The sequence below is a fragment of the Sorex araneus genome, chromosome 6 (assembly GCF_027595985.1).
Source record: "Sorex araneus isolate mSorAra2 chromosome 6, mSorAra2.pri, whole genome shotgun sequence".
Lineage (NCBI taxonomy): Eukaryota > Metazoa > Chordata > Mammalia > Eulipotyphla > Soricidae > Sorex > Sorex araneus.
Genome location: NC_073307.1, coordinates 83,991,871 through 84,111,164, shown reverse-complemented (window position 1 = coordinate 84,111,164; position 119,294 = coordinate 83,991,871). Strand labels below are relative to the sequence as shown.

The 119,294-nt window shown below is 46.1% G+C and overlaps 1 protein-coding gene across 1 annotated transcript; it reads right to left on the bottom strand.

Annotated features, from left to right (window-relative positions):
• Positions 1-29,742: 29,742 nt before the first annotated feature.
• Positions 29,743-93,964, bottom strand: LOC129405893 (maestro heat-like repeat-containing protein family member 1). The gene is made up of 40 exons (XM_055143587.1): positions 93,902-93,964; positions 93,492-93,614; positions 92,102-92,255; positions 91,027-91,119; positions 90,293-90,444; positions 89,803-89,937; positions 86,539-86,637; positions 85,720-85,780; positions 85,111-85,221; positions 84,329-84,402; positions 83,184-83,300; positions 82,991-83,035; positions 81,981-82,125; positions 81,200-81,243; positions 77,674-77,830; positions 77,188-77,240; positions 76,476-76,586; positions 73,876-73,992; positions 71,419-71,541; positions 70,895-71,047; positions 70,098-70,220; positions 69,688-69,767; positions 68,991-69,129; positions 66,305-66,394; positions 57,309-57,413; positions 56,567-56,702; positions 55,760-55,884; positions 55,033-55,182; positions 53,859-54,013; positions 53,481-53,616; positions 52,669-52,850; positions 50,535-50,672; positions 50,187-50,304; positions 49,431-49,571; positions 48,960-49,130; positions 34,676-34,834; positions 34,174-34,296; positions 33,253-33,358; positions 32,131-32,190; positions 29,743-30,257 (listed from the first exon to the last, which is right to left on the bottom strand). Exons 1-40 carry the CDS (start codon positions 93,962-93,964, stop codon positions 29,992-29,994), a joined length of 4,833 nt encoding a protein of 1,610 aa, XP_054999562.1. The 3' UTR covers positions 29,743-29,991.
• Between the last annotated feature and the right edge of the window lie 25,330 nt (positions 93,965-119,294).

Below are 119,294 nucleotides of genomic sequence, written 5' to 3'. Positions count from 1 at the left end.
CAAGGAGAAAACATTGACCACAGAGAAAATGTGGGTTCAGAGGTCACAGGCTGCGAAAGTCACAGGCAGTGTGGAGACAGTGCTGCACCTAAGGTCCTCAGTGACGTCTGCTTGAGGTCTGAGTTGAGAGTGTGCTTTGATCCCAAATCATCATTAGCATGAAATAGTAGTTTTGGGGCAAATGGGGATCATCATTAGCATGAAATAGTAGTTTTGGGGCAAATGGGGAATGAGCGAGGAGAAGGACCGTGAAACTCAAGGAGGAGCTTGTGGCAGCTCAGTCCAGGACAATGTCCTCAACCTATTCAGCCTAAGGCATGCAATGGGGAAAGATTATTGATCCCTAATTTTTTCCTACAATCAATCAAGAGACAAGTCTAGGACTGGCTGTCAACAGAGGCCTCATCTCCCCGCTCTGGTTCCCATTCAGTCCCCCTCACCTCCACAATGTTAGATGCGCTATTTCTGCCAATATCATATACTGAGTTCTTATAGAAAGTGTAGGGGCTGTAGATCGCACCACTTCTCTCTTCCTTCCCAAGCCCATTTTCTTCTCAACTCTGAAACAAAGACCCCGGCCCCACCCCTGTTACCCACCCCTCAGACGGTTTCTAAGTCTCCTGTTCCCAGTTGTCATGGACCCTGGCCTCTCCCAAGTCACCTAATGATTTAAGTCAGCTTGGGGAGAGTGTGTCCTATGGGCCTGGAATGAGTCAGTGGATGTTAGGATAAAGGAAGGCAAGAGCTCATGTAAAAAGTACATGTATGCTGCCTGATATGGACAGATATTGCACCAGGGAAGAGACGGTGGTCAGCAGAGGGGGAGAAACAAATTCTAGACAACGGTCTCTGGGACCTTTTCTTTCCCCAGAAGATATTTGTAGATATTTGGGGAGCAAGATCCTCAAAGAACATGAGTTTCTCAGGCGCCTTCTTTACCTCTAACCTCCTGAGAAACTATGTGCATGCATGTATGTGTGTGCATGCATGTGTGTGTGTGCATGCATGTGTGTGTGCGTGTGTGTGTGCGTGTGTGTGCGCGTGTGTGTGCGTGTGTGTGTGCGTGTGTGTGTGCGTGTGTGTGTGTGTGTGTGTGTGTGTGAGTGTGTGTGTAGGGGGCTGGACACCATGTTGGGCAATCCTGAGAGGGAGCCCCGAGGGCAGAGGGAAGGGAGGGCTCCGTATGCTTTTACTCTAGAAGAATGCAGGAGAGGTGGCAGACAGCCCGAGGAGAGAGGACGCCGACTGTGTCCACTTGATGGGGCAGCACTGGGCCAGCAGCTTCATCAGGAGTTCCAGTTCGGTGACTTTATTTCAGCGTGTAGAGGAGAGCTGGAAACCACAAGCTGTCCCGGCCACTCTCTTAAACTGAGAAAATCACCAGGCAGAGGGGAAGCACATGACAGAGACACCAGTTCTCAGGGGACACAGAGGGTTATAACTTTGGCTTTTCCTAACTCTAGTCTCTTCATGGCTTTTTGACAGTTACTGATCCTTTGGGTCAAGCTCAAACCCTCCTCTGAATCAAGCATGCTTTCCCCGGTCCCTTCCTTAAAACCGTCTTTTATTTCTGCCTCATTTGTTTGAGTCGTCATGATCACTTTCTACTGAAGTTTATGCTATGGAAGACTGTCTCCTCTGGAGTCTGCAAAACCCTTGAAGACAGGGTCATCTTGGTCATCTATGGATCCCTTATGAATAGCAAAGTGAATGCTGAGTAACCACCACTTAAAATGCGTGGGATACAATGAAAACAAGTGGAATGCAATAGAATCTGTCCATAGAAAGAGTCCGAGGAAGGATAGCAGAAGGCAGAGCAGAGAGGAGCTGAGACGAACAAAGGTAAGATGAGCATAGAGTCAGGAGAACCGAGGAAGGAGGTGAGTGACAGGGCTAGAAAAGATGTGATGACGTGAGATAAATGGAGGGGTGACAGTGACCACAGGGGCTTCCGGGCCCAATACTGAATGACACTCACTTTGAAACTTTGCTTCTCTGCCAGAAATCTTGGACAATGTGAAGTAATCCACAAGGTCTGTCCCTGCTCATGATGTTTGCTAGAATTTGTCCACCTGTTCAGACCCTGCAGGGAGACAAGAGTAAAAGGCAGATTGCTCAGCTACATCTCAGAGCATGACAAGGCCACCTTGACTTCCCTCTGCTAGGTGTAAGCTGAGCTTCCTGAGAACTGTGCTACTGGCCTCTAGAGACATCACATGTGAGCCTGGCTCCAGGTCTTCCTCTTCTACGCCCAGTTTTGTACTTATTTTGGTTCCACTGATCTTAAGCCGCTCCCCTCTCTCTCTGAGGTGCAAGCAGTGGCTCTCAAGTTTGTGCAGAGCCCGACAGTTCTGATACCTCCTTTGCTAGATGAGTCCATTTCAGTGCAAGTGATGGGACACAGAAGGAGCAGACGAGGGATGCGATCATCGCTCAAGAAGCAGGGAAAGACCCTAGGAACCTCGGTGAAAAGGTGAAATGTGAGCTTGGAGGAAGGAAAGTATGGATAATATACCTTCCATTGCTAAACAAAACCATTGTTAAACAAAGATCAGGATCTTTGGAGAGAGACCTGCAAGACCAACCCTTTTAGAACAAGTGTTGAATCAGAAAAGACTGTCATTATTAAGAAATCCTGAAGTGGTGCAGTTTTTACAAAAACAGCAACAACTCTTAACTCAGTAAGTTTTGGACCAGAGACAACATCAATTTCCAGGAACATCAGTGTGAAGGAATTTATCAAGAAGATATACATGCTTTGAATCTTACTGTAATAACTGAACTTTTTTTTATACTAAAGATAAGTGGGGTAAGCTATGCCTGTTGGTCATAAGCAGTCATTTTCCCGCTACTGTATGTGTTTTGTAGTGTCTGGAATGGCCTCACACAACTGCGAATTCGCCACAATACTAATGATAATCCTTAGGAAACACTGGCAGCCACTTGTGATGATAAAATACAGTCCAGTCACCTAGAATTGGGTTCTTGTAAATAACCTTTTCTTTGCAGTTAAGACTGGTGTTGTCAAAGAGGTAAGCCTGTTTTATTCCTATAAGGAAACCAATCTCTGTTCAATATATGGGAAATTAGGATATGCATCTCTCTAGAACTATACTAAGAAAACCTAAGGGAATAATAATCACACTGCAACAAATGATCTCCTAAAGTTGGCTTCTGTAGCTTGCTGTTACCTCTTCATGTTGGTCTCTTTTAGCATTCTCTCATATATTGAATTTGTGAATACAGTGTTATGTTTCTCATCCTACAAATACTAGACAGACTTTTTAGTACTCATATCTTTCTCAAGAAGAGATGTTGACAATAAGAATAAAACTGGAGCATTTTGTAAACGTTTTTCAAGATAATGTGATTTTAAGACTAATTTCTAAGTAATGCTCAAAAAGAATGGATTAGCTATACAAATATATTAAATATATTTTTACTTGTACCTTCACTGAGGTAAACCTTAAAATCGAAACCTAATAAGAACAATAAGTCACATCTTAAAATATTTTCAGTGTTGGACATTAAATGTAGGTGTCTCAAGTTTAACTATACAAAAATCTATGGGTGTCTTGGTCATTTTAAAGTTTTAAATATTTAAGTCACATTTGTCCTAAGAAGTGCTCAAGGAACTAAAAGAACTTTTTGTTTATTTTTATGTGTTTTTTACCTGCATATTTGTGCAAAGATGCTTTTACCAAATTACTATTAAAGTCTACTTTACCGGGGCCTGGAGCAATAGCACAGCGGGTAGGGCATGTGCCTTGCACGCGGCCGACCCGGGTTCAATTCCCAGCATCCCATAGGGTCCCCTGAGCGCCGCCAGGAGTAACTCCTGAGTGCAAAGCCAGGAGCTAACCCCTGTGCATTGCCAGGTGTGACCCAAAAAGCAAAAAAAATAAAAATAAAAATAAAAAAAATAAAGTCTACTTTACCAAACAAACAAACAGACAGACAAACAAAAACCAGGACCCCCTCTTGGTTAATGGGTGAAGACAATAGTCTGGAGGATTTCTCCAGCACCCGTCACCTCTCTATCCTCTCAGATCGTGATACTACTCTCAGATCTTAAGGCTACTTTGGGAAGGCTGTTTAATGAATTGAGGTTAGCGGTAGAATATGATCATGAGATGTATATAATTATGAATATATCAGAACTGTGTATAATTATGCATATAGTTACCTATGATAGAAGAAATGTACAGCAAAGAATGAGAAAGTAGAAGTGAAAATATAAAAAACTACAAAGTCAATGAATGGAAGAATAGAAATTCATTTTCCTTGGCTGAAGAAATACAAGAGGGCTGAAAGTGTACACTATTGCATGTGACTGACCCCAGTTTGATTCCTGGCACCCTATAGTCCCTAGAACAATGCTGAATGCATCCCAAGCAGTCCAGGTGGCCTGGGCAATCCTTAGTACCGCAGGACCCTCACACCTTTGCAATGTGGGCTGTAGCACTGACCACCATTTCAATTAGCCAAAGCCATAGCAAGAACCCTGGAGCCTCCTGGACACTACTCAGAAGCCCCTCCTCTCTCCCTGAAAAAAAATTCATGAGAACAATGACATGAGTTACCAGAATATATGGGATACACCAAAAGCTCTAAGTATAAATTTCATAGCAACATCCAACTTTCACGGAAACAAGACCAAAATAAACGACTGCACTTTGTAAATTACTTGGAAAGATGCACCAAAGTCAACAGCAGAAGAATCACTAGCCCTAGAGCAGAAATGAACAACACCGAAATCAATAAAAAATAACAAGAAATGGATCCATTGAATGGGGCCAAGCAAAAGTAGAAGAGTTGGTCATGCCTTTGCATGCAGTCAACCTGGGTGATTCCAGGGACCCTCTATGGGACGCTGAGCCCCAACCCTAAGCACTGCTGGGTGAGGCAAACACGTAAACTAGGAGAGCAATTACAAGGAGAAAGGGGGATGGGGCTAATGAATCCAAGAGCTGTTTTTCTGAAATAATAGACATTTGGCAAAACTTTTGTTAGAGTCACCAAGGCAAAAAGAAAAATTAATGAATTGGAGGAGAAATGAAATGGAAGAAGTTCAAACCGATGTCATGGAAAGTCACAAGTTTGTCCCTGATTACTCTGAATAAATTCTATGCCATAAAATTGAAGAACCTAGAAGGAATGGATAAACTTGGGAGATCTTATAACTTCCAAGATGGCATCAGGACAAAGCTGAACCCCAGGGTAGACCAACTACTGATGTGGAAATCCAAAGTCTCCACAAAAAATATATGGGCAGAACCAGATGGATTCACAAATCATTTCTTCCAAATCCTTAAAGATCTACTTCCTGGGCATAGCTCAGTGAGGTCCCTCGATTAAAATCATCCTCATGATCATACTGATAGCCATAGTTTAGTGCCAGTAATTCAGAACTGATCATGTATGCCCAGCAGCAGCATAATGGAATGGCAAGGTCAAGGCCTATGCGCTGGACTTACTACAGATAATGTCCTCTGAAGCACTTTGTAAATTCTTTCCTTAAAGTCTATTGTCCTCAACCACATCTCATCAATTCATGACAACACCCTTGCCCAGTCTTCGAATTGCTCATCTTGAGTTACACTAGTTGGAAACACCTCTTTAGTAAGCGTGAATTTAAATGACTTGTCATAAACTTGCTGCTTTTTTTGGTAGGGGGGTCACACCCGACATTGCACAGGGGTTACTCCTGGCTTATGCACTCAGGAATTATTCCTGATGGTGTTCGGGGGACCATATGGGATGCTGGGAATGAACCCAGGTCAGCCACATGCAAGGGAAATGCCCTACCTACTGTGCTATCTCACCAGCCCCTAGATTTGCATTCTTGAACACTGTCCTCACCCTCAACTCCACTGGCTTTCCCCTAGATGAGGCTAAAGTGCCCTGAGTGTGCCTTCCTAGTCCTTCTCACAGTCTTAGCCCCATAGTGTTTCGCCCACCATTTGCTTGCTACTTTTTTCTTATGCTACACTCTAAGCTTCCTGGGCCTAGAATCGTGTCCTATTACTTGACTCCTGACTCACACACCACAGAATTGGGCTCTTGTTGAGTACGTGTTCAGGAGATATATGAAGTTAAAACACAATTCGGGAATGCAGGCGTTGCAGGTATAAATTATTTTGCACCCTTAGACAATTCCACCTTTTGAGGTCATGAAGACTAGCTTTGTCTCCCACTGACCAGCACCGAGAGCGTCCACCCATCTCATAGGATTCACAACACTACTTACAGAGGCCTATGAAAGTGTATTGGAGGTAAGTGGACACGGCCTTTGTTGCAGTAAGGGTCCCACAGAGCCTTGGTTTCTCTCCATACTGACTTCAGGCTAATGATGAATAAGCGAAGCACAGAGCCTCAGGGAACATTAGGAGGATGATCTTGTCTTACTCACTGGTTGTCTGAGTCACTCAAAAACACATAGCTTTGGGGCCAGATCGAGAGTCCAGTGGGTCGGTGTATAACTCCGGGTGGCTATCCCTCTTGCCGATTGGGTTCCGTGGACTCGGGCCGTTCCACCTCCCAGTGTGGCCCACGCTATGGGCAGATGAAGGAGGAAATGAGGGCCGAGCTGGCCTATGATCAGTGGCCATTTATTCCATTCTCCCCACGCGCCTGTTCCAGTCCCACCAAGCTCCCCGTTCTACTCTCACTCTGCGCCTCATTCCTGTCTCCTCCTGTCTCTCCCGCTCATCTCTCCACGCTCCGTCTCGCAGCCCGGGCCCTCTCTCTCCACGCTCCTGCTCCTGCATTCTTCCCCTACATTCTTCTCTCTCTGTTCCCCTGCTACTCTCCCTGCACTCCATCTTGCTCCCCTGCTTTCTCTTCTGTCTCTCCAACTCCCCACACTGGGGGTAGACACCACACCTAGTCAGGCAGCAAAATCAACATATTAGAAGTCCTTCTTGTGCTGAAGGGCAAAATACCACTGAGGGGTATTTCTGCTCTCCTTAGTTCAATAACTTAATTAACATCTTAATTAGCATTTTAATATTAGTTATTTTGCATGGACACAGTAAGAGATACTTTGAGCTTGTAGGGTGACTCTCCTGAGGACATCTCGCCACAGACTCAGACTACAGTGCTTAGGCCAGATGAATCATTCCTAACCCAACAGGGTCCTAATCTAGTTTTTACTTTTTTGGATCATGACAGAATTTGTCCATGACCATGCTCTTAACTGCTAGTTAAGTATTTTATTGCTTTGGCCAGGCCCATTTTGATGCCAGGGTAGCACATAGGCTCACAGCTTGTCCTGGGTCTATCCAGTCCCTCATCGGGATCCTGGTTTTGAGGTGGTAGGAAGTTAGGGCAACAGAGGCTTAAGTCGAGAACAGATGTCCAGGAGATAAACATCATTCAGAGCAATTAACTCCAAGTTACAAAAGCATAGCATTAACTGTCTCCTTGTGTCCATACAAAAAGGAGACATTGCTTTGAATTATCTATTCAAAGGACTTAAGGTTAAGAGATGAACAATATTTGCAAATCAACAGATCACAAATAAAAAGATTACAAGTAAAACACAGAGGAGTGGGAGCACTGTGATGGGAACAACCCAATAAACCTAAGCTCCCTGTGGCAAGGCTGAAAGGACAAATCAATGTTATCCTACAGGTAGGGTGTTTGCCTCGAAGAAGCCCCGCCCCCTGGGGTCCCAGAACGCAAGCGCAGTGGCTGCCACCAGCCAAGCCCACAGCCCCGGTTTCCTCAGAGTGGGCATGCGCAGTGCGGGCTCCTGGCCTGCCCAGGCTGCCCCAGGATCAGGCTGCACCAAGCCTAAGAGCTGCCACTTCCAATTCCACGGGACAGGTGAGCGCCGATCCGGTCACACACCTGACTTCTGCTGGCAGTGGGGGAGTTGGACACAGAGTGAGGGGGAGGTGGGGAAGCCAGATGAGAATGGTCAGGTTGCTAATGGTACTTTTTTTTTTGGCTTTTTGGGTCACACCCGGGGATGCGCAGGAATTACTCCTGGCAGTGCTCAGGGTACCATATGGGATACTGAGAATCGAAACCAGGTCAGCCGCATGCAAGGAAAATGCCCTACCTGCTGTACTATTGCTCCACCCCCATACTAATGATACTTTTTTACTCTGAAATTTACCTTTTTTTTCAAATTGTCCCATAAATTTTATTTGTTTATCTGTTTTATTTTTAAATGAATCACCGTGAGATACAGTTACAGACTTAAAAACTTTCATGATTATGTTTCAGTCATACACTGATGGAGTACCCATCCCTCCACCAGTGCCCATTGTACTTTGGAAATTCAGCAAATAGAGATTTTTTTTCTTAATATCTGCTAATACTACACTTTTATTATCCTTTTATGTTTTACCTCTGCCTATTGATCTATTTTTATCTATCCTTCAGGTATTATGTACTTGGTTCCTTTCTGATAATGTCTATCTTTTGAAATGAGGCATTTACAACATTTATAACTAATGTGATTGTTTTAAGGCTAGGACCAAATCAACCACTTGTTTATTAGATTTATCTTGCATCCTTTGCTGTATTCCCATTCCCCACACACACCACCACCACCACCACCACCATTTTTATGCCTCCTTTCAATGCTTTTTAGCTTTGAGGTCCCACCAATCAGTGCTCAGGGCTCACTCCTGGCAGGGCTCAAGGGACCATAAGCTGTGTCAGGGTTCAAACCAGGGTCAGCTGTAAGTAAGGCAAGAGCTTTAACCCTTGCACTATTTCTCTGACTCTTGAGTGATTTTTATAATTCCATGTATATCCTTCCTAGGTTTTTAACTATAAAGCTGTTGTGTTTTAGTGATTTCAAGTAGATTTCTAGAAAACCTCTAACTTATCCCAGTCAAAATTCAAGTGATCACTATACCACTTCATGTACATGAGCTTTTAGCTACTTTGTACTACTGCTGTCGTGCATTTACTTTAACCTGTTATAAACTCCGTAGTAATTCTTATAAAGTTTATTTAGTCGGCAGGTAATCAGGAGACTCCCAGCCACGCCTCCCGAGTGCGCCCCTGGTTCCCACGCGGCCGCCGGGACTTGGGACCCTTGCCGCCGCCACTTCCCGCGCCCCACCGCCCCGGCTTTCCCGTCCGCCCAGCTCCCTCCAACCCGGCCTTTTCCCAGGTAATCAGGAGACTCCCAGCCACGCCTCCCGAGTGCGCCCCTGGTTCCCACGCGGCCGCCGGGACTTGGGACCCTTGCCGCCGCCACTTCCCGCGCCCCACCGCCCCGACTTTCCTGGGACCATTGTCCCAGGAGCCCCTGCTAGGAAGAAACGGGGGCGTGGCCTGAAAGGGGCGTGGTCTAAAAAGGGGCGTGGCCTCCTGCCAGAGTGGCGGCCGCTAACGCGGCCGCAGTTATTATCTCCTACCTTAGCACATTAGGTATGGTCTTCTTGCTTTGAAAATCGGTTTAACACATCTCATACACTTATGCGACCTAGCCTATTAGCTCTAAGTTTAGAAAAATTATCAGTGAATAAGAGAAGCTTAGCAAAGCTTTTGCAAAGACAACTTAGCCTTAAGTCTTCATTAAGGCCCCAACATCAATCACAAAGAAAAGGCTGAGTGTAAGGAAGACTTCTAGAATAGGAATAAAGCTGCCATCAGAAATAGCACAAACAGAGCCCCTCCTTCTCTCAGCAAGAGGTAGGAGGAATAAACACCTACAAAGTTCCAATCCTATACTTCCATAACAATATGAAGAAGCAGCGAAAATCCCCTCCAGGAAGAGAGGGAGAAGAAAAGATACTAGAAACCTCAAAAGAGGCTCCCAACATCTACGACCTCTCAGATAAACAATTCAGAGAGGAAATATGGAGGAGAGTCGACCTACTCCAAGCAAATATGGAACAGACATCCAATAAATTAAGGGAGGAGATGAATCAAGCGCTGGAACGGTCTACCAAGAAAATACAGGAAGAAATGAGAGCAGAAATGAGAGCAGAAATTTCAAACCTTCGAACGGAAGTCTCACAAATAAAGGAATCGGTAGATGAAATAAAAATCTCACTAGAAGCCCTCAACAGTAGAATGACTACAGCCGAAGACAGAATCAGTGATCTGGAAGATGAGCTGCAGAAAGCTTATAGACAACAACAAATCATGGCCAAAGACCTCAAAATGGCTATCGAGCGAATCAGAGCCCTGGGGGATGACTTCAAGAGGAACAACATAAGAATCATTGGAGTACCAGAACCGCAGGGAAGCAACCCCAATGAAAAAAACACAGTCAAAGATATCATTGCTAAGAAATTCCCAGAGCTGGACAAGGCAGGCATCCAGATACAAGGAGTCCGAAGAGTACCAGCAAAAAGAGACCCGAATAAAAAGACCCCAAGGCATATCATAGTCAGAATGGCGGATACCATGGATAGAGACACAATTCTGCAAGCAGCAAGGTCAAAGAAGGAAATCACATACAAAGGAGCACCCCTCAGATTTACGGCTGATCTGTCAGAAGAAACCCTCCGAGCCCGAAGACAATGGTGGGACATAGTGAAAAAACTCAACGAAATGAATGCCTCACCAAGAATACTTTATCCGGCTAAACTCTCACTCAAACTCGAAGGAACCATACACTACTTCTCGGATAAACAACAGCTCAGGTCCTTCATAGACTCAAAACCAATCTTGAAAGAAGGTCTAAAGGGGCTACTGTAAGACAAGGAGGAGCCCCATAAGAATAACAAATCCCACAGAAAGATGACACAAAACCACATCACAATAATCTCTCTCAATGTCAATGGCCTAAATGCACCTATCAAGAGACACAGAGTGGCTAAATGGATCCGGAAATTAAACCCAACATTCTGTTGCCTGCAAGAAACACACCTGAACAAACAGAGTAAACATAGACTCAAAGTCAAAGGATGGAAAACAATCCTCCAAGCAAACAACCCCCTTAAAAAAGCTGGAGTGGCCATCCTGGTATCCGACAACATAGATTTTAGGATGAAAAAGATCAAAAGGGACAGCAAAGGTCATTTTCTGTTTATCAAGGGATATGTACAACAGGAAGAAATCACACTCTTAAACGTATATGCTCCTAACGAACGACCGGCTAAATATTTAAAACAACTCCTAACAGACTTCAAAGAGGACATCACTAACAGCACAATTGTAGTCGGAGACTTCAATACGGCCTTATCGCCTCTAGATAGATCCACAAGAACAAAACTCAACAAGGAAACACTGACTCTGAAAGAAGAAATAGAAGAGAGAGGCCTAATAGACCTATACAGGGCCTTACACCCCAAAAAGAAAGAATACACATTCTTTTCCAGTGCACACGGAACATTTTCTAAAATAGACCATGTACTGGGTCCCAGAACATACCTCAATAGAATCGGAAAAATAGAAATTGTATCAACCATTTTTTCAGACCACGATGCGCTGAAGATAGAAGCTAACCACTCACAAACACGGAAAATCAAATCAAACACCTGGAAACTAAACAATTCAATGTTGGCCAATGAGTGGGTCAGGAAGGAAATCCAGGAAGAAATCAAAAGATACTTAGAAACTAACGAGAATGAAGACACGAGCTACCAAAACCTATGGGACGCAGCTAAAGCCGTGTTAAGGGGAAAATTTATAGCTCTCTAAGCATTCCTCAGGAAGGAAGAAAGGACCCACATAGATAGCTTGACTTCACGACTCAAGACCTTAGAAAAGGACCAGAAAAAGGACGCCAAACCAGACCGAAGGAAAGAAATAATAAAAATTAGAGCAGAAATTAATGACATCGAAACCAAAAAACCAATCCGAAAGATCAATGAAACAAAGAGTTGGTTCTTTGAGAAAATAAATAAGATTGATAAACCGCTAGCAAGACTCACAAAGAAAGAAAGAGAGAAAACTCTAATAAATCGAATCAGAAATGAAAAGGGGGACATCATAACAGAAACCAGTGAGATTCAAAAGATCATTAGAGACTACTTTGAAGGTCTTTACGCCATAAAAAAGGAGAACCTAAAAGAAATGGATGGATTCCTTGATTCCTACAATCTCCCAACACTGAAGAAAGAAGACCTGGAATACCTGAATAGACCCATCAATGTTAAGGAAATTGAAACGGTAATCAAAAACCTCCCCAAAAACAAAAGCCCAGGCCCAGATGGTTTCACTGGCGAATTCTTCCAAACATTTAAAGAAGACCTATTGCCTGTTTTCCTCAAACTTTTCCAGGAAATTGAAAAAACAGGAACTCTCCCAAACAGTTTCTATGAAGCACATATCTCCCTAATACCAAAAGCAAACAAAGACACCACTAAGAAAGAAAATTACAGACCAATTTCCCTGATGAACACCGATGCGAAGATCCTCAACAAAATACTAGCAAATAGGATCCAACAACTCATCAAAAAGATCATACATCACGACCAAGTGGGATTCATCCCAGGGATGCAAGGATGGTTTAACATTCGGAAATCAATCAACATAATCCAGCATATCAACAAAAGTAAAGACAAAAACCATATGATCATATCAATAGATGCAGAGAAAGCATTTGACAAGATCCAACATCCTTTCATGATGAAAACCCTCGCCAAAATGGGGTTTGGAGGAACTTTCCTCAAGATAGTCGAAGCCATCTATCACAAGCCTACGGCAAGCATAATCCTCAACGGGGAAAAACTAAGGGCCTTTCCTCTGAGATCGGGCACAAGACAAGGATGCCCACTCTCACCACTCCTCTTCAATATAGTACTGGAAGTACTTGCGATAGCTATTAGACAAGAAAAAGAGATTAAGGGCATCCAGATAGGAAGGGAAGAAATCAAACTCTCACTATTTGCAGACGACATGATACTATATCTAGAGAAGCCTAAAACCTCTACTAAGAAACTCTTAGAAACAATAGATTTATACAGTAAAGTTGCAGGCTACAAAATCAATACCCAAAAATCCATGGCCTTCATATATGCAAACAATGAGGCAGAGGAAAGGGACATGAAAAAAGCAATCCCATTCACAATCGTGCCCCAGAAAATCAAGTACCTTGGAATCAGCCTAACCAAGGAAGTAAAAGACCTTTACAAAGAAAACTACAAAACGCTACTCCATGAAATCAAAGAGGACATGAGGAAATGGAAACATATACCCTGCTCGTGGATAGGGAGAATCAATGTTGTCAAAATGGCAATACTCCCTAAAGCATTATACAGATTCAATGCGATCCCTATAAGTATACCCATGACATTCTTCAAAGAAATGGATCAAGCAATCCTAAAATTCATGTGGAATAACAAACGTCCAAGGATAGCTAAAACAATTCTTGGGAAAAAGATGATGGGAGGCATCACCCTCCCCAACCTCAATCTTTACTACAAAGCAGTAACAATTAAAACAGCATGGTACTGGAACAAAGGCAGAGCCGTAGACCAATGGAACAGGGTGGAATATCCCTACACACAACCCCAAATGTATGATCATCTAATCTTTGATAAGGGAGCAAGAGATGTGAAGTGGAGCAAGGAAAGCCTCTTTAACAAATGGTGCTGGCACAACTGGACAACCACATGCAAAAAAATGGGTTTAGACCTTGACCTGACACCATGCACAAAAGTCAGATCAAAATGGATTAAAGACCTCAACATTAGACCACAAACCATAAGGTACATTGAAGACAAGGTCGGCGAAACCCTCCACGATATTGAAGATAAAGGTATCTTCAAACGTGACACGGAACTAAGCAATCTAGTAAAAACAGAGATAAACAAATGGGACTACATTAAACTAAAAAGCTTTTGCACCGCAAGAGATACAGTGACCAGAATCCAAAGACTATCCACAGAATGGGAAAGGATATTTACACAATACCCATCAGATAAGGGGTTGATATCAATGGTATATAAAGCACTGGTTGAACTCTACAAGAAGAAAACATCCAACCCCATCAAAAAATGGGGCGAAGAAATGAACAGAAACTTTACCAAGGAAGAAATACGAATGGCCAAAAGGCACATGAAAAAATGCTCTGCATCACTAATCATCAGAGAGATGCAGATCAAAACAACCATGAGATACCACCTCACACCACAGAGACTGGCACACATCCAAAAGAACAAAAGCAACAGCTGTTGGAGAGGATGTGGGGAGAAAGGGACCCTTCTACACTGCTGGTGGGAATGCCGGCTAGTTCAGCCCTTTTGGAAAACAGTATGGACGACTCTCAGAAAACTAGAGGTTGAGCTCCCATTTGACCCAGCAATACCACTGCTGGGAATATATCCCAGAGAGGCAAAAAAGTACAATCGAAACAACATCTGCACATGTATGTTCATCGCAGCACTGTTTACAATAGCCAGAATCTGGAAAAAACCCGAATGCCCCAAAACGGATGACTGGTTGAGGAAACTTTGGTACATCTATACAATGGAATACTATGCAGCTGTTAGAAAAAAGGAAGTCAAGAATTTTGTAGTTAAGTGGATGGGCATGAAAAGTTTCATGCTGAGTGAAATGAGTCAGAAAGAGAGAGACAGACATAGAAAGACTGCAATCATCTATGGTATATAGAATATCAGAGTGGGAGACTAATACCCAAGAACCGTAGAAATAAGTACCAGGAGGTTGACCCCATGGCTTCTCGGCTGGCCTCACGTTCCGGGGAAAGGGCAACTCAGAGAAGCGATCACCAACTACATTGTAGTTGAAGGCCATGTGGGGGAAAGGAGTTGCGGGCTGAACGAGGGCTAGAGACTGAACACAGCGGCCACTCAACACCTTTATTGCAAACCACAACAGCTAATTAGAGAGAGAGAACAGAAGGGAATGCCCTGCCACAGTGGCAGGGTGGGGTGGGGGGGAGATGGGAGTGGGGAGGGTGGGAGGGACGCCGGGTTTACGGGTGGTGGAGAATGGGCACTGGTGAAGGGATGGGTTCCCGAACTTTGTATGAGGGAAGTATAAGCACAAAAGTGTATAAATCTGTAACTGTACCCTCACGGTGATTCTCTAATTAAAAATAAATAAATTATAAAAAAAATAAAATAAAATAAAATAAGGGGGAAAAAAAAAAGTTTATTTAGTCGGGTTTTTTTTTCAATGGGGAATTCCCACGCAGTGCTCAGTAGCCCACTGAGTACTCAACAGTACTTAGTCAACCAGGCCAGATGGTCCTGTGCTGGGCTGAACCCAGTATCTAATGATGTGGTGCTCCCCTGCTTGTCAGGTAAAGCCAGCACATGTGGGACAGATCAACTCCTCACGCCCCACAGAAAGCACATGTAACAAAGACCATATTGACTGTTCCTTTCAAAACTGTGCAGTAGGGGCAGGAGATGGCTTGGAGGGTTAGAGCAGGTAAGGGATTTTGACCCACAGCACTTCATGATTGCCCGAACACCCTCAGTGTGACCCCGAGCAATGCCAGCTGTGACCCTGCTCTGCCTCGCTTCTGCCTCCCCAGTTCTGACTCCTGGAGAAAAATACTTTCTTCAAGCTGCTGCTTCTTTCTTTCTTCTGTTTACGGTGGGGCCTCACCCAGCAGGGCTTGGGGTGTACTCCCTGCTGTGCACTCAGAGATCGCTCCCGGTGGGGTTTGAGGACAGCTGGGGTGGCAGGGATGGAACCTGGGTTGACCGTATGCAAGACAAGCACCCTACCAGCTCTGTAATTGTCCCAGCCCTGACAGGTTTTTTAAATTACCTTCATCCTGGTAGTGACTCAGTGAATACCTACAAGAATCAGTGAGTGAATGAAATGGTTTTTGAAAAACGAATGTTCAATCAAAGTATACACTAGGTCTGGGGGAGTGGCTTAGCAACAAAGCTTATACCTTACATTCTTGTGACCTGGGTTTGTGAGGCCCAGAACAGACCTTAGGAATGAGTTTAGCTTTCTCAAGATTCTTTTTACAGGAGCCCGCATTGCAGAATAACTTGTTTTTCTACCCCTGAGCAAGGAACTCAGATACAGGCACCCCAGGTTGCAAGTCAGACCAGATAACCAGGTGCCTCTTAATTGCCTCCTACAAAACCCATGACACTAGACCCATGACTGCCCTAAAACCCAGGACGTCCCTGAACATTGACGCAAATGCTGATCTCTATTTTTTTTAACTTTTTATTAAATCACCATGTGGAAAGTTACAAAGTTCTCAGGTTTATGTCTCAGTTATACAATATTCAAACACCCATCCCTTCACCAGTGCCCACATTCCACCACCAAAAACCCCAGTATACCCCCCACCCCCACCTCCCACCCCCTACTGTATAACTAATGAATTTCACTTCATTTTCTCTTTACCTTGATTACGTTCCATATTTCAACACAAAACTCACTATTGTTGTTGGAGTTTCCACCCAAAAAAGACAGCCCTACTACCAAGGAAGCATTTAATAATTAGTTTTAGTTTTCCATTGCTGGGAATGAAGAGATATGTAGCCCCACTGCTCCAAGTACATAACTCTTTTTTTCCCTTTTTCCTTTTCCTTTCCCCCCCCATCCCCCTTCCTGCGCCTTATAGTATGGTGTATGCCACGCCGCGTTTCTCCCTGAAAATGGGAAACAACCTGGAAAGAGGGATATTTCCTCTTCCCAGCCGGCGATGGCTTTTGCTTAGTTCACAGTCCAGAGAGGTGGCTGCTACATTAATAACCTTCAATATTTCAACAAAAACTGACTGTTATTATTTGGAGTTTCCCCCCAAGTCAGACCTGTTCAAAAGGAACCATTTCACATTGCTGACAATTATAGATGTTAAGTCTTGGTTTTGGATTTCTGTATAAAGTCCAGGGAAAATTCTGCCAGAAATTGCATAGCCCAGCTCACAGTCCCAGTGCATTGCTGTAAGAAGTCTCTGGAATCAAAGTCTTTAGGTGCAGAGGATCCGCTTCACTCTCAGCAGCTCTGAATTTATCTGGGCCGGGGGCATGGCGGTTACACCCCCTTCTCATGAGTCCCTAGGAGCCCCAAGTGTAAAAATCGAATACCTCTGGGTTAGGACTCTTAGATGATGGCGCCTGCCATGTGGGTGCCGCCACCGCCGTTTTCCGTGCAGGAAGACAGGGTGGGGAGGAAAAATCCACCCCCGGGCAGCACAGAGTTGCAGGCCAGTTCGCAGTCCTAGTGCATTGCTATTAGAAGCTGCGCTGGATGCCCGAATGTGTTAGGTCTCTGGAATCAAAGTCTTTAGGCGCAGAGGGTCCAAATACTGATCTCTAAAACTATAGGCTAAGGAGTGATGTCCTTCTAAATGGGTTGGTTAGGAAAATATGTATCATTACAAATCTATTAGCTATGAGATGCGCGGGCTCTGCTGTAACAGCCGGTGAAGGCCTATATAAGATCTCCTTTGAAGAAGCTTGGGGCCTTGCCTCGAACACGGGACCTGCATGTTGCTGTGTGCATATGCACGACCATGGATAGCCAGCAAAATAAACTACCCGCTTGCTAGTTGCATTCCTGTGTCGTCCTTGTCTGCGGTTGGAGATCCAGAACTGTGCCGCAACAGGTTCGATCCCCAGGACATCAGTACACACACACACACACACACACACACACACACACACACACACACACACACACACACACACGGTAAGAAGCCTTGGGACAAAAGAAGTTTCAAAGAGCTGCTCATGCTGTTAGGAGAGATGAAATCATGAAATTTGCATATAATGAAATGAGTCAGAAAGAGAGGGACAGACATAGAAGGACTGCACTTATTTGTGGGATATAAAATAACATAACATGAGACTGACACCCAAGGACAGTAGATAGAAGGGTCAGGAAGATTGCTCCATAGTTGGAAGCCTGCCTTACGAGCGGGCAGGTGGAAGGCAGCTGGCAAAGAGAAGGGATCAGTAAGAAAATGATGGTTGGAGGAATTGATCGAGATGGGAGTTGTGTGCCGAAAGTAGATAAAGGACTAAGCACGATAACTTCTCAGTATGTGCATTGCAAACCATAATGCCCAAAAGTAGAGAGAGAGAGTATGGGGAATATTGTCTGCCATGGAGGCGGGGGGGGGGGGTGGTAGGAAAGGTGGGGGATATAAAAAACTATGCATGCTGAAGGGTGTGTGTTCCCAGGCTCTCTGGGCGGTTCTATCTCACTGCCCGCGTTTGGTGCTCTGGAGTCACTGTGTATGGACTGGATCGAGATGGCTGTTAGCCAAGGGCAGGTGAAGGAAGAAGGAGGACAAAGATGGGTGTTGATTAGTTACTTGTGGCTCTCATCTCAGGCACTCTTCCTTCTTAGCTCCTCATTCCTTGATCCCAGCTCTTTGGATTCTGCTTTTTCCCACTAGTCACTCCACCCCTACTTGACTGTCTTCACTTTGCCCTCTGGGCCCATGCTACACCTAGTCTGGGAGGAAAATCAACATAAGAAAGCCCTTCCTGAGGGCCCACTGGGTTCAAAGGAAATACCACCTCTGGGAATTCCAAAGCCCATACTGACTGTCCTCAGGCAAAATACCTCTTAAGGTGTTTTTCTCCTTTCCTCAGTTCAAAAACTCAATCAATATCTTTTTTTTCCTTTCATGCTTTAATTTTATATATTTAGTTTTTTATTTTTTATTTTATTGAATCACCGTGAGATAGTTACAAGCTTTCATGTTTGGGTTACATTCTCACAATGATCAAACACCCATCCCTCCACCAGTGCAGATTCCCCACCACCAATATCCCGGGTATATCCCCCTTTCCCACCCTCCCCCTGCCTCTATGGCAGACAATATTCCCCATACTCTCTCCCTACTTTTGGGCATTATGACTTGCAACACAGACACTGAGAGGTCATCATGTTTGTTCTATTATCTACTTTCAGCATGCATCTCCCATCCCAACTGGTTCCTCCAGCCATCATTTTCTTAGTGATCCCTTCTCTATTCCATCTGCCTTCTTCTCTATACTCATGAAACAGTCTTTCAGCTATGGGACAATCCTCCTGGCCCTTGTATCTGCTGTACCAAAGTTTCTTTAACCAGTCATCTGTTTTAGGGCACTCGGGTTGCTTCCAGATTTTGGCTATTGTGAAGAGTGCTGCAATGAATATACAGGTACAGATGTCATTTCTACTGTGCTTTTTTGCATCCTCGGGATATATTCCCAGAAGTCGTATTGCAGGGTCATATGGAAGTTTAATTTCTAGTTTTTGAAGAACTGTCCATATTGTTTTCCAGAAAGGCTGGTCCAGTTGACATTCCCACCAACAGTGAAGGAGCATCCCTTTTTTCCCACATCCATGCCAGCACTGGTTGCTTTTGTTCTTTTGATGTGTGCCACTCTCTGTGGCGTGAGATGATATCTGATGGTTGTTTTGATTTGCATCTCCCTGATGGCTAGTGATGTGCAGCATTTTTTCATGTGCCTTTTGGCCATTTGTATTTATTTTTTCAGGAAATTTCTGTTCATTTCTTCTCCCCATTTTTTGATGGGGTTGGAGGTTTTTTTTCTTATACAGTTCTACTAGTGTCTTGTATATCCTGGATATTAATCCCTTATCAGATGAATATTGGGTAAATATTCTTTCCATTCTGTGGGCTTTCTGTATTTTGGTCACTGTTTCTTTTGAAGTGCAGAAGCTTCTTAGTTTGATGTAGTCCCATTTGTTTATGTTTGCTTCCACTTGCATGGTCAGTGCTGTTTCATCCTTAAAGATGCTTTTACCTTCAATGTCATGGAGAATTCTGCCTACGTTTTCTTGTATGTACTTTGTAGATTCATGTCTGATATTGAGGTCTTTAATCCACTTTGATCTGACTTTTGTGCCTGGCATTAGACAATCAACATCTTAATACTAGTTATTTTTGTATGGGCACAGTAGGACATACATCCAGGCTTATAGGGCAACTCTTTTTTTTTTTTTTTTGCTTTTTGGGTCACACCTGGCAATGCACAGGGGTTACTCCTGGCTCTGCACTCAGGAATCACCCCTGGCGGTGCTCAGAGGACCATATGGGGTGCTGGGAATCGAACCGGGGTCGGCCGCATGCAAGGCAAACGCCTTACCTGCTGTGCTATCACTCCAGCCCCCTATAGGGCAACTCTTCTGGGAACATCTTGCCACAGACTCAGACTACAGCTCTCAGGCCAGATTAATCATTCCTAACCGTAGCAGGGTCCGAATCTAGTTATTACTTTTTTGGATCATGACAACATCTGTCCATGACCAAGCTCTTAACTTATAGTTAAGCATTATGGTACTTTGGCCAGGCCCATCTTGATGCCAGGGTAGCACATAGCTCAACGTTTGCCCTGGGTCCATCCCGTCCCTTATCGGGACCCTGCCTTTGCGGGTGCTAGGAAGTAAGGGCAAATGAGGCTTAGGTCGAGAGAACAGATATACCTCTGTTTGTAAGAAAGAAGTTACACAGAAACACAAAGAATGGGAGCACTGTGATGAGAGTAACCCAATAAACCTAAGCTCCCTGTGGCAAGACAGACAGGACAAACTAATGTTATCCTACAGGCAAGGACGCAGAGTAAAACCAATGTTAACCTACAGGCAAGGACGCAGAGTAAATGCAGTTCCGTACACAAGGAAAGACACAACACAGAAGGGCCACTTCAGGACGCAGCCTTCTCTAGAAAGTCAGATAACCATGCCCAGTGGAACTAGCAGGATTGCCGCTAGGAAGACAGGCAAAAGAAGTAAAAACTAAAGACCAAAAACATGTTCATTCCAGGGCTGGAGAGAGGTTAGGCACGTGGCTTGCACACGCCTGACCAGGACTCAATCCCCGGCATCTATGTGGTCCCCCAAGCAGGGCCAAAAGAAATTCCTGGGTGCAGAACCAGGAGTAAACCCTGAGTATTTCTGGTTTAACTACCCCCTACAAATTTTATATATATATATATATATATATATATATATATATATATACTCATTTATCTATATAACATTCCCCTGATTCTGAAAGAGCCCCCAATACAGCCCCCAATACAGCATCAGGCTATACTAGTACACGACAGGGACAAATGGAGATGTTACTTGTTGTGCGGTTGGAGGGGCTGAGATAAGGCACGCGCAAGAAATGTGTCTCATGGAGGACTAAAGCTCTCTCTGGCTCTTAGCAAAGGCAGAGGGCCCTGTGGATCTCCTTTTATTGATCATGGCACTTCTAAAGGGCGCAATACATTGATGTCATTAAAGGCACCAAAAGGTGTTACAGGAAGAACATTGAGACAGCATTATTTCCTTGTATCTGCAGGCCAGTAAACTTGGCCTCCAGAAAGAAGATACAAAAACAAAAATTGAAACCTTTCTTGGGCTAAAAGCACTTGGATTTACATCCCAAAGACTAGGCTGGGCTGCCACAGGAAATCTACATGTCAATTACAGATTAGGCAGCACCTGAAATCTACATCCCAAAGAGGAGGCTGGGCCAGAGCCTGGAATCTACAATGTCAAAAATCAGGCCTGGCTAGCACCTAAGATCTGCATGTCAAAGACCAGCCAGGCTTCTGTGAGAAAAGGAAAACTGCCTCTGAAATTATTTTCTGAAGGCAGCTGAAAAGGGGGAAAATATTCCTATCTGTAGTATACTGTACATGGGCTCGCCTTGATAGCTCAGTCCATCCCCAACTGTTACTGGCGTCCGCTCAAGCAAATCGATGAACAATGGGATGACAGTGATACAGTGATAAATATATATATTTATATATATACTGAGATATGTATATCTGCATATATATACTTATCTCAGCATATGTTCCAGCAGCTTCTTTCCTAAGGGCCACAACTGGCAACCAACATGTTAACAACCCAAATGCACTTCGTGGCTGCAGAGCCAAGGGTGGACTCTCACCTAGTGGCAGGGTAGCACACAACTCACCGCTTGCCCTGGATCCGTCCCGTCCCTCGTCGGGACCCTGCTTTTGGGGTGCTAGGAACTGAGGGCAACTGAGGCTTAAGTGGAGAAAGCAGATGCCCGGGAGGGAATAATATTCGAGGCCAATTAAATCCCAAGTTACAATGCAAAAGCCACCAATTGCATCTTGTATAGACACTAGAAAGGACCTATGAGCCGAAGCTGGGTTAGCAGGGGGGCTGCTGGGAAGCGCGGGGAGGGGCAGGCATGGCCTGAGGAGATGGCAGGAAAGTTCCACATCCTGGCTGAGGTGGAGAGCGCAGGAGACAGCGGCTGGGGGTCTTGGTCAAAACTCTCTGCACTGTCCAGGTACAACTTTCAAGTGTAACATTTTATTTTTACCTCAATCGGCCTAACCTTAAAAATTAACTGCATGGAAAAAATGGGCGTAGACCTTGACCTGACACCATGCACAAAAGTCAGATCAAAATGGATTAAAGACCTCAACATTAGACCACAAACCATAAGGTACATTGAAGACAAGGTCGGCAAAACCCTCCACGATATTGAAGATAAAGGTATCTTCAAAGGTGACACAGAACTAAGCAATCTAGTAAAAACAGAGATCAACAAATGGGACTACATTAAACTAAAAAGCTTCTGCACCGCAAAAGATACAGTGACCAGAATCCAAAGACTATCCACAGAATGGGAAAGGATATTTACACAATACCCATCAGATAAGGGGTTGATATCAATGGTATGTAAAGCACTGGTTGAACTCTACAAGAAGAAAACATCCAACCCCATCAAAAAATGGGGCGAAGAAATGAACAGAAACTTTACCAAGGAAGAAATACGAATGGCCAAAAGGCACATGAAAAAGTGCTCTACATCACTAATCATCAGAGAGATGCAGATCAAAACAACCACAAGATACCACCTCACACCACAGAGACTAGCGCACATCTAAAAGAACAAAAGCAACCGCTGTTGGAGAGGATGTGGGGAGAAAGGGACCCTTCTACACTGCTGGTGGAAATGCTGACTGGTTCGGCCCTTCTGGAGAACAATATGGATGATTCTCAAAAAATTAGAAATTGAGCTCCCATTTGACCCAGCAATACCACTGCTGGGAATATATCCCAGAGAGGCAAAAAAGTATAATTGAAATGGCATCTGCACATGTATGTTCATCGCAGCACTGTTTACAATAGCCAGAATCTGGAAAAAACCCGACTGCCCTAGAACGGATGACTGGTTGAGGAAATTCTGGTACATCTATACAATGGAATACTATGCAGCTGTTAGAAAAAAGGAGGTCACGAATTTTTTATTTAAGTGGATCGGCATGAAAAGTTTCATGCTAAGTGAAATGAGTCAGAAAGAGAGAGACAAACATAGAAAGATTGCACTCATCTATGGCATATAGAATAACAGAGTGGGAGACTAACACCCAAGAATTGTAGAAACAACTACCAGGAGGTTGACTCCATGGCTTGGAGGCTGGCCTCACATTCTGGGGAAAGGGCAACTCAGAGAAGGGATCACCAACTATAATGTAGTCGAAGGCCATGTGGGAGAAGGGAGTTGCGGGCTGAATGAGGGCTAGAGACTGAGCACAGTGGCCACTCAACACCTTTATTGCAAACCACAACAGCTAATTAGAGGGAGAGAACAGAAGGGAATGCCCTGCCACAGTGACAGGGTGGGGTGGGGGGAGATGGGATTGGGAGGATGGGAGGGATGCTGGGTTTACTGGTGGTGGAGTATGGGCACTGGTGAAGGGATGGGTTCCCGAACTTTGTATGAGGGAAGCATAAGCACAAATGTGTATAAATCCGTAACTGTACCCTCATGGTGATTCCTTAATTAAAAATAAATAAATTTATTATAAATTAAAAAAATTAACTGCATGGCAGCTGTTAGGAGAGATGAAGTCATGAAATGTGCTTATAAGTTGACAGACATGGAGAGTATCATGCTATGTGAAATGAGTCAGAAAGAGAGGGACAGATATAGAAGGACTGCACTCATTTGTGAAGTACAAAATAACATAACAGACCCATTTCTCCGAGCCCGCACCCCCAGAATGACTGACGAAGAGGAGGAAGCTGCTTGGGACACCAGCAGCCCACCAGCAACCTGCAGTATGTGACTTGAGAGTTTCCGCCAGGTCCCCCGAGCGGGGGACCGGCGTTTCTCTTTTTTTTTTTCTTTAATCTCTCTCTCTTTCCCTCAACTTCTGGGCACAGCACAGCATCTACCCCACTTCTCTGAGCACAAAATGGAGAGACGCACCCAAACACACGGCGCGGCTGGCGGGGGATCGAGGGCGGGGAAGTACCGGTCTCCGCCCACATCGGACACTTAAAGAGAGTGCAGCCACGTGGGCTTTCCCATTTCTCCGCGCCCGCACCCCCAGAATGACTGACGAAGAGGAGGAAGCTGCTTGGGACACCAGCAGCCCACCAGCAACCTGCAGTATGTGACTTGAGAGTTTCCGCCAGGTCCCCCGTGCAGAAATCTCTCTCTCCTTCAACTTTTTCCCTGGACTTTAGACAGAAACCCAAAACCGCGCGGCCGCAGCAGCAGATGACCTAATGTCATCTTAGTATCAGCAATATGTAATGGTTCCTTCTTAATGGGTCGGACTTTTGTGGGTGATCCTAACAAGAATAGTTAAGTATTTTGTTGAAATATTGAAGGCAATCAAAATGGTAGCCATCTCTCTAGACTGAACTAAGCTATATCCCCACGCCGGCTGAGAAGAAATATCCTTCTTTCTCGGGAAGAAACGTGGTGTGGTGTCAAACATAGTGTGATGTCCATTAAGCAAACAGACCTGGTGGCGTGGGAATGGGAAATAAGGGGAAAAATTAGGTACATGGACCAGCGGGACGCTGGTGGTATCTCGAGCCGGAGCCGATATTAGCGCAAGACCTTTGGTTCCAGAATCTGCTTGCAGACACTCTACTAGACTATCAACTAAGCCAGAGCCCCACGCCGGCTGATGACGGGAAATAACCATCCTCTTCGGTTTCTTTTCCCTTTGTCAGACAGCGTGGCGATTACTAAACAGGCGTGAACTCGGTGGCGCGGGGCAAGGGGGAAAAAGAAAAGTTAAGTAACAAACAGCAGGACTTAATATCTCTATATTCTTAGTAATGGAGAACTATCAAATGCCTCATTGGCAATAGGACTGTCTTTCTTTTTGGGGGGAAACCCCAGCAACGGTAGTGAGTTGTGTGTTGAAACATGGAATGTAATCGAGATAAGCGCGAATGAAGTGAAACTTACCACGTACAAGGGTGGGGACTAGGGAGGTGGGAGGGGGCGGCAGATATACTGGGGAGGTTGGTGATGGAAGATGGGCACTGGTGAAGGGAAGGGTGTTTGAATATGGTATAACTGACATAATCCTGAGAACTTTGTAACCCTCCACTTGGTGATTCAATTAAAAAAATAATAATAACATAACAGGAGACCGAAACCCAAGGACAGTAGATAGAAGGGTCAGGAAGATTGCTTCTTAGTTGGAAGCCTGCCTCATGAGCGGGTGGGGAGAAGGCAGTGGCAATAGAGAAGGGATCACTCAGACAATGATGGTTGGAGGAATCAGTTGGGATGGGAGATGTGTGCTGAAAGTGGATAAAGGACCAACCGTGATAACCTCTCAGTGTCTGCATTGCAAACCATAATGCCAAAAAGTAGAGAGAGAGAGTATGGGGAATATTGTCTGTCATGGAGGCAGTGGGAGGCTGGAAATAGTGGGGTATACTGGGGATACTGGTGGTGGGGAATGTGCGCTGGTGGACATTAGGACTGAGACCACCCCTAACATCAAAGAGACAGTATTCAGAGAGACAAAGAGTCCGGCAGGATTGCAAACCAAACACCAAGACTTTATTATTCCCACTAGCTGGGGCCAAGGTGTCCTGACTTTGCAGTCAGGTCACAGCTTGAAGAAAAACAATTCCAAAGGCAAAAGTAATGTATAAAGAGTCCAAAACGAACATTGGCAGAAAAAAGCAAATTATCAAGAAAACAAACATTCCCAATTAAGAAGACATTCCTAGTTCCCATACATCAAGAAAGCATCTTATCAGATAGACAAGAAAGCATGAAAGTGCACATCTCAAGAGGGGAGATGCAGGCAGCACATGTGCTTGGCCATGTGGGCACAAGCAGCATGTGGGCCCGGGCATTATATGAGCGCCCTTCCATTCTCAAAAAGCATCACTTGAAACCTCACGTAAGAATAGAGGAACATCAGAGAGGGACTATTTTTTTGCTTTTTCGGTCACACCAGGCGATGCTCGGGGGTTACTCCTGGCTTTGCACTCAGGAATTACTCCTGGCAGTGCTTGGGGGACCATATGGGATGCCAGGGATCGAACCCGGGTCGGCCGCGTGCAAGGAAAACGCCCTACCCGCTGTGCTATCGCTCCGGCCCCGGAGAGGGACATATTCTTGAGGGGGTACAGAGAAAATTGATCACCACTGACCAAGCCCATTCAGAATCCTTTTTTTGCAACCAGAGGTGAACATGAAGGTCCCTCTTCCATACCACAACAATATGAAGAAACAGTGCAAATCCCCGCCACAAGGACAGGACGATGAAAGGAGTCCAGATGCATAGACGTTTCCTACAAACTTGAGCACTCCGATAAAGAATTCAGAGGTGAAATCCTGAAGATGCTCAACAACTTAAATTTTAAGTTGAAAGATCCCAAGTGAAATCCTCAATGACAAAGATTTAAAGCAATGATTTTCACATAATTCGCCATTAACTCTTTACTAAAAAGAAAAATAAAATTTTTATCCTTCTAATTCTTAGGGTCTCTGGCAAAGCTGAAAGAAAATGGTTAGAGGGTCATTGCGAAGGATCAGAAACTGGGGGACCACACACTGTACGAGACGGTCCTGAGCAGTAGAACTACTAGAAGCAAATAGGAAAGTGGGGAAACAGCCTTTGCAGCCCCTGACCAGGTCCAGAACCCAGCAAGATCCTTAGAGCAGCCCTCAGCAGCCCCCAGCCTCCAGCCCTCACGGCCCCGGGAAGGCTTCACGGACCCTAGTGGTGGCACTACCTTGGCTGGGGAGCAGCGTCCCCAGAGGGTAAAGAGGTCTCGCAAGGAAAGCCCCCAAGCCCGTCTCCCGAAGGGACAGGAGCCCCCGTCCGTGTGAGGGCTGCACAGCCGCCCCCCAGCACTCAGAGCTACAAGCGGGTCCTCAGCAGGAGGAGGGACTTGCCCCCGCCACCAACTCCGTCTCTCCTCGTGCCCCAAACCCAGTGCCTGTCCCCTCCGAGTCCCGCGTGCAGGGCCCCGTCTCCCCCCGGCCCCTCCAGGTGAGACCGGCAGCTCCCACGGTCCTCTGACCACGGGATAAGGTCAGTGACCTCCAAGTCTTGCTCCATCCTCCTGCTCCTAGTGCTGGACACGCCCCCGCTGGGCGGGCACCGAGAGCCCCGCCGAGCCCGCCCCTGGGACCTGAAGGGCACCGCCGCCGCCGCCTATTGGGCATTGCCGGACCCGGCCGCTCTCTGATTGGCCGTTGTCATAGCTCAGCTGCTGGCTGGCTCCGCAGTAAGGCAGTGATGGGGCGGCTTGCTAAAGGTTTGGTCCCCCTGGGCCTAGGGAAGAACGTGTTCCTGTCAGCCTGCATCTGGTCTGTGGGGGTGGGCGGTCCTCTAGGCACACTCGCCCCTCCCCCACTGTCACTCTGAGCTGCCCCTGCAAGGGGCTGTTTGTGCCAGAAACCCCCCAAGGCACTTCCAGAGCTCTGTAAATGCCCACTGAAGCATGAGGCATCACGGGGTGTTGCTCCCTACAGACCAGTCTGTGGCCCCAGGGCCCTTCCCTTCGCCACAGAGCCCTTGCTGCCCCCAGGGAAACACATCTGTGCTGCCAAGGAGCCATTCCTAAGCCAAGGCAACTGTCAGTGACCAGCAGGAGCTGGAAAGGCCCCAAATCCCTCAGGCCCCAACTCAGCCCAGGCTTTGTGGGGTTCTAGATCGACTTCACACATGCACGTCGTCAGCTTCCTACAGCTTGGAACACCTGTCCACATCCCCATCCCAAGATGACATGGCCACAAAATCTTGTCCCCGGCCAGCACTTCCTTTGTCATCACTGTTTTTTGTTTGTTTGTTTGTTTTTTGTTTTTTTTTTGCTTTTTGGGTCACACCCAGCGATGCTCAGAGGTTACTCCTGGTTTTGCACTCAGGAATTACTTCTGGCGGTGCTTGGGGGGACCATATGGGATGCCAGGGATCGAACCTGGATCGGCCGCGTGCAAGGCAAACGTTTTAATTTTATTCAACTAAAATAATTAGTTTGCAATATTAGGAATCAAATCTAGAGTTTCACACAAGCTGGACATGCTCTTACCACTGAGCCACATCCCTGGCCCCTCATTACCAACTTAGCGATAAACAGAAGTCCTGACAGGGCATCCTGACCAAAGATACACATAGCTACATGGTCACAGCCTTCTAGGTCAGACTTTGTTCAGTCTTTGGTTTTGAAACAATTATTGAAAATTGACTTATTGATTTTAATGTTGGAACTTTGTATCTAATATATCTTAGTTCTAGAATAGTATCAGTATTGGCTTTTGGCTGCAATAAAATCACTGTATCACTGTATCACTGTCATCCTGTTGCTCATTGATTTGCTCGAGTGGACACCAGTAACGTCTCCATTGTGAGACTTGTGGTTACTCTTTTTGGCATATCGAATACACCATGGGGAGCTTGCCAGGTTCTGCCATGCGGGCGAGATATTCTCGGTAGCTTGCCGGACTCTCTGAGAGGGTATTAAAATAATCTTTAAAAATAAAATTTATTTTAAAAAATTACAGTGATACAGTTATAAAATTTTTCATGATTGGGTTTTAGCCATATGTTCCAACACCCATCCTTCACCAGTGAACATTTCCCAACACCAATATCTCCAGTTTCCATCCCATCCTGCTCCCACATCTCTATGACAGGAATTTTTCCTCTTCCTCTCCCTCTCCCTCTCTCTATGTCCCTCTCTCCCTCTCTGCGTTTCACACTCCCTCTTCCCCCCCCCCCTTATTGGCATTATAGTTTACAATACAGGTACTGAAAAGTTATCAGATATTTTTACCTACTTTCCCTGTCAAAGTGGTGAAAAGAAAATAACTTTGATTTTTACCTGCTTTCCACTCTCAGTTCCTGTCCAAAGTGATCATCTCCAACAATTATTATCATACTGGTCTCTTGTCTATCTTAACTACCCTTTCCCCCATCCCACAAAGCTTGTGCTAAGTTTCCAACCATTGACCAGTCCTCCTGGCCCATTTTCCCTGGCCTTGGATATTAGTCTCATACTATTTTGGTTTATATCCCACAAAATGAATGCAGTCATTTTATATCTGTCCCTCTCCTCCTGACTCATTTCACTCAGCATGATACTCTCCGTGTGCATCCATTTATAAGCAAGTCATGCTGCATAGTACCCATTGATGTTGATGTACCTTGGTTTCTTTAACCAGGTGTCTGCTCTCACGCTCTCAGGTGTTTCCAGATACTGGCGACTGTGAAGAGTGTGGCAATGAACATAAGAGTGAGCAGGCGTTTCTGTTGTGTTTTAGGGTCCCTGGGATTTATTACCAGAAGTGGTACTCCTGGGTCAAATTGGAACTCAATTTCTAGTTTTTCAGGGGAACATTCATATGGTTTTCCAAAAAGGCTGGACCAGTCTACATTCCCAGCAATAATGAAGGAGAGTCTCTTTCTCCCTGCATCTGCTCCAGCACTGCTTGTTCTTGTCCTTTTTGGATGTGACAGTGTCTGTGGTGTGAGATGATATCTTGTTGTTTTGATTTGCATCTCCCTGATGACTAGTGCTGTAGAGGAATTTTTATGTGCCTTTTGGGCATCTGAATTTCTTTAAGGAATTTTTTCTTACTTCTCCCTATTTTTGATGGGGTTGGATAATTTTTCTTTGCAAAATTCTACCAGTACCTTATATACCTTTGATATGAAGCCCTTATCCAAAAGTTATTGGGAAAAACAAGAAAGATACTGACTAGTTCACAGGTATACGCCCTGCTTTGGGGGTATTCCTCATATTGTCAATGACCACCTCACAATAGCAAGAGACTATATAAAACTGGAATCTAACCTTTATTAACATTCTTAATAAATATGTGGAACTCATAATCTAGGTCTACTTCATCTTCTAGACTTGCGAGGAATCTTTTACGGTTCCTCGGTGCTTCTGCCACCAGGCCCGAATAGGGCTTATCTTGCTTTTACTTTTCTTCTCACTTTCATTCTCATCAATAGACTTGAAAAGACGGCTTCTATTGGATCGTAATATTAGTCTGTACAATATCCTGAGACAATTTTTTCCCAACTTCGGAGCAGGAATAAGATTAAGGTTTGCCAAAGTGGCAGCAGTCAACTGCTGGATGTCTGGCACGGACTCATTTGCTGTTTCAAGAGCTGCAACCAGAAAGGAAGTTAATTCAGATTCTCTGTTTCCAGGACTGTCTAGCCACACCCCATATTTTCACCTCAAATATCAAGTTGTGCTTAAGGGATTTCATGAAGAATCATTTTAGTTGTGCCAGAGTGATAGTAGAGTGGGTAGGGAATTTGCCTTACATGTGACAAACCCGAATTTGATCCCTGGCATCCCAGATGGTCTCCGGACTGCTGCCAGGAGTAATTACTGAGTGCAGAGACAAGAGTCACCCCTGAGCATTGCCAGGTATGACCAAAAAAAGCAGCAAAACAAAGAAACATTTGTAAAAATCATTTTAGCTGATTGAAGAAAAGGAAAGAAGTGAGGGTGGTTTAACTGCGGAAAAAAGGTAGACAGTAGTACTTTTGAAGGCAAGGAAGAGAAATACTTCCCCTCCCTCATCACACAACACCTTAACAGTTTATATTTTCATAACTATCCTTACAGTCCTTACTCTGTAGTGTCTGAGTCTTGCCCAGGAGAGGCAGAATCTCCCTGAGCCACTTGCAAAACCCTGTGTGTGGTATGTTTAAAGACCTAATGTCAAAATGCTCTTTTTATGAAGATAACTTTGATGAATTTTTCCATCAAATATGACTCTAGATGAAATAATTTCATGTTTTGATGTTTTGTACAGGTCACAGACAGAACTTGGGACCAGGTAGTGCTGTGAATGTGCCCCAGGGCCTCACACATATGTGCTAGGTATGTGCTCTAGCACTTGTGCTCTCTGCTGGGCCCCACAACCTGCTTTTGTTGTCATTTCCTTGAGGAACCCCTAGAGTGTGAAAGGAGGTGCTTTTGCAAACTCTCAGTGTGATCAACAAGAGTTACTAGTTAGGGCGACAATTCACCTCAGGTCTAGAGAATGAGAGCCAGCACCTCATCCAGGCACAGGAGGAGGAAGGAGAGAAATCTTGCCAGTGCGAGGTGGGGCAGATCTACTCATCTAGGAGAAAATCACCAGTGAGAAGAAACACACTGGGAGAAGGCTGGAGACACTGTCAGTGGTTAAGTCTTTCAGGGCTTGTGACAAACACAAGAGGCTCCCTCTGGCTCTCACAGACAGAAGCAGAGAGCCACCAATGACTTTAGCACCAACATGCAGATGTGTCCCAGTCTACATGCTTTTGAGAGACCCTCATTTCTAGGTGGAGAACAGTGCATAAAAAAGGATCAGTGAATTGCGACTGTTATAAATGCTTTAGTTAAGGAATGATGGGTGAGTGGGGATTCCTGGGGGAGACCAGATATTCCTTAACATGCAAAGAATACAAGTCACAGGCATCTTCACTGATAAAACCAATCAAAGGTACAGCCTCCTTTGACCGTATTTGCTCAGGACAAGAGAATAGTGTGAGCTTTAAATATACAGAAAGATGCAAGATATTAGAAGAATCATTTCCTCTCCCCAGGTTTGTCAGGTGTCAGATATGAGTGCAAGTGTCAGCAGATGAACATTTCTGGGCATAACCGTCCTCTAGTCCAGGAGATTGAGGCAGTCTTTCTGCAGGACTGGGCATCTGGGGAGGGCAAGGTGAACCCTTGGGTTTTCTAAGCAGTTGAGGATCCATCCTGCTACACATTCTCTGAAATTCTTCATGCAGGTTGGCAAGAAGGGTCTACTGGGTAGACATCTAAGGTGTAAAAGGAAGTATAAAGACAGAGGAATAGGAGCAATGAGGCCAAACAATTTCTTCAGTTGACCCATCTACAGTTCTACAACAACAACAGAAAAATTCTCCTTTAAGATCATGGAAAATGCCTTGAAGGATTGCCCCCATCTAACCTCTTTCTCTTGTCCTACAATCACTGTGTAACCCAGAGGCCAGGCAAAAGGTAGAAACTCACCAGTTTTTATAACTTCTGAATCTTCCAGGTGCATTGTAGGCAGACTCTTTAATATGATTCCTAAAAACAGGTCAGAGTTAAAATCCTTCCATAATTCTTGGGCCTTTGGAAAACCTCATCCCTAGCCATTGCTTGTGTATTTTGTACCCAGTCTGAGCAAGGAATGTATGTAACACATGCCTTACTGAGCCAGAGTACTCATGCAGTCATACGTGCATTCAATTGCCTAGATTGCATCCCTGGCATACCCAAACAGACCCACAAGTACCACCACGAACAACCCCTTAGAAGTGGGTTAGAAGTTGTCCTTGAGCATCCGTGGGTGTGACAAAATCCAAAGACAAACAGAATCTGTGAAGAGTATAAAATTCATGTATCTTGGTTATGGTAAGTGAAAATATCCCATCCCAAATGTTGTAGATATGAAAAGTACTATGAGAGAGAGACAGACAGACAGAGACAGACAGAGAGAGAGAGTTCAGCATTCTGTCATGAATTTGTGGTACAACAGTGGTAACCAATTCTGTGGCAAACACCGTGGGGTTCCAGGAACCAAGAATTTCTGCTGGAAATCCTTTATTGTCCTTTTAGCTGGAGGATTGAGGGACTCTCCTAAGGAGCTTTCTCTGCAGGAACAGGGGCCCCTCTTGGTTGTTCTCAACCAGCCAACCAGGAAATAAATTGCAGGCAAGGACTTAGGATGTGGTACTGCTCGGGGCTTGTGGTGTTCCAGGGCCAGCCCAGGCCATGTGAGTGCTCTCCAGGGCTGTATCCAGAATTGCCTGGAGAAGTGTGTCATGCCCTGATGAAACCAGCCTCAGTCCTGTGAAATATATGACCCTGTATAGTGTCTGTCCCTGGACCCCAACTCTCAGTTGTATAGGCTTCTCACCGCCACCCGTCTAGTCAACTTTGCAGAGTTCGGGCAAAGGCACGCTGCCTCCTTGTCCTCCCTGAACCTTTCCACGTGAGGACTTTAGACCTGGTCACAAGACCTCTGACCAGGTTAGAGCGAGGAGAGCCTCTGACCTGCTTCATTGTTGCAGGATCCAAGCTTAGCCTTTAGCACAAAATGCCCCTGCTGAAGAGTAATTGTAAGGCAGGCCAGGAGCAGAGCATTACCTATAAGACGGAGTGCACTAATACTCTGGAAGGGCTGAGGGCTCTTAAGCATTTCAAAGGTTTCCAAGAACAGCATTCCCAACATGTCCATTTTTCTTTTGCGTACCTGTGGGGCAAAAGAGGGGTGAAGTTGAGGAGCAGATAGGCTGGTTGCAGCTAGTGGGGCGTAGTGGGGTCTGTGTGCCATGGGAATGCTGGTAAAGGGCATCTTCCAGTACATGTGCCACAGCATCCTGGCTTCAGCCAGCTTCAACCACAGAAACTGAGAGACTGACACAATCACCCCCTCATCAGAGCAGAATAGGTGATAGGTGCACCAAGAGAAACTTGCTCTCGTGCAAGGTCCGGGACAAATCGTGATGTGGTGCCAGGACATCCCTGATCTGAGTGCTGTTCCTGATTCTCTAGAGTTCATGTGAGACCTGCACAACCTCTCTGAAAAGAAAGTGTGAAGTTTCCAGTGGGATGATGGATGCGAAGTGCTCTGGAAACTGCAAATTGACTTGTGCATTAAGATTCCTAATGTTAGAATTTCTCATATTAATCCCTGCCCCATCAGTTAGCATATAACCGTGGACCTTTCAATACGTACTGCCAACCTTGACTTGAGCAGTCACAGACTCAACATCATGACAACTGGCCTACAGCCCTGCTGACTTCTGCTTCCATCGATCTTGTCTACCAGATCGAAGGAGGTCCCTGTGTCATTACCCTCTGCCCACTTGCTAGACGTCCACAGCCTCTGAAGATAGAGATTGGGATATTAAGAGGATCAAATCGGTTCTTTGGTGCACTGATGACGGGGAAGAAGTCAGGAACAAAGGGAATTTTTCTCCTATTATTGTATCCACCTGATTTATCTGACCATTGCGTTTCTAGCATGAATTTTGTGTCTGCGTTTCCTCAGAGATTCTCACTCACCAGGCGTTTGATGGTGTCTTCAATAACTTGAATGTGATTGCTTAGATTAGCATGTTTAAACTTAGAGGTGAGTGATTTCCATTTTATTATCTTACACCACTTTTCAAGGGTCTCTGCACACACCTGAGAGGTGGAGAAAAGAGGAACAACAATAGTTCTCTCCTATAACTGCAGGGAAAGTACTTAGGCTATCTAAGACATGTAAGGCTGGTTCTATGTGGGTGGGTGGTGGTGGGTTGGAAATCAGGATCCTGTGAATCCCGGGGGTTTGTTCATGAAGAGACAGACATAAATTCAAGAAGCAGAAGGCTCTCAGGATAAGAATAATGGCACCTGAAAAGCACCACAATGCTCAGAGGCAGCTGGAGGATGCCATCATTGGTGAATGCATGACAGACAATCTGGTCTGGGCTCATGAGCAAGAGGCAAGTGAACTGGGCTCATGGCAGGCAGATAGGGGAATGGGTTAGACTGAGGGTGGCCGGACAGGGCCCACAGTTACCTTGACCATATCGATGTCATCTTCTTGAAGGTTAAGCAGCAATGGAACAAGAAAGGTGCGAATCTCTTTTTTGAAAGAGGACCCCTGTTTATATTGATTTATCGTTTTCATCATGTCACCCAGGGAGGAGGTGGCTGAGAGTCTCACCTCTCTCTTCTCCTGCCATAAAAAGCAAAAGGTTGCTGAAGGGCTGTAATTTCCCCCTATCCCAGACAGTCCTGTCTTTCATCATCGAGATCCAATGTTCTCTCACTGTAATGTGTTCACATCATGCAAAGTTATTATGTTTGTGTATCTGAGAAATCATTCTCAAGCCTCACAGAGTGACTAAGTCTATGGTTAAGGTGAGTAAGGAAGGCAAGACTATGGTTTCTGGAGATTTTCACTTCATTTTCTTCTAGTATTTGGGATTTAGCTCAGGAAGACAACTTTTTAAGTACATAGCATTTTGGTTGCGGTCATTTGGAGGGCTTTCTAGAGCCCAAATTCTCTTCATGTGATTGACACTGGGATGCCCTGGGGCTGGGAAACCAGGGAGTCACAGGGAGGAAGGTACTTGGGAAAGGGACTGTTTATAAACTCCTGAGCTTATTGCATGCATCAGTGCTATGAGACATTGAAAACTGGACTGCAGAACATGAATGGCAGAATGGCTCATGTCCTAGATTGGATATGAGCAATATCAAAAGAGCAAAGAAGACATTAAGAGTTGTTGTTGAATCATAGTACACACACACAGACAGTCAAAAAAAAACTAGTTGTCTGAAAGTAACTTCATGACTCTCCTATTAGAGTCAAAAGAACAGTTTCTTGTAGGTAAAACACAGAAGCAAATAACAAAGTATCCCTAATGCCCAGGATACAATCAAAAGTTGCTTGATACACCCTAGAGTTCCCACTCCCCAGTTACCATCAATCCCAGCAGTCACCTCCCACGCCTGCCATCTTAGCTGGCAGAGAAATGGCCCAGAGACACAGCAACAAGGGAACATGATAGCACTGATTCTTCCAGGAAGACTGGTCCAGGCTGATAACTCCAGGTCCGTCTCAGAATGGGGTGGGCAGATTCCCCTTTCCTCCTGACGGCACAGCAGCCCACAGCGACCCATGGCACCCTCCTGCATAAGAAAGGGCCCGCTCCACAACGGAACCTCTTCGAACTGCCAAGCCACCAAATTGGTCCAGATGGATAACTCACGGGTCGTGTGGCTGTGTCATTTCTTAGTACTGTCAGCCCAATGGGATCACAGCCAATCTGCTAGGAAAGTCGCAGAGAAGACCATGCAGCTCCAACAAGCCGAAACAATGACACAGAAGCCTTCAGGGGCACTAACCAGCAACGCAGATCTTCAGATATGACTTTAGCAACATCATTGTGAGCTCTAACAATGGTCACAAATGGACTTTTCTTGATCTTAGTTCTGATCATTTCATTTGCTTTTGTGTTGTAATAAGCAATAGGAAGTAGATTTGATTGTGCCTGCAAGGGTGCAAGCTGGAGTGGTGGGTGGGAAACTGAGGACTTTGGTGGAAGGAAAGGCACACCATACAGAGTGGTGGAATCGGCGTTGGAACATTTAATGTCTGAAACAACTGTATTATGCACCATTTGGTAATTTACAGAATTATAAAAATAGTTTAAAACATAACAATACTCAGCATAAAAGCCAGGAATATCTCAAGTCTTTGGGGGAAAGCGAACTGCATATCAAAGTCTGCAACATCAACCTAAATGTAGCTACGGTTTCTAAATTCTTTCAAACATTAATTACACAAAATGCCCCAACAATTCAGCAAACCTAGAAATTGAAAACCTCAGCAGAGAAATAGAAAACATAGAGGAAAACCGCAGTGTAATTTTTGGTTGGGGGTCACACCCGGCAATGCTGAGGAAATTCCTGGCTCTGTGCTCAGAAATGACTCCTGGCAGTGCTTGGGGACCATGTGGGATGCCACTGATCACAACTGGGTCAGGGTCATGCAAGGTGAGCGCCCTACCCACGGTACTACCTCAGAAAAAGGACAGGAAATTCTAGAAATGAAAAATTAAGTTCTCCCCCACCTCCTGCAGCTAGAGAGAGACAAACTCCACCTCCTTCCTGGAGCCCTGAGCTTCTACCAGCCCCGTCCTGATGAACAGCTCTGCCTGCCAGCCAGCAGTGAACTCTCCTAGCCCAGGTGCACTGACCAGACGGGGCCTCTCCATCCCACAAGTCAGAAGATAGACAAACCTCAGTGGCCTTGCCCTCCCTCATTCAAAACACCCCCAACCCTGTCCTCTGTCCCGGGACCTTGTGGACCCTTGAGAGTCACCCTGTCCTGACCCAAGCCAATCGATCATGCCAATGTCCATTACCCAGGGGGCACATTTGTGTCACATGAACATCACACTACCTCGCACACACTTTAAGGCAGGTGATCAAACACAATGTCTCCTCAGTGCAGGATATTCCCACCACAGGTTCTAAAACTTTTCAAATTAATAGAGGAACTGGGGCCGGAGTGATAGTATATCAGGGAGGTTGTCTGCCTTGCACGTGGCTGGCCTCGCTTCAATCCCTGGCATCCCATATGATCCCCAAGCACCACCAGGAGTATTTCCTGAGTGCAGAGGCAGGAGTGTGACGCTGAGCATTGCTCTGTGTGACCCAAAAAGCAACAAAAAACAAACAAACAAATAAGTAAATAAATGAGAGGAACTAGACCTATATATGTATGGGTATAGTCTGAATAAAAGAGGCCTCCTAGTGTAAAATGGCACATCAGATCACTACTCAAATCATCCAGAATATAGAAGCTCCACTGTCAATTCACACAAACAGTGGGAAACCCAGGAAGTCAGCTGTAATGGTAGACAGGTTCACAAATCCAAGTCCTCTAATTCCTCAAATTTCCCAAGCCTAAATGAGGAGGACCATAACTCAATAGTCCATGTAATGGATATGGAAAGTTAGCACCCCCTGGCAATGGAAACTAAGCAATCCCCAGAAAAGAATTCAAACACATCCAAGAAGAATCGATTCATCGATTCAGAGGAAGAAAGAATGCATAGAAATATGATTGAAGGAGCTAAAGAATGCAATAACAAGCCACAACAAAAGAATTCAGAACCTGGAGAACAATTTCAGTGATTTGGAAGACAAAAGACAGCTCATCAAACACTCTGTAGTCTAATAGAGTGGAAGAGAATATAAGAAACCACTGACCGACAGCAAGAGAAACCATCTTTGAATTGCAGGAATACCAGGAGGGAAAAAGAGGAGAAGGACGACTGGAAGAGATAATAGCTCAGAGGCTGCCCAATCTTTGGAGGGAGGCTTCTGCACGCATTCAAGAGGCCCAAAGAGTAACAGAGAAAATAGATTCCAACAAAGCAACAAGACACATAATAACCAAAATCATAAGAACCAAAGAGAGAGATGTCTACTTAGAGAGTCAAGAGAGAAGAGTAATCCCCAAGTCAAAGAAAATCACAAGAATTGTAAGGTTTGCTTGGGACCAAGTGGCGGCCAGCTGATGCACACTGACATTCCCAGAATCAAAGATCACCCTGCCCCTCTGGCATCAAAGACAGAGCTTATGGCCCATCCCACGCCCGGTAGTCCTCAGGCTATACCCCTGCTTACTACATGGACCACCCCCCACTGGGTTTCCTGACCAAGATAGCCTCAAATCCCATCTCTGCCAGGGGGCTGCTCCTTAAGATCCACACTCCAATCAACTTCTGTTTGTTCACTTTCCTTCTTTCTGTCCCTCTGTCTGTGCTGGGTGAGATCTATGACCTATCAAGAATTATGACAGACCTTTTATATGAAGTTGTGCAAGGAAGAAAAGAGTGGAATGACATATTCAAAATACCGAATGAAAAAAAATTCAATCCGGAGTTCCCTACCCAGAAAAGCTGTTCTTTAGATTTGAAGGAGAGACCAAAAACACTTTCAGACTGAAAAAGAACTGCCAACATTGGCTACACTAATCCAACCCGCAAGAATGACTGAAATGCCAACAATTACAAGTGAATAGTCAAATGCAAAAACGCCTAAACCACATACACAGAAAAATGGATAGGAATAATCTCTCTTCTCCCACTAAAAGGCATAGATTGCAAGGATCAGGAAGTGAAATCCATCAATGTGCTAATTCTAAGATGCACACCTAAATTTACAGGAAAAATACTGACTCCGAGTGAAAGGACTCAGAGTAAGCTGCTAGCCAATGGCAGACCCAAAAAACTGGAACAGCTGTTACTGATACCAGACCACAAGGAGAGTCATTAGACACAGGGACAGACACTGCCTATTGCCTAAGGGGATAACTGATCAAGAAATGCTAACTCTTATCAACATCTATGAGCCAAATGAAAGTTTGGCAAAGTTTTCCTTGTGGACCTGAAGAAATACGTTGGTTAAAAACGCAATAGTGGGAGACTTCAATACTCCAGTTTTGCCATTAGATAGATCAAACTAACAAAAACAATGAGGAAATACACAAATGAAAAGCTAGAAGAACTGGGATTAATTGGCATACACAGACAGGGCCATCAATCCTCAAAAGCCGAACACACATTCTTCTCTTGGCCACATGCAGCATTCTTCAGGAAAAATCGAATAGTAGGGTATAACAAAATGACATCATCCATGAAGATAAAATCATGCCACCAAGCATCCTCTCAGACTAAAATTACATGAAGGCAGAAATCAACCATCGAAAGAAGTAGGGGGGCAAAAAGTTGAACTCTGACCTCTCTCTAAGGCCAACACAAAAGTCACATCAAAGTGGATTGAAGACCTCAATATCAGACCTGAATCTGTAAGGTACATGGAGGGAAATGTAGGCAGAAGCCTCCATGACACTGAAGCTAAAGGCATCTTTAAGGATGAAACACCACTGATCAAGCAACTGCGAACAAACATAAACAAATGGGACTACATGAAACTAAGAAGCTTCTGCACCTCAAAAGAAACAGTGACCAAGTACAGAGAGAGCCTACAGAATGGGAAAAAATACACAATGCTCATCAGATAAGGCGTTAATATCCAGGATATACAAGACACTAGTAGAGTTGCACAAGAAAAATCCTCTAACCCCATCAAAAAATGAAGAGAAGAAATGAACAGGAGCTTCCTCAAAAAAGAAATTCAATGGCCAAAGGCACATGAAAAAATGCTCTACATTGCTAATCATCAGGGAGATACAAATGAAAACAAGAATGATATACCATCTCACATCAGTCTGGCACACATCAAAAAGAAGAAGAGCAACCAGTGCTGGCACCGATGTGCGGAGAAAGGGACTCTCTTTCATTGCTGGTAGGACTGCAAACCGGTCCAGCCTTTTGGAAAACAATGTGGACATTCCTTCAAAAACTAGAAATTGAGCTTCCTTATGACCCAGAAATACCACTTCTGGGAATATATCCAGAGGGTGCAAAATAGCACAGTAGAAATGACATCTGCACCTGAATGTTTATTGCAGCGTTGTCCACAATAGTCAGAATCTGGAAGCAATGCGAGTGCCCCCAAACAGATGACTGGTTACAAAAAGTTTGCTACATCTACACAATGGAATATTATGTTAGAAAAGGTGAAGTCATGAAATTTGCTTCTAAGTGGATGGACATGGAGAATATCATGCTAAGTGAATCAGAAAGAGAGGGACAGACATAGAATGACTGCACTCTTTTTTGAATATAAAATATCATAATCTGAGACCAACACTCAAGGACAATAGAGACAGGGCCAGGAAGATAACTTCATGGTTGGAAGCCTGCCTTATGAGCGGGGCAGAAGGCAGCTGGAATAGAGACGGGATCACAAAGTCAATGATGGCTGGAGGGATCACTTGGGATGGGAGATGTGTGCTGAAAGTAGGTAAAGGACCAAACATGATGACCTCTTATTTTCTGCACTGCAAACCATAATGCCTATAAGGATATGTATATATGTGTGTATATATATATACATATATACATATATATATATACAGAGAGGGGGGGCACTGTCTGCCATAGAGGCAGGGGAGGGGGCGGTAGGGAGGGAGGGGTAGGGAGGGAGGGGTTATTGTTGGTAGAAAATGTACACTGGTGGAGGGATGGGTGCTTGATCATTGTACAGTTGAAACTCAAACATGAAAGCTTTGTCAGTGTCACTCACAGTGATTCAATAGAAAAAAAGAATAATTAAAAAAAGAAGTAGGGGGAAAATTCCAACAAATTGAAGCTGATCAAAAAGACTCCTACAAACAGCTGGGTCAAAAAGGAAATCAAGGAGGAAACAAAAAAATGATGATTGGAAACCAGGCTGGAGTGATAGCGTAGCAAGTGGGGGGTCTTCCTTGTATGATACCATCTTGGTTTTATCCCCAGCATCCCATATGGTCCCCTGAATACTGCCAGTAGAAATTCCTAAGCACAGAATTATTTCACCAGGTATGGCCCCAAAACCAAAATTTTAAAAAGTCAAAAGATAGAGGCTGGAGCGATAGCACAACAGGTAGGGCATTTGCCTTGCACGCAGCCAATCCGGGTTTTATTCCCAGCATCCCATATGGTCCGCTGAGCACCGCCAGGGCTAATTCCTGAGTACAGAAGCAGGAGTGACCCCTGTGCATCGCCAGGTATGACCCAAAAGTCAAAACACAGCAGGAAACTAGTAAGAATTAAAAAAAAAACTCTCAGAAGTAGTGGGACACAGCAAAAGTTGTACCAAAGGGCTCATTCATAGCAATACAGGGCGTTAGGAAAGAAGAGAAAACTCAAGTTAATGTACAAACACTTCATAAACACCTAGAGAAAAACCAACAAATTCCAAAGGGAATACAAGGCAGAAAAATAATAAAGATTAGCCCAGAAATCAATGTTATAGAAATCAAGAAAGCAACGCCAAGAGCCAATGAAACCAGAGGCTGGTTCTTTGAAAGAATGCACAAGGTGGACAAACCTTTGACTAGATTCACAAGCTAAAATACAGAAAATGCCCAAATAAATTGGATCAGAGATGAAAGGGGAAATTTACAGAAGATCACACTGAAATTCACATGGTATCACAAGAAGTCACGATGAACAACTCTACTCTGTTAAACTGGAGAACCTAGACAGAACAGGTCAAGCTTTAGAATCACTAAGCCTCCCAAAACTGAGTGAGAAGGAAACAGAGGAACTGAACATGAGAGTAAAAATAAGAAAATTGAAATAGCATTTACAAATCTCTCCAAGAATAAAAACTCTAGTCTAGATGGGTGCATCCATGAGTTTTATAAACCATATAAAGAAGACTTACTAACTTTACTCTTTAAGCTCTTCCAAAATATTGAATAGGAATACTTCATATAAAACTTTCTATTAAGCCAATATTACCCTAGTACTAAGGGCAGATAGGGATATTACTAAAAAAAATATTAAGGCCCACTTCTATGATGACCAGAATTGTAAAATTTCTCCACAAACCTTGGCAAACCAAATCCAAGAGCATATCCAAAAGATCATACACAATGATCAAGTAGACTTATCCTATGAATGCAAGGATGTTTCAACATATGCAAATCACAGCACAATATACCACATCAGTAAAAGGAATGATAAAAATCATATGATTCTGTCAATTGATGCAGTGAAAACTTTTGACAAGATCCAAAAATCCACTCATGAATACAACAATCTTCACACTCATTCCTCTAAGGAAACTTGTTTTGTAGCATTTTCAGTGGCATTTCATAACAAACAATACAAAATAAATTATTTCAGTTCTGCTTTGGAGCAGGGGTTGGGGTTCAGGAAGGAAACATCTGAAATATGGTGATGGAAAGGCATAATGGTGGTGGGATTGGTGTTTGAATATTAAATAAAATTAAATATTGTGAACTACTTTATAAAATTAAAAAATCCAGTCGTGATAAATCTTCAACAAAATAGGACTTGAAGGACCTTCCTCAAAATAGGAAGGAATTTAGAGCAAATCTACAACCAGAATCATTCTCAATGGTGAAAAACTAAAAGCACACCTTCTGAGGTCAAGCAAAAGACAAGATGTTTACACTGTACTATTGTTCAATAGAGCATGAGTAGTTTTAGCAACAGCAATCAGGAATGACAAAAAAAAATCAAAGAGATTTCAACTGGGAAGGAAGAAGTCCAATGATCACTATTTGCTGATGACACGGCAACTAAATATCTATAGAATACCCTGTATCTACTTAGTAGACTAAAAACCTTACTAAAAAGATTCTAGAAACAATAAACCAATTCAGTAAGTATCTGGCTGCAAAATCAACCCCCCTCTCCACCCCCCCACACACACTTAGGATCTATCCCATTACAATATGAAGATAATGAACTGGAATTCCAACGAAGAGATCAGAGAGTCTACTCCATTCAAAATAGTATCCCCAAATGACAAGTGTCTAGGAATCCACTAAACAAAAGATGTGAAATATCTACACCACAAAATCTATAAAACATTAATCAATAGCAAACCTTAGAAAGTGGGAAAATATTTCCTGTGCTTGGATTGAAAGAATTACTACTGTCAAAATGGCCATCTACCTAAATTACTATACAGATTTTATGCAACTCCAATCCATATTCAGATGACAATCCTCAAGGACAGTGACTCATCAATAAGAAGGTTACTATGAAACCATAAATCACCCCAAATAACCAAAGTAGTACTGAAAAATAAGAAATTGTGAGGTATTTCATTACCCAATCTTAAAATGCACTAGAAAGCTCTAGTGATCAAAAATCGCAGCATTGGAATAAGGGTAGACTTTCGAGCCATTGGATTAGAATCAAATACCCAAAGACAAACCCCCATATGTCAATGCCCAACTAATTTTCAATGAAAGCTCTAAGTACATGAAGTGATGTAGTGATGACTTAAACTTTTTCAGTTGGTAAAACTAGATATCAATGTCAAAAACATGAAACTGGACCCATTCTTTACACCTTACACAAGAGAGTAGACCATATCCATAAAATACACTCAAGAAAATATAGGCAAAACACTCCAGGCTGTGAACCCCATAGGCATTTTTTTTTGCTTTTTGGGTCACACCCAGCGATGCTCAGGGGTTACTCCTGGCTTTGCACTCAGGAATTACTCCTGGCGGTGCTTGGGGGACCATATGGGATGCTGGGGATCGAACCCAGGTCGGCCGCGTGCAAGGCAAACACCCTACCCGCTGTGCTATCGCTCCGCCCCCCCCCCATAGGCATTTTTAATGATATGTCTGTGCCAAAGCAGCAGAAACAAAAATAAACAAACTGCATCAAATGTAAAACTTCTGCATGTCTAAAAAACATGGGGGGAAAAGCAAAACACACCCAACTGAATGGGAGAAAAATATTCATTCTGAACACTTCAGATAAAGAATTAGTATCCAAAATAGAGAGAGCACTCACTTTCTATATCCAGGATATAGAAAGAGCAACAAAAAGAAATCCACAAACCCTACCCAAAAGATGTGGAGAGCAAATGAACAGACACTTCCCCGAAGAAGACAGACAGATGACCAATGGATACATTGAAACACTGCTCATCATCACTTATTATCATGTATATCCAAATCAAGAGGACTGAGATATCTTCTCACACAAGCAAGAAAGACAGAGATTAAAAACAAAGAGGGGGAACAACCTATGCTGGAGGGGAGGTGGTGAGAAAGGGTCTCTCATTCACCGCTAGGGATGGTGGGGGTGGGCGGCCGTTGTTTGGTTCAGCTTCTATGGAAAACAGTATGGAGGTTTCCCAAAAATGAAAATGGAGCTACCGTATGACCCAACAATTTCACTTCTTGGTATTTATCCCTAGACACAAAAGTATTCATTCAAAAAATGGCACACTTACACCACTGCTCAGCAAGTATCTACGATATGGATCAACCTAGGTGCCCAGCAACAGATGACTGGATAATGAAATCATGGTGCATAGATCACTGTATCACTGTCATCCCGTTGTTCATCGGTTTACTCAAGTGGACACCATTAAAGTCTCTCTTATTCCCAGCCCTTAGATTTTAGCAGCCTCTCCTTACTCATCTTTCCCAATGATTGGAGGCTTTTTCAGGGTCAAGGGAATGAGACCTATCATTACTATTTTTGGCATATCAAAAACACCACAGGTAGCTTGCCAGGCTGTGCCTGTGTGGGCGGGGGATACTCTTGGTAGCTTGCCAGGGTCTCTGAGAGGTATATATACCCAAAAGTTATGTGTACATATATGTATATATATGCTACTCTCTATGATATGTTACCTACTGTCTGAACTCCATCAAATATGGTGTGGTAATTATAGGAAATGGGTAGGAAGTATCTTATAAGCGGCCATGCTGTCCAGAAATCGGCCTAGGGTGTGGCGGTAGTTGGGTAATGGAGGTCGGCTGCTGGAGGCTGGGTCCCTTGGGGTGGGGAGGGTTCTCACCCACCCCGTGGGGTGCCCCAAGTGAAAACAGCCTGGCGCGGAGTCTGGTGGCATGGTTATGAGAGCCTCATTTTATATTCCTGTCTGGGAGGAGCAGTTGTTTTCTCTCTCCCTCTCTCCCTCTGTCTCTCTCTCTCTCTCTCTCTCTCTCTCTCTCTCTCTCTCTCTCTCTCGTGTGTGCGCTCTCTCTCTCTCTCGCTCTTTCTCTCTCTCTATCAAAACTATCACACTTAAGATGTCCATTAATACAGAGTCTGCACTATCTCTAAATGGTAGCTTTGCAGGCACAAGCAGTAAAGATGCACAGAGATGGACGCTTTCACGTTAATTGTATTGATAGTTTGCAATTACTGCAGAAAATAGCAAAGTTATTATCAAAGGGATGCACTCTAGAACAAGCCAGGTTATTAGTCTAAGGAACTGGTTTGAGATCTGTAATTCTGGATAATCCTCAAAGCAAATGGGAAACAACACGCAGAGATAAGACTGTGGTTGGTCTCCTGATGCCTTTCTAGTTGACTACCTTCTTCAATGTCCTCATACCACCCCCCTTAAAATGTCCTGGCACATCCTTAGTCTCCCATTAAAGAATACCACTCTCAAAGGAAAAGAACCCACAATACAGCATTTAGCCTTTTGCTCTTAATCGAGTCTTTAGTGGCCATATCTCCAAATGCAGTCATTCTAGAGGGTTAGGATTTACTAACCAATTTGAGGGGGAATAATCCAGGTTTTAGCAGGGTCCAAGTCTGTGCTTGGTAGGATATATCCTTAGGTCATTTACATTTTATCGAGGCAAGGTACACGCTTTCCTAGTGAATTTCTTAATTCTCATTTCAGCATTTTGTTTTCCCCTTACTGGTAAATGTGTTTTTTTCTTGTATTCTAACATAAACTTGAATTGTGTGAATCAATATTGCCAAGGAAGAAGATATGGTGGCTCCCTACAAAGGCAAAAGCCTTCTAAGTTTGAGCACCTATCTCTGGTCTGTATGCTCCATTTAAACAAAATTCTTAAATGACTATCTTTAGAGTAGGACTTAGCATATATTATACCAATACCTAGTATTGAAAGGGGTGGAGAAGTAGAAACTCAAATTAACAACTGTGTTAGAGGTATTCTAGCCACAGGCTTTTATTTACTTCTAACACAATAGTAGATGCTGCCACCTTACAAGAGTTTGTAAGGACCCAGGCTCTTGGGTCGTGGGTCTGATTCCAATTCTAATGGGCTGAGAAGAAATTTTAATTTTACTTTGTATTTCAGGGCTGGAGCAATAGCACAGCGGGTAGGGTGTTTGCCTTGCATGAGGCTGACCCAGGTTTGATTCCTCCACCCCTCTCAGAAAGCCTGGCAAGCTACCTAGAGTATCCTGCCCTCAAGGCAGAGCCTGGCAAGCTACCCTTGGTGTATTCGGTATGCCAAAAAACAGTCACAACAAGTCTCACAATGGAGATGTTACTGGTGCCGCTCAAGCAAAACAATGAACAATGGTGCATAGATACACAATGAATTCTATGCAGCTGAAAGGAAGGATGAAAAATCGTAAAATTGTAATTTGCTACAACTTGGAGCTGGAACTATCCTAGTAAGCGAGTGAGCCAGAGGAAAATGCCAGATGACTTCACTTCAGTGTGGCATACAGAAGAACTGGCAGGGAGATGCACGGCTTCAAGGGGACGCCCAGATTACCCTGAATCATTGATCCCAGAAGTGTAAAGGACAGGTGACCATGAACTAAAGCTCCCAGAAGAGAGTGACACAGAATGTCTGACCCCACCCTAGGCTGTTTTCACTCGGGCAACTCGGAGGAGGGTGGGTTGATCTTCCCTCCCTTCCCCAACAGAACCCCAGAAGCCGAAAAACCCCTGAACCCAACTACACAGCCATGCTCAAAGCCAATCTTCACAGCTTACAGGGGAACCTGCAGAGAAACCCAGGTATGTGGGACCTGTGACTGAGACTCCAAGCTCACTTGGAATGTGAATGGGCCTCCTGCCTCCAGCTCCCCGGTTTTCCAGTAGCTTGGTGGTCACACCCACGAAATGCCTCTGGCTCCATATATTCTCATCAATGGCCAAGGTCCAGAGACTATGAAATAAAGCTCCTGGAAGAGAGTGACACAGAACGCTCTGGCCTCTTACACACTAGCCTACTGATGTACCAAAAGTAGTTCACATTTGTTTGTGTTTAACATATGTTGGTGTACAACATCTCACAATCTCAGGCCTAGATCGGCTTGGACGTAAAAACTGTTTTTCTGTTACCGTTACTGTAACTGATTATGTTTCTGTTTATGTAACTGACTTTGATTCTGATCCTGGTGACTAAGTTAATTTCCATATTCTGCTTATGTGGATGAATATCATTGTTTAGGATATTAGGCTAGTTAATAAAAGGGGCTAAACAGGCTGCTCTGGGTCACAACACCAGACATAGTTTGTGATCCTCCGTAAAATTAGTATTTTCGCGTGCATATCTCAATGCCTCAGACCACCTAACTAAACCTTAGTGCAACAAACATATATGTTTGTAATCTCTTATACAACAGAGTAAACAGCTCCAGGATAAAATGCAACAATCTTCACACACTGTTCCTCTTATAGTGGTACTAAGGTACACGGTGCTGGAATTGATGTTTGAATACTATCTATAAATGAACTACCGTGAACAGCTTCCTAAAAATAAAATGAAAGATGGTGAAAACAAGGAATGAAAAGGACACGGAAAACAACTTATGGGGGCAGTAAAAAGAGATGGGCGGGAGATAACAAGGATAAGGTCAGGGCCTCAAAGTAAATTAGCAGTGTGGTATATGAATAGGCACACAAACATATACTGAAGAGGAAACAACACTGTAAACATGAAATCCAAACTACTACAACCAACTTAAAAATATGCCTATCAAGGAGGCGGGCTGAAAGTTTGAGGGAACCTGGGGACATTGGTGAAGGACAGGTGACACTGGTGGTGGTGGGATTGACGTTGGAACATTCTATTCCTGAAACGCATCCAGGACTAACATGTAAGTCACAGTGCCTTGATATTTTTAAAAAGTAAACTAAAAATTAAAAATTAGGTATACTCAATACCAAAACGGACACACCAGAGAAAAAAATAAATGAAATTTTTGAAGACAAGATCAGTGCAAAGTATGATTATGAAGAAAAAAGACAAAGCTTTGAAGCTTTTCACATATCTGGTTGGAGGATAAAGCTTCTGACTTTCTTAAGTATACTTGTTGAGTAACAGACAGAGGAATCAGACATTAACCCTCCCATCTAGGAAGGCCCAGCTCAGAGATGAGACTTATTCCAAAGTAACTCAAATCCACGGTTCAATGCCTGGTTGTAGGGGGGCTTGGGCAGGACTACTGTGGGCATGTAGCCCTGAAGCAAGTTCCTTGGAGCTCTAAAATCTAGGCTACGGAAGGAGGGTCAGACAGAGTGAACATGTATACTGCTTTGGAAAGTTCAGATCTGAATCTCTGGGTTCCTGCCACACAGCTCCTAGAATTGCAGGGCCCTGGTGTTGTCTGGGAGGAGGGTTGAGTTGTGACTGTCTCCTGTGTCTTGGCACTTTAGTCAAGTCTACAGGAGATCCCTGAAGTCAAAACTAAGTTCAAGTTTGTTGCTGAGTCTTTCTGTCGTGAGTGGGGAATTTGTGGTGTGTGCTGCATCTGTGTCAGAGGGGGTACACTGCAGACCTGTACAATGCTACCCACCATTTCCAGAAGCGAGTGCTCATTTTCCCATCCCTCACTGTCTGCAACCTTTACAACACAGTCCAAGACCCTGGCCCAGAGTCTTGAGTTCCCTTCAGCCCACCCCAACTGTTCCCAACTGATCCCCAGAACTTAGCCCCATACATCATTAAGAAGTAGACGCAGTTCCTTCGAGGTGGTACGGAAGACATCCTTGGATACTCCTTTGGTAGTGATGACAATGTTTCTATATGTCTTCATTGAATGAATTTTCAGTCGGGGTGTACTTCTCGGTAGCTCTTTTAAGACATGAGTCATGGTGGATAGAGTCTCTGCCTATTTGAAAACAGGCAGAGATCACTCAAGAGCTGGGGAGCTTGCAAAGTGGGGAGTAGGGCTTTGAGAAAGCAGGTGGGACATAAGTCAAAAGGCCAGGGGATGTGAGTAGGGGAAGGCTGGTGCTCAGGGGCTTTGGAAGACCTTGCTGGATAGGGAGTTCTCTAGTTCTAGAGACGGGATGCTTACTGCATGAGGATGAGGGGTCGGGCAATCAACTGGATTAGCAAGGGATCCCTAGGAGATTGACTAAATGGTCCAGGGAGAACACATACTCCATTGCACCACACTCATACTTACTGTTTTGGGGTGTAGGGCGAGATTTCTTAAACCTATTACGCCGATCTCCTTCAGTATGACATTAGGCTCAATGATGTATTTCATGAAAGTATTTAAAGATTCTTGCCCCAGAGCCTCTGCCACTGCTCTGTGGCAAAGGAGCTATGTGTATAACAGAAATGTAGGTAAGATTAGAGGAAAGGTCATGTGCACTGCGCACCCCTCAGCCCTCCCCAGGCCCCATACTAAGAGTTGCTGATCCCCTCTCCAGGAGTAGGGACCCTTGAAACTGTAGTGGACAGTGAAACACCGCCCCCTCTACACCCACGGGCCCCTCCCAGTGACCCTCAGCCAACTGTGCTGGTGCCCAGGCACCTGGCAAGGATGCAATGCCACTCAGGGCCTGCTGTGCCAGACATGAACTGGGCCGCATTGATGGTGCTCAGGGACCTTCAGGGCCACAGACTGTGGGGTTAAGGGGGCATCCATGGTTGCACCTGATGATGCTCAGTAAATCATATGGTGCCAGGGATCACACGAGGGTCGATTTACATGCAAGGCACACACCTTGCCCTGTACTCTCTCTCTAGGCCTCTGCTGCCACGTGAAAGGCAGGTGCCTGAGGTGCAAGGTAGGAAAGTGCCTCTACTTCAGGGATCTCAGCTGCAGTCTGCCCTCTTTGGGGACCACTTATTGAAGGTTTGAGTTTGTTTTTAGTGTTTTTCAGCTATAGGAAACAACTGGAAGAGCTGCGGAACCCTCCCAAGCAGTTTTTACCTCTGCATAGACACTTCGTGCCAGGAGCTTCTGACCAGGATCTTGGCTCTCCAACATGTTCATGACTAAATCCAGAATTTCACTGATTACTTGTTGTGGGCAGTTCTTCACAATGGCCCTGAGGTGGAACACAGAGATTTAAGAGTTGCTGTGGGGTAGAGGTGGGTGTGGGTGAAGGTAGGGTGGGGTGGGAGGGGTCAGGGCTCCTCAGTGAGTATGGAACAAGATAGACAGCAGGAAAGCGATAACCAGAGAGGGAAGAGATGGCAAAGAGAGGGGAGGGTTGAAGGCTAGGACCTGGGGGTAGAGGGTTAGAGTTGAGAAAGGAGGACTGGGAAGGAGGCCTACCTGCTTAGTGTCATGACCCCTAGGTGAAAGGACTCCGGGGAACTGAGGATTTCCCAGCAGTGCTCCTCATCTGCATATGTCACCACTGTAGTGTAATCCACAGCCACTATCAGAGCCCTCAGGGCTTGGAGGGTGCAACTGCAGAGAGGGACAGAAGGACAGAGCTCACGTTAGTGAGACCCTCGTGCTATTCCTGAGCCGGAAAGCCGGAACAGAGCTGGCAGCTGGATTCTACTTTCCTGCGTACAGAACTCCACAGCTCTGGAACAGCCGCCCCCCACCCCCCACCCAACTGCCCAACCAAACAGCCTTTTACTCCTGATCCTCCTGCAACCCCAGAGTTGGGTAAGAGACCACATGAATATTCTGGTGCCCTTATTTTCAAATTCTGCTCTCCAGCGTACAAAGAAAGGCTTAGGATCATCTGCAGCTCCACTCCCGCCAAATGAGGCTAGATCTGCTACTACCTTATTTCCAGATAGCAAAGTAGGACTTGATCATTTTTGAAAAAGGGGATAATGGACAGGTGACCACTTAGTGGCTTAAAGCACCTCCCTGACAGGCACAAACCCATGAGTCCAAAGTCCAGTGGTGCCCACCCATCCATGCCTAGGCCCTGACAGCTCTGCTTTATAGATCTGCAGCTAGAAGAGGGCTCCCTGGTGGAGGTGGCTCCCAGGGCAGATGTGAGGCCCATGAAGCGAATCCTTCATGCACACACAGAGAGGACAAGTAAAGGAATTAAAGCACATATTTCAGAGCCCAAATCCCTCTCCACAGATGACAGTTTTGGTAGTGACTTGTGTAAGATGGCAGCGACTGACAAGCCCCCACTAAAGAGGGTGATCAGTCGTGCAGGTACCACACAATGACGAGGCGAGAAGGATCTAGAACAGTGTATTATGTCATTCATCATCTAACGCGGAGGTTTCCAAATTTATTTACCCTACCACCCTCCTTTTATTTTTATTTTTATATTTTTATATTTTTTAAATTTTTATTAATGAATCACCGTGAGATAGTTACAAACTTATGAACTTTCATGTTTGCATTTCCTTTTCATCCCTCCACCAGTGCCCATTCTCCTCCACCAATGTTCCCAGTATCCCTCCCACCACCCCCGCCCCAACCGCCCCACCCTGCCTCTGCGGCAGGACATCCCCTTTTGTTCTCTGTAGGTATTTTGTTAGAAACATGCTATTTCAATGTTTAATTATCACTTTTGGGTATAGAATCACCCAGAGATGTGGCGATTTGTATTATTGGCAAAGTGCTGTTTCTCTTTCCACCAAAGTTCTTTTCAATATTTGTGTTATTAGAATAGTGACCATGACATCAGGCATACGGTGATTTTTGTATAAGGTAGCAAAAGACAAACTCAAATATGAATGAAACCTAGATTTCGTTCTTTGAGCAGGAGTAGATATATCTACTTGATATGAATTTTTCAAATATAAAACTACATCTTTTGTTTTTGGAGGCCCACATCTGGCTGTGCTCAGGGATTACTCTTGGCTCTGCACTCAGGGATCACTCCTGGCAGGCTTGTAGGACTGTATGTATGGGTTGCTGCAGTTTGAACCTGGGTCAGCTGCACGCAAAGCCATGCTCAACAGCTCTACTGTCTTTCTGAGCCTTTCAAACTGAATTTTTCAGAAAAAGTAATTTTTAAAAAATATCACTGGCAGTCTCATACTATAAGTCTACAACTCAAATATGAATAACTTTGTAGATCACAGTAATTTGATAAAATTTTAAAAAGTGATAAAAAAAATACCACTGTTTTTCAACCACCCACTTATTTTTCTTCAATGCCTTCCAGCTGGACCCAAAACTAATAACTCCCAAAATCATTCCACCACCCATCTTGGGATGGAAGTTTTCGTTTTGGGAACCCCAATCTGATGAATCTCTCCGTGTGTCCTTAAATATAAATACCACAAAGAACCATAAAGTCACCTGGCAGAAAAAAACAAGAAAGAACACAAAAATGAGGAACTTGCAAATATATGATGACATTCTACTGCCTGAGGCTGCAATTTCCACTCTATTCTCAGATGTCCAACTGGTCAGCATCCCTAGGGAGTCAGCATGAGGACTAAGTTCATTCCCCTGACGTTCGTGTTAGGCGTACCTTAAGGGATCGAAGGACTTGCTGTCTTCCATCTTGCTACACAATACCCCCTGCTCGGGAGAATTCTTTTCGGCTGTCCAGTATATACCACAGAGCAGACCCAGCAGCAGTCGGGGATAGAGTTTCTGAACAGCCTCCTGGCAGACTGAGCCTGCTAAAATCGCCAGCAATGCGCAGGAGACCTGGGTGAAGACACCGGGGGAGGGTGGGAGAAGAATTGAGTGGGTGTGCGTGGCAGTGCCAATTGGTCCTGTGATCCTGCACAGATTCCCCACCCCGACCTCTCTCTTTGCCCAGAGGACCCCATTCCAAACCTCGATTGTCAGAAGCATCCAAGACCAAACACCCACAGTTCACCCTAGACCGCTGAGGCAGCACATACACGCAGTCTGCTTTCTCTGGGCTCCCCTGATACTCAGAATGAAAAGGAAACCAACATTGTGTTTCCACAGAGGCAATTGGGGGAAGCTTTGTCTTCACCAGGCAACCCAACCGTCAGCTCTCTCCAGGCCCTAATCCAGGCTCTGGTAGAAGGAGCACCCGTCCTGAATTAGAAGATCGCTGGGAATCAGGAGTGTGAGGCGTGAATAGGGAGACAACTTTGCTGTCCAGAGACAGGGACTGAACCTGCCCTTCATCTTCATGCAGTTCTGGCCCCACACACATAAAGGGATTAAAGGCTCCTTGAGTGCACAGGGTCAGCCCTCAACTTTGTGTCTCCCTCACAGCTGCTCCAGTCCTTCAGTCCCTTCCACCCTCAGCTCTGCTTCCCAGTCAGGCAAGATAAATGTCCCCTCCATCCTGGTGCTGACCGCCACAGGCTGTATGTCCATCTCCCTGCTATCGTTGTAGGGGTCTCTCTCGGCCAAGATGCTCGCCAACAGCTGGAGGACGCGGACTGTGGTTTCCCGGTCAGCGCCAAACGCCTTCCATGTGACCAACTGGGTTCTGCAGGACCAAGGACAGAGCTGTCATGAGCCCTGGTCACCAGGCTCCTAGCACTAGCCAACTCCCAGGCCTCTTGCAGACTAGAGGGAGTGAGGCCAGAGTGGACTTGGCTGGAGAGGAAGGAAATGCCAACGGACTGGCAGGGAGGACAAAATGCTCCTACAGGAATGCGATGCTGGGAAGGGCTGAGGGGGGCAGAGTCCCGGGCATAGAGAATGTGCTCCTGGCCAGGAGAGGGCTACCTGTCCCAGGGCAGAGGCTGGCTGAGCAGCAGGGCCACAACGGTGGAGGTGCTGTGGCCTGCCAGCCAGCACATGGCCTGCAGCAGCTCCTCCCTGATGCGGGGCTCCAGCGTGGAATCGAGACGACTCAGGATGCCTCTCGCCACTTCCTCAGCCTGTGGGGAACGAGAGAAGAGCCTGTCACCTACCTCACTGCTTCCTCTTCCTGCTGCTCAAAGGACTCCCGAGACACAAGGGGCTCTCGTCTCACAGACTGAGTTCTGGGGTGCCCCGAGGAGGAGAGCAGAGGCCACAAAAGGAACTGCAGAAGTTGGTGCCAGGGTTGGCTGGAATATATGCCAGCCACAACCTGGAACCTAAGGGGGAGACCCGAGTGACTCAGGAGACTCTCTGGGAAGAAAGGGCAATTTTCCAAGCCCTGTCAGGGCATCTTGTTGCAACTGACATCAAGAGCACTCATGAAGCTTTGGGGACAATTGGCAGAAGATATGGCAGGACCAAGGGGCTTAAGTCAAGGTACCTCTCAGAAGCCTGTTTCATTCAAACTGAAACTTGAAGGTGTTTCCGTCTCTGGTTCCCTGAGCAGGGAATGCTCATAAATGAGAAACAGGCCTTGGGCACTAAATAATTCTGAGAGAGGAGGAACTGGAGACCCCTGACCACATATAACGGGCACAGTGGCATTCAGCGTTGCCCAACATCACATCCATTTCCAAAGTTTTCAATGAAGAGGGTGATGTGAATCTTTATGCAGAACCTCTCCACCTTCATATGTCAGGCCAAAAGACAGTGTAGCACCAGATCAGAGTCCTGGACTCATTAGTCTGTCATCTGTGTGTGCCACTTCACAGAGGCCTTAGTCCTTGGCAATCCGGAAAATGTGTGAAATCCACAAGATGCTATGGAAGCCAAGGCTCCTAGCTGTTTACACTTCTGCACTGACGGACCAGAGAGAAGAGAGTCCATTGGTGAGTCAGGACTGCAAATGTGTGTGCTCAGGGAGGCTGCAGAGAAAGCCTTACCCAGGCCTCCATTGCACAAGTGAAAGGATTGAAGCCCACTGAGGGCCAGAAACTGCCACGTTCTGTGAAATGGTTCATGACAGAGCCAGATGAGCACAGCAGGCCCAGGCTTACAGGGGTTTCTGGAGTTCTGGACAGGGAAGCCCACTAACCTGCAGCACGTCTCCGCCCCTCTCCTTCATGATGGCACTCATCAGCTGTGCTGCAGGGAGAGACACGGTGGCCATGCTGTCCGTAACAGACTTCAGAGCGTCCAGCACCAGGTTGGTGAGCTGAGTCTTGGTAAAGAACTCAGCAAATGCCTGAAATAGGGCAGAATCAGGCGGGTGCTTCTGGATCCCCCTACCTCAACTAGGCTGGGCTCTGCTTCCTGGTTCTCCTTCCGGAAAGAGGAAGGAGATGGCTGGGACAAGATGGACATTTGTCTTAGACCTATACGAGGTTCCTAGAGAACACTAACTATGGGGACAGAACCACGGGAGTGGCAAGGAGAAAACATTGACCACAGAGAATATGTGGGTTCAGAGGTCACAGGCTGCGGAAGTCACAGGCAGTGTGGAGATAGTGCTGGAGCTAAGGTCCTCAGTGACGTCTGCTTGAGGTCTGAGTTGGGAGTGTGCTTTGTTCCCAAATCATCATGAGCATGAAGTAGTAGTTTTAGGGCAAATGGGGAGTGAACGAAGAGTAGGATCATGAAACTCAAGGGGGAGCTTGTGGCAGCTCAGAGCAGGACGATGTCCTCAACATATTCAGTCTAAGGAATGCAATGGGGAGGAGTATTGATCCCTAATTTCATTCTACAATCAAAAGACAAGTCTAGGACTGGCTGTCAACAGAGGCCTCATCTCCCCGCTCTGGGTCCCATTCAGTCCCCCTCACCTTCGCAATGTTGGCCGCGCTGTTTCTGCCAATATTATATACTGAATTCTTATAGAATGAGTAGGCGTTATAGCTCACACTTCTTTTCTCTTCCCTCTCCAAGCCCATTTTCTTTCTTTTCATCTCTGAAACAAGACCCCAGCCCCACCCCTCAGTTACCCACCCTTCAGATGGTCTCTAAGTCTCTTGTTCCCAGCTGTCATGGACGCTGGCCTCTCCCAAGTCACCTAAGGATTTAAGTCAGCTTGGGGAGAGTGTGTCCCATGGGCCTGGAAGGAATCCGTGGATGTTAGGATAAAGAAAGGCAAGAGCTCGTGCCAAAAGCGCATACAGGCAGGTGAGGGTAGGAAAGGGAGGGTATACCCGGAGTATTGGTGGTGGGGAATGTGCACTGGTGGAGGGATGGGTGTTTGATCATTGTGAGATTGTAACCCAAATATGAAAGCTTGTAACTATCTCATGGGATTCAATAAAATTAAAAATATTTTTTTAAAAACAAGCACATGTATGCTGCCTGATAGGGACAGAGACTGCACCAGGGAAGAGACGGGGCTCAGGGGGAGAAACAAATTCTAGACAACTGTCTCTGGGACCTTTTCTTTCCCAAGAACGTGTCTGCAGATATTTCGGAAAAAAGGTTCTCAAAGAACATGAGGTGTGCATGTATGCACACGCGCATGCATGCGTGTGTGTGTGTGTGTGTGTGTGTGTGTGTGTGTGTGTGTGTGTGTGTGTAGAGGGGATGGACACGATATGGGGCACCTGAGAGGGAGCCCCTAGGGGAGTGGGAAGAGAAGGGCTCCATACCTTCTTGTTGCTGGAGAATGTGGTAGAGGTGGTAGACAGCCTGCGAACAGAGGATGCAGACTTTGTCCATTTCATCATAACAGCGCAGGGCCAGCAGCTTGACCAGAAGTTCCAGTTTGGTGAACTTTATTTCCTTCTGTAGAGGAGAGGTGAAAGTCCCAAGCTGTCCCAGCCACTCTCTTAAACTGAGCGACCATAGAGACATCGGCTTTCAGGGGACAGACAGTCACAGCTTTGGGTTTTCCTAACACTAGTCTCCTCGTGGCTTCTTGACAGCCACTAATTCTTTGGGTCCATCTCAAACCATCCTCTAAGCCAAGCATGCATTCCCCAGGCCCTCCCTCAAAACTATTTTTTATTTCAGCCTCATTTATTGGAGTCGTCATGATCACTTCCTGCTGAAGTTTGTTCTATGGAAGACTGTCTCCTCTGGAGTCTGCAAGATCCTTGGAGACAGGGTCACCGATGGACCACTCTGAATAGCAAAGTGAATGCTCAGTAACCGCCAGTGACGATGCATGGGATACACTGGAAACAAGTGGAATGCGATAGAATCTGTCCATGAGAAAGAGGCCAAGCACAGATGGCAGAAGGCAGAGAAGAGAGGAGGTGAGATGAACATAGGGTCAGGAGGGCACAGGAAGGAAGTGAGTGACAGGGCAAAAAAAGATGGGCTGACGTGAGATAAAGGGAGGGATGACAGTGACCACAGGGGTTCCCGGGCACAATGACTGACACTCACTTTGAAACTTTGCTTTTCTGCCACATAACTTAAAAGCTGTGACATGATCCACAAGGCCCATTCCCGCTCATAGTGTTTGCTGGAATTGATCCACCTGCCGAAACCCTGCAAGGCAAAAATGAATGAAAGTCAGACGTGCTCAACTACAGCTCAGAGCATGGAAAGGCCACCTTGAACTTGCCTCTGCGAGGTATAATCTGGGCTTTCTGAGAACTGTGCTACTGGCCTCAAGAGAGATCACATGTGGGCTGGGCTCCAGGTCTTCCTCTTCTCCTACGCCCAGTTTTGTACTTATTTTGGTGCCACTCATCTTCAGTCGCTTTCCTCTCTGAGGTGCAAGCAGCGGCTCTCATGGTGTACTGACCAATCCACCAGTCAGTCACCGTATTTCACTGTGCCCAGATCCCCGTTTCCATGATTTAGTAGCAAGAGGAATGGAAATAAGAAAGAAAGGGACTGGGGTGGGGTTGCTGCACGAGCTGCGGGAACAACCGGCCCATGCAAAGCCGGTTTTTAAGCCCAGAACTTCGGGGGATGGGAACCCAGATGGACCGCGCACGCCTATAGCAGCCAACCTCTGGGGACCCTCTCTCCGCCCCCTATCCAGCTACCGGCCTGGTGGGTATGAGTTATTCCCCACTCCATATCCTATAAGAACCATAAGTTGGCGTCTTAGGTGGGCAACCTTCAGTAGGGCAGCTTGATATCCAGAAACACATTAGGCCAGTAAGTCATTAGCCCCATCTCAATTAGTATCACACCAAAAACACAATAGCAACAGTGAGCGTGAAGGTCTAAATCGCACAGGTCACAATGGTAAAGCAACGCAGAAGCCCACCGTGCTTAGTGAAGAGGCTAGCCCAAAAGACCAAACAGTGATGAAGTGCTGGACAACCTCTGTGACAAGGAATTTTGAAGGGAGCTACTGAGGATGCATAGGGAGCTAAAAGAAGCAATGGAACGCACCATCAATAAAATACAATAGGATTTGAGAGTAGAAATGTGAAAAATGCAAACAAATTTACAAACAGAAATGACAGATCTGAAAAACCTGGTAGGTGAGTTGAAAAACTCAGCAGAACGCCCCAGCAGCAGAGTAACAGCTGCTGAGGACTGTTGGTGCCCAACCAGATCATGAGGATGAGTCCTTGGACGCTGCCCTGCAAGCAGGAAGCAGAACCAGGACCTCACTGTGCACTAAGTGGGGTAGTGTAAGCTTGTAAGTCCAACTGATAGTGGAAAAGGTCAAACTGACCCTCTGTGGCCAGCAAGTTCCCTCATCACAAAGAAGCAGCTTCCCCTTCTCACATATCTCAGACCTAGCTAACCTTTAGATGGAAACATCCTCTCCTGTTTCTGGGAGGAAGTCTTGACCTATCGAGCCTAGTGCTAGATCGTGCTTTCTTCCTGGGAAATTGCAACTGACCATGTTTTCGCTCCTGGACATTATAACTATTTGCTTCATAACTAGGACAAAACAATGTACACTCTGATACATGCTCATCCTGGACTTCTGTTTCCTTGTTTTGATTCTATGTTTCCCATAGTTGGAAGCCTGTCTAATGAGTTTAGGGAGAAGAAAGCTGAAATAGAGAAGGGATCACAAGTCAATGATGGTTGGAGGTATTGTTCGGGATGGAGATGTGTATAGAATGTAGATAAAGGACCAAACATGATAACCTCTCGGTATCTGCACTAACGACCACACTGCCCAAATGGAGAGAGAGTATTGTGGAAATTGTCTTCCATGGAGACATGGGGAGGGGTAGAAGGTGGGGAGTATACTGGGGACATTGGTGGTGGAGGGATGGGTGTTTGATCACTGTATGATTGAAACTCAAACAGGAAAGCTTGTAACTGTCTCTCACAGTGTTACAATTAAAAAAAAAAGGAAAAGAAAGAAAAGAACTGTATTCACAGACTGCAGGATGAATGATGTATTCATTGCTTGAGAAATGGAATGATAACTGGGTACTATTTGAAGCACAAGTCATGAAACACTCCCTGTTGGCAAATGATGCCTCCACCACTTCTCAATGACCCATGATGCACTGCAGATGATCAATATTCAGCCCTCAATATGACAACGGGGCAGAGATCCCACAGAAATTCATATTTACAAAGAAGATTAGAAAATGAAAATTCCCCAACCAACTCCAGAGAACTATGGTGCCCCTTTGATGAGAAAAAGCAATTCTTCTGAAGATATAAAGGATTCTGCTGGGAGCGTTGCAAGTCTTTCTTGCAGCCAGATTCTGATCATCCATGCCAGAGTTAAGATTGTGGCTTCTCACTACCATTTTCCCTTTAAGAGGAACATGGCATTTTGGGAAAGAGTGGATTCCAGGCCCTAGTCAGGAAATACACAAGCTAGGATACTCACCAAAAGATCTAGGAGACTCTCCTGATTCATGGGTGAAGACAATAGTCTGGAAGATTTCTCCAGCACCCATCAGCTCTATATTGTCTCAGATCTTGATACTACTCTCAGATCCTAAGGCTACTTTAGGGAGGCTGTTTAATGAATTGAGGTTAGTGATAGACCATGATCATGATAATTATGAATCTAGCATTCTATCATGATAATTATGAATCTAGCATCCAATCTATCATTATTAATCTAGCAGTACTGTGTATAATCATGTATCACTGTATCACTATCATCCCGTTGATCATCGATTTGCTCGAGCGGGCACCAGTAACATCTCCATCTGTCCTAGCCCTGAGATTTTAGCAGCCTCTCTTTACTTGTTCTCCCAAGGGATGCCGCATTGGAAGATCTTTCAGGGTAAGGGGAACGAGGCCCATCATTGTTACTGTATTTAGCATATTGAATACGCCACAGAGAATTTGCCAGGCTCTGCTGTGCGGGCACGATGCTCTCGGTACCTTGTCAGATTCTCTAAGAAGGAGAACGAGGCTATAAGAGGTCACACAACTGCAAATGCGGCCACGTGCTTCTGGAGCGTTGTTTTATAGTCTCTGGATCTTGGCCATTGATTGGATTACATGGGCGCTGGGGGCAGTTTGTGGGACAGACCCCTCATTTTCCAGTAGCTTGGCAGCCACACCCACAAACTGCCCCCCGCCCCCACAGCCATGTAATCCCATCAATAGCCAAGATCCAGAGACTATAAAACAATGCTCCTGGTGGGGCTGGAGCAATAGCACAGCGGGTAGGGTGTTTGCCTTACACGCGGCCAACCCGATTTGATTCCCAGCATCCCATATGGTCCCCTGTCACCACCAGGAGTAATTCCTGAGCTCATAGTCAGGAGTAACCCCTGAGCATCGCCGGTCGAGAAGAGGAAATATCCCTCTTTCCCGGTTGTTTCCCATTTTGGGGGAGAAACGCGGCATGGCGTCCACCATATTATGATGCACGGGAAAAGGGATGAGAAAAAGAAAAAAGGAAAAGGAGAAAAAAAAGAGAGTTATGTACTTGGAGCAGTGGGACTAGATATCTCTGCATTCTAAGCAATGGAAAACTAATTATCAAATGTTTCCTTGGTAGTAGGGCTGCCTTTCTTGGGGGAAAACTCCAACAACAATAGTGAGTTTTGTGTTGAAATATGGAATGTAATCAAGGTAAAGAGAAAATGAAGTGAAATTCATCAGTTGGGGGCGGGGGTGTGGGGGCAGAAGGTATACTGGGGGTTTTGGTGGTGGAATATGGGCACTGGTGAAGGGATGGGTGTTTGAATATTGTACAACTGAGACATAAGCCTGAGAACTTTGTAACTTTCCACATGATGATTCAATAAAATAAAAAAAAAAGTCTCCACAAAAATCAAAGGGCAGACCCACGTGCATTCACAAAGATTTCTTCCAAATCCTAAAAGACCTACTTCCTGTTCTCAGAAAGTCAAAGAAATAGGAGTGCTCCAGACAATCTCTCTTGAACCAAATATTACCCTGTTAGTATGAGTGAGTCAAAGATGCTATTACTAAAAGAGAAAATTACGTAGCTATTTCCAGGACGAGCAGAAAGGCATCAATCCTCAACATATTCCTAGCAAATCAAATCCAACACCACAGTGAAGGATTGTGGACTGTGATCAAGTAGGATGTACTGCAGAGATCTGCAGATTTTCAATATGCACTGCTCAATGTGATACTTCATATTAACATCAGGAAAGAGAAACACCACATGACTCTATGAATAGATGCTGAGAGAGTTTTCAACAAGAGCCAGGCCCATTTGTGACAGAAAGAAAACCCAACTCTCAAGGCAGTTGGGAGGCTTACAAGAACTTTTTCTTAATATTGCGAAGGACATTTACCGCTACCCCCATATAACAGTTTACTGTCACTGTCACTGTCATCCCGTTGCTCATTGATTTGCTCTAGCAGGCACCAGTAACGTCTCATTGTGAGACTGGTTGTTATTGTTTTTGGCATATCGAATACACCATGGGTAGCCTGCCAGGCTCTGCCATGCGTGCTCAATACTCTCGGTAGCTTGCCGGGCTCTCCGAGAAGGGCAGAGGAATCAAACCAGGGTCGGCCGCATGCAAGGCGAATGCCCTACCCACTTGCTATCGCTTCAGCCCTAAATGGTGAAAAACTGATGTTCCTCTAAGATGAGGCACAAGACAAGGATGCCCACTAATATCACTATGATTTAGCATAGGATGTCCTTGCAACAGGTTTGACAGGAAAGCGATATTAAGGGATTCAAGTTGCATGGGGCCAGCAGGCGGAACTCTCTGGGGCACATGCCCGGCATGTTTGATTCCCAGCCTCGTAGAGTCCCCGAAGCATTGCCCTGCCGACTGCTGTCTGGAATGTCACTGAGCACCACCAGCTGCAGTCCTGGAGGTGCCCAGCACCCCTGTGGTGGCCTTAGTATGCCCCAGCACTGCCAGGGTCTGAATCACATTGGAAACCCAGGACCTTGCACTGATCTCATGGCCCAGTTGGTTGAGAATCAGCAGTGGAACCCTCAGAAGTCCTGAACATAGTTTTGAAATCAAATCAAAAAATGAGAAGAAAGGAGAAGATACCAATTGGCAAAGAAGAACTCCAACTATCACCTTTAACAGATGATGTCTTTTTCTTAGAAAACCCTAAGTACCCCTCCAAAACAAAACCAAACACTTTGAAACAAGATACTTATAGACAGAAAAGTGGCAGACTACAAAATCGAGCAAATAAAATCAATGTCATCTCCATAGGCAGACTGTAAAGTAGACGAGAGGGAATTCCAAAGGATTGCGTTCATATTCATGTCTGGAAGAATCAAGTAGCTGTGGACCAACTTCACAAAGAAGACAGGGTCCGGAAGACAGTGCTTGATAAGGTGCTTGTCTTGCACATGGCCAACCCAGGTTCAATCCATGGTCCTACACATGGTCCCCTAAGCCTTTCTAGGAGTGATCTCTGAGACTCGAGCCAGAAGTAAGCCCTGAGCACAGAGTGAGTGCTGTCTGAAAGGCAAATGAAAAACGGAGGTGAAAAACATACATGTATACATATCTATTATAAATCACCACTAAAAAAATAGAAGAAACAGGAAATGGAAACACATCCCCTGTTCAGGGATCATCCTGCCGTACAGACTCAATGGCAGTACGACGTGGACCAGATATTGCCCAAATGTCGATGGAGGAATAAAACTCCCCTCGTAGCCAAAGGAATCCTGAGGATAAAAGAAGACCCTGACTTCATACTATAGAAACCCAGAGTAACCAAAACTGTTTGGCACTGGACTAGAGGCAGACTCTCAGACCACGGAATAGAATTGAGAGGCCAGAGACAGGTATAGAGACAGCTAGTCTTTGACAAAGGCACGTGGAGCAAGTTCCTCAAGATTGATGCTGGGAAAACCGATCGGTCCCTATGCAAACATATAATAAATGTGGATCCCTTGCTCACAGCACACAAAAAAGAGAATTCAAATGTCAAGACCTCAATATTAGACTCAAATCCACGAAGCACATCAGGGCAAGCATAGGCAGAACTTCCCAGACTCTTGAGGCGTTAACTATGATTCCATGTCATTAGCCTAAGAAACAGAAGAAAGAAGCCAATGGAGGGGCTGGCATGGCAGTTCAGCAAGCAGGACACTTGCCCTGCATGCAAATGTCCCATGTTCGATTCCCAGTATCCTACCACCAGGCGTGCAGAGCCAGGAATACCCTCTGAGCATCGCCAGCAGTTATCCAAAGAGAAAAAAAGAGACTCCATTAAATTCAGAAACATCTGCACAGTAAAGGAAAGGATGAATGGAGCCTAAGATACTCTATCGATGGGGAGAAAATATTCGCTCACTACCCAACTGACAAAAGACAAATATGCAGGATTTAAATAAAGGCCACAAAACTTAACAACATAAAAAGACATGTCCATTGAGCAACAGGGAGAAGAGCCTGAATAGACCATTTCACAAAGAAAACATACAGAAGGACATGTGGTGTAAGAAAAAGTATTTGCCATCACTCAATGGGGAAATACATATCAAAGCAACAATGAATTATCACCAGTGAGACTGGCATACATCAAGAATAGCAAAAACCAGTTCTGTCTGGAATGGGGCAAAAAAAAGAGACTTCTCCATACTGTCTTAAGAAATGAGCTTTCCCTTGACCTAGTGATTATAGTTCTTGGTATTTACCCAAGAGGCCAGAAAAACATAAGTTCCAAAAGAGATTTAGACTTCTACATTCGGTGCGACTGGAGTGACAGCACAGTGGGTAGGGCATTTGCCTTGCATGCGGCCGACCCGGATTCAATTCCTCTGTCCCTCTCTGAGAGACCGGCAAGCTACCGAGAGGATCCTGCCCACACAGCAGAGCCTGGCAAGCTCCCTGTGGCGTATTCAATATGCCAAAAACAGTAAAAAGTCTCACAGTGGAGACATTACTGGTGCCCACAAATTGATGAACAACAGGACAGTTGTTCAGTCCTACAGTGCTACATTCAGTGCAGTGCTGTTCAGAACAGCTAAAACATCCATAGTGTCCAAGAACAGGTGGCTGAGTAATGAAATATTGGTAGATGTACACAATGGATACTACTACGAAGTTCTAAAAATATGTGATGAAAATTACATGATGCAAATTGCTGCTACCTGGATGGATCTGGGGAGGATCAAGATGAATGAAGTTAACCAGAAGGAGAGGGAAAGGTACAGAATGATATTGCTCATATGTAATACATGAAGAAAAAATACCATAAGGAAATCATAAATGTCCAAAGGCAACAGAACTTGAAAACCGGTCTGCAGAACTGAACTGATGACTAGGGTAGGTGTGGGGGTGGGGGTGGGGATGGCAGGGAAGCTGGCTAGGGGCACTGGGACAATGGTGGTGGAGAAAAGTGGACACTCTGGTGGAGAGCGTGGTGTTGGAATGTTGGACCCTACCAGGACAGTATTATAGATCCCAGTGCTTTAAAATAATAGTGATCACTTGATAGTTATTATAATAAGTTAATAACTATTTGTTAATAACTATTAGTCATAACGATAACAATTATTATTATTCTATACTCAAGCTTTTAACTGTAGGGAACCAGAACTGACAGATCTGCAGAACGTCAACAAAACCCAAAAAACAGGCTGACATACACTGTCCTGGACTTGTGTTTTGGAGGATGTGGCAGCCCTTCTCTTGGCAAAGCCCCTTCACTGCCTTCTTTTGGCTTGGACTGGGTCAATGTAGAGCCCACATCTGGCTGGACAGTACTGGTCGGCCAATACTCTCAGCAATTGGTCAGGTGGAGATTAGAGGGTGGAGACTTGGTCTGAAGGCACTTTTCTCTTCATTAGCAAACTAAGTCATGCCTCCGGTGAGCTTGGGTACCACTTTAAGTACATGTCAAGTATGTCCATTGTCTGGTCCTCGGCTGCACATGCGCACCGTTCCCTTCCTGACCTACATGTGTTTGGTGAACGAGTACTAACGATGCATACATAGACAGACTGCTGCATCACCCTGACTCCAACATGCACAAAGCCAGACCTGCCCTGGTTCCTCACTTTGAAGCTTGTGTTACAGCTGAGGTGCTCCATATCTTTCCTAACTTAAGATGTTCTCTTCCCAGTCGAGCCCCTCCTTTGGGTTCAGTTGGAGCTGTGCTTTTATGAATGATCTGCAAAATCTGACAGCGGCACCAGCATAAACTGAATTTGACTATAAAATGACAAACAGCTTGAAAGTGGACAGTAATTTGAATGTGCATTTTACTTCTTTGACCTAAGCATCTGACAAACGTGATGTCATTCACTCTTAAAATGACTACTAGCTAGGCACTAGTGTTCTCCCATTTTCCTAGGAGAAAAATGAACAAGCTGATTTCCCAGGCCACACAAGGGACAGCAGAGCGAGCCTCTGCAAGTGAGGTGTGGAGAAGTCCCAGAACCGTGTCTCCAGCTCCTCGGAAGGTGTGCAGAGGGGGAGGGAGGCAGTGGGCACAGCAATGGCTGGAGGAGGAAATTTTCTCTCCAAGCGAGAACCAATAGCATTCAGACCCTAGGTCCGATATCCTTTCTCAAAAATCTCAACACACGAGCTTCATCCTGTTCTACCTCTATTTTTTCTTTAGCCACAATTCTGCTCAACTAAGTTAAGAATTCTCCCCTAATTCATAACTATCCAGAATCTTAGGATATAACCTGACTCAGAAAAACCATTTTGCAGGTGAGTTTCAAGAGGAGGTGAGTTCATACCGATGAAGAGAGCCTGATAGGATGAGTCCTGTCCTGGTGAGAAACAAAGCCCACACAGGGAGGATCGTCATGTGATAGAGGAGGGGGCATGTCATGACCCTGAAATCATCAGGAGCAAGAAGACATGCATGGAACAGCTTCTCTTTCAGAGGCCCCCTGGAGGAACCAAGCCAGCCCATAGCTTGATTTTGAACTAGGCGTTACCATGGTGGGAGATGACGATAGAGAATACATGTCTTCTGTTTGAAGCCACTCTGTTGGGATGCATTGTTCTGGCTGCCCTGGGAAAGAAATACAGCCAACTTTCTGGGCTCCTTTCACTGACCTCCAAGAATTCCTCTGTCCCAGAGGGCCTCTGTTCAACCAGAACCTTCATCAGCCTTAAGAGGCTTTCCAGTGTACTCTTGTATAGATCCTGGGGAGAGAAAACAGACTCAAAAAACTGCCATGATATCAGCCCCATCTCTCCTCCCAAAGTCCGCCCGCTCGGACTGGCCGAGTGAGGCTTCCTGGAGAAATTCTGGCCCTTGGCTCATCCCCTGGGTCTCAGTTTCAAGAGCCTACTCTTGTCCTCTACCAACTTGAAGGAATTCCTCTTTTCTTTAGCAGAACGTGGATATCTCCCGCAATTGCAGTTGGTGCTAAGGGCCTGGAGACCCTGAGGATGCGGCTCTCCCCAGCCCTCTGCTCCCAGGAGCCTGTTGATTCTGTCAGCAGCACAGACTGAGAGGCTGGCCTGCTCCAGGCAGGGAAGGGGTAGGCAACAATCTAAGCAACTGACACCTGAAAGCTTCCATCCTAGGGCCCAAGTGATAGGACAGCAGGTAGAGCGTCTTCCTTGCATACAGCCAACCCAAACTTGATCCCCGGCACCCTGTGTGAGCACAGAGCCAGGAATAAGCCCAGATCACAGCAAGGTGTGGCCCCAAGGCCCAAAGTGGTCCAAAACAGATAAACAAAAACAAAGAAATGCCAAGAAGCTCACATTGTATTTCTGCATTTGGCCTTTTAGTGAACTACCTAGTCCTGCCCTGTGCCATGAAAATCTTGCCTAAAAACTAGGCCATCAACACATCCAAAAAGAACAAAAGCAGCCAAAAACAAAAGCAAAAGTGGTTGTGGGGAGAAAGGGACCCCTCTACACTGCTGGTGGGAATGCCGACTGTTTCAGCCCTTTTGGAAAACAATATGGACGCTTCTCAAATAATTAGAAATTGAGCTCCCGTTTGACCCAGCCAATACCACTTCTGGGAATATATCCCGGAGAAGCAAAAAAGTATAGTCGAAATGACATCTGCATTTGTATGTGACTTCATAAAATTTTATCATGTTATAACAGAAATTTGGAAAATATGAATCAGATACCAACTAAAAGAAAATTAATATCAAATGTATTCCTAGTCCCTGGTGTTAACAATTTTCAGTTTGATTTCTGTACTTTTAAATAAAATATGATTACACAAATAAAAACAAACAAAACAGAAAAAAACAAAAAACCTAGGCCATCAAAAGGAAATGAAACTCTTTCACTTGAAAGACAAAATTTTGATTACCAATCTAGAAATGAGGAAGTCAAGTAAACTAGCCGTAAAATAAGGCTACAGCTGGAGGGTCCTGGGACACTTTTAGATGCAGTCACTGTACATCTAAACCATAAACATCAACACTATTATAAACATGGCACCTATACTAAATCGTCATTTAAAATCATTTGAAATAACACAGAAAGCCATTTGCTTGGAGGATTCTCTGTAGGCTGCGGCCTCCTGGGAGCACTAAAGAAACACCAAAACAGAGGAGGGGAACGAGGATCCAAAGTCATCTCTCTCTCTGGGATGGAGGTCTATCTCTGGAGCAAACATATTCTTCCTAAAGCAACTGGAATGCCAGATCTGTCCCACTGTGCAGAAACACATCAAAATGCCTGCCCCAAACCCTTCAGAACTGCATCCAGAAAGGTTTTCTGTGAACACAGCCTGAGGAAGCCACTTGTGCCTCCTCAGTATGCAGCAGTCCTCAATCTAAACATAAATAACCATGAACTCACGAAGATGGGCCACCAGACAGCTGAAAAACAAATGGCCCAAGCAGAGAAGAGAATGGACCTAGCAGAAAAACCAACTAACACAGCAAAGAGTAGACAGCTTTATTTTAAAAACTCATCTCAATACTGTCCGCAGTGAATTTCAAGACTCTAGAGTATCCATGAAGAACCAACGAAAATAAAGGATCAACCAATGAAAAACTTTCCTAGAATTCAACAGATGTTTAGAGCAAATGAATAAATGACAGGCCTCTTTTCTCCTCAGGGCAAAACTAGAGGCCCTAGAAGAAATGGCTCAGGTGTCTTGCTTCTGGGAAGCCTCCATTGATTTCCCCATGGACCTTTCCTAAATATCACGCTTAAAACGTCCAATCTGCTTTGGATTGAAGAAGATATGAAAGGACGGGGTGCATGTCCACCATTGAGTGGCAGTGGCCATCCATGAGAGTCCCTGGGAACTAAGGCAATCCCCTGAGTTGAGTTCAGACTTGGCGAACTGGTTGGGGCTGGAACGATAGTACAACAGGAAGAGCGCTTGTCTTGCGTGTACTGACTTGGGTTCTCTCCTGGGCACCACCTATGGCCCTCTAGCCTCTCCAGCAGAGGTCCCTGAGCACAGAGCAGCTGCAAACCCTGAGTGCCACCCCGTAGGCCCCCTAAACCAACTAAACAAACAAGCCTGGGCCTTTGTTCTCCTCTCTGGGGAATCCGCTCTTCTCTTTGGGACATGTATTCCTCTCTCTCTCCCCTCAAGTCTCTCTATCCCTACATTTATTTCGATAGAAATAATTTTGAATCCAAAAAGACTTTTAAAAAAAAAAGACTTTGCAAAATGGCAACACACTTCCTCAGGAGTACCTTCCATCAGATTACCCTATTTCCATTAAGGGGACTGCAAGATCCTTCCATTGAACTGCCAAAACCAAAAATATATGAAAGAACAGATAAATGAGAAGTAATGAAATACCGCATTGGCCCGGGACTGCAGGTGCTCAAAAGGCTCCTGAAACAACTCGGACGGGGATGGGAGGCAGAGCACACTTTCCAAGCAGGTTTGAAGAACTGCTGCTGTTTCTTCATGCCTGCCTGAGAAGTCCTCGAGCTTCCTAAGATCCGGGGAGAAGCAGAAAGTAACCAGAGAGTAGTGACCAAGAGTAACAGCTGGGGAAGGCAGTGAAATGGTAGAGAGAAGTAGAAAAGCAAGAACGAAGAGGTTAGGGAACAGGCAATGAAAGGAGGAAAGAGAGGAAGGAAATGGGCCAAGAGTCAGGGAGACAGAAAGGGACTAAGGGAAAGGGAGGGGGCAGGACTAGGTATCAATGTCCAGTTGTACTTGGGGGTGACATGGCACTTTGGGGTACCCAGATATTGGGGGAATGCAGGGTCACCAATGGGAAGGGAAATGTATCATCAAGAGCAACCAGAGAGCAGAAGCAAGCCCAGGGCAGAAGCCCCAGCAAGCGCCAGGGGAGAGGGGAGGGGCAGTCTCTGCCCAATATTCTAATCATCCTCTTCCCAGACTCATAGCACAGGAAGCGGCAGCTCTGCATCTACTGTCGGGGCCCTTTAGCTGTTGCAGAAGCAGAAAGAAGAGGTGGCCACGGACTAGAGGCAACAGAGCAGAAATACAGGCAGAGCTCAAGAGAGAGGGGAAGGCATACTACCTTATGGAAATGATCAGGTTGATGGCCTTCACCCTAATGTAGCTGGAGAGGACTTCCATTGGCTCCTCCTTCAGTATTGTCTGTAACACACACACACACACACACACACACACACACACACACACAAGCCCATAAGGTTCATGAGCATACTTTTCCCTCCTTCAACCCCTTCTCCCACTCCAGGCCTCAATTTTTAGAGCTTTCTAAGGACCCCAAAGGACAAGACCTCCCCGACTCACAACCACTCCCTTTCCATAGTCTTCACCCCCACTGCGACGAGGGAAAATGGATTCTGGAGAATCCCACCATCTCCTCTCCAGGGCTAGCCTTGGGGTGCTGCCCCTGCTGCCCAAGAGGACTCATCATCCCCCTCTCTGCATTTCCACCCCCTTCCTCAGCAAGGCACTTACCACCATAAGGCACTCCAGTCCCTGTGCGGAGGGGAACTGAGTACCAGGGGCCAAGGGCTGCTTGCATAAGGCGGTTGTCATTTTGGCCAGGGCGTCCAGGTAGTCCAGCTTCATGTTGGTGTCCTGAACCAATCAGATTGCTCAGATCTCCTAGGTAGGAACAATCCTGGGGCCAGACAAAGCTGCCTGCACACAATCTGGGGGATGAGGAGCTGAATCCTCCACACAACTTTCCCACAGCTACGGGCCTGCACAGCTCAGGAAAGGGGGCTCTAGCACCCCTACAGGGCAAAGGGTCCCCACTCCCAGGCTCACACCAGCTAGTTCTTAAATGAGAAGAGGTCTCAATTCCTGCTGTTTCAAGAGATGATCTTTCCACTCATCAATTCTCCCAAGGATGCCTAGCTTGGTCGCAGGCCCTTCTACTCTCAAAGAAACGTGCTTCAGACCAAGGAAAGAGGAAAGGCAGGGAAACTGGTGGGGCCTTCCTCCTCTTCCTTCCAGTGCTTCTTCCTACAAATGGGTCCTATGGAATTTAGGTCTTTCTCATCCTTTTGGGTGGGGAGGCAGACCTTAAAGGTGTGGAAGGAAAAGAGACTTTTCAGATGACCTGAAATGACTGGGGACTCCTCTAAGTTAGTTTCAGGGTGGAGGTACCTGGTCTGAGACGAGGGATGGAAGAGGAATAAGTGCCCGAGTTTCAGGCCCTGAGTCTTCATCAGAACCGAACTGCCTCTCCTTGGAGGGGCAGAGAGAATGAGAGGCAGGGGTGGGGCATGGAGAAAGGATACCGCTACCTTTACTATGACGGAGTCCTGGTATGTGTTGATGGCGAAAGCCAGAATGTCATTGGCATATTTGGAGATGTTTCCCCTGCTGATTCTGATGACCCTGCTGAAGCTAGAGTAGATGGTGTTGCACACCAGACCCCATTCCCTCTGCTGATGGTCCTGGAAGCGGGGAAGAAGGAAACTTGCCTTCTCCTTACCTCCTGCTCCTTCCCGCGTGGGATATAATGGTTGCAAGAGGAAAAGATTCCCAAAGGGCTCAATAGGGAAGCTGGAGAATCGCTGGAATGCTAGGGCTCTGATGGAACTGGGCACACAGCTGCCGAGGGCCAGCTGACCCTGGTCATGAAGGAGCAAGGGAAAAGGAGGGGAGCAGGGAATATCCCCAGGGTGGAACAGAGGGAAAGAGGAGCATTTGTAGGTGTGTCACACGGCCTCAGAGACACTCTTGGGAGAGGCTGGGCCCTGGGGATACCTTGGAAAGCTTTTTAAACAGATAACGGAGACCTTGACCTCCCCTCCAAGGCCATCACCTTTGTCACATTGAGGATGGGTGATGAGTTCTGGTCCGTGAGCACAGCACCACAAGCTTGCAGCTGCTCCATGACTGTCTCCAGGTGGCTCCTGGACACGACACTGAGCGCCACTGCAATGCCCTGAAACATGGAGAGACTGAGCCCCCCGCCACAATTCAGGGCAGCCACAAGCCTGCCGCATACCCCAGAACCAGGACTGGAGAAGAGATAAAGGGAAAGGAAAGGGGAAGTCATGAAATGGAATGGAAATCTGGTGTCCTGGACTCAAACTGCTCCGACTGTAGACGGGGAGAGAAATGACCTTGCAAACAGTCATTGCAGTGTGAAATTATCCCAGATTTGGTAAAACTAGAGCCATGGATTGACAAAAGTTGAAGAGAAGTAGATCCCACACTGCAGAGTAGAGATTAGTTTCCACAGTTGGAATTCAGAGGCTCTCCCCAAAGAAACAATGCAGTAGACCAAGTCCAAGGCACAGGATCGGCAGGACCGAGAGGCTAATCGGGGAGAAGAGGGAAGAAAGGGCAGACTGATGGGCCATGCCGATATGTCCAGGCCAAGACAGGAGTTCAGGAAACAGCAATTATCAACCGACGTGGGCACACAGGGGTCCTACATAGGACTGAGGGAGGTGGAGATCCTGGGGCATAAGGATCTAAGTGAAAACAATTTCAAGATGGCAATTCGGAAGGCGAAGCTAGAGGGTGGACATGGGCTCTTATCAGTGAGCCTCAGAAACTGGAGATCCTGGAGGAAGAGTTTTTGACTTGAATCCCTGCCCTCCCAGCACACCCTTTCGACTTGTGGGAGTCAGGCCCTTTCCCGAGAAAACTCAACAGCGTAATAGGGATCCGAGCTCAAGGAATAGCCAAGATTAGATGCATGGGCCAGCGTTGGCCCACCTGCTCATTAGTGGGAGAGGGTCCTCCATGGCTGGCATGTGCTGGGAATCTGGCAGCAGAGGGGCAGACTGCCAGCAGGGACACCATCTGCCCCTGAAATCCACACTTGGGTGCAGGCATGGGGCTCGATGACTTCCTGTTTGTCATCCTCAAAACACAGGACGTTCCTGAGACCTTCTGTCTCCACATATCCAGCCGGTGTCATCACAAGGAAACTACCAACTAATCCAAAGTGAGGGGCACCTCACACAGTGTCAAACTGAGGATGTTTAAGTGTCAAGTTCATGAGTGATAAGACTGAGGAAAACTTCCGATCCAGAAGAGTAAAAGGGAATTCCATGAAAGGCAATATTTGGTTCTAAATTCAATGCTGGGACCAAAAAAACAATACTTTTATTTTTCTTCTCAACAACCTTGGTAGGATATCTGACAAGTTCACACCCAGCCACTAAGGTCGCAGCTGCCATATCTGTTTGGTTTCTTGGTCAACCCCTGCATCATGGTTATAGAACAGAATATGTCTTCATTTTCAGGGAAATCACGCCTGAATGTCGAGTGGAAAATGAACACCATGATGGCAACTGAGTTAGAGATCTGTAAATGTTTGAAGGGAGAGAGAGAAATTGTAAGAGAGAGAGAGAGAGAGGTAGAGAGAGGGGGAGGGAGAGATAAGAGGGAGGCAGAGGGGAAGGGAGGGAGAGAGAAAGCAGGAAAGAGAGAGCACAAATGTGGGGGAAGAACTGCATGTGGGGAATCTGGGAGAAATCTTTGGCTGCTTGGTTCTTGTTGGCTGCTTGGCTGATGCAACCATTCCTTGAGTGAGAAATTGTTTTAAATTAAAATAGAAAATCAAGACATTGTTTTAAGCTTGAGGAAACACCCTCAGGGGAAGGTTCCTTACGCTCATCAAGTTATTTTGTTTTGGGAGGAGCCATACCCGGAGATATTCAGAACTTACTTCTGGCTCTTCCCTCAGAAGTGACTCATAGTGGTGCTTGGGGGACCGTAGAGTGTCCCAGGGATAAAACATGGTTGGCACTGTGCAGGGCAACCATCCTACCTGCTGTCCTATCGCTCTGATCCCCCATAGGCTCATTTAAAAAGAAGATAAAGGCCAGGTGGGTTCAGCAATGCATCCAAGGACACACGGTCAGTGTGTGACAGAGCTGGGAACCAGCTTTTCTCACCTAACCATCATGCATCCAAAACTCGAAAGAGGCCGGAGAGACAGTACAAGTGTGAATCATTTGCCTTGTGTGCAGATCATCCAGGTTTGATCCCTGGCAAAACATGGTCCTTCAAGCGTCACCAAAAACAGTGCCAGAGCCCAGAACACTATAGGCTGTGGCCATGGAGACCCCCGAAGACCAACAGGGTAGCCGTGTCATCCCCAGCACTGCAGGGCTCACGCAGCACCGCAGCCTCTGGCCACATAGTGAATCACATGCCCCCTGACCCTCCGGAGGACCATTTGGTAAAAAAAAACATCCCCGTGCCCACAAAAGAAACAAAACAGGTTCCAACTTGGCCCACACCCACCACGCAACCTCACCTTTCTCTCTCTTGGTTCCTGGTGGGATGTTTGCAGGAGGGAAAAGACCATTGTATTCACCAGTTGCTTTCCTCTTGACACCCTCAGTGTAGAGCCAAAGAATTTATAGAGGAAAGCCTAGGAGGGGGGGAAGGGCAGGTTCTAGCCTCCTCCTCTAGTCAGGAGAACCTTATGGCCATCTTCGGGACAGCCACTGCTGAGTCCCGCTTCAGAACCGTCAGCCGTGCCTTGGTAAGTGAGACCTAGGGATCCATTCCCTTTGCCACTAAGAAAAAGAAATCTGTCCCTGCCCACTGTCACCTCTGGGGGCATCTGGCAGAGACAGCCACCACAATGAGGCGGGACTCAGGCTGGAGGGAAAACAGGAATTCCCTGCACTCTGACTCCTCTGCAGCTCAGGACACAGCAAAAGCCTTGGTCCTTGCTCTCTAGGTCTGGACTGCTCACCCCTGAGCCACCTGCCTGTCTTCACCCTCTCCCCTCCTTCCCACCTCAGGCACTTCCTGTGGGTTCTCTCTGGAACACTCTTTGCAGACTCCCCGGAATGTTCCAGCTCACCGTCCTGGGTCTTCCCAGAGGAACCTCGGCATGGTCCTTCCTTCCTTCTATGCTGGCTCGGTTGGTTCCTAATTGGCCCTCACCCGGCATCTCCCAAGGGAAAAAGCTCCACATGTTCAAAGGCCTACCCGGGGCTTACACGGTCCGTGGCACGGGGAAGAGCCGCTGAGTGAGCCCGCACCTGTTTCACGTCAAGCCCCTCAAGATCCCCCTCTAGGTTCCCTCCCCCGTCCTGTGGGCAAGGTGTCTGGGGTAGGTGCCTTGCGCTGGCCTCAGGCTCTAGGAAATCGGCTCCCTTGCTGCTTCGAGGAATCAAAGTCCAGGGACAAAATCCAGGGACTCCGCGGCCTTCTCTTCCCCTCCCTGGCTCCTACCAATCATGGTGGGCTCAGACAGTGAGGATGGGGAGCGGGGGCACAGCCCTGGGCACGTTGTCTCCAGGCAGCACAGGCTCTGCCATGTCATTCCCTGTCAGAGCTCCCCCTTCCCTGGCCTGCTTCTGTGCTCCACCACAGCTTCCCAGAACGTGCGCCTTGACAGGAGTCCTCGCCCAGGCCCGGCTCCTGGGAACCAGGTCAGAAAGCAGCTGCTCATTTCTCAGCTGGCCATTGGCGCTTCCTCTTTCCACACTCACTCTTCCCGAGAATGACTCAGTTTCCCCATTTGCCCAGGCCCTAGGCATTTCCCAGGACACTGCACTTTCAGTCCTCAAATGGAGTCGTGGGCAGGGGAGGGCTGACATGGAAGAGCACATTTCATCCCAGGTACCACCGGCGCCCCAGTCTAACCCTGAAAGTGAAGTCACACACAGCCTTGAACACAGCTAGAGTGGTCACCTCTGACAAAGCCTCTCGGTCCAGCTCTCAGAGCCCCGGGAACAGTTCTCTGTGCTCCCCTCACGCAGGACTGGACTCCGTCCGACACTAAATACTGCCCACATTCCCTTCCTATCTCTTAGGCAGTGGCTTTCGGCGCCTTCGGTGCTGTGACACTTAGTCATGATTGTCAGGAGCAGAGTGAAAATGATCAGGATTCCTGCTTCTTCCATCTTATAGCCCCAACCCTCCAACCACAGAGCTTTGCATGGATGTGGTTGATGCTCATAGGATCTGTCACAGTGAGAGAGCAAAGGCTTGGAAAAGAGCTGTCTCTCCTGGAGACCCCACCCGCACCCAAAGTTCTGTTCAGAGGCAAGAAAGCAAGTTTGAATTCTCAAAATTCTCAAACCATATTCAAGCATCTGTTTTACAAACATGTGTTGGGATCTCTACATATGTGTGGATGTAGCTCTGGGGTCACCTCACCTTCGGAGCTGAGAAAATACCCTCCCCTATTCCTTATTCCATCCTCAGCTGCTCTCCTGGGGCATAGAGGCGATTTTTGCCTCTTGCCAGGTGAGGTGACTGAGTGTCCCAGAGCTGAGTCTGGACCCAGGTTAGGCCAGGAACACATGGAGAAGCCCGGGAAGGACTGCGGGCTGATGAGAAGGAACCCCGTCTTTCTCACCCCCATCCCAACACAAGCAGACACTTTCCCACAGGGAGCCCTCAAGCAGTTCCTTCAGATGGACACTCGGACTTGTCCTCTGAACCCAGGTGCCAACTCTGCTGCCCCAAACAGTGGCGTGTACAATGAAGACAACAGACTTGCAGCCAGAGAGATGGTTCAGGGGTTGAGGTTTGCATGCAACTGACCGTACTTATAGTCCTATCATCACATATGGTACCCCAAGCATCCCCAGAGACAATCTCTGAGCAAAGAACTGGGAGTACCACTTGGCGTGGCCCCTAAACAAACTACAAAGACAACAGTCCGAAGCCTTTTAGGAAGCTGCCTACATAGCCCAATGGAAGCCACTCAGTACTTATGCTCACCCTGAGTGACTGCCTGTCCTTCCCCTCCCTCAATTCCCCACTCAGAGTCCACGAAATTCCTTTCCTCCTGCCCCAAGGTCTGTACTTTATGAACATTTCCCCAGTTTTCTCTACCACCACGGGATTCCCACTTTCCCGCTGGGAAAGGACTCCCCCACTCCCACTCACCTTGTTCTTTAAATAGAATGTGTCTGAGCAATTGATCTTCTCCATGATGACTAGTAGGAGTCGCTCCAGCCACTCCTCATCGTTTATGATCATTAACAGCAACCTGGAAAACTGAGAAGGAGGGAGGGAGAGGAGGGTCACAGAGAATGGGGACAAGTCTCCTCTCGCCCCTGAAGTGGGTCCCAAAGAGAAAAGGTGTAAGAGGCGGCAGGATGTTCACACACAGGAAAAGGCAGTGAGGAAAGTTGAAATGCAAGATGGGCTTCGTCAGGACTGGAGAACGACAACACGTGAACATGTGTTGGAATGGCCCTGACATGGTTACAGCCCCTTCCCGGTCACCAGCATCCCAGGTCACTGTGGGAGAGAGAATTCCCATAGCACAGATGACACATGGGTGGCCAAGACCAATAACCTGCATGAGGACACAGAGTAGAGACTTGACCCCCATAGCCTCCTGAAAGTGGTTTCAGAGGTGAATAGAAGGTGTAAGAGACGCTGACGCAGGGGAGGGGACACAGGGCCAGGGAAGGATCCTGTGAGCAGAGAGAGGTGGGATGGCAGGCAGTATGATGAGGGCCTCCTCCTTGTCTGGGGTTCCCAGGGCTTCTCCTATTTCCCAGAGACTTTCAGACAGCTGAGCCCAGTTCTTCGCCCCTGGGGAAGGGAAGGGGGCAGCTGTGGAGGGAGCGGATTCTCCGGGCGTGCTCACCTTCAGTAGCCTCTGCGCCCATTCCTTTTTGTTCAGCATGAGCCTATTATTATCTAGGAAAGAAGAGCACAAGGAACACCCCACCCCACCTGTCAGAAGGGCCAGACCAGGCCAGGAACCCACACAAGAAGTAGCCCAGGCCTCCATTTCCATCACCTCGTCCCATCCCCTTCAGAACCCCACCACATAACTGTGTGCCCACTTAACCGAGGATGCGTAGATGGGCCCTCTCCAAAGGTCAGAGGGACACAGTGGTGCTGCCTTTCAAATGGTCAGTGTAAGGTTAAGGGCTCAAGGATGCAAACCTGGGCCTTTTGGGTTGCTAAGTCCTGCTTGTCCACCCAGAAGAGTTCTCGCACTCTGTGGGACACCGGGCCGGTCCTCATTCTCCTCTCACCACAAGTCCCTCCAACACCTCGGCTGTTATCTCCTACAGAACCTGCCCTCTGCCCCAGGACCGCCTCTCACCCCCAGCTCAGGCCTCACCTCTCAGGATGTACAAGAGTTCAGGGATCTTCTTCGAGCAGAACACCATGACACTGGAGTGGATGTCAGGATCCAGTGTCATTGGGCATAATACTCCCAGTAACTTGAGAGCGCTTACTCCCAGTCCTTTCTCTCGGTAAGGTTTGGAGGCGATTATCTGAGGGAAAAGAAAAGCAGCTCATTCTCCACATCTCAACCTGGCACCTGTCCTCTCAGATGTGTCCTCTCCAGGAGAGCGATACTGGGATCACTGGTGGGGGTGAATGGGCACTGGTGGAGGGATGGGTAAACGATCACTGTGTGAGTGAAATGCAAACACTAAAGTTCTATAAGTTTGTAACTGTACCTCACAGTGAGTCTCTAATAAAAAAATATGAACTGACAATAAACAAAAGAGAAAGAAAAGGAAAGAAAAGAAAGAAAAGAAAAAAAGAAAAGAAAAGAAAAGAAAAGAAAAGAAAAGAAAAGAAAAGAAAAGAAAAGAAAAGAAAAGAAAAGAAAAGAAAAGAAAAGAAAAGAAAAGAAAAGAAAAGAAAAGATTTGTCCTCTTCAGTCCCCTCTGGAGAATCCCAGGTGCTCTGTTGAACACAGAATTCTCTTTATCTCTCTCTTTCCACACACACATAAACATATGACTCTAAGTAAATTGATTTAAATGAAGCTATTGGACTTCAAAATATAGAGCAATTGAGAAGGGTAGCAAATAGGAGCTATAGAATAGATTTAGGGGAAGGTGGTAAATCAGAAAAAAAAGAGCAGAGCAATAGTACTTTTCAGGCTTTGGCATTTCACAAAACTGATTTGGATTCACATCCCCCTCCACAGCATCCCATACGCTTCCCCGCACACAGGTGTGACTGCAGAGTATCCCTGGGTGTGGCCCCCAAACAAACAAAACATCAGAAGAAACACAGAGAATCACAGAGCTCAGCTTAGAGCCTCCCCATTGTTTTTAACCTCCCGGTCTCCTCCCTGTTCTCCAGGATGCTCTGAAAATGCCTGCCTGCCATCATGGCCTCTCGGCGACCAAGTCAGCCCATTGCTCACTGAAGATCCCCTCACAACCTCTGTCTTCCTCTGGCTACATTTACCCTAGTGAGTTATGGGCGGCCATTCCAATGCTTGTCCTTGGCACTGAGACTCTGAACACCCCAACAGCATGTCTCTACACTTGTCACTCCAAGTGCTCATCTATTTACCTTGTCACATCTGAGGAAATAGGGAACATCAGAATATACCTGCTGAGAAAATGACATCCAGAAAGGCATGTGGATGTGCCCCAAATCAATAGAAAGATGTTCTCACCAAAAGCCACAATGGAGACAGGCCAGTCTTCCTCATTCCCTCTCCTTCCCCATATCCAGACCCCAATGATGTTCCCTCTTTCCTCCTCCGAGCTTTTTTTTAGTAGTTTTCTTTATTTTTTATATCAAAAATGCTCTATATTACTTCTAATAATTCAAAAGATTTCCATTATTTCTACATTATCCCTTGCACTTGTACTTTTACTTTTCCTCTGTAGTTAAAAAAATGTTTTATTAATGAATCACTGTGAGGTACAGTTACAAACTTATGAACTTTGGTGTTTGCATTTCAGTCATACAGGGATTGTTTACCCATCCCTTCACCACCAATGATCCCAGTATCCCTCTAACCACCCCCGCCCAGTCCCCCACCACCCTACCTTGCCCCTTTTGTTCTCTCTCCTTTTGGGTGTTGTAGTTTGCAATAGACGTATTGAGTGACCATCATGTTCGGTCTATAGTCTACTTTCAGCTCGCATCTTTCAACCCAAATGGGTCCTCCCAACATCCTCTACTTGGTGTTCCCTTCTCTATCTCAGCTGCCTTTTCCTACAGCATGTGAGGCCAGTTTCCAAGCTGTGGGGCAGACCTCCTGGTCCTTATCTCTACTATTCTTGGGTGTTAGTCTCCCACTCACTCTGTTACTTTATATTCCACAGATGAGCGTTATCTTTCTATGTCTGTCTCTTTTTTTCTGACTCATTTCACTTAACATAATGCTTTCCATGTTGATCCACTTATATGCGAATTTCATGACTTCGTCTTTTCTAACAGCTGCATAGTATTCCATGGTGTAGATGTGCCAAAGTTTCTTTAACCAGTCATCTGTTTGGGGCACGCCAGTTTTTTCCAGATTTTGGCACTATTGTAAAAAGTGCTGCACTGAATATACAAATGCAGATGTCATTTTGACTATACTTTTTTGCCTCTCTGGGATATATTCCCAGGAGTGGTATTGCTGGGTCAAATGGGAACTCAATTTCTAATTTTTTTGAGAATCGTCCATATTGTTTTCCAAAAGGGCTGAACCAGTCGGCATTCCCACCAGCAGTGAAGAAGAGTCCCTTTCTCCCCACATCCACGCCAACACAGGTTGCTTTTGTTCTTTTGGATGTGGGCCAGTCTCTGTGGTGTGAGATGATATCTGATTGTTGTTTTAATCTGCATCTCCCTGATATTAGTGATGTAGAGCATTTTCTCATGTGTCTTTTAGCCATTCGGATTTCTTCTTTGAGAAAATTTCTGCTCATTTTCACCCCCCATTTTCTGATGGGGTTGGATGTTTTCTTCTTGGAGAGTTCAACCAGTGCTTTGTATATCCTTGATATCAACCCCTTATCAGATGGGTATTGGGTGAATATCCTTTTCCATTCTGTAGACTGTCTTTGTACTTTGGTCACTGTTTCTTTTGCGGTGCAGAAGCTTCTTAGTTTAAGATAGTCCCATTTGTTTATCTCTGTTTTCACTTGCTTGGCCAGTGGTGTGTCATCTTTGAAAATACCTTTAGCTTCAATGTCGTGGAGGGTTTTGCCAACTTTGTCTTCCATGTACCTTATGGATTCTGGTCTGATGTTGAGATCTATAATCCACATGAGCTGACATTTGTACATGGTGTTAGGTAGAGATCTGAGCCCATTTTTTTTTTTGCATGCAGCTGTCCAGTTTTGCCAGCACCATTCGTTAAAGAGGCTGTCCTTGCTCCACTTCACATTTCTTGTTCCATTATCAAAGACTAGATTATCATATATTTGAGGGTGTGTGTCAGGATATTTAACCCTGTTCCATTGATCTGAGGCTCTGCCTTTGTTCCAGTACCATGCTATTTTAATTATTACCACTTTGTAGTAGAGATTCAAGTTGCGGAGGGTGATTCCTCCCCTATTCTTTTCCCCGAGTTGCTTTAGCTATTTTTAGGAGCTTATTGTTCCATAGGTATTGCAGGACCAGCCTCCTACCTTTATGACCAGGATATCCGCTGGTCAGAGGCCCTGGATCCTTGGGCTTACCTCTTATCCCATGACCAGCAAAAGCCCGGGACAAAGCAGTACTCAACTATTTGTGGAATGATGGAATGAAAGGACCCATGGAGAAATCGCAGGGTGAGAGGAAGCTTAGAAGGAAGGATGGGGGAGGAATAAGGGGCACATGGATGGGTGCATGAGGAATGGATGAGCATGAATGAGTGGGGGCGCAGATCAAGTGTCCTTCCCAGTGTCACTTACCACAAGATGAAACAGGAGTTTCTGTGGGGAGATGAACTGAGTGGCTGTGTCAAGAAAAGAATAAATGAAGACAAAGTGAGTGCAAGCTCTGGGCAAACAAGCTCCATCTCCCACTAACAGCTCCTCAGTAGTTCAGAGGAAGAGGGAAAATCAAGTTGCAATGGAGCATTAAGACAAATGCTAAGGAGGCATGTGACATTTGCATTCAGTCTGAAAACACATTTTCTGTTTATATGCATGTGCACACGCACACACAAACACACAGACACCCCTTAAGTTAATAGGGGACTACCTCACCCCAGCCCTGACTGAAATAGACATCACAGATGGACTGAATATAAAGCGAGGCTCAGAGTTGCGACAAGCAAGAAGAGAGGATCAGGAATGGCAATGGACTCATGACTTTACAATTAAGTAACACTGTTTTTACATCTTGAGTCTAGTGTCTAACATGATGGCGAAAAGCAAGACAGAATTGTGCCCAAGTGACCCGACTTCAAATATGTCTTACCAGATGATTCCTATTGTCCATACAACCTTGACCTGATTCCTCACACTCTGGACCAGATTCTGGCCTGTGTGCAGTCTCTCTCTCTCTCTCTCTCTCTCTCTCTCTCTCTCTCTCTCTCTCTCTCTCTCTCTCTCTCTCTCTCTCTCTCACACACACACACACACACACACACACTCACACACACACACCTGAACCCTTCCCCCTGCAGACTCAGCCCACCTGCTCCCCAGAATCACAACCACTCCTCCAGAGGCACCCCTGGGTACTTACGCTTGAGGTGAGAGCTGCTGAGGTAGGGGATGTTGCCCAGGGAATAAGCCAGCAGAGCCTTTTGCAATAGGATTGTGCTCATGGGCACAAGTATCACACAGTTTTTAGGTTGACAGACCACGGTGATGAGCTGGGGCAGTGAGATCTGGCAGGGAATGTGGCAAGGGCATCAATGCAACACCCAAATCCGTTTGTCCCATCTTCCCTTCTGATCTCCAGCCAATCCCTTCCTTCCCTGGAAGCCTGGACACACAGGTTGTAACCTCCCACTGCACATTGGTAAAACATCCGCCAGTCCTGACCCCACCGAGGCAGGAGAGACTAGAGGAGGCAGAGCTGCTTCCTGAAGTGGCAAGGCCCGGGGAACACTCCAGGAACACATGTGCTAAAGGGCAGGAGGTAGGAAATGGAGCGGGGGCACATGTAGTGGTGACGGTGACAGCAGGAAGGACACAGCCATGTCAGGTCCCTCCTCGTGCTTTTCTAGTCAATGCTAATTCATGCCCCATGGTTTACCCTCCCCATCCTCTTCAGTGCTGACCCTTATCTCAAGAAGGCATCTGAGAATTGGGGGTAGCAGGCCTGAGAGCAAAAGGCAGGGTGCAGCTCTCCCCATGTTAACAGAGGGAAAACCACAGCCCAGCCAGCACTGAGCTCCAGATTTCACAGGGAGGAGGAGGCCGATCACTGGTGTCGCCTGCTCCCTGAACCACTGCTCAATGACCAGGGCTGTGGTAGAAACAATGGCAGTGAGAATGGCAGTGAGGGAGGAGACACAAAGCAGGGTGAGACATGGGATGGTGGTATGCACTTTTAGGGTCAGGAGAATGTCAGGGGTCAGAGCAAAGTGGTAAGGGCCAGACCTCTGTGTCCCGGGGGGGGGGTTATTTTTTATAATCCCGTGATAATCCTTCCTAGGTTTTTTAATGATTATGCTATTTTAGAGGTTTCTAGAAGACTTCTAGAAAACATCTGACTTATCCCAGTCAAGCTTCAAGTCAACACTGTACCGTTTTAAGGACCTCTATACACTCCCGCCGGAAGCTCCTTTTGACCTGGAAATGGAGAAAGAAACCGGAGGGCTGAAAAGGACCCCATTGCGAGGGGGACCTTTGCCTCCCCTCTTTGCCTCCCCTCCTACTCCCAGGTTGGCACCTCCTCCCCTTGCCCCGCCTTTTGGGAGTTCCTCTGGCCCCGTCTCACCGAACGTCCAGTAAAAGTTAGCCTGATGAGATGGTAGATGAGGTGATTCCCATCCTGATTCTCCAAGTAGTCATGCCGGTTCAGCACCTCAATAAATTGCAGGAGAGGGAAGCGCACCTACAGGGTCACAGACAGGGTTAGCCAGGAAGGCAGCTAGAGATCAGCCCCTCAGGGGTACAAAAGGACCCAGAAGAAGACAGAGGGTCAGATTGGCTGAGCAGTGTCCTCAAGGGACGCAAGTCCAGTGTGTCCCCCTTCAGGGAGCCGCAGGCAATAGGCTTGAGTCTTCTGGACTCGGCCCTAGGGTTTCAGGAAGGCTCAGCTCCCTCCCTCCTGGGGAACTCGAAGCCCATGGCATGCCCATCTGATACCCCGAGAGAGAAAACTGGCAGGAAAGTGGAGTCAGGAGAGAATGTAAGTCCAGGCCACGTGCCACGTGCCAGCTTCATCAGAAAAGCCACGCGTGGACTCCAAGATCCTGGACTCATCCTTAACTTTCTGAAGTTAGGACTTGGTTTTTCGCAATGGATTCCCCCATTCTCCTGCCTTTTCCCCGCCCAGCTCTCCAGCCAGCCCAGCCCGGACCAATCTGAGTTGGGGCTAACTGTGCTGTCTGCAACCCCAGCAGGAGAGTTTGGTCAAAAGACTGCCTCAGTGAGCCAGCATAATGGGCTCACTACATACTATACACGTGGCACGCTCAGGGTCCAGCCCCAGCAACACAAGATCACAGGAGTTACTCCAAACACAGTGAGCACACAGCCATGGAGAACCCTGAGCATTTTCAATATTCCCCCACCACATACCAGGAAAGGAAAGACGGTGTCTTGACCCCAACACCACACAAGATCTCACCCAAAAATCTGCAAATGCACAGGGGGCAGAAACTATGCTGTTAAGATCCCACTGGGAACACCACATTGCTGCCCTGGCAAAGGCTTAGAGGTAGGTTGGAACCAGCCACTCTTCTCAACCCTGCTGAAATTTGCAGAGGCCCAAATGTGACCCAAGGTAATCCGAAGACAGAGAGCTGGTGAGGAAGCTACACTATCCTCAGCCCCCACCCCCACCTCCTCTTTCATCTGCCTCCATCTCTGTCTCAGAAAGCTCTCAGCACCCAGGGTTAGGGGAATGTTTATGCTCACAGATCTGATGTCCCGCTGAATCAGTGCAATCACTGATTGTAACAACTCACTCCTCACCTCATCCGTCTTGGGCACTAGAGGGAACATAAGCACACAGCTCACGTTACCTTCAAGGGGTGCTGTTTTTTTTGTGGGACAAGAAGATTGGGGGAGGCATGGGGGCGGACACGCATAGCAATGCTACAACAAGTAGGCTATTTCCCTTACATATGGCCAATCTGGGTACTATCCCGCACCCCTCTGGTCCCTGAAAACCGCCAGATGTATTCTGAGTGCAGAGCCCAGAGGAAGCCCCGAGCACTGCGAAGTACAGCCCCCAAACAAACAGAAAAAGGCAGGAGGGAGGACGGGGAAGAACAGACTTGGTCTTCAAAGGCCACATGGCAGCCCTGGAAGTTCCTCTGCTTCTGTCCAGGATGCAAGACACTTTAAACAGTGCTTCCTGGAGCTGACCCTGACCCCCAAGCCCCACAGGCTTGAGGGAATGCCCACACAAGTCCTTCTCACCCATCTCGCCCTTCTCCCACACTTCCATGCTCCTCCACCCTCAGAACTGGGTCCTCGTCCCTGGGAGTTCCCCATCTTCCTCAACAACAGTGTCTCTTCCCACTTCTTGGCACCTTTTCTTCTTGAACCCAAGTTTTCCCTCCTACTTGATCCCCTCTCTGCATTCCTGTCTCTTGTGGCCACGCCGAAATTAAAACTAGGCATTAGCCAACTAGGGGGACACTCCAGAGCAAGGTCAGATCAACGACAAGCAGCAGCACCCGGTTCTCACTCACATTTACGCAGCACCTTTGTGAAGACAGTAAGGGTCAAGTCAAGTGTGGCCGGGTCCTTGAACTTTAGGTATCTGAAGAGTGAGTGAACCACCCGGTCACTGTGTAACGTGACTACAGTGGGAAAAGAAGGGAATTAAAATAGGCTGACATGGTGGTGGGGCAGTGGTGAAGTGAGGGAGGGCGCCCTAGGTGGAGGAATCATGCTCCCAGCAAACCCCTGATGCCGTGAACTGAATTCAATTTGCATGGACAGGGGAGGGGGCTGAGAGCCAGTGTGTGTCTGCCATGAACCACGTGCCCAGCACAGGCCAGATGCTTTCCCACGCTGGGTCTTGTCCCACCATCCCAGCATGTGTCCTCATAGGTCAGCAATCTCCTCGTGATCACTGCAGGAAAGACCTTATCCCCTTCCTGAGCAGGGGCCACCAAGGCAGAGAAGCAGCACGGGTGGATGGAGGGGGAACAAGGCACGTGGGGCTGGAGCAAAGCCTTTCATTTCAGGCAGAGCTCACCATGTGCATCTCATCTAGAAGGGCGGAAGCCCTTCATGGGAACCAACCCGCACGGCAAGATGGTCCAGAGTCCCCACCCCACATGGGGGTCACTTACTCAGGGCCATGAAAGATCTCCAGATGAGGCTCCGATCTGAGCCTCTGCCACTTATATGGAGCTGTGGGGAAATCAGAGCTGTCAGATCCGGGAGGCCCAGGGCATGGATGGGGGAGCCAGAGCTCAGAGCCCTGAAAAGTAGGGTCCTTGGCCAAAAGACAGGGGAAAATAGAACCTAGGAGTCCACATTCCCAAAGCCCAAAGGGAAGGCAATCATGAGCAACACATTTCACAAGCCAAAGGTAACCCCCATTGCCAGTTTCCACTGTCTCTTCCTAACAAGGCTGCAACACAGGAGGCCTGACAACTCCCGCGGGAATGAGAGAGTGGCCAGAGCTTTTTACCCACTTCCCGGACTAAAGGAGGAGGGAAAGTCGGCCTCCTAAACCTAGAAAATATAGACCATGTGTCCAGTTTCCACCTGCAGAAAATCTCCGACTATACCCGAAATGCAGGCCTTTGTGCGTTCTGGAGAGCCTGTGGTGTCTGGCTAAGGTCACTGTGCAGACGATGGCTGTGCTGAAGGAGGCCGGGCTGGCCGGGATGCCATCAGCTCCAAAGGAGAGAGAAAAAGAGAGAAAGCAGCCCGGAACCCTAGCCCAGAGACATGCTGGCCTGTTCTGGACTGACTTGGCCTATTCCCCGTGCAGAAAATTATCACTCGCTCCGCACACCACAAACCTACCTTCCCCAGTGGACAAACAGAAAGCCCCGCTGCATTGGCACCAAGGCTACTCTGGCCCCCTGGATCTGCTCAGGCCTTCCGGGAGGCAGTGTCACCCACAGGGGATGAGGGGGTTCCAGCCGTGTGGATCTTACCAGCTTGAACAAGAGGAATATGGTGCTGTCCACCTGAGAGTCCTTGTCGAAACCCCCCGTCTTACTGATGAGCACAGCATCCAGCACTTGGAATAAACACTGTGTGCAGGAAAACGGAGTGAGTACAGGCAGCCGAGGCTTCCCATGGACCCCTCGCAACCCCTCGATTCCTCACCCATTCTCTGCAGCATGGCTGGGCCCCTCTCCTGCCCCCCTCCCGGCTGTCACCTGCTCTCATAGGCCTTTCAGGGACTCCTACGGGGCAAGGGACTCCCCGGCACATGCTGCCATGGCTGCCCTTGCGCCTCTGTCGGGAAGCCACAGGACTGCCCAAGGTCCTCTTCTCAGGGAGACGTTTACAACTCAGTACTGTCATTGCAATAGTGTGGGTAAGGCACAGGACAGATTCATCGCGACCAAAGGGACCCACGTCTATTACTCTCAAAACTGTCACAATCCTGACATCCAAGCGTGAGAGTGGAAATATTTCCCCTCTACCCAGTGGCTGGCATTGTTATGTGAATGCTCTTCGATTCAGTTTCAAGGTGTGGAAATCTGCCATTCCATTACATTTCTTTATGCTTTGGGGGCACACCCAATTGTTCAGGGCTGACCCTTGGCTCTGAGTTCAGGGATCTCTCCTGGTGGGATCAGGGGACATTAGGGGATGCGAGGGATGAAATCCCGATCAGCCACATGCAAGGCAAGCACCTAAACCCATTGTCCTACCATCTGGCCCATATGCTCTTGGTGACTTGACCTTATTTATTATGAAAAAATTCTTTATAGCTAACGGTAATGTTTGCTCTAAAATCTATTTTAGTCACTTAGAAAATGGAGCCTCTTCAATTTATATGTGTTAACACTACATTTTTTTGTAAAATTTTTTTCAATTGAATCACTGTGAGATACACAGTTACTAGACTGTAAAAGATTAGGATTCAGTCATATAATATTCCAGCAGCCATCCCTCTGCCACTGTACATTTCCCAATCCAATCTCTATCTGTCCTATGTCTATTGATAGATTTGTATCAATCATGGGCGATTATATACCAGGGTGGCTCTCTGATAATCTCTACCTTTTAAATTGGGGCATTTGGAACATTTATAACTTGTGATTATTTGGGGGCTAGGATCAAATATACCACCTTCATGTTAGATTTATATTAGATCATTTGTTGTGTTCCCATTTCCGCCCCCCCCCACCAAAACACCACCACCACCATCACCACAATTTGTTGGGCCTCCTCCCTCTGTTTTTTAGCTTTGAGGTCCCACCAACCAGTGCTCAGGGCTCACTCCTGGCAGGACTTGAGGGACCACATACTGTGTCAGGGCTCAAACCAGGGTCAGCTGCAAATAGGCAAGTGCCATGGTCCTTGCTCCATCTCTCTGACTCTTGAGTGGGTTTTCTCAGTCTCTGGGTATCCTTCCGAGGATCTGAACTATCATGCTGTTGTGTTTTAATGATTTAGTGAGACTTCTAGATAACATCTAACTTATCCCAGTCCAAATTCAAGTGATCACTCTAGCACCTCATGTATGTAAGCATACTTTTAGCTACTTTGTATTACTGCAGTCATGCGTTTACCTTAACGTGTTATAAACTCCATCGTTCATTCTTATAAAGTTGATTTAATCAACTTTATATTTTTTTGGATGAGAATTTCCACACAATGCTCAGGGGCTCTCTGAGTACTCAGTGTTACTAAGTCTAACTCAACCGGGACAGATGGTCCTATACTGGTTTGAACCTAGTATCTACCAATGTGGTTGCTCCTCCAGCTTATCAACAAAACCCAGCAGATGTGGGATAGGTCAGCACTTCATGCCCCACAGAAAGCAAATGTAACTAGACCAGGTAGACTGCTCTTTCAAAAATTCGATCAAGGGGTGGGAAATGGCTCAAAGGGTTGGAGCAGGAAGCCGGAGTTTGACCCAAAACACCTCACGATTAACCAAGGATCCGAGTGTGACCCCAAGCAATGCGAAATATGGCCCTCAAACCAAATTAGACCCCCAAAAGCCTCCTTTGGGAGGGCATGTTAGTGTAGAAACAACTGTGAAAGAATGTGACTCCCATCTGCCTCCCATGGGGCCTAACTGGACAGCTCTCAGGCTGATCAGTGATTCTCAAATCCCCCAGCCTCTCCGAAGCCTCTGACTGAGCACAGCGGGTCACTAAGCAGGCTGGTCCAGGTACCACTGGGCTCTTTCTCACAGAGGACTTGGGCTCAACGATGCCCTGCTGGCCTTGCCCAAAGCTTCTTAGGACCATGCTGGAACCTCTGCTTTGACCTTCCCTGCTTCCTTCCCTCTTCCCCTTTCCTTCAGCTCAAACGGAGTCCACTCTCCATCACAGTCTGGTGGTCTCTCTCAGTCCGGGAGAAAAACCAGAATGCTTTCCGCCATCCCTCATGCCTTTTCCCTAATAAATTGAACTCAAAATCCCTGGTGATATCTGTGTCCTGGGAGACCAGACCAACCCCAGAGGAAGAGCTCTGAGAAACCCGCTCTGAGAACATCATCGGCTTTGAACTCAGTGTTTCCCACCCATTTCCTGAACACTAATTCTTTCTCCTGGATGACCCCTTCAAACTGGAGGCCACTTGGTTTGGGAAATGCTGCTAAGTGGGAGGAGGACAGAAACTATTAGTGTATTGGGCTGTAGATCTGGGTCCTCTGCAGATAAAATATCAAATACTGGCAATACAATTCTGTGGGAGAGAGGAGTAGAAACCTGACACAATCTCCAAACTCCCAGGCCCAGGGAGACACCTTCTGCCAATTACTCCCCCATGCCATAAGCTACAGGTGTAAATTGCTTGGAAGTGACAATGAAGGTTTCAAATTGACTGTCTCCTGGTCATCTGAGGCCTAGAAATTATGCTCTAGGTGTGAGAAACAAAAAGGTCAGAGAGAGTCAAAGCATGAGACTGTCAGGGAGTGGCTGTGTGAAATGGTCTAGATGAAAGAAACTTGAGGCTGCATCTGGCCTACAGTCCACTTCCTGGCCAACTCCAGGACCTACGCTTCAACAGAGAAGAAATAAGGCCAGACAGAGGACAGTGTGAGGGCTCCTTGTCTTGCAAGCTGCTGCCCTGGGTTGGACTCTGGTCTCTCTATAGTCCCCCGGCAGTTCAGGAATCTGGGAGTAAGCCATGAGCACGGCCAGGGAAAGCCCCCCAATGGAAGTCAATATACAAAGAAACAGGGAATGCATCACCAAACCAGATATTTTTCTCAGCCCCACCCTAATCACCTCTTGGATGTACGGAGTCATGTTGATCGGCAAGTCTGTTAACTTTCCTATTAACCAGTCAGTTTCGTCCTTTACTTCATAAACCGGCATTAGTGACACAAGGTTTCCAAACAGCTGCAGAATTTCCTGGACAACCTGTGCCCGAGGAGACAGAATGAACCTCATCAGGGATGAAGGCCGGGCAAGCCCTGAGGGGCTGGCTTTCTTCTCTCTATCTTCTGAGGGACTTGCATAATGCTTAGCAAATCAGGGAGACAGGAAAGTCATTGCATAACCGTTTACTTCACCAGGAGCTGAAAGACCCCCAGAGTGTTGGCTGACCCTCCTTTAGAGGAAGAGGGTCGGGTGGGGGTGGAGAGAAGCATGAGGCCTGCTCTCCCGGGAGGCCGGTGAATGCGCCTGTCCAGCAGGACACGCTCTGCTCCTCCCACAGCCCTTTGGGCTTCAAGCCTCACACCTGCCCTCCTCCCACACCACCATCTACTCTCACCTCGGGTTTGTGGGCCTGGGGCCAATGGTAACGTAAGAGCTGAAATGTGTCACAGGATTTGATGGCAGCTTTCTTGAGGAACGCCAATTTGTCCTCAGCACTAGCCTTCACATTCAGCTGCCTCTGGACACAGGACACCACTGCTCTGAGCACTGTGAGGGGAATAGGGAGTTGGGGATACCCATCACCATTCTCTTCCCACCAAGGGAAACAGAAACAGCATCCTCTCAGCCCCAACCATGAACGCTTTCTGGAATTGTCTTCTGGAAACAGAACCCACTAGCACAACTGCAGGTCTCTTTCACCTGACTGCATTGGGGTGGCCAGAAGATCACCAGGATGGACAGGGTGGAACTAGCCCTATACCAAGACCAGGTCGGGCCAATGGGGGAAGCATCTGCTCACAAGGAGCCTGCATTGGGCCATCATCTGCCCCTTCTACAGGATTCGGGTGTCTGGTAGAGGGGCACCTTTTTTATTGTTGCTTTTTGGGTCCCCCCCCCCCGGAGATGCACAGGGGTTCCTCCTGGCTTTGCACTCAGGAATTACTCCTGGTGGTGCTCAGGGGACCATATAGGTTTCTGGGGATTGAACCTGGGTCGGCCACGTGGAAAACAAATGCCCTCCCCGCTGTAATATCTCTCCAGTCTCTGAGGGGCTCCTTCACTACTCTTGACATTCCTTTCTCCTCCCTTCACCCCATGAAGGCTTACTTCAGCCTTCCCATGCCTCACCTTCATAGACGGCCAGCATATCCTCTTCCACCTCACTCATCTGCAGAAGACGCAAGATGTAGTCCCATAGCTGGTCAATGCACTGCTTGGGCCCTGGGAGAAAGTTAAACAGACATTCTGGCTCTGTGAGCTGGAGATTGGGAGCAAGGGATGAGGAGAACTGGGTTTGGACCTTTGCCCTGCCTCCAAGAACCGCAAGCAGCCAGGAGCCAGTGACTTTCAGCATCCTTCGCTGCAAATAACAACTAGTGCTGCCACATGACACCCTGGGGGGTGTCTGGGCAGACTGGGCTCCATGAGGGATCACGGCACATCCCACAGAGGCCAAATGTGCCCGAGCCCCTTACCCCCACCCCCGTTGCCTCTTGGGGGCCTGCAGGAAACAGCCGGCAGCGCCCTCAGAGTCTGTGCGAGAAGACTTGCCCCACTGGCCCAGGAGCTGCGTTTCCAGATCTGCCTCTGAGCCTGCGAGCCTGCCCTGCTGCCCACCCCACACCTCCTCATTGCCACTCCGTCCCTCAGAAGGCCACTGCCCCTCACCACTCTTGCATCCCACAGCTCCAGAAAGGGCTGGCAATGCCATTATCCTGTGACTTGACTGCTCCCACACTCGGACTGAGAGAAGCACAGGGTGGGCCAGAGAACCTCCCCAGAATGGAGCCTGTGTGGTGAGCCCTGCCCAGCCCCTCAGCTCAAAGGCAGGCTCCCCTCAGCACTGCCCTCTGAGCAACCCTGCCTGCAGTGTCCAGCCGGGCCTTCTCTCTGCCTTCTGCCTCCATCTGGGTTCACATTTTTTCTCCAACTCAGTCTCCCCTCCTACATTTTGCCCCTCCTATTTTCCTTACTCTGTCTTTTCCATTCTCGAGGAGTTTTCTCCCAAGTCCCCATCAGCCACGCACAACTCCTGCTGGGTCTCTCCAATCTCCCACCCCCACCCCGACACAGAGCTCAGAGTAGGTCCATTAGGAGGGGCCAAGAAGGACGAAGGTGGTCCTGGGTGCAGGCAGCACCCCATCCCTATTACCGTCACCACATCTAACACAACCACCCCCGCTCCCAGCACGGGGATCCGTACCATCCTTGTCACAGATCTCCTTGGCTGCAAGCAAGAGGCTTCTGGGCGGCTGATGCTCTGTGCCCAATAGCTTCTCGACAATGATGTTCGGTGACCGAAGGCCTACAGCAATTAAAGTCCTGGTGCATCGATCCTCCATTTTTTTATCTGGCTTCTGTAAAGAGGAAAACTGAAGGTGAGAGGCCTAACCCCCACGACCAGTCTCCAGGCTCCTGAGAATAAGCTTGGTCCAACATGTGCTTCTCTTCTATTTCGAGGACAGCAAGCTCATCTTCCTCCACCTACTATGCCTCACCCAGAGGAACCTTCCCCGTGAATGAGAGCCAGAGCCTCCCCATTCAGACCAGAAGACAGACTGGCAGGCCATCTGTAAAATCTCTGGCTTATGAGCTGAAGTGGGTGTGAGGTTTGAGGAGTCTGGAGCACACGGATTCTCCTGTAGCAGCAAGCGAAACGTGAGGAAGGATTCCAAGTGGATTTTGTATGCGTCGGGCTATGCAAAGTCCCTGGCATACTAGAGATCTTGATCAGGCACATTGTCCGAGGAAGGCCGGAATGGGAAGATGGGTACCAGAAAATGAGACCCCAGAGAACCCAGTGTTAGGAAAGTCAGTACCAAGTGTGTGGAGCTAGGGAGACAGCTTGAGCTAAAACCCACAGGTGAGTTAGCAGACAGGTGTGTAGACCCAAATAGGTTTGTCAGTACTCTGAGGTGATCCACTGAGTTATGATAACACGAGGGGAGGCCTAGCGAGTCCCAGGAGTTTACAGTGCAGTCTGAAGTCCTGGTCACACTTGGAGGGGAAGAGGTTGAAGACCCAACGCTTCCTGCTTTCCATCTCTCTGCTCCCAACAGAACCTTCCTGCCATGGTTATCCATTCTGTCTGGGCCATCACCACGGAGGTGGACTCAGGTGACCACAGACAGGCCTCTCACAACATGCTGGATGCTGAAGGACGTTCCACCCCAAGCCCCACCCCAAATTCCCAGAATCATCATGCATCAGAAACAGACTCTGGGGCTGGAGCGATAGCACAGCGGGTAGGGCGTTTGCCTTGCACGCAGCCAACCCGGGTTCGAATCCCAGCATCCCATATGGTCCCCTGAGCACCGCCAGGGGTGATTTCTGAGTGCAGAGCCAGGTGTAACCCCTGTTCATCGCCAGGTGTGACCCAAAAAGCAAAAAAAAAAAAAAGAAAAAAAGAAAGAAAGAAAGAAAGAAAGAAAGAAAGAAAGAAAGAAAGAAAGAAAGAAAGAAAGAAAGAAAGAAAGAAAGAAAGAAAGAAAGAAAGAAAGAAAGAAAGAAAGAAAGAAAGAAAGAGACTCTGGGCACAGAGATGTGAAATTTTGATTCCCGTAGCCCTCAACCCAGATGCCCTGTCTCCTCACCATCTGATTCAAGAAGCTGATGATAATATCGGTCACTTTCTGACATTGTGTATATGGCCATTGTTCAGTGTGGATTTTGATGGCTATCCTCCTGAGGGTTTCGTAGATATCCCCTTCTGACATCTGTAGGAGAGTGGGAGTCCAGAGGAAAGGAAGGATGAGGTAGATCTCTGAACAAACAGTGATCTCTGGCAAAGATGAATGAGAACCTGGGATCGAGGGTGAAGATTTAAGCTGGACCTGGGGTTGGGTGGGGAAGAAGCTAGTGCTGTCAGTGGGAGAGACCCACATGTGTTCTGTTAGAACAAAATCCTTCCCGTTCTCCTGGCAGAGTGGGGCCATGGCCAGCCCACTCTGCTGAGTGAGAGGGGTCTTCCCCTGCCATAGCCTCATCTCATTCACATCCTCACCTTAGCTACTTCTTGAAGTGCAGTCAGAAACTCAGTGACATGGCAGCCGAAACTGTTATCCATGTCACGCTCTGTCATCTCTGAGGAACTTACAAGGGTCCACATAAATGGCTCTGCAAGGAATAAAGAGGGAGAGACTGGAACTAACAAATATAAAAACTAAAGTTCTTGAGACACTTGAAGAAAATACTAATGCCCTTCGGTGGAAGGTGACTGACATTTGGCCTCTCACAAGCACGGGATGGCTGGAATCAGGACAGAAATGGCAGAAGAGGGCCAAGGAGAGGGCTCCAGTGGGCAAGTGCATGTCTAGCATGTACAAGGCCTGAGTGGAATCCCCCAGCCAGGGAAAGGGGGAAAGAACTCTCTTTGCTCTCTGTTGTACTTGACCTAGGGCTCTTTTAGAGCACAACAGTAACCACTCTAAAGGTGTAAAAGAGCTTTTGGAACCTGCTGCGGAGCCAGCACGATGGAAGAGCCCAAGGAAACGCCCTTGGACTCTAAACTGCCCACTGAACTAATTCCAGCACGGGACCAGAGACCTCACGGCGCTGAAACAGTGGGAGCCGGGCATCCCCCAATTCCTCTAACCTCTCTCTCTCTCTCAACTCCTTCTGAACAGAGCGCAGGACCCGCGGTTTTCCTGAGCGCAAAATGGAAATGCTGAGCGGGCTGAATGAGGATGCGCGAGCCTGCGGGAGGCCCCAGGGGGCGGGGGCAGTGACCCCCGCCCACCGCAATAGATACTTAAACCCACCTCCCCCACGTGTGCCTCCTTTTGGAACCTGCTGCGGAGCCAGCACGATGGAAGAGCCCAAGGAAGCGCCCTTGGACTCTAAACTGCCCACTGAACTAATTCCGGCACGGGACCAGAGACCTCACGGCGCTGAAACAGTGGGAGCCGGGCATCCCCCAATTCCTCTAACCTCTCTCTCTCTCTCAACTCCTTCTGAACAGAGCGCAGGACCCGCGGTTTTCCTGAGCGCAAAATGGAAATGCTGAGCGGGCTGAATGAGGATGCGCGCGCCTGCGGGAGGCCCCAGGGGGCGGGGGCAGTGACCCCCGCCCACCGCAATAGATACTTAAACCCACCTCCCCCACGTGTGCCTCCTTTTGGAACCTGCTGCGGAGCCAGCACGATGGAAGAGCCCAAGGAAGCGCCCTTGGACTCTAAACTGCCCACTGAACTAATTCCGGCACGGGACCAGAGACCTCACGGCGCTGAAACAGTGGGAGCCGGGCATCCCCCAATTCCTCTAACCTCTCTCTCTCTCAACTCCGAGTCTCTCTCTAGATTTCTCCATCTTATGAGCACCATATAAGGGTAAAAGTTTGTAGTGATGTTATTTCTGGTTGTACTCTCCCTGGACTTTATACACAAACCCAAAACCGCGCGGCCGCGCCAGCTAATGTTAGCAATATGTAATGGTTCCTCTTTAACAGGTCGGACTTTTGTGGGAGATCCTATCAAGAATAGTCTGTTGCTGAAATATTGAAGGCAATCAAAGTGGTAGCCATCTCTCTAGACTGAACTAAGCTATATCCCCACGCCGGCTGAGAAGAAATACCCTTCTTTCTCGGGAAGAAGCGCGGCGTGGTGTCAAACATAGTGTGATGTCCATTAGGCGAATAGACCTGGTGGCGTGGGAATGGGATATAAGGGGGAAATTACGTACATGGAACAGTGGGACGCTGGTGGAATCTCGAGCCGGAGCCGATACCAGCGCAGGACCTCTGGTTCCAGAAACTGCCTGCAGACACTCTGCTGGTCTATCAACTAAGCCAGAGCCCCACGCCTGCTGATGACGGGAAATAACCACGCTTTTCGGTTTTTTTTCCCTTGTCAGGCAGCGTGGCGATTACAAAACAGGCGTGAACTCGGTGGCGCGGGGCAAGGGGGAAAAAGAAAAGTTAGGTAACAAACAGCGGGACTTAATATCTCTATATTCTTAGCAGTGGAGAACTATCAAATGCCTCCTTGGCAATAGGACTGCTTTTCTTTTTTGGGGGAAACCCCAACAACGGTAGTGAGTTATGTGTTGAAACATGGAATGTAATCGTGATAAGGCGTAAATGAAGCGAAGCATCATTTACAAGGGTGGGGACTGGGGAGGTGGGAGGGGGCGGCGGGTATACTGGGGGGGTTGGTGATGGAAGATGGGCACTGGTGAAGGGAAGGGTGTTTGAGAATTGTATAACCGACATAATCCTGAGAACTATGTAACCCTCCACATGGTGATTCAATAAAAAAAATAAATAAATAAATTAAATAAAAAAAAAATAAAAATAAAAAAAAAAAAATAAAGGTGTAAAAGATGGTTCCGAGAGCCAGCTCAATGGGGCAGAGCACATGCCTGGCATGTGGAAGGCCCCAGGTTTGACCGCTGGTGCTGCCCCATTCCTACCAGTATCACCGGGAGGCCCTGAGCACTGCTGAGGACCAACACCACAAAAAGAACACAATGCTCAGTTCTTGTCCAGAGTGTCATTTCCAACTAATGTTGTCATCATGGACCCTCGTCTATCTTGACTATCCTCCAACCCCCACAGCCTTGTGGGAATTTCAAACCACTGACCAGTCCTCCTGGCCCATTTTCCCAAGCCTTGGATATTAATTTCATCCTATTTTTTATGTCCCACAGATGAATTCAATCCTTCTATATCTGTCCCTCTCCTCACTCATTTCACTCCGCATGATACTTTCCACGTCTATCCATTTCTAGGCACATGTCATGGCCTCATTTTTCCTAACAGCCGCACAGTATTCCACTGTGTAGCTGGACCATAGTTTCTTTATCCAGTTGTCTGTTCTGAGGTACTCAGGTTGTTTCCAGATTCTGGCTATTGTGAAAAGTGCTGCCATGAGCATACAAGTGCAGATGGGGTTTCTGCTGTGTGATTTTGGACTCCCAGGGTCTATTCCCTCAAGTGGTATTGCTGGGTGAAGGGGGAGATCATTTTCTAGTGTTTTTAGGATTGTCTACATAACCTTTCAGAATTTGTACTGCAAACCAAAATTCCTAGAATGAGAGAGAGAGAGAAAGAGAAAGGACGAGAGAGAAGAGAGGTGCCTTCCGTAGAGGCAGACTAGGGTAGGGATTGTTTGGTGGGTTTGTAGGAAACTGGGGACATTGATCCTGGGAGATTTTACCGGTAGAAGAATGAGTTTGGGTACACTCTATGACTGAAACGCAATCATGAACAGCTTTGTAATTCTCTGTCTCACAGTGATTCGCTAAAATAAAAAATTCATATATAAAAAAATTGAACATCTATAATATGGAAATGTTAATCCAAATTAACTGTGTATAAAAACACAATCCACCTAAAATCACAGGAAATTTATTTTAGATAACGGATCATGTTTACACATGTGCAACTTTTTTTTTTTTTTTTTTTGCTTTTTGGGTCACACCCAGCGATGCTCAGGGGTTACTCCTGGCTTTGCACTCAGGAATTACTCCTGGCGGTGCTTGGGGGACCATATGGGATGCCGGGGATCGAACCTGGGTCGGCCGCGTGCAAGGCAAACGCCCTACCCGCTGTGCTATCGCTCCGGCCCCCGACATGTGCAACATTTTGTTTAAGAAGATTGTCAGTGTAGTATAATTCTTACCAAGGGGACATTCATATACAAACTGAAGTATTGTTTATGCATGTTTTAAGTGATACAGATGCATGGGTCCTGAAATTCAAAGTTTTCTATTCTACTTTCTAAAGAAAGGCAGTATTTTGTGATTTCATTTGTGTTTTTTAATGAAATATTGCATGAGCTCCCGTGTGTGTGTGTGTGTGTGTGTGTGTGTGTGTGTATACATGGTTTCTTGTAGAATGTACCAAAATTATTTAACAGGGGACTTCTGAAGAGTGGCATCTGAGGATAACAGACATTAACACGTTGTTTTAAAAAAAGAAGAAGGAAGAAAGAACATAGTCTTGGGAGTCTACCTCCGCCCAAGCAGAAACCCTGCAGCTGAAAGCCCCTCACTCCAATCGCTGCCATGCTCACAGCCTGACCCCTCAGCCAGGAATAACTCCTTTGGAAAACTCGGGTCTGTGGATTTTGTGACCGAAATCTCCAGGCTGTCATAGAGTTGGGAATGTTCTCCCTCCACCTCCCTGTTCTTCCGGGAGCCCGGCAGTCATGCCCATGAACTACCTCTGGCATCATTTAGGCTCCTTAACGGGCCACGATCCAGAGACTCATACATAATCTTGAAAGAGATCAGCAAGCTGCAAGATGTACCCAGACCCCAAAGTCACCATCCACTAAAAGATCAAGCTCCAGCTGGAATAGCCCTTTCAAAATTTTGGAATCCTGGAATGCATGGCCTCATTTGCAACCATACAACTTCAAAAACCCGATACCACTGCTATACCAGGAATAGCACACCACATTGGATGGGGTGTAAAGTAGAAGGCAATCAATCACGATGAAGAAAATATTCTTTGAAAAACAATATGGACGTTTCTCAACAAACTAAAAATGGAGCTCCTATTTGACCCAGCAATACCACTTGTGGGAATATATCCCAAAGGTGCAAAACAGCACAGTAGAAATGACATCTGCACCTGTATGTTCATTGCAGCACTGTTCACAATAGCTAGAATCTGAAAACAAGCCAAGTGCCCGAGAACTTTGGCACATCTCCCAAATCGAATACTAAGCAGCTGTTAGAAAAGATGAAGTCATGAAATGTGCTTCTAAGTGGATGGTCATAGAGAGTATCATGCTAAGTGAAATGAGTCAGAAAGAGAGGGACAGACATAGAATGACTGCAATCACTTGTGAAATATAAAATCTCATAGTATGAGATTAACACCCAAGGACAATAGAGACAGGGTCAGGAAGATTGCTGCACGCTTGGAAGCCTGGCTCATGAGCTGAGGAAAGGCAGCTGGGATAGAGAAGGGATCACTAAAGTCAATGATGGTTGGAGGGATCACTCGGGATGGAAGATGTGTGCTGAAAGTGGGTGAAGGGTCAAGCAAGATGGCCTCTCACTGTATTGCAAACCATAGAACCCATAAGTAGAGAAGGAGTAGGAGGGAAATAGTCTGCCATGGAGGCAGAGGGAAAGGTGGGACGGGGTGGTAGGGAGGGATATTGGGGACATTGGTGGTGAACAGTGTACACTGGTGGAAGGATGGGTGTTCAATCGTTATATGACTGAAACTCAAACATGAAAGTTTTGTGGCTGTGGCTAGCACTGATTCTGTAAAAAAATTAAAATAAATAAAATATGTCATCGCAAACTAAAAACAAACATTTTCTACTTGAATTATTTGGTTCTTTTTAATTTTTGTATTTGTATTTTTGTTGAGTCACTGAGACACAGTGACAGGGCTTTCGTGAGCAGATTCAGTCATGTAGTTTCCAATGTCCATCCCCCCACAAGTGTGCATTTCCCACCACCATCCCCCCATCCCTCCTGCATCCCCCTGCTCCCCCAGCCTGCCTCTATGGCAGGCACTTTTCCTCTCTCTCCCTCTTCCCTCTCCCTCCCCCTTTCTCACCCCTCCCCCCTCCTTTGGGCATTGTGGTTTGCAGTACAGATACTGCGAAAGCATCATGTTTGGTCCTTTGCCCACAGTCAGCACCTATCTCCCATCCAGAGAGATCCCTTCCAGCCATCCGAGACCTTTGTCTAACGCCAGCTGCAAAATTCAGATCCAAATGAATTACAAATGTCAATAGAAGAACTGAATCCATAAGGTACATGGAGGACAATGTAGGCAGAAACTGCACGACAGTGTTTCTTTTCAACTGTTCGTTTATCTCTTCTACTAGCTCTGTTCAGTTTCGTTCAGACTAATTTTCATCTCTGCCAATTTGTCTGCTTTCTGTTGGAGCCGAGACTCAGGTATGGTTGGAATATGTTGAGTCTTCGGGCAATCTTAAAATAGGTTTAAGATGAGGTTGTCTCTCTTCTGTGAAACACTGACGTAGAAGTAACATGAGCTCACTGTTAAGATGACAGTAAATAAAGAGCCCAAGGCTTCAAATAAAAATTCATACACAAGGCTTAACAGCATGTTAGTAGTCTCTTGTACCAGGGCCTAATGGCTCTGGGGTGAGACACGACAATCTTCACACGCTTTCTTCTAAGAAAATCTTTTTTGATCACTTGAGCAAATTATTCATAATAAGCAATATGAAAGAAATTATTTGGGGCCTGCTCCTGCGTAGAGTTTGGTGGTGCTTGGGAAAATTCCAAATAATGCTGGTGGGAAGGTACAATGGTAGTAGGTATGGTGATGCAATATTGAATAATAAATCATCATGAACAACTTTATAAAAGTTTTAAAGTAATAAAAAATAAAGAATATAAAGTGGACATATTCAGTGAGATGACAGCCAATTTTCAAATCTTCATCTGGTAGTGGTGCACACAGGTGCTGAAATATGTGCAAAGTCCATATTTGATAGGGTATGCCTGGAACTGAAAGGAGTGCAGGAGCCAAGAGCGAGCTCGGTGGGCAAGCAAAGACGAGCAACTGCAAGACCCAGACTTGGATGCTTGACACTCAAGGTGAAACAGTGGGGAACTCAGTCACTTGGAGATACAGCACTCTAACTGTTTATCTTCAGGGGCTCTATTTTAAAAGACCTACAGAGACACTTGGAATTTGATGGATTTGCTTATTGATAGGATTTAGGACCAAGTCATTCTGAAAGGACTGTGTGTACTTTAATGAATGTGTTTGATCAGAAAATCAATGTCTTACCATGGGAGAAAGGAGATTTTTTAAAAAGCCCTGTGAGGGGCTGAGAGATAGCACAGTAAGAAGGGTAATTGCCTCGCATGTAGACAACCCAGGTTCCATCTCCAGCATCCCATAGGGTCCAGCAAGTACCACCAGGAATAATTCCTGAGTGCAGTGCCAGGAGCAGTCCCTGAGCATCACCAGTTTGGGCCTCCCCGGCCCACACAATAGAGTGGGGGGCCTCAAAGGGGTTGAGTGAATGCTTCACACGTAGGAGGCCCAGCTTTCAGCAGCAGCACAGCACAGCACACACTTGAACACCACAGTGGACTGACTCCAAGCACAGAGACAGAAGCAGCCCGCAAGCACCACTGGATGTGACCCCCAAAGAAGCAAAACCTGAAATGGGACACCTACGAGTTCAGATTTTAATCCAAAGTATGAGAAGGACTCTCGAGTTGAAAGTATCTGCATGGACTAGAAGGCCTAGGAGCTATATAGCCCAGGGGTAATCGGCAACTTGCTACCCCAATCCTTGTTTCCACACTCCCCAGGCTCTTTCCAAGGAAAGGAGGCCTTCAAGGAATGGCTGCTTACAGGTGGCAAGTAGGAACAAAACAAGGTCAAGGTCCATCTTTGAGTATTACCAACAAGAAAGTACTGAAAAAAATAGTAGGTCCAATTATCATCCAGAGCAGTAGGCTCAAAGGACTGTCCCGAGACACAGGGAAATGTCTGAAATATCAGAAAACCAATGAGGATAAAAAGTTGAAGCTCAAGGGACCAAAGAATAAGATGAACGCATGGTTCCATAAGTGTGTGGTGGTTGGCAAGAAGCCAAGACAGAAGAAATGAGAGGATGAAAATCAGATGTGCAAGAGAAATGCTGCAGGTGAAGAACTGATGCAGGCAAGCAGCATCACTGGAATGAGGCAGTGCCATAGGCCTAAAGCACCTTGCAGTCATGATTTGCAAATTTCAGACAGAGAAAAAGGAAGCAACAGGGTAACTGAGAGATCAACAGCCTTAGAGTAGCAGAAATAACTAATATTGCCTGGTGTGAGGGAAAATATACAACATCTAGGTGATATTTATTTCCAAAGTGTTGACATAGAAAAGAAATAGCCAATAACAAGCTGTAAAATTGCTTAGAAAACAAAGACAGACAGCAGCAGTGAGTGGATTACATGAGATCAAAGCAGAGTGGAATGGGCGCTCATTGATTAGATTTTCGATGAAGCTGAAAAAGCATCAAAGCCTCCTGGCTGAATTCACTTCCTCTTACCACCTGATCCTTCTGCAATCAGTTCACCTGATTCTCCTCTAGCACACAGCCTCACCACACCACCACAGGACCACAAGAGGACCAGGGGCACTCAGGCCAGGGCCTCCTGCCCAATTGTGGAGAGATAATGCCAGTTTAGTAACCACCCTGGAGCCGAGCCCCGCCCCCACGCCCCTCCCTGTCCCCATTTGAAAGGACAGAAGGTGAAGGGAGCTCAGTCTCCTAGTCTGACTCCTGAAGAGAAGTGGCCTTCTTACAGCTTTTTTCACACTCCTGTCTCAGTCCCATACTTCTCTATTTTGCCAGTTGACCCCACACTTACACGATTTTGACCTTGGGAATGTGACTTTGGGAATATCCAGTGGGCCCAGGAGTGGGTGGGTGGGGTATATGGCCAAACCGGAGAAATTCTGATCATAGCACTCAACACTGTGTTTGGTATAGACTGATCATTTCATGGTTCATGTTCTCTCTCTCTTCCATGAAACAGGAATTATTATTTTTTGATTGTTCAGCAATGTGTGATCTGTGCCCATGACAGTGCCTGCCACATAGAAATGGTACAAAAGGGTCACTTTTTGATGTTAGGGGAAAGAGAGCTATAAAAGAAGAATATGAAGAAGTCTTGTGATGCTGGATAGTTCAGTGTCTGTGGAGTGGTGCGTACCCAGATCAATGGGTGACTAAATGGCATAGAACTTTACGAACATACACACAGAATGAGCAAGTATAAATGGGTGAGATGCAAACCTCTGTGGATCCAACTTTTCTGATTGTAATACTGTGAAGATGTAAGCTGCGACCAGTCTGAAAACAAGATGATGGGTATAGAAGAATTCCGGCACAAACTTGGCAAATTCATGGGAATTTGTAATTATTGTTTTCACATTTAAAAACAACAGTTTCCACAGGACTGTCCCTAGAGGTGGTACTAGTTGATGTTTCCGGTAACAGAGCCTGAGGGTGCCTTTCTCCCTGTGTCCCTACCAACACTGATGCCCACTGCTGTGACATGATCTCATTGTTTTGATTTGCATTTCCCCAGTAGTAAGGGATCATGGGCACTTTTACATATGGAGAGTCCTCAACTCCCACATTGACCCAGCAATATAGCTTCTGAACATCTACCACCGAAACACAAAAATATCACTTCAAAGGGATACATTCACACTCTGTTCATTGTAGGGGTTTGTATAACCATGATATGGAAACAGCCTCGCTATCCAGCTACAGATTAATGGATCAGGAGTTCTAGTACCCATATACAATGGGGCACAATGCAGCAATAAGAATGATTGAAACCATGTCATTTGCTGCTCTGTGGGTAGAGTCAGGGGCAACCACACTGAGTGTGGGTATTCAGAAGGAGAGGGCCACAGACAGAATGGACTTTCTTATATGTGGGATATACAGCAACACAGCAAGGGAGCAACACACGACAAAAGGCGATCAACTGGAGAGTTGGTTCGAAGACCTGAGTTTTCCAGAGTGAGAAAAGACGGGTAGTTGGGAGGGCATTTTGGGTCCCTTGGCCCTTGGTGGAGAAGAGAGGCACTTGGGCCATACTTGTGGGCTGCAAATTACATATGCACAAAACTACCACTAATACCATTGTAAATCCCAGAATCTTAATAAAATATAGTATGAAAAAAAAAGATAAGTAAATAATGAAATCCCTGCCTCATAGTCGAGTCTCGATGAATGTCTAGTGAGAGAATTGATGAGCAATTAAAATTATTGGGGAAAACTGTGCTCAAACAAAAACACTTTTAAGGATTTGATACAAAAATGTTATTTTGGGTGTCACCTACTGCCTGTCATCACTGTATCACTGTAATCACGGTTACTCATTGATTAGCTCGAGCGGGCACCATTAACTTCTCCATTTTGAGACTTCTTGTTACTGTTTTTGGCATATCAAATACACCACGGGTAGCTTACCAAGCTCTGCCATGTTGGCGAGATACTCTCGGTAGCTTTCCGGGCTCTCCGAGAGGGGCGGAGGAATCGAATCCGGGTCAGCAGCGTGCATGGCGAACGCCCTGCCGCTGTGCTCTCACTCTAGCGCCCACCTGTAATGAAAAATTAAAAAATGTTTTGATAGTCAAGAGTACATACTTAGATAATGGCTCACATTTAAGGTGGAATCCTATGAAACATTATTAAATATTGTATTGTAATAGACGAATCATGAGAAATGTTCCCACTGCATGAGCTTGGAAAAGCACAGGTCACTTGTACAGCAGGGATAGTACTGTGAGGTCAGACCACAAGAGTCTTCCCCTTCCTGGTGTGGTGTAAAAGAATATCTGTGGGACCATTTGTGCTCCATGACCCAGGGATCAGGAGAGTGACATGACCTGACTCCAGGAAGCCACCTGAAGATGACTCTCTGGATAATCTTCCTGTTTGAGATGCTCCAGCAAGGAAAGAAGAGGAAACATAGGCCCGTCACTGACGTAGGCAAGCAGGCAAGAGAGAGGGTCCTCCCAAGGCAGCGGCAGTAAATTCCTTGGAAGTAATATCTGAGAGCCCCGAAGTTGCAAAAGCCAACTTTGCTGAAAACAGAAACTGAGGCTTGGCTCCACTGGCGCCCGTAACATACCCAGAGAAGGCCGAAGAAACAGAGGTGACAGCCATCAGCAGAGACAAGAACTGCAATCAAACACTGGAAGGAGACTCTCCAGAAACTTCAAAGGGGTCCCTTTGTGAAGATATCTAACCAAACCCCCACCTCCAGCAGAAACATTCCAGAGCAAGGCAGCCCGAGCGGATGCATATGAAAACCAGCCTTGCCAGGCACTGAAGGCTTGTCCATCTTTGGGGAAGCCCGTCCTCTCTCTGGACTGCTTTACTCTCCACTCTCCCACTTTCTCTCTCTCCTCCCCTTCAGAAACCTCCAAATAAAATCTGTTTTATGTCACTGCTCGTCTATTCCTGAAATTCTTTTCTGCGAGTCTTTTCTTTGCAAGACTGGACAGAACTGGGGAACTTTGAACTGTGGGGTGTGGAATGAAACCTTAAAATTCTCAGACAAAATATATCTCTACCTCTGAGACGAGTTTGAGTTGGAAATCCTTCTTCCTATTTCATTTCACTCAGTACTCCAAGCTCAGTCCACACCACTTGGAGCTTCCCTTCTCTGCATGCAAACTTAGCCTCTCTCAGCCATCCTGAATGGCCTCTTTCTCCCCAGCACCACCCCAGCCCTGCCACACAGCGGACCTCAGAACTGTCCCTGGAATCCCTCCCTGTCCTACCCTTATATCCCCCAGACCATGTTCACTGTCTGCGACTAACTTCCATCCAAAACTCACCTCCTTCCTCCACCTGATCCTTCTCCAATAACAATTTCTCTAATCACTCCACACATTGTACCTCCACACACCTTCTCCCAACCACCACAACACCACAAAGAGGAGGATCAGATGAATCCAGGCCAGGGCCTCCAGCCCAATTGTTGAGAAACAATCCCAGTTTAGCAACCACCCTGAAGCTGAGCCCCTCCCCAGGCCACGCCCTGTCCCCAGGTGAAGGGACTAAGGCTGGGGGCAGCCCTGCCTCTGCCTCCCCCACTCTGACTTCGGGAGAGAAATTCCTTTCCTCAAGCTACTGCTTCTTCCTTTGGTTTGTTTTGGGGCCAACCCAGCAGGGCTCAGGGCTTACTCCTGCTCTGCACTCAGGGATCACACCCAACGAGGTTTGGGGACAGATGGGGTGCCAGGGATCGAACCTGGTCAAGACAAGCACCTTACCCACTATACGACTTTTCCAGCCCTGGCGGCTTTTTTAAATTACCTTCATCATGAATGTGACTCAGTGAATTTCTACAAGAATCAGTGAATGAATGAAATGGTTTTGAAAAACTATGTGTTCAAAGTATATACTAGGTCTGGGGGGAATGTCTTAGCACCAAAGTTTATACCTTACATGCATATGACCAAGGTTCAATCCCTAGGACCTCAAAACACACACACACACACTCACACACACACACACACACACGCACACAGAGTAACAAGGCTTGGGACAGAGAGATGACTCAAAGGGCTAGAGCTGCCCATTTGCATTCCTAAGGTCCAGGTTAGATCACTGGCACTGCATGGTCTCCAAGTACTACCAGGAGAAATACTCCCCTGACCACCACCACATCCAGATGTACACCCAAATAAAACATGCACTGAAATTAGTGACTAAGATGGTTGAGGACCATGTGAGAGCATCTATAAAACTCCAGGACCAATGAGGACTGCTGGGAAGTGTGGAGCAAGGTCAGCTGCCATGGCCACTAGGTCGTCATAATCCTCCTAGGATTTACTCTTCATGGGGAATCATTCATGTTCTGAACCTGAAAAGTTCTGTGTCTTCTTCTTTCTCTTCACACTCAACAGCCATAAACACTGCTCACAGTGTTCATCCTCTCCCCTTGCCCTCTCCCTGCCCCACCCTCTTGCCTGCCACGGTGATGTTTTGACTTGGTAAAATGGCTCCAGGGTCTAACACAACTGTGACTTTTAGTGTTCAAGGTTGTCATCTTGCTCCTTAGGCAAAATGTTTCTTAGGCTGTAGCAGGCCAGACTCTCAGACCAATGGAATAGAACTAAGAGTCCAGAGACCGGTCCCTAGGTCTATTGACAGTTCATCTTCAATAAAGAAATAAGAAATGAGATGGCACAAGGAAAAGCTACTTCACAAGCTGTGTTGGGAAAACTGTTTAGTCACTTGTGGAAACAAAAAAAAGTATTTTAACCCATCCTAACACCATGCACAGAAGTCAAATCAAAATGGATTAAAGACCTCAATATCAGACCTGAATCCCTAGATTATATCCCTACAGGAAAACATAGGTAGAAAAACTCACGAACCTAGAAGTATATTCAATGATTCAATGCCCTTGGCTAAACAAACAAGCAAAACGAATGGAGCAATATCAAACGAGAAGCCTCTTCAGCATAAAAATACTAGATGACCAAAAAATTAAGACAACCCATAGACTGAGAACATATTTGCTCATAATTCATTGGTAAAAGGTTGATATCCAAAATATGTAAAGCACTGGTAGATTTTACAAGAAAAAAATCAGCCACGGGAGGTAAAAATGGGGCCTCCCATTTTGGTGGATAGAAGACACCAGGACAATGGTGGATAGAAACACTGGGACAATGAGGAACAGAAACTTCCTCAAAAACATACAGTTGGCAATGTTTTTCAAAACATCAGAACAGGTTCTGCATCACTTGTCATCAAGAAAATTCAAACAGAAGCAATGGCATATCATCTCACACCAGTAGGCAGACTGGTACATGTCCCAAAGAACAAAACAACCAGTGTGGGCGGGGGAAAAGGGACCCACATCCACTGCTGATGGGAATGTCACTGGCCCAGCCTTTTTGGAAAACAATATGGACACTTCTCAAAAAACTAGAAATTGAGCTTCCACAAGACCCAGCAATTTCACTATTTGTCATCTTCCCCAAAGACCCAACAACTTTATTCATAAAATGCATTTGCATTCCTGTGCTCATTGCAGCACTATTTATAATGGTCAAGATCTGGAAACAATCCAAATATCCAAGATGACTGGGTCAAGAAACTGTGGTGCATATACACAATGGAATATTATTTGTCTATAAGAAAAGATGAAACCATACAATTTTCTGCTCTGTGGGTGGATCTGGAGAGGATTATGCTAAGAGAAGTTAGTCAAGAGAGGAACAGACACAGAATGGTCTCTCTCGTATACAAGATTTAAGAAAAACAGTAGAGGAAATAATAACAAATGCCCAGAGGCAACAGAAACTGAGAACTGTCTTCAGGAGGAAGAGACCACAGCGGGGCAAGTGGGGGTTGTGGGGGACACTGTGACAATGGTGGATAGCAGCACTGGGACAATGGTGGATAGCAGCACTGGGACAATGGTGGTAGAGGACACTGCGATAATGCTGGAAGAAGACAAGGGACAATGGTGGATAGAGGACACTGGGACAATGGTGGACAGAGGACACTGGGACAATGGCGGATAGAGGACACTGGGACAATGGTGGATAGAGGACACTGGGACAATGGTGGACAGAGGACACTGGGACAATGGCAGATAGAGGACACTGGGACAATGGTGGATAGAGGACACTGGGACAATGGTGGATAGAGGACACTGGGACAATGGTGGACAGAGGACACTGGGACAATGGTGGATAGAGGACACTGGGACAATGGTGGATAGGGGACACTGGGACAATGGTGGACAGGGGACACTGGGACAATGGTGGATAGGGGACACTGGGACAGTGGTGGATAGAGGATACTGGGACAGTGGCGGATAGAGGATACTGGGACAGTGGCGGATAGAGGACACTGGGACAGTGGTGGATAGAGGATACTGGGACAGTGGCGGGTAGAGGACACTGGGACAGTGGCGGATAGAGGACACTGGGACAGTGGCGGATAGAGGACACTGGGACAATGGCGGATAGAGGACACTGGGACAATGGCGGATAGAGGACACTGGGACAATGGCGGATAGAGGACACTGGGACAATGGCGGATAGGGGACACTGGGACAATGGCGGATAGAGGACACTGGGACAATGGCGGGTGAGAACACTGGGACAATGGTGGTAGAGGGCACTGGAACAGTGGCGGTAGAGGATTTTCACTTTACTCTCTTTACTTTGATTACATTCAGTTTTAGAGGAAAGACCCTTAGTTTTTCTCCATTGAGCATAATGCTTGTCATGGGTTTGTGGTAGATGGCTTTGACTATCTTGAGGAGTGTTCCTTCTAAACCCATTTTGGTGAGAGTTTTCATCATAAACGGGTGTTGGATCTTGTCAAATGCTTTCTCTGCATCTACTGATATGATCATATCGTTTTTATCTTTACTTTTGTTGATATGATGGATTATGTTGATTGATTTTCAAATGTTAAACCATCCTTGCATCCTCGGGATGAATCTCACTTGGTCGTGGTGTATGATCTTTTTGATGAGTTGTTGAATTCTGTTTGCTAATATTTTGTTGAGAATCTTTGTATCCTTGTTCATCAGGGATATTGGCCTGTAGTTTTCTTTTTTTGTGGTATCTTTGTTTGCTTTTGGTATTAGGGAGATATGAGCCTCATAGAAACTGTTTGGGAGGGCTTCTGTTTCTTCAATTTCCTGGAAAAGCTTGAGAAGAACTGGCAATACGTCCATTGCAAATGTTTAGAAGAATTCACTAGTGAATCCATCTGGACCCGGGCTTTTGTTTTTGGGAAGACTATTTTTTTTTTTTTTTTTTTTTGCTTTTTAGGTCACACCCAGCGATGCTCAGGGGTTACTCCTGGCTCTGTACTCAGGAATCACCCCTGGCCGCGCTCAGGGGACCATATGGGATGCTGGGAATCAAACCCAGGTCGGCTGTGTGCAAGGCAAACGCCCTACCCGCTGTGCTATCACTCCAGCCCATTTTGGGGAAGACTTTTGATTACAGTTTCAATTTCCTTGATATTAATAGGACTGTTCAGGTATTCCAGGTCTTGATTCAGCCTTGAGAGATAATAGGAATCCAGGGATTTATCCATTTCTTCTAGGTTCTCTTGTTTCGTGGCATACAGATTTTCAAAGTAGTCTCTGATGATCTTTTGAATTTTTTTGGTTTCTGCTGTGATATCCCCCTTTTCATTTCTGATTCTGTTTATAAGGGTTCTTTCTCTCTCTTTCTTTGTGAGTCTTGTTAGTGGTTTGTCAATCTTGTTTATTTTCTCAAAGAACCAACTCTTGGTTTCATTGACCTTTCGGATTTTTGGGGTCTTTCTGCTCTAAATTTTATTATTTCTTTCCTTCAGCCGGGTTGGAGTTCCTTTTCTTGATCTTTTTCTAAGGTCTTGAGCTGTGAAGTCAAGTTATCTATGAAGGCCCTTTATTCCTTGCTGAGGAATGCTTGCAAAGCTATAAATTTTCCTCTTAACACAGCTTTAGCTGTGTCCCATAGGTTTTGGTAGCTCGTGTCTTCATTCTCATTTGTTTCCAAGTATCTTTTGTTTCCTTCCTTGACTTCCTTCCTGATCCACTCAGTTTTCAACATTGAGTTGTTTAATTCCAGGTGTTTGATTAAGTTCTCTGCCTCGTGTGTGATTAGCTTCTATCTTCAGTGCATCATGGTCTGAAAAGTTAGTTGATACAATTTCTACCTCCTAGATTCTATTGAGGTATGTTTTGTGACCCAGCACATGGTCTATTTTAGAAAATGTTCTGTGTGTACTGGAAAATAATGTGTTTTCTTTCTTTGGGGGGAGGGGGGTGGGGTTTAAAGCCCTGTATAGTTCTGTTAGCCCTCTCTTCTATTTCTTCCTTCAGAGCCAGTGTTTCCTTGCTAGTTTTGTTCTTGTTGATCTATCCAGAGGTGACAAGGCGGCGTTGAAGTCTCTGTCTACTATTGCATTGTTAGCAATGTCCTCCTTAAAATCTGTTAGCAGTTGTTTTAAGTATTTAGCTGGTCCCTCAGTAGGTGCATGTACATTTAAGAGTGTGATTTCTTCCTGTTATACATAACCCTTGATAAATAGAAAATGGCCTTCACTGTCTCTTCTAATCTTTTTAACCTGAAATCTATGTTGTCAGATACTAGTATGGCCACGCCAGCTTTTTTGAGGGAGTTGTTTGCTTACAAGATTGTTTTCCATCCTTTAACTTTGAGTCGTGTTTGTTCTGATTGTTCATATGTGTTCTTGTAGGCACCAGAATGTTGGTTTCAGTTTCTGGGTCCATTTTGCCACTCCATGTCTCTTGTTAGGTGCATTTAGACCATTGACATTAAAAGAGACTATTGTCATGGGGTTTTGTGCCATCCTTCTGTAGGGGTTTGTTGTGCTTATGGGTGTTTTCCTTCTTGTCTTACAGGAGCCCTTTTAGTCCTTCTTTTAAGTTTGGTTTTGAGTTTATGAAGTTTCTGAGCTGTTGTTTATCTATAAAGTGATGTATCGTTCCATTGGGTTTGAGTGAGAGTTTAGCTGGATAAAGTATTCTTGGTGAGGCGTTCATTTCATTGAGTTTTTTCACTATGTCCCACCATTGTCTTTGGGCTTGGTGGGTTTCCTCTGATAGATCTTCTGTAAATCTAAGGGGTGCTCCTTCATACATGATTTCCTTCTTCAACCTTCCTGTTTGCAATATTGTCTCTATCCACAGCATCCATCATTCTGACTATGATATGCCTTGGAGTGTTTTTATTAGGGTTTCTTTCAGCTGGCACCCTTCTGGCTCCTTGGATCTGGATGCCTGCATTCTCTAACTCTGGGAACTTTTCAGCAATGATTTCTTCTTTAACTGTGGCTTTTTCATTGGGGTTGTTTCCCTGTCCGTCCGGTACTCTGATGATTCTAATGTTGTTCCTCTTGGAGTCATCTCCTAGGTATCTGATTCACCTTAGAGCTAGTTTGAGATCTTTTCCCCATTTTTTGTTGTTGCCTGTACGATTTCTGCTGCTCAACTTCAAGTTCACTGATTCTGTCTTCAGCTATAGACATTCTACTATTGAGGGCACCCATTGAGTTTTTAATTTCATCTACCGAATCCTTTATTTGTGACATTTCTTTTTGTAGCTTTATTTCTGCTCTCATTTCTTCTCATATTTTTTCAATTATCCATTCCACCGTTTCTTTCATTTTTCTTTACTTTTCTGTATATCTGCTTCATTGATTCTTTGAGTTCCTTGAACATCCTCAGCATTTCATCTCGAAATTCTTTATCAGAGAGATCGTATTTGTGGGTAACCACTGTTGAGAATTTGGGACTCTTTTCTTCTTCCTCTCCTCATAGTGGAGATTTGCGCTGTTTCTTCATGCTGTCGTGGTTGTATAGAGATAAGACCTTCAAGTTCATTAGCACTGTTACCTCTTATTGCAGGAAAGAATTCTGAATAAGCTCAGTGGATGGTGGTCAACCTTCTCCCCTTCTAGAGTACATCCTTCCTCTCAGACATTATTCTGTGACTTATGATAGGCATCTAGTGAAGCATTGGAAGAGATGTTCTTTTATATTGGGCTTTGTACAGCTTCTTGTGAACACTGATCTTTTGGTGGAATTAGAATAGGTTAGTGGATTATTGTCGTATTGTGTTTGAGGTGGCCAGGACTTTTTCCACAGAATTAGATAATAAAGGTTGGGATGTAAGTCAAGAGTGCTGGGAATGGGAAATATAACTGCGGCCACACGGAAGGCCACGCCCATTTTCAGGAGGCCACACCCCCAGCCGGTCTGGATGCTAATACCTGAGTCCACAGACCTATTGAGAAGAGTGGTGGCGTTTATGATGAAAACTCTCAGCAGAATGGGCATTGAAGAAAGTTTCCTCAATATAGTCAAAGCCATCTACCAAAAGCCCACGGCAAGTATCATTCTCGATGGGGAAAAACTGAAAGCCTTCCCTCTTCTAAGATTGGGTACAAGGCAAGGTTGCCCGTTTTCGCCACTCCTATTCAATACAGTACTGGAAATCCTGGCCATAGCAGTTAGACAAGAAAAAGATATCAAGGGCATACAGATGGGAAAGGAAGAGGTCAAGTTATCACTATTTGCAGATGGTATGATACTATACTTGGAAAATCCTAAAGACTCTACAGAAAAGCTCCTAGAAACAATAAGTCTATATATTAAAGTGGCAGGCTACAAAATCAACACCCAAAAGTCCATGGCTTTCTTATATACAAATAATGAAAGAGAAGAGACATTACTAGAACAATCCCATTCACAATAGTACCTCAGAAATCAAATACCTTGAAATGAGCTTAACCAAAGAGGTGAAGGACCTATACAAGGAAAGCCTCTTCAACAAGTGGTGCTGGGAAAACTGGATAGCTACCTGCAAAAAAATGAACTCTGACCTTTGTCTAATGCCAGGCACAAAAGTCAGATCAAAGTGGATTAAAGACCTCAATATCAGACATGAATCTATGAGGTTCATAGAAGAAAATGTAGGCAGAACTCTCCATGACATTGAAGCTAAAAGCATCTTTAAGGATGAAACAGCACTGACCATGCAAGTGGAAGCAAACATAAACAAATGGGACTACATTAAACTAAGAAGCTTCTGCACTTCAAAAGAAACAGTGACCAAAATACAGGAAGAGCCCACAGAATGGGAAAGAATATTTACCCAATACCCATCTGATAAGGGATTAACATCCAGGATATACAAGACACTTGTAGAATTGTATAAGAAAAAACCTCCAGCCCCATCAAAAAATGGGGAGAAGAAATGAACAGAAGTTCCCTCAAAAAAGAAATACAAATGGCCCAAAGGCACATGAAAAAATGCTCCACATTGCTAGTCATCAGGGAGATGCAAATCAAAACAACAATGAGATATCATCTCACACCACAGAGAATGGCACACATTCAAAAGAACAAAAGCAACCAGTGCTGGAGTGGATGTGGGGAAAAAGGGACGCTCCTTCACTGTTGGTGGGAATGCCAACTGGTCCAGCCTTTCTGGAAAACAATATGGACAGCCCTTCAAAAACTAGAAATTGAGCTTCCATATGACCCCACAATACCACTTCTGGGAATATATCCCGAGGATGCAAAACAGTACAGTAGAAATGACATCTGTACCTATATATTCAGCAGCACTGTTCACAATAGCCAAAATATGGAAACAACCCAAGTGCCCTAAAACAGATGACTGGTTAAAGAAACTTTGGTACATCTACACAACGGAATACTATGCAGCTGTTAGGAGAGATGAAGTCATGAAATTTGCTTATAAATGGATAAACATGAGAGTATCATGCTAAGTGAAATGAGTCAGAAAGAGAGGGACAGAGGGACTGCACTCATTTGTGGAGTGTGGGGTAGCATCACATGAGGCTGACACCCAAGGACAGTAGATACAAGGGCCAGGGGGATTGCCTCATAGCTGGAAACCTGCTTAATGAGCGGAGGGGAGAAGGCAGATGGAATAGAGAAGGGATCACTAAGAAAATGATGGCTGGAGGAAACAGTTGGGATGGGAGATGCATGCCAAAAGTAGATAATGGACCCAACATGGTGGCCTTTCAGTGTCTGTGTTGCAAGCTATAATATCCAATATTAGAGAGAGTGGGCAATATTGTCTGCCATAGAGGCAGGGGAGGGTGGGAAAGGGGGGGTATACTCAGGATACTGGTGGTGGGGAATGTGCACTGGTGGAGGGATGGGTGTTTGATCATTGTGAGATTGTAACCCAAACATGAAAGCTTGTCACTATCTCATGGTGACTCAATAAAATTTAAAAAATTAAAAGAAAAACAAACAAAAAAAACAAACAAAGGACCCAAGTCTGGCTCCTGGAAAAGCCTCAGCCTCCCTCTAGGGCAGGGGAACAGGCACAGGAAAACAGTCTCGCAGAGAATCCATCGTCACCCTCATACCCCACAGTCACCTCCAGGAACTGCATGACAAAAGCCACCCCAATCCTGAAGGTGTCCCTGGGACAGCTCATGCCTCCAGATGAGGGAAGGGCCTCTCTGAGTAGCCCCCAGCCCAGTCCATCACAGTGTCCTGGCCCTCCGTGGGGTCCTCTAGATTCTCCTGTCCTCACTTTCAGTCACCTACCAGCATCAAGTCTGGGCTGGCTTCCCTCTGCCTTCATCCAAGAGCCAGGGGAAGTTGGGCAAGGAGTCGGGCAACATATTTATAAGAGAGACACAAAGGCATCATGCTCTTCACAAGACCTCTACAGTCAGGCAGAATGGAATTTCAGATAATAACGGAAGTGAAAGACTGCCAGAATGCCACTGAGAGAATGCTCCTAGGATCGGAGTGATAGCACAGTGGGTACGGCATTTACCTTGCATGTGGCTGGCCCAGGTTCAATCCTAGGCAACACATGTGGTCCCTGAGCCCTAGCAGGAGTCATCCCTGAGAACAGCGCCTGGAGGAAGCCCTGAGCACCACTGGGGATAGCCCAAAAGTTTTTAAAAAACAAAATAGGCCTAGAGGGCCCAGGGATGTAGCTCAGCAACAGAGCACAGGCCTTGCCTCTGTGAGCCCAAGCTCAATACCAGTAGAAAGATATAAGGGAGGAAGGGAAGGAAGGAGGAAGCGGGAGGGGGATGGAAGGAGAGGTGGGGGGAAAGCAGAGAAGGAAGGGAAACCCACTTAAGTTTCTTTAAAAAAACAACATGTTAGAATTTGTCAAATCTGTACCTCCTAATTTTCCCAGAAAAAAACAGTATCAGGACCGGGACAATGACTCAAAAGGCTGGGGCACATGTGGGAGCTCCAGGTTTAAGCCCCAGGACCTCACGATCCCCCAAGGTGGCTGGGAGTGAGCCCCCTGGGTTCTAGACTGAAATACACTCCAATCACCTCCAGGCGTGCTTCAAAACCCAACCAGAGAAGCTTGTCAACTGGAGACAGTGCAAAGCATTAAGGTGCTCACCTTGCTCACGGCTGACTCTGGTTCAGTCCCCGGAACCACAAAGTCCTCTGCAGCTCAAATGCTTCCCCAGCCCCTCAATAATAGAATTTTGCCAGGAGCGGTGATGGCGGGTCTCTGTTCGGTCACAGTCCCCAGGTTCTTCAATATTTCCCCCAGGGAACACACTGAATAATAAAGAAGCTCAGGCACAGTGTGAGAAACTAGAACAGTCTTTTGGAAAGTAAAAGAGAAAGGAAAAGAAATTCCCCAAGTGGGGGGAAACTTAGTATAGGACTAAATTAAGTAGGGCTCATTTTGTGGGATTTTATAGGATAATTTTGTTCCAATCTAGATGTGTGTGTGTGTGTCTGTGTGTGTTCACCTGTGAAAGGACAAGAATGGTACAGAGATGCAAGGATCCTCCAGCGTGTTCCGGCTACTTTGGGTCTTTGGCTTCTCTAGTGGACTCTTTGCCTTAGGTCTTGCCCATTGTCTTAGTCACTGGGGAGCCTAAGCTCTGCGGCAGAATTTAGGGTCTTGGGACATGACTAACTTCCCATTCTCAGGAAGAGCCCAAGATTTCGCAGGAATGTTGGAATGGAGGCAGCTAAAATGGAGGTGCTCAAGGCATCTAGCAAGGGGAAACTGAGGCTTCCTCTTTCACTCTCGTCACTGATCAGGATTCAAGGCAAGCACCTTACCTGTTGTAGTATCTCTCCAGCCCCACTCTCAGGGGTTTCACGATAACAATGTCAGGTATTTTGTGAGATCAAGCAAATGCCCTAGTATGCTCAAATGAAACAAGAAACCCCAAAGTTTAAGAGAAGACTCACAGCGTGAGGTCATCAAAACAAGTTGACTCAGGCCCAGCAACATTCACTCCTGCCTGGTGAATACATGTGATCTAGGTCTGCAAGAAGTGGCCTACAAACAGTGCCAGTGGGGAGAGGGTGCTGGTTTCTGAATATCAATCCCCCCAAAACCAGGGCCTCTTGGACAAACGATTGACTCTAGATCTGGAGCAGGCAATGTCCTAGATAAGCCAGTGATACATTACTATGCACCCCAAACTTGCGTGCAAGGTCCCTACTCCAATCCAGGCCACTGCCAAGTACATCCCCAGCCTCAATGCAATAGTGCCAAGGACCCCGGGAGCACCAGGAAACACTAGGTGCAGTTGGTTGAATATTGCCCGAGGAATGGCTCCCAGGCCCTGAGAACTGCTAGGGAGGCTGTGAATGATACATAATTTCAACAAATGAGTAAATAGATTTAAAGTCCACACACACCAGTGTGTGTGTGGGGGGAAAGACAGGAAAGTTTCAGGCTGACTCTCACAGTGGCCCAGTGCTGGGAACTGAGGCCTGAGGGCACACAGCAGCCCCTTGCCCGTAAGCCCTTTCCCATGGAGGATGGCTGAGGATGAGCGACTGCAGAAACTTGGTCCTGTTCAGCACTCTGATACTTAAAACAGAGAGGGCCTGGAAATGGCTCACTATGCACAAAGAGATTTTACAATACAACATGTACAGATAATGGAATACAGTAAAGAAATACATAATTGCTAACAAAGAAAAGTATTTATGGCTTTTTGTGGCTAAAAAAACAAATTATAACAGCACAGAGAGGTATTTTCCTGTATTGTTCTTCAAATATATTTCTGTGTTTATAAAACCTATTCCTAAAAACATGTAACAAAAATATTTTGCTGATGAAAGTAAGTCAATATGTTCCTGCTTTTCCTTTCTCCTTTCTAACAATATAGTACTACTTTTCTAAAACTGTCTATATAAAAATGGAGAGAAGACGACTAGAAAGACAGGATAGGGCTTAAAGCACATTATCTTACATGCAGTTGACGCTGTTCAATCCCCAGCACCACATGGCCCCCAGTATCACTATGTTTTACATAACTCGTAACTGTTATTGATAGGGCTTCATGGGTAACAATTTACCACCTTTCCGTACCTTCTCCTGAGAGCCTTCCCTCTGCCAGCTTCACGGTCTTCCCTCTCCTCACCTCCCCTTCCTGGTGGCAAGCTGACTACTGAAAAGGAGCGCCACTACTGTTGCCTTTGAGTATTTGTTATTCCCTTATTGTTTCTTTATACCCTACACATGTGAGAGATCATTCTGTGTCTGTTCCTTTCCTAACACTGCTTGGTTGATATTCTCTAGACTCACCCAAGTAGTAGGAAATGGCACGGTTTCACCTTTCTTTAAAGCCAGTACTATTCCGTTGTGTAGATGCAGCATTGAGTCCGGTTTACTATTGTGAAAAATGCTGCAATGGACATACACATGAAACCATCTTTTCTGAATAGACTTTTTCAGTCCTTGGGGTAAATGCCAAGAGGAGAAATTTCTAGCTTAATCTGTAGTTATTTGTTAAGTGTCCATACTGTTTTCTCAAAAGGCTGGACTCACTGACATCCCTACTAGCAATGAATGAGGGGCCCTTTCCCAACATCCTTGCCAACACTGGTTGTTTTTGTTCTTTGTGATATGTGCCAGTCTCACTGGTGTGTGACAATATTGCATTGCTATTTTAATTTGCATTTCCCTGACGACTTGAATCTACTAAAGTCTTGCATATTCTGCTTCCTAAGTATGTCTCCATTCCCTTCATTTCACTTATGGTTGGTACTCCAGATCTTCCCATAATTATAAAAAGATTCTTATAAAAAGTTTTCCTCACTCCAGAGTAACTCAGTAATTCTTCCCCCAGTGGTCAAAGTAAAACTTTACAAAATGCCAAAATAACTCTATTTAGTGCGTACTGGGATACTGTTGATGTAACAGACAAGTTATAGTTATTTTGTGTCCAAATACCAAATCTTGGCTTTTTCCTCCAGCTTCATCATTTGCCACCGTCTAGCTCTCAGTCTGTGATTCAAATGAAAGTTTCTCAACTATTCTTTTACTTTGTCTTTGCTTATCTCATGATCCCCCTATTGTCATAGGACCGATCATGCTCTAGCTATGTTTATCCCCATTAAATTTCATCTGTGAGAGCAGAAATCATATTTTATCATTTGTTTTAATGTCTATTAGTGCATTTAACATGTGCTTATTTCCTTTAGTTCTGCAATCATGTACTGAGGTAGAAATGATCAAGTGACAAGGGAACTCAAAACACTGGAGACCCAAAGAGACATGCTCGATCCAGCCCCAAAAGTCAAATGGAAGATGAAGCCAGAATCCAGACCTGAGAGTCTTTGTCCAAAGCCTTTTGCCTTAACTACACCATGAAATTGGTTCTGAAGGAAAAATAAGTTAACATGCATTTTTTTCAGTTTTTTTAAATTAATGCAAATTCTAAGGAAAATTATGGGACTTCTAAATCTTTGGTCCCCGATCCCTATGCTGGTTACACATATTAATATACAGTTCGGAGCAATTCAAGCGGCTATACATGAAAAGTTAGAAGACGGGCAGGAGAGACAGTCCTGCGGGCAGAGGGCATTTGCCTTACAAGCAGCCAGCCAACCCTGGTTTGATCTCCTGCACTATATATGGGCCCCCAGTCCTGCCAGAACAAGCACTGAGTACAGCAGGCTGGGCTCAAAACAAAACGAAAGAGAGAGAGAGAGAGAGAGAGAGAGAGAGAGAGAGAGAGAGAGAGAGACAGAGAGAGACAGAGAGAGACAGAGAGAGAGAGAGGACAGCAATTTCTGAACCTTTTCTGTATTTCAGTTCTGTAATCATAAAAACAGTTATTGCATTTTTATATTAGAAATGCTAATAACCCTAACCTACCTTATACACACATTTGAAAAATTAATGAAATGACTTTTACATACCAAGATACTGTTTTATTAAAGACTTGAAAAACTCTTCAAATCATTCAAAAGTCAACACACAACCACTTTAATGTCAATTATTCCTCAGGTTAAGCAATGGTAGGAAACAAAGTCAGATATAAAACATTTATAGACTAGTATGATTACAGCAGCAGCAGCTTATTTCTTGTGCATGTGTTGCTGATGAATTATGACTGTAAACTCCTGAAAGCAAAAGT

Bases quoted from the DNA above. Each gene is read 5' to 3' on its own strand.
- LOC129405893 (XM_055143587.1), bottom strand. From the start codon at position 93,964: ATGGATAACAGTTTCGGCTGCCATGTCACTGAGTTTCTGACTGCACTT. The intron at 73,993-76,475 runs GTGAGTGGGAGT...CCCCCCTCCTAG, and splicing joins CATTCTATTTAAAGAACAAG to GCTTTCCTCTATAAATTCTT. The intron at 70,221-70,894 runs GTAGCGGTATCC...TGATTGGTTCAG, and splicing joins AGGACTCCGTCATAGTAAAG to GACACCAACATGAAGCTGGA.